Consider the following 103,421-nt stretch of genomic DNA (forward strand, 5'->3'; position numbering starts at 1 on the left):
GCTGTGGCGAGGTTGTTGCAAAGAAACTTGAGGCCACGTGGACACACAGAAGTCGCCCATTAGCAGCCAGTGCAGCCTGGCCAACCTGGGACATACATCCGGCCCGTCAGAGAACCAGAGAAGAGCTCAGCATTGCCCAGACCACAGGCTGCTGTTCACCGAGCTGCCTTTTCTCTGTTCACCTCCCCTCTGGGGGACATCTGGCTTGATCTGCCACCGCTGTGTTTAAGAATGCTGGAGTCTGGGCAGAGTGCACCTGAGGTCTTCACCCACGGGCCTCCGCAGAGGTGTCAGGCCTTCACGTGCCCAGCCCACACATGGCTGCTTTCCCTACACAGGCCCCACTCCATTACCTGTGTCAGGAAAAGCACAGTCTGTTTTCACTAACAAAACCCACTGCAGTGAGATAGCAGCCTCAGGAAGGAACCTGTTGGGGCCACCTTCCTTGAGAGGAATAGGAGGCAGGCTTGTCTGCCCAGACGGTACAGTGAGAGAGGGCGGCCAGAGGGAAAGCCACCCTGGAATGGATTCCGGGGACACTGTAGTGTCTTAGCCTCTGGGAACAGCTTCTGGCAACTAATCTGACCTTAAAATGTATTATCGTGTTAACGACACGTATCAAGAGACAGAAATCACAATTGAAACATTTTTCACCATTCTAGCATAGAACAAGCTTTGAAAGTTTTAGATCCAATAGGTCCAGACTCTGATAATAAAAAAGAAAAAAATTGGCTGCAATAGGAGAGCTCTTCTAAATCTAATTAATACTTGTTCTTGATTTTCTTGGAAATGGAGGGGAGAAGAACGAAATGCATTCGTAATTTGAAATTGAAACGCCCTCTCGTTGGAACCTATTCTTTTTTTTCTGAGACTGTACCTACTGTACCTAATACTTTCAGATGCTGAGCGATTGATTTTACTCTATTTCCTAAACAGTCAAAGGTTTTTCTAGTCTAACATCACGAAGAATGTTTCCATTGTGCTTTTCTGTCTCCTAATACATGTAATCTGTAAGTAATACTATGTCGTGATTTTCTTGGGGACAGGGCGAAGGAGAATGAAATGTTTGTTTTCTTCCTTCTTTGTCTTGCTGAGACTGTCTTCGAATGCGTACCGTGTGCCGCCTCCTAGTCACTCACTGTTTTTGTATCTCAGGTCAGCTGCTTGTTAGCCAGAACCTTTCCTCAAGTATTCTGTGCTAAGTATAGTCACTGAATTTAGAATGCAGGTGTGAACAAAGGAATGTGGGCTATAGAAAAGATGAAACGGAGGAGGAAGTGGAAGCACGATGATTGATAAGAACTTTTCAGTTTACATATCTGTCTGAATCATCTTTATTTAAAACTCTCTCCCATAACAAGTAGCACAGTGTCTTCTATGCTGTAGGCCTTTTCGTCACATCTGGTGAGTGCTACTGCATGAATATTCTATAAGCAAACCATCAGCACTGTGCCAGACCTAAATGTTTAACCCTGCAGAGTGGTTGTAAACTTGTTCTCTGAGACCATTAAGATGAAAGTCAGATGAGTGGTTCTTGTCTGTTAGGTGGTGAACCCAGAAAGAATATTTCAAATATGAAGATCCTGGAATATTTTTAACTCACAAGAAATCAACGTCAATTAGTAGTATTGCAACTTTCATTTTTTAAATGCAAAACAAGTATATTGAGATGCTGAATTTTTTTCTTGCATGAAAATACATACCAGTACTTTGTGTTCACTCCCTTTCCTTATAAGTTTATAGAATCTTAAATTAAGAATCTTCTAAAGTTTTATGAAACTGGTAGTGTAACACTATAAATTAGAGGAAAGTTTCCATCCATATATGTTTATAATAATAATAGGTAGAAATGGCCTTGCTCTAATAAGTTGCTGTTTCTCAAGGCTTCATAGGGTAGGGGTGCTTTTTTTTAATCTCTCCATTCATTCATTCAACAAATATTTATAAGTGCCTGTCATCACAGATGAGGGTTTAGAGCTTTGGGTTCTTGGAATTAACAACAGTAATAATAATAGCTAACATTTATATAGTAGTGAGTGAAAGTGTTAGTCACTCAGTCATGTCTGACTCTTGCAACCCCATGGCGCCTCTGTCCATGCAATTCTCCAGGCAAGAATGCCAGAGTAGTTTGCCATTCCCTTCTCCAGGGGATCTTCCCAACCCAGGGATTGAACCCGGGTCTCCTGCATTGCAAGCAGACCCTTTACCATCTGAGCGACCAGGGAACCCTATCCATATATGTTGTAATGCTAATAGGTAGAAATGGTCTTGCTCTAATAAGTTGCTATTTCTCAAGGCTTCACAAGCAAGGGGTGTTTTTTAATCTATTCATTCATTCAACAAATATTTATAAGTGCCTGTCATCATAGACCTCTCAGCTAGTCAGGGAGGCAGATGAGTAAACCAATGTTCATAGCCCATTAAGGACCAGTGGTGATAGAGGAGCGTACAGGATGTTATGGGAACACAAAGAAGGAACAGGCTCATTCTGGAAGATTAGGATAATGATTGCCAGAGCAGGTCCCCTTGAGTTGAGTCTTGAGGGACTCACGCAAGGAGATTGGAAAGGCTGGACTTGCCAGAAGGAGGAAAGCTATTTGAAAGTACAATTACAGAAGAAATGATACATTCTGGACACTGCAAATCATTTGGAATGGACACAGGCCTGGAGAGGGGTTAGATTACAATGGATCTTACAACGACTCTAAGATATTTGAACTCTACCTTGAAGGCAATGGAATCGCTGAAGCTTATTAAGCAGGGTCCCGGGGGATGAACAGAATGAGGTTTGTGTTTAGGACATGGGAAGGAAGTGTTTAAATTGTTTTACAAAAACCTTTTTTTTTTTTTTCCAGTCAGAGCATAGCCTGATTATTGGAGGCCTACTTATGAATGAAGGAATGGAAATTCGTGCATGAGGGAATGCACATTCTTTCCCCTGTCCTCAGCCGGTTTGCTGGGGTGAAGGCAGGGAGAGGGGGACAGACACGCTCGCTTTTTTTTTTTTTTTTAATTTTTGGTAAAAAGTTGGCTTTACTCATTTCTTACTTACCTTTTCTCAGTTACGGTGTTTCGGCATCCACGGCGACAGTGCCCTGGAAGCTGGGGCTGGGCCCGCCCCTCCATGAATCATTACCCTCAGAGCAGGAGCCTGTGCCTTGCAGGGCCTGGCTGAATGGTTACAAGCCGCAGGCAGGGTTGCAGGGCTCACCTCACAAGGCTCACAGGCTCTGAGCCTGGGGACTGCTGCCTGCCTGCCAAGGGCCACAGCGTTCCCATGGGTGGGACTGAGCAGACGGTGTGTTGGGGGTGATGCCAGGTCTCTGCTCAGGACAGGATCTGACAGGGCCATCTGTGACAGTGATATGTCCTGGACTGCAGGTGGACAGACCTGTTGGACCCATCTGGGACCTGCCACTGACTTGCTGGGTAGCTTTAGACAAGGCCCTTCTTGTCCCTCTGTCAGTGTGTTCCAGGGAGGTCTCCTGGAAGCCCCTCCTGACTCAGAAGGGAGTCAATACCAAGTCTGCGCTTCTACTACACTGTGACCATGGCTTTGTGCTTTGAAGGTCCCTGTGTGTCTGCGGCTGGTGGGGGGCATCTCTTCCCATAGGGCTGCCCTTGCCATTGCTTTTCCCACCTTCGAACAGGGCTGCCCTCCAGTGAGAAACCCTCAGACTGTCAGCACCTGACTCTATTGTCTCTGCTGCCCAGCACTGCCAGACCCCTGTCCCAAGAGGGGTGTGCTTGAAGGACAGTTCTTATGTGAATGCTCTGAAGACGAAAAGGAGTGACCTGACCAGTGGGCTTGGAATGACCTTTCCTCCATTAAGAGAGTTCCACCTAAAGAAGGAGCTCTCACACTGTGTCAGTCCTCAAAGTCCTGGGATTGGATTGGGACTATGCCAGAGCCCTCTGACCAGCGGTTGTGCCTGGAACAAGCCTGATGCCTCTCATGTAAAAGACACAAAAATGACTCTACCATGTGGAGAAAGAAAAAGAACCAGGAGAGAAGGAAACTAGACAGATTGCCTATAAATTTATACCTGCCCTTTGGAGATGAAAGTTTGTTCCTGGAAGAATGGAAACCATAGGAAAGCAATTGAACAAATGAATGGAGTTACAAGTGCTGTTCATATTTTCCATAATAATTTCATTTTTATTTTCCTCTAGAATTTGGTCTTTAAAAGTTCATTTTGAAAATTCTAGATTGGCTTGGCTGTGGTAAAGAAAGCAAAGGGAACTTATTATTTGTTTTGGTGTTTGCATCAGGCTCAGTTGGTAAAGAATCTGCCTGCAATGCAGGAGACCCCAGTTTGATTTCTGGGTTGGGAAGATCTGCTGAAAAAGGGATAAGCTACCCACTCCAATATTCTTGGGCTTCCCTCATGGCTCAGCTGGTAAAGAATCCACCCACAATACGAGAGACCTGGGCTTGATCCCTGGGTTGGGAAGATCCCTAGAGAAGGGAAAGGCTACCCACTCCAGTCTTCTGGCCTGGAGAATTCCATGGACTGTGTAGTCCATGGGGTCACAAAGAGTCAGACAAGACTGAGAGACTTTCACTTTTTTTTTGCATCAAGTTAAAAGGGGGAGTGAATTGCCCTGGGGAACCAAGAGAAACCAGAATGAGAATCTGAGGTACATTTCAAGGGAACATACTTTGGGTTGGATTTACTTGGCCACATGTTTCTCCCACCCTGGAAAGGTACCTTCCAGGGGTATGATCTGCTCAGACCTCTTAAAGCTGTTTATTTTCATAGGAGGAAATATGTCTCCTGCATTGGCAGGCAGATTCTTTACCACTAGCACCACCTGGGTACTCTTGCCTGGAAAATACCATGGATGGAGGAGCCTGGTAGGCTGCAGTCCATGGGGTTGCAAAGAGTCGGACACGACTGAGCAACTTTACTTTCATGCATTGGAGAAATGGCAACCACTCCAGTGTTCTTGCCTGGAGAATCCCAGGGACGGCGGAGCCTGGTGGGCTGCCGTCTATGGGGTCGCACAGAGTCGGACATGACTGAAGCGACTTAGCAGCAGCACCACCACCACTACCTGGGAAGCCCCACATAGTAGATACTAAGCAACTATTTTTTGAAGGAATGAATAACTTCAGATAGGAAAGATAGGTTGTATTCCTTTTCATAATGGCCAAAGGGCTTTCATGAAATTTATAACTGGAAAGATCCCCTGGAGGAGGGTATGGTAACCCACTCCAATATTCTTGCCTGGAAAATCCACATGGACAGAGGAGCCTGGCTGGCTACAGGCCATAGGGTTGCACAGAGTTGGACACAACTGTGTATTTTCATGAAACAGGACGCTGTTTCATGTCAAAACATGGAGAACAACAATACTGTTAAAAGTAATCCTAAAGCCTCTAAAAGCAATCCCATTTGTGAGATCCAGATTTTGAATATAGATACTACATAAAATGATATTTAAGCTTTTAATCCTCCCCACCCACAAAACTGATAATCAGAGCAGAAAATGAAAAGTAAAACCATTTCTTTACTAAGTGCATCCATACACTAGGATTAAGTTCTGTTTGCTATCAGAACTACACCTTAACTAAATTCAAACATTAATTGTCACCTTCCCTATCATGATTATTCTCAACTAAAATCATTTGAGCATTCAAAGGACATTGTATTGGTACCATTTATCAAGTTATCGGTAAACACATTTTAGGTTCAATTATTCCACTTCTGATTGCTGCTATATCATATCAGGGAAAAAATACTTTGACAGCATTTATTGATCTATTATTATTCTCTGATTCTATGGATCCATTTATAGGCCAAGTTGTAAGATCTTACCATAAATTCTTAGCTGTGAATGCTTCTTCAATTCCTGTTTCTTAGTATATTGCCAGAATAAGAGGTTAAAAACTACCATTTTCTAATTCTAAATACAGTAAAACCAGGCTTCATTTGAGACCTCATTAATATGTCTAAGTCAGATGACCCCAGTTACAAGATAAATTTCATGAAAGCCCTTTGGCCATTACAAAAAGAATACAACCTATCTTTCCTATCTGAAGCCATTCATTCCTTCAAAAAACAGCTGCTGAGTTATCTACTATGTGGAGAAGGAAATGGCGACCCACTGTAGTATACTTGCCTGGGAAATCCCATGGGCAGAGAAGCCTAGCAAGCTCACACGTATATGGGGTCACAAGAGTCAGACATGACTTAGTGACTAAACCACCACCACCACCATCTACTATGTGGAGATTCCCAGGTGGTACTAGTGGTAAAGAACCTGCCAATGCAGAAGACATAAGATCCCTGGGTGGGGAAGATCCTCTGGAGGAGGGCATGGCAACCTGCTCCAATATTCATCCCTGGAGAATCCCATGGACAGAGGAGCCTGGCTGGCTATAGTCGATAGGGTTGCATAGCGTTTGACACAACTGAAGTGACTTAGCATGCACACACACATCTACTTTGTGACAGACAACACTGGAAATGTAACAGTAAACTACAAAGACAAGGTTCTGCTGTCCTAAAGTTTATATTCTAGTGGGAGCAGAGAAACAGATAAATGTCAGGTAGTGCTAAGTGGTGAGAAATAAGGAGATGAGGTGGGGGTTATGGTTTGCAAGTTTACATAGCACAGTCAGGAAAGGTGATATGAAGGAAAAGGGAGACAGTCGTGTGTATGGCTAAGAGTGTTCCAAACAGAGACATGCAAAGACTTCACTGGCAAATACTTGGTGTGATGGCAGAAAAGAAATCCACTGTGGGGAACAGCCTGAGAGTAAGCATGCTGTCAGCTGAGGCCGACAGCAGGATGTCAGGTCATCAGGGATGTATATTTGATTTGCTTTCATTGGGGTGGTGGAACAAATAACCTGAAAACAAAATTAGTAAATCAAAGAGAATAGATTTCAGTTCAGCTGAGTCACTCAGTTGTGTCTGACTCCTGGAGACCCCATGGACTGCAACCTGCCAGGCCTCCCTGTCCATCACCAACTCCCAGAGCTTGCTCAAATTCATGTCCATCTAGTTGGTGATGCCATCCAACCATCTCATCCTCTGTCATCCCCTTCTCCTCCTGCCTTCAATCATTCCCAGCATCAGGATCTTTTCCAATGAGTCAACTCTTCGCATGAGGTGGCCAAAGTACTGGAGTTTCAGCTTTAGCATCATTCCTTACAAAGAACAGCCAGGGATGATCTCCTTTAGAATGGACTGGTTGGATCTCCTTGCAGTCCAAGGGACTCTCAAGAGTCTTCTCCAGCACCACAGTTCAAAAGCATCAATTCCGTGGTGCTCAGCTTTCACTATGGTCCAACTCTCACATCCATACATGACTACCAGAAAAACCATAGCTTTGACCTTTGTTGGTAAACTTGTCTCTGCTTTTAAATATGCAGTCTAGGTTTGTCATAGCTTTTCTTCCAAGGAGCAAGCGTCTTTTAACTTCATGGCTGCAGTCACCATCTGCAGTGATTTTTGGAGCCCTAGGAAATAAAGTCTCTCACTGATTCCTTTTTTTCCTCATCCATTTGCCATGAAGTGATGGGACTGGATGCCATGATCTTCGTTTTTTGAGTGCTGAGTTTTAAGCCAGCTTTTTCACTCTCCTCTTTCACTTTCATCAAGAGGCTCTTTAGTTCTTCGCTTTCTTCCATAAGGGTGGTGTCACTTGCATATCTGAGGTTATTGATATTTCTCCCAGCAATCTTCATTCCAGCTGTGCTTCATCCAGCCTGGCAATTCGCATGATGTACTCTGCATATAAGGTAAATAAGCAGGGTGATAATACAGAGACAATATAGACGTACTCCTCTCTCAATTTTGATAGACTTCAAACAATATATTTAGTATAAAATAAAGGAGCGCCGAAGAATTGATGCTTTTGAACTGTGGTGTTGGAGAAGACTCTTGAGAGTCCCTTGGACTTCAAGGAGATCCAACCAGTCCATTCTAAAGGAGATCAGCCCTGGCTGTTCTTTGTAAGGAATGATGCTAAAGTTGAAACTCCTGTACTTTGGCCACCTCATGCGAAGAGTTGACTCATTGGAAAAGACTGATGCTGGGAGGGATTGGGGGCAGGAGGAGAAGGGGATGACAGAGGATGAGATGGCTGCATGGCATCACTGACTCAATGGACGTGAGTTTGAGTGAACTCCGGGAGATGGTGATGCACAGGGAGGCCTGGCGTGCTGAGATTCATGGGGTCACAAAGAGTCGGACACCACTGAGCAACTGAACTGAACTGAAAGGAGAAGGAATTCCTATTTCTTAAATTAGGATTCATTTTCTTTTTACAACTACAATTGTAATCTGATTTGATTGTAATGCTTTTCTAGACTTTCTCACTATAAACCCAAAAGACTGAATTAAATTTCCAAAACTGAACAACAAATAATAATGAGAGGAAACAAAACAAAACTATGAGAGCAATGTCATTTGCTGTGAATGTGCACAAATGGTAACACAGAGAAATCAAATGAAGGCTGAAAAATAGCATTCAACTCCAAAAATTCAGACTGTGGGTTTCACAGCTGTCTTTTATAATTAAAGACAATGCTATTCAAATAAGTTTTATCCATGCATGTAGGTGTGATTGCAAAGAGGGAGTGGGGAGTCTCTTCCAGGTGGCTCTGATTAAAAACAAAAAAAAAAGCATCCTGTGCTTTGTGGTTGGAGCTCTCACTGGGATTTTGTAAAGTATCTCTTCCTGATTGTAACAGTTTAAAATCAGCCCATCCACTTCCTTTTGAACTAGCAGTCCATATCAATGCCTCAGTGTTTTACATTCTGTTGGTTTTTCTAACCACGTCCCCAAGTGGGAGTGTACAAAAATAGATCCCTAAATCTCCCAGCCACCCCAGGCTGTTGCCAGGAACGCGATTTGGCCAAGTTGTTCTGCTGTTGACTTGACCCATCAGTCTTCTGGACCATTTGCTTGCACTGGGTTTTCATTATGGACACATACTAAAGATCTCCAGTGCAAATTTCATTTTGGGAGGACTGACCAAATGCAACCTCACGGACAGGATGACAATGTATCACAGGAGCACTAAATCTGCAAATAATGAACAGACGCATTACTTTGAGAACAGAAACCAAGTGGACATTTCCTTTACACAGCACTTAGAGACAAACTAAGGAGGCCTCTTCCTTCCCTTATCCACCATGAGCTCCGTGGGTGCAGGGACCTTAGCTACTTTGCTTAAGACTGATTGAGTTAAGCTATATGAAGCGCTTTCGATTGGTGTTGGGATACAGGCGCTGAATAAACTGAATTCTCAGCACCTGGCATATATACATATATGCACTCACTATATATATATATAAATACATGCATTAATATATATAGGCTACAGGAATGAAGCAACCAACTTCAGCGGAATTCCTATTATCCCACCATTAGAAAACAATGATTATGACCCCAAAGTTGAGGATCGTAATTATCATGACACGTATCCACAAACCCACTATGGAGCGCAATAATTACCAGCGTGTTGCATGGGGGAAGGGGTAAAGAGTCTGGAGAAAAGAGGCAACTCTTGGTGAGTTCCCCCAAAGCTTTAGAACAATACAGTCCTGTCCTCCAACGAATCAAAAAACAAAACAAAACAAAAAAACAGGCCGGCTCTCTGATCGCCTTCCAGCCCTGCAGAGGGACCTCTTCCTAAACTTCCACCCCCAGGAATTTTCCCTTATCCCAGTTTCAAGGGCAGGGAACAACCGGAATCTTTGTCAGGTCCTCCGCGCCCCGCCCCCTCCCCCAGAGCCCCACCCAGCCTGCCGTCCCCCTCCCCCACAAGCGCCCCCTGCTGCACCCCGCCGCTCCTCTTCGTTCTGCCCCGACTGCCCACGCCGTCGGCGCGCACCAGGCCGGGGGGAAGGGAAACCAGAAGGGAAACCACCAACCCCGCGGCAGCGGCGGTCTCCCGGGGCAAGCGGGCCGGCGAGGGGGGGCGGAGCCTGGCGGAAGGGGGCGGGGCGGGCAGCTGCTCGCGCCGCGCGGGGACTGACTGGCTAGCGGGTCCCCGACCCCCAGCCGCCAGCTCGGCCCCCTCCAGCGCTGCCTGACGAGTTTCTCGCCCCCTGGCCTCGCACCGCCTGACGGAGGAGGAGTGGCCCGCCCCGGGCCGGCCGGCGGCGGGCGTGAGGCCACTGGGAAGGGGTTGGGGGCGCCCGAGGGGCCGAGCATCCTCCTCCTCGGCCCGCCGGCCCCCGCCTCTTGCCTTCCCCCCGCCCGCCTGGCCGCCCCGCCCCGCCGTGCCCCCCGGCCGCCTCCGCAGCCCGACGCGGTAAGTGCGACTTCCTCCTCGGCGCCGGGGAGGGGGCCGCAGCGGGTCGGCCGCGCACCGAGGCCCGCTCCCCGCCCCCACGCGACCCTCCTGCCGGGCCCTCGGAGAGGCGGCCCCGGGCGTTTCACTCCGCAGGGTGGGCCAGGCGGGCACCTCCCGGGGCTCGAACCGCGGTCGGGCCTCCCGCTGCTCAGTCGCCAGCCCGGAGTGGCGTTTGGGCCGCTCTCGAGTTATGCAAAGTTCTAAACGCGGCGTTTGTGGCCGGCGGGCTGCGGCGTGGGCTGCTGTCCAGAATCAGTGCGTCCTCCCCGGACTCTTCTACCAATAAAACTTAACTGGAAACCATTCTGGATTTTTTTTTCCCCTCGTTACCCTCAGGGTACCATAAGCTAAGTTTCTGAGTAATTGCCTCACCCTGGGAGTATGGAAAATAAGAAAGAGACTTTATTTCAAGAAAAACCAGCGTGTCTGGTTGAAACTTTCTCAGAGATTTAGGCATTTCAGTTCTGGTTGAAACTTTCATTTAGGCATTTCACAGTCGTACCCAGAATAAAAACATGACGAAGAAAGTTTGCTGTATTAAAGAGTAAAGCATTTCTGCCGTCTTTATTATCGATTCATAAAAAAAAATTTTTAATGATACATTTACAAAATTCACAGTACAGAAGAGATATGCTTCTCGCCTCACCCAGCAGTATTATCAGTTTCTTGCGCATTTTTCCAGAGATAATGTATATGCCAATTATACATTTAAAAAAAAAATACGCTTCTTAAAAAAAAAAATACGGAAGTGATGTGTATTAAGTGCCTAGCAGTTACTGGCACCCAATAAATGGCAATTGTCCTTCCGTTTAAAAAACAGTTTAATACGTCTTTTTGGTTATTCGACCGCTGAAAAACCAATAATGACCTCTTTCGATTTTAAGCGTAGTGAATATGACTATATTGTAAATGTGTATGTTCTGTTGGCTTCTCAAAGCTATATGAATACTTTTACACAAGGGTGTCACGGATATTTCGGGGTTCTGGGAGACAGGTAGGGAGAAATCAGTATGAAATTGTAAGAAAATAGAACTTGATATATATAATAGTTCCAAAAATGATTTAAAGCAACTTAATGTCCATATGGTACTGTGGGGTAAAACAAAACTAAATGAAAAGTTGAAGCAGAGCAGGGAAAAAAGTCAAGGGTAAGATAATACCAAATGCATAAGATCCTGTACTAGAGGCAAGTCACAGTTTTGGCTCTGAACATCGCTAGCTAGCAGCCAGGGCGAAGAGAGAGAGGAATAAAGTTAAGTTTCAGTGTATTTCGAATTCTGAGATAAAAACAGACCAGTTTTTCTGCCTAAGCCCAGCATTTTCCAATAATTAGGCCCGAGAGGAATGGTTTCTCATGGGGCCTAATTAAAAGAGATTGTTGTGATGCAGTTGACAACATTTTTAAGGTATTTCTACAGAAACTGATGAATTTTGGATAACAATGTACTTCAGTATAGAGCAATAGTTAGACTCTAAAGGTAAGTTCTGTAAAGGCGTTAAGCCTTTCATAATGATCCATTCATAATGTGTAGAGTTACCTAGAATAGTATTTCCCAAACTGTGTTCTGGGGCATGAGAAATCAGTAGTTTATTTCTTGAAATAAGATTTTAGCTTAAATAAGTTTGAGATAACTGGCTTAAACAGATTTCAGGGTTTTTTTTTTTTCCCCTCAATTTCTTGGCTAATGTTACAGTTTACTTTCATAAAGGGGGATGTATTGTGTGACCTTCTCCAAATTTATTTGATATGGACCACAAATTGAAAACCACTGAACCTGTAGAAGTGGGTGGATTGCTTATCCTTCAAGCAGTCTTTGTGAATATTTCTTATAGCTGAGATTTGATAAGAATGAGAGAGCAAAGGGCCTGAGTTTTGCCAATTTATTAAGTAAGAGCCAAAGTAAAGATAAAAGTCAGGATTTTAAAATGTGTGTATGAGCTCAGTTGTGTCCGACGCTTTGCGACCCCTTAAACTGTAATTTGCCAGGCTTCTCTGTCCATGGAATTTCCCAGGCAAGAATATTGGAGCAGGTTGCCATATCCTCCTCCAGGGGATCTTCCCGAGCCAGGTATTGAACCAACATCTCTTGCATCTTCTGCATTGGCAGGTGGGTTCTTTACCACTGCACCACCTAGGTAGCCCAGAATTTTAAAATATTTTACATCAAGGAAAAGGCTGCTTTCCCCCAGAGTTCTTTTACAGTTCCTCCTTGTTCTGCAAATTGCCTGTTGGATCAAATGATCCTTGTTCTGTGCTTCAGGGAACTTGGGATCTTGAATTAAACTAGGTTTAGGCAAGTAGAACCCCTTAAAGGATGATTTTAATTATTCTTGGATATAGATTTCATTATTAATATTTGCTTTTTATTCCAAACACTACTGGCACTATTACTGTCAAACCTGGAATTCTGTAGCTATAAAACATCTTGGAAAGCATGGTACATAATGGAAAGATATTTGGAGCCAGAAAATCTGGGATTGTGCCATTAATGCGCAGGGTTGTTTTCCAGTAAGTTTATGAACCTCTCTGAATCTGTTTCCTTATTTGTAAGATTAGAATGATGACAGCATGCAGTTCATTCAGTGAATGTTGAGAGTCTAATAGGTACTGAGTAGTAGAAAAACAGCTTTAAGAGTGCAAATGAAATAATGTATCAAGAATCCTTTACTATAAATTATTTCCATTCCTGAGTATAGATGGCAAGAGTTTGAACAGCAAGAAATATCCTATCCAAATATATTTGGCCTGTGAGTTTCAGATAGCAAGTAGTGAGAGTTGAGAGAATGAGGAATTAGTCCAAAATTTTGACTCTGTTCAGTTCTTGTGTTCGGATTTGGAGACTTAGGATAATAACTTAGGAGACTTAGATAATACTTTCTATAAGAAAGTATTCTATAAGTCGGTTGTCCCCATCCTTTTGGGCACAGGGATGGATTTCATGAAAGACAGGTTTTCCACAGATGGGGCGGGGTGGGGGGGCCGCTGTTTCTCAGGATGAGTCAAGCACACTACATTTATTGTGCACTTTATTTCTATTATTACTATATCAACCCTACCTCAGATCATCAGGCATTAGATCCTGGAGGTTGGGGATACTCTGCTGTAAATGATTCAATACTATATAAAATGTTACCATCCTGAAGATAAATTGAGGGCCAAAGGTATTCATTGTCTTCATTTATTTGGTTGAAAAAAAGACCCTCATATCTTAGTGGTTTAAAACAACAAAAGATTGTTTCTCAGTCATGCTAAGTGTCCAGTTAGGGTCAGCAGGAGAGCTCTGTTCCAGTAGTCATTTAGCGCCCCAGGTCGTCAGAGGCTCATCTTAACACCTGCTTCCACATTTATTAGACAGGGAGAAGGATGTGATAAATTGCACATTGGCTTTTAAAGACTTTTAATGACACATATAACTTCCACTGCCATTTCATTGGCCAACAAGTCACATGACTGCAACCCAACTTCAAGGAGGAGGGGAAATGTAATTCTGTCTTGCACCCAAAAAGAGGAGGATGGGAATAATCTTGGGATGGTCTTTTGGACTACAGCTAAGCAGAGTTTATAGTTCCCTGAGTTAACACAGTCTGAATAAATCAAATCCAAACCATGTTTTTCAATATTCTATTTAAGGAATAGAAAACAGCATTTCTTTGTGTTTATGTAATCATAGAATTATGCTAATGAGAATTATAAAGAACATCTTTTATTAATTGGAACTGAAGTGCTTTTGAAAACTAATTAGACAAAGTGTTTGGCCAAGTGAATTTCATTATTTTTTAATTATATGTCCATTCAGTAAACATTTGTTAAATGTGGTATTGTATGAGGCCCTGTGTTAGATCCCATGAGGGTAAAAAGCTGAATAGGAAGTTTACACCAACAGAAAACAGCTATAATTGAATTCTCTCTCTCCTTTTTTTCTCTTTAAAATAACATAAACAATCTTTTAATATGATAAAACTTGGTTATATATATCTGCATCATTACACTTTGCTTCTAATCATCTTTTTTGGTCTTAGGGATTATTTGGTGACGTTGTAGAAGATTACTTAAACTAATTTAAGCAGAAAGAGTGTTTTGTTAGAGAAGTGATATAGCTGTCGGTCAGAGAATCCAAGGGCAGGACGTGCAGTTGCTCAGAGGCAGCTGGCATCTATAGCAGAAAGTTAGGAGCTGGAGCTGCTTTTCCTCTCCATATCTATAATTTCCTGCCAGTGTCTTTTTCCACACATATACTTCATTCCTCTTTTTTCTGTTGGCTGGCTTTCTCTGTTCTGTTCTTAAATGGGTGCATTTAACCTAAGAGTTCACATACAAATTAGAGCCTTTGGCCATTTCAGAAGAACTACTTTTTTTCTAAGTGCCACATCTTGGTTAGTTCTTAAGGTAATTTACTATCAGAGTCTGGAAATGATAGAGTTGGCCCTGAAGTATAACAAGTTAGGGTAATTGACAACTTTGTAATAGAGAGAGAGGCAGTTCTAATAGCTTAGGATGAAAGAAACCTGTGATGTCCATGAAAGTGCTACTACATAATTAACATCAGCCGGCAAGTCTAGTGAGACAGGCTGATTAGAATAATCAGGATAAGAAGGTAGAACTGGAGCTGACTTGTAGCAACAATATCCCCTCCCAGAACACTGGCAGATGCCGTCTCCATTGTAGTACTGCCAGCCATCTCTCTTCCCTCTCCCAAGGTACAGATTACTGAATTGTCTAATGCTTATAAATCACCTACTTCTGATGCTAATACAGGGCTCCCTTGTTTCTTCCCATGACTAATAATGCAGGAAGACTGCTTTTCTATTCTTTTCTATCCTTCAAATTGGTCTAGACAGTCTCCTTGGACATTTTACCCTTTAACATGCTATTGCTGTATTTCTCCACCAACTTAACCTATTTTTATTGTCAATAAATTTCCATTCTTTTTCTTTAAACTGTGTACTTAGGTTTTCTAGCAGTTTCCTTGCCATTCTTTACCTATGCAATGTCTCTGTTCATTTGAGTTGAAAAACATCCATAGCATCACCTCAGCAGATGGCTGAAGGGATGGACTGTGGAGAGGTATATGTTACCTGGAAGAGGGCATCCCCAGGAGAAAAGAGTAACAACAGAGGAAGGTGAGTAAAAGCTGTGTATGAGATTAGGTGGGATTTATCAGGGCTATATGTTACACGAAAAAAGGCAAAAAGAGGAATGGGTTTGGGTTCAGATTGTAGAACATCTGCAGCCTCATTTAAGACATTCTTAACAGTCTTGTTGCTGTGGAAATGATTGGGTTTTCTTGGGTTCAGACTTATAAAACTGCTGTAGGCTTGTTTACTCAGAAGATATCAGAGAGGAACCACAGCTGGCTGGCAAGGCAGCATCACATATTCCTCATCAGTGCTTGTGGTCCTCACGGCAGGCCATGTAAGCAGTTTATGGAGCCACCTGGGAGACATCTCTCCACGAGAAAGCTTAGGTGGTAGGAAACAAAGCTCACATCAGGTAGGTCCCAGAGCTGGCTTGGCTTAAAACACCTTATGTCCCACAGGAGACGTTGTCTCTTACATGACTCCATAGATTTAACTTCAGGGTCCCCTCAAGGGATGTGCCTATTTCAAGAGTTATCACACCTAGGAAAGTCAAAGCCATGGCTTCTTATGAGATATTTCTAGTTCATTATAATTCCTCTGAGTCCAGATGCAAATTTACTAATCAGGGGGCTCATTTTTACTTGAGGAATGTTGCCAGGTAACATAGTTAACATACCTACTTCATTAGATTGCCAAGGAAGTAGAACCAAGAGAATTAACTGAAGGTTGGTAGTAGAAGAGAAAAAGATTTTACCCACACTTGTCACTATCCACAATGTCTTCCATAGCCCTTTTCATTTGGGAAGTATTCAGTAATATTCATTTTCTTAACTTTAATGCTGTGTGTTTTAACTTTTCATGACAGGAAGTATGAGATAGAGGGAAATAGAGAAGAGAAAGGTAAGGCTGGAAGGTAGGCCGGGACCATTAGATTGTCAAAAAACACTGAATTCCATACTAAAGAGCTCGGCTTTTATTTTTTGGGGGGTGGAGGGTGCGGGAAGTTTTAACTAAGAGTGATGGGATCAAGAATTACACTTTGAAAGGTTAACTTTGGCTGTAGTATGGAGAGCAAATTAGAAATTTAGATTTGAGGACAGCTGGCTCATTTCTACTAAATCTGCCCTTCTTTGGGCAGAGAGTTCTCTGATAAGCAGAAAGAAGGGATACTCAGTTCCGTGCTCTGCAGAGTTTAGAATTACTGAGCAGATTCTGCATGGTACATTGGATGGAGGGGCCAAACCACTCGTTTTTCTAAGTTTATTTGCCATCCCCTCTCCCAACTTGGAGACTGGGAATTTGAGAGAATGGCTCTGAACTGTCTGAGAACATTGGATTAACACTAAAATAACCCTTGCCTCCACTGGTCTCCACTGATCACCATGTGACTCACTTAAATTGCCGTATTTTGCTTTTTACCGGAATTAAATTATAAAACAGTCATTTGTTGGCTTTTTCTCTTCTTTTTGTTTTGTTTTTTAGTTCTTGCTTAGAGGTCAAGCCAGGGAGTTTCTTTAATGGCTAACTGGTTTGACATTTGTAGTGATTAACCATTTCTAATTGTAAGCTATTGAGAAACATAGTGCTTTACATTTTTCTCCTATTGCTTACATTGAACTTTTTACCCTTTCCTTACATAGCTTAACACTGTTCTATCTAATGTAAAAATGCAGTTTGTAAAATCTGATTGGGCCTACAACAGAGTCAAGTTAATCTGTGATTGACACATTGTGTTCCAAGAACCCAGGCAGTTTTGCTTGATTATATTAGTGTCTCAAGAGTACTGATTGCTCACTTTTTTCCATCACTGTAAAGCTACAAACAAGACAGAAACCCTTACTGGATTTTGTTCAAGTTGGGAAAAAGCAAAATTATAGCTATCCAGATTATTACTTTTTATGGTGCATAAGACAGCTATGTGCATGCCAAAAATAAGGTATCTGGCATGAAGTTAGCAGTGGTTTGCCATCATGTTTATGGTATTAAGATGTTCATGCTTGTGTCATAACAAACATATATTCACAAAATCAGGAGTGGGCAGCAAGGAAATCTTTTTTACCTGTCACAAGTCAGAGGGCTATTTAAAAGTACATATTTTGTTATAATTGAGCTTCTCTTGTAGCTTAGTTGGTAAAGAATCTGCCTGCAATGCAGGAGACCCGGGTTCAATTCCTGGGTCGGGAAGATCCCCTGGAGAAGGAAATGGCAACACACTCCAGTATTCTTGCCTGGAGAATCCCATGGACAGAGGAGCCTGGCAAGCCGCAGTCCCTGGGGTTGCAAGAGTCGGACACTACTTAGTGACTAAACCACCACCACCATTTTGTTATAATTATGCCATAGTCTTCAGAATATCAGTTGTGATAACATGTGTAGATAAGTTGGGGATACAAAGTCCATAAAATATTAATTTAGCTGATTTTTTAAAATGTTACTTGCTCTTCTGCTGTCTGTAAGTACTGAAACAGTTGAGAGATGAAAAGGTACTTTTCATATTAATGTGGGTCAGCACTTCATCCTCTGAGAATTAGTGACAAAGGTTGGCAGGGAGCTTAAGTGGGGCAGACTCTGTGAGGCATTTGTACTTGGTGAATAAATGCCACATTGGCACTTAATTGTAATAAAGTTGAACTTAATAGTATATTGTTACATTAGGAGTGATATGTTAAGTCTGTTCTATGGCTGTCTTCTAAATAGCTAACCTTGATAACCTAGATATCAAATCAGCTATACTCTGAATCTGCTTCCCAGTTTGGACAATGGTGGTAATTACCTACTCTACTTCTCACAAGGTAGTCATGAGCTGCAAATGAGAATACCTTAAAAACAAGAAGCAGTGGGGTATCCTTGAGAGTGTATGGTCTTTACAATCAGTCCCAGATTCAAATTGAACCCTGCTATTCACCATTTATTAATATATGTAATCTCACTTTATTTCAGTGGCCTCATCAGTTCCATTGCTCAGTTGTGTCCGACTCTGCAACCCCATGGACTGTAGCACACCAGGCTTCCCTGTCCATCACCAGTTCCCAGAGCTTACTCAAATTCATGTTCATCGAGTCAGTGTGCCATCCAGCCATCTCATCCTCTGTTGTCCCCTTCTCCTCCTGTCTTCAATCTTTCCCAGCATCAGGGTCTTTTCCAGTGAGTCAGTTCTTCACATGAGATGGCCAAAGTGTTGGAGTTTCAGCTTCAGCATCAGTCTTTCCAATGAATATTCAGGACTGATTTCCTTTAGGATGGACTAGTTGGATCTCCTTGCAGTCCAAGGGACTCACAAGAGTCTTCTCCAACACCGCAGTTCAAAAGCATCAATTCTTCGGAGCTCAGCTTTCTTCACAGTCCAACTCTCACATCCATACATGACCACTGGAAAAACCATACCTTTGACTAGACGGACCTTTGTTGGCAAAGTAATATCTCTGCTTTTTAATATGCTTTCTAGATTGGTCATTGCTTTTCTTCCAAGGAGCAAGCAGATACGCAGATGACAGTACCCTTATGGCAGAAAGCAAGGAACTAAGGAGCCTCTTGATGAAAGTGAAAGAGGAGAATAAAAAAGTTGGCTTAAAGCTCAACATTCAGAAAACTAAGATCATGGCATCCGGTCCCATCACTTCATGGCAAATATATGGGGAAACAGTGACAGACTTTATTTTTGAGGGCTCCAAAATGACTGCAGTGTCCTCGTATATAGGGGTAAAACGGATGAACCCTGTTTCCTAAGTGACTGTAACAACCAAATGCCACATTCATTTGCCAAACATTCATGCCACACATAAAGTGTTACACGTTACCTTGCGTATTTACATATTGACAAAATGGAAGCTGCTGTTACAAATTCACATTCTTTCTCGATACTTGTACACGCTACTTCCTGAATCCCATTTAACTGAAGAGAAAACCAAAGATGGAGGAGGTGAAGTGATTTGTCCAAAGTATGCGCTAGCTGGTGAGAGGCTTGGTTATTGCCTCAAGTTTTTTCTACTGTGTCACTTAGGGTACCATTAATAAGTGATTATGTGGGGCAGTGAGAGCAGAAACACCCCCACCAGCTACCTCTGCACTGGCTCATGGGTTTAACCTAATGCACATTCTTGCCTCTGTGAAATGTATCTACTGATCCTGAAGACCGAGAGATCACTCATGGCTGAGTAGGCTGCTCCAGGGCAGACCTGCACGACTTTGTGCCTACCCACTGAGTTGGGTACTTACCAAAAGTTGGTTGTGTTTATTCACAAACTTGTTTTTAACTGTTATGCTTGTTACAGTAACTATAAAACATTAATAAACATGTAAATTAATGGGAGTGTAAGGAAAAGACTTTTTATTCTTGAAAATTAAGTTGACTGCTTTCGTATATCATCTCAATATAAAGGAAACAATAAATTTGCTATCAAATTTGATGAAGCCTGGAAAACTGTAAAAGACTAGGGAGAAAATCCTCAAAGTTGAAAGCAAAGCCTGTCAAAGTGTTCAAATCCATGGTCCACCTAACTGATTCTTTATTAGTGATTCTCAAGGAATCTCCAAGCCAGACTTCAACAGCATGTGAACCGTGAACTTCCAGATGTTCAGGCTGGTTTTAGAAAAGGCAGAGGAACCAGAGATCAAATTGCCAACATCTGTTGGATCGTAGAAAAAGCAAGAGAATTCCAGAAAAATATATATTTTATTGATTATGCCAAAGCATTTGTCTGTGTAGATCACAACAAACTAGAAAATAAAGAGATGGGAATACCAGACCATCTGACCTGCCTCCTGAGAAATCTGTATGCAGGTCAGGAAGCAACAGTTAGAACCGAACATGGAACAACAGACTGGTTCCAAATTAGGCAAGGAGAACATCAAGGCTGTATATTGTCATCCTGCTTATTTAACTTACTGCAGAGTACATCATGTAAAATGCCAGGCTGGATGAAGCACAAGCTGGAATGAAGATTGCCAGGAGAAATATCAATAACCTCAGATATGCAGATGACACCACCTTATGGCAGAAGGTGAAGAAGAACTAAAGAGCCTCTTGATGAAGTGAAAGAGGTGAAAATGCTGGCTTAAAACAACGTTCAGAAAACTAAGATCATGCCATCCAGTCCCATCTCTCCATGGCATCTAGATGGAGAAACAATGGAAACAGTGGCCGACTTTATTTTCTGGGCTCCAAGATCACTGCAGATGGTGACTGCAGCCATGAACTTAAAAGATGCTTGCTTTTTGGGAGAAAAGCTATGGCTAACAGCATATTAAAAAGCAGAGACATTACTTTGCCACAAAGGTCCATCTGGTCAAGGCTATGGTTTTTCCAGTAGTCATGTATGGATGTGAGAATTGGACTAGAAAGAAAGCTGAGCGCCCAAGAGTTGATGCTTTTGAACTGTGGTGTTGGGGAAGACTCTTGAGAGTCCCCTGGACTGCAAGGAGATCCAACCAGTCCATCCTAAAGGAGATCAGTCCTGAATATTCCTTGGAATGACTGATGCTGAAGCTGAAACTCCAATACTTTGGCCACCAGATGTGAAGAACTGACTCATTGGAAAAAACCCTGATGCTGGAAAAGATTGAAGGCAGGAGGAGAAGAGGACGACAGGATGAGATGGCTGGACGGCATCACCGACTCAATGAACATGAGTTTGAGTAAGCCCCGGGAGTTGGTGATGGACAGGGAGGCCTGGCACGCTGCAGTCCATTGGGTCACCGAGAGTTGGACGTGACTGAGCGACCGAAGGAAGTAAGGAGCCCACACTGGAATGTAGGTTAACTGTATCACTGAGCACAGTGTTTGGATCCACTGACACTTTTTTCATGGTAAGACTTTCTCCTTGAAGGAAGCAGTGCATTAATTTATGTCTGGCACATATCTTCTGGTGTATCTTCTTGTGTATCTTGTGGTGGATACACCACTGGTCTAATGGATTTGGTATTCATACTCTTTCAGAAGTGCTTTTAAGTTCTCTCTCTGTTTTTGGAAGCCCTAAGTGGAAATCACAGATGCTGGGTCATGGTGGGCATGGCTTATGCAAGAAAGAGGACACAAATTCAGTAGGAGACCCATAGCAAATATGTGGCACTAAACCTATATGAAAAGATTTGTGAATGAATGTGCGTTTGTGTGTTTAACTTGAAATAAAATCTTTAAGAATATGCAAATACAGTTTTTATCCTTACTATTACATTTAATGAAGCAGCTATGGATTTCATCCAACAAGGGGGCTTTTATTATACTCAGAGTTCCAGCCAGCTAGAAATGTATCTTTGACCGTGGCAGCTGTCAGGATCCTATGCTTGCCCTTGTATATTTTTACCATGCTGTATTGCAACTTTAAAATTGAAGGTGAATTCCTGTGTTGTAATTCGTTCCCAAACTGTACTCCTTTCTGTAGCCTTCATAGAGTTTCCAGTCCAGGGAAGAAAGCAACATTAAGTAAATAATTTCAATGAGATTATTAAGTTATCTGAGCAAGTAGTTGGGATGCTATGTCACCATATAGCAAGAAGGCATAATTTAGTTTAAAGGATAAAATTTACCCCACTTAATCTTTTTTACCTTTTTTACCTCTTAAGTAAGTATATATCACAATGCTTTTAGGGTACAGCAGGAAGTAAAATCCTTGTGTTAAATGGCTATAACTATGAAACTAGTCTTCATTTTCTGTGTATATGAGAGTTTCCAACTTTTGAGTTTTCAATCTACCATGTAACTTAAAAAGTTAAACTAAATCTTTTAGTTTGTTATAGCTGAATTTAAGTTAAATACTTATTTTTAATTTTACTGATTAATCAGAAATATTTCCCAAATATTTTTAACAGAGTGAAAGACTTAACATTGGGCTAGGAATTTAATTTTGTATTTCAGACTGTATTTCTAAGCTTATTTTTGTTACAAGAGAAATTCTGATGTCATGTGTTTTTGGTAACTATTGGAAAGAAAGCAAAGATAGTCAGTATTAACAGCCCAGGATATATCTATCCAGCTTTTAAATTTCTCGTTTCTTAAATAGATTGCAGATTAATTTTAAACTACAAGCTAAACATGAGCTTACCAGCTCAGTGATTAAGAATACACCTGCTGATGGAGGAGATGTGGATTCAAACCCTGGGTTCAGAAGATCCCCTGAAGTAGAAAATGACAACCTGCTCCAGTATTCTTGCCTAGAAAATTCCATGGACAGAGGAGGCTGGCAGGCTACAGTCCATGGGGTCACAAAAAGTCTGACATGACTGAGAGACTGACCATACATGCAGGAAAATAGGGCTCTATACTCCATATTCCTAGCTATTGGGTTGCTAAATACACAATTAAAGCCAAATTTGTCTAAAGTTACTCAGTCTAACTGAAACTGTATCCTTCTTGTATATATCAGTTCAGTATAGTTCAGTTGCTCAGTCGTGTCCAGCTCTTTGCGACCCCATGGACTTGCAGCATGCCAGGCCTCTCTGTCCATCACCAACTCCTGGAGACCACCCAAACTCAGGTCCATTGCTCCAGTACTCTTGCCTGTAAAATCCCATGGACCGAGGAGCCTGGTAGGCTGCAGTCCATGGGGTCACTAAGGGTCGGACAACACTGAGCGACTTCACTTTCACTTTTCATGCATTGGAGAAGGAAATGGCAACCCACTCCAGTGTTCTTGCCTGGAGAATCCCAGGGACGGAGGAGCCAGGTAGGCTGCCATCTATGGGGTCACAGAGTCGGACACAACTGAAGCGACTTAGCAGCAGCAGCAGCATCTCCATTGAGTCGGTGATGCCATCCAACCATCTCATCCTCTGTTGTCCCCTTTTCCTCCTGCCCTCAATCTTTCCCAGCGTCAGAGTTTTTTCAAATAAGTCAGCTCTTGGTATCAGGTGGCCAAAGTATTGGAATTTCAGCTTCAACAACAGTCCTTCCAATGAACAACCAGGACTGATTTCCTTAAAGATGGACTGGTTGGATCTCCTTGCCATCCGAGGGACTCTCAAGAGTCTTCTCCAACACCACAGTTGAAAAGCATCAATTCTTCGGGGCTCAGCTTTCTTTATAGTCCAACTCTCACATCTATACATGACTACTGGAAAAATCATACCCTTGACTAGACGGACCTTTATTGGCAAAGTAATGTCTCTGCTTTTTAATATGCTATCCAGATTGGTCATAACTTTTCTTCCAAGGAGTAAGCGTCTTTTAACTTCATGGCTGCAGTCACCATTTGCAATGATTTTGGAACCCAAAAAAATAAAGTCAGCCGCTGTTTCCACTGTTTCTCCATCTATTTGCCATGAGGTGATGGGACTGGATGCCATGATCTTAGTTTTCTAAATGTTGAGGTTTAAGCCAACTTTTTCACTCTCCTCTTTTGCTTCCATCAAGAGGCTCTTTAGTTCTTCTTCACTTTCTGCCATAAGGGTGGTGTCATCTGCCCTTATATCTGAGGTTATTGATATTTTTCCCGGCAATCTTGATTCTAGCTTGTGCCTCATCCAGCCCAGCATTTCTCATGATGTACTCTGCATATAAGTTAAATAAGCAGGGTGACAATATATAGCCTTGACGTACTCCTTTTCCTATTTGAAACCAGTCTGTTGTTCCATGTCCAGTTCGAACTGTTGCTTCCTGACCTGCATACAGATTTCTCAGGAGGCAGGTGAGATGGTCTGGTATTCCTAATTCTTTCAGAATTTTCCACAGTTTGTTGTGATCACACATTCAAAGGCTTTGGCCTAGTCAATAAAGCAGAAATAGATGTTTTTCTGGAACTCTCTTGCTTTTTCGATGATCCAGTGGATGTTGGCAATTTGATCTCTGGTTCCTCTGCCTTTTCTAAAACCAGCCTGAACATCTGGAAGTTCATGGTTCACATACTGTTGAAGCCTGGCTTGGATAATTTTGAGCATTGCTTTGCTAGCGTGTGAGAAAAGTGCAATTGTGTGGTAGTTTGAGCATTCTTTGGCATTGCCTTTCTTTGGGATTGGGATGAAAACTGACCTCTTCCAGTCCTGTGGCTCCTGCTGAGTTTTCCAAATTTGCAGGCATATTGAGTGCAGCACTTTCATGGCATCATCTTTTAGGATTTGAAATAGCTCAACTGGAATTCCATCACCTCCATTAGCTTTGTTTGTAGTGATGCTTCCTAAGGGCCACTAGACTTTACATTCCAGGATGTCTGGCTCTAGGTGAGTGATCACACCATTGTAATTATCTGGGTCATGAAGATCTTTTTTTGTTCAATTCTTCTGTGTATTCTTGCCACCTCTTCTTAATATCTTCTGCATCTGTTAGGTCCATACCATTTCTGTCTTTTATCGAGCCCATCCTTGCATGAAATATTCCCTCGGTATCTCTAATTTTCTTGAAGAAATCTCTAATCTTTCTCATTCTATTGTTTTCCTCTATTTCTTTGCACTGATCATTGAGGAATACTTATCTCTCCTTGCTATTCTTTGGAACTCTGCATTCAAATGGGTATATCTTTCCTTCCTCCTTTGCTTTTTGGTTCTCTTCTTTTCACAGCTGTTTATAAGACCTCCTCAGACAGCTCTTTTGCTTTTTTGCATTTCTTTCTCTTGAGGATGGTCTTGATCCCTATCTCCTGTACAGTGTCATGAACCTCCGTCCATAGTTCTTCAGGCACTCTGTCTATCAGATCTAATCCCTTAAATCTATTTCTCATTTCCACTGTGTAGTTATAAGGGATTTGATTTAGGTCATACCTGAATGGCCTAGTGGTTTTTCCTGCTTTCTTCAATTTAAGTCTGAATTTGGCAATAAGGAGTTCATGATCTGAGCCACAGTCAGGTCCTAGTCTTGTTTTTGCTGACTGTACTTCTGCATCTTTGGCTGCAAAAAAAGTAATCAGTCTGATTTTGGTGTTGACCATCTGGTGATGTCCATGTTTAGAGTCTTGCCTTGTGTTGTTGGAAGAGGGTGTTTGCTATGACCAGTGCATTGTCTTGGCAAAACTCTATTAGCCTTTGCCCTGTTTCATTCTGTACTCCAAGGCCAAATTTGCCTGTTACTCCAGGTGTTTCTTGACTTCCTACTTTTGCATTCCAGTCCCCTATAATAAAAAGGACATCTTTTTTGGTTGTTAATTCTAGAAGGTCTTGTAAGTCTTCATAGAACCAACTTGAGCTTCTTCAGCATTACTGGTTGGGGCATAGACGTGGATTACCGTGATATTGAATGGTTTGCCTTGGAAATGAACAGAGATCATTCTGTCGTTTTTGAGACTGCATCCAAGTACTGCATTTTTGACTCTTGTTGACTATGATGGCTACTCCGTTTCTTCTAAGGGATTCTTGCCTACAGTAGTAGATATAATGGTCATCTGAGTTAAGTTCACCCATTCCAGTCCATTTTAGTTCGCTGATTCCTAGAATGTCGACGCTCACTCTTGCCATCTCCTGTTTGACCACTTCCAATATGCCTTGATTCATGGACCTATCATTCCAGGTTCCTCTGCAATATTGCTCTTTACAGCATCGGACCTTGCTTCTATCACCAGTCACATCCACAACTGGGTGTTGTTTTTGCTTCGTCTCCATCCCTTCATCTTTCTGGAGTTATTTCTCCACTGATATCCAGTAGCATATTGGCCACCTACCGACCTGGGGAGTTCATCTTTCAGTGTCCTATCATTTTGCCTTTTCATACTGTTCATGGGGTTCTCAAGGCAAGAATACTGAAGTGGTTTGCCATTCCCTTCTCCAGTGGACCACATTTTGTATATATATGTTACATATATATATGTATATATATGTAACATATATATGTGTATATATATATATATGTTAGTTGCTCAGTCATGTCCAACTCTTTGCAACTAACATACATATATAAGGATACAGTATCCTTCTTACTTAACCTATTTATGTTAATATTAGCGTTTGTATAGTCACCTAGGCTTCCCTCATAGCTCAGTCAGTAAAGAATCTGCCTGCATTGCAGGAGACTAGGGTTCGTTTCCTTGGTCGGGAAGATTCGCTGGAGAAGGAAATGGCAGCCTACTCTAGTATTCTTGGATGAAGAATCCCGTGGACAGAGAAGCCTGGCAGGCTACAGTCCATGGAGATGCAAGAGTTGGACACAACTTAGCGACTCAACCCCCATAGCCATCCATGTTTGAAAATGCTGTCATCTTTGACCTCTTCCTATCTGTTTGACATGGGCATTTTATAAGCCCTGACCCTGTGGTAGGTTTTAACAGCCACTCCCCTTTCAGATCTCATTGCTTCTAGCCAGGGTTAATATCCTCTCACCTCAAAGAGTTTTCTAACTGATTTTCCCACCAATGACATCTTCCCTTACAAATCCATTCTTCACTTGCCAAATTAATTTTTTTTGAGGCATACTTCAAAATTCTCAACTCAAGAACCTCATCTTTTCCCAAATAAAAGACATATTTATTCCTTGATAATTAGTAAAGGTTTCATTCAAAACCCTCTTCTGCTGTATTTTAAGACCTTTCAGATGAAGGTCTGTGCCATTAATTTAGTCATTTATTCTTTGGTCTAAATTCAGGAAATGTTTGAATGTTGTGCACTATACAAGTTGTTAGGAGTGTGGTAACCCCTGCCCTGATAGATTTTACTGTCTGTTTTCTCATCTTTGAGTTCTTTCTACATACAGCACAATTTATTGAGTTTATATAATTACAGGATTCTTTTTTACCTTTATAATGTTTGCTTTTGTGAGTTTGGAAAAGAGGTACAGAGTATCTGATATATTTCTGGAATTATTAAATCTCATGTCTTTCCTGATCTAGGTACTTAATGAACATTTTCTGCTATCATCATTTTAAAATTTTAGTGGAATTAAATGTCTTCAAATTGTTAAAATAAGCCAAATTCTGATAAAAGACTTAATTCAACAGTTTTAAAAGGATCCTAGAATTACCACACTTTAAAAGTTTCTTTGAAATCATATGTTGTAACTTATTTTAGTTGAGAGGAAAACTGGGGAGGTGAAGTGCTGCTGAGTTAGTACAGTAAATTAGTTCTTGATGTGTTTTATGCCATATATATTACTGGTGTGTAAACCATATATCATATATATGTTTTATGACATGTATATTTAGTATATATTAAAACTATAGGAATAGACTCATTAAAATTGATTACTCATAAAACAAACACTGTTGTTTGTGAACACTCCATGTGCAGAGAGATTTGTGTAATAGTGATTACCCATATAAACCAGTTACTGGATGACTGTAATTTGAATTGCTGAGTGAAGCCATAGCTTTGAAAGCCACACTGTTGAAGTGAGCTCATCAGCAGTCTATCTTAATGACATCTCAGTGTTGCTATTGTCATACTGAATAACTGCATCTTTTAAATTCACAAACTAACATTTGAGCAGTTTTGAAGCAGAAGTTGCATGTGGATTCCTTAATTACATTTTGAAAAATGTGTTCATAATTGACACATCTATTTTAAACAATGTGTGACCCTTTGTATCTCAAGTTTAAGTAAAGCAAAGTTATTAAGAAAGAGTTACAGAATATAATTTGATAATCAATTTGAAAAAAATGTTATGTCGATCTGAAAAGACATTTGTTGTTTAGCCAATACATGTCAAAGTGATAAAAATTTTTATACCCAAAGAACAAAATAGAAAAAAAGAAATTCTTAGAGTAGTATGTTGTAAATTTTCCTAAGTTGAAAAAATACTAAAGAGGTTTTCTCACCAGCAGTAAATGTTTTCTAATGTTCTTTTTAACATTCAATTCTTAAGTTTATAATTCCAGAAGTGTACATTTCAAGTATATGTCTTTTATTATTGCTCTTACAGTTACTGGATTCATTCATTCATTAGAGAAATATATATTCAGCACCTGTCTTTCAGATACTATTCTAAGTGCTAGGTACAGCTGTGAGCCAAAGCTCTGCCACAGCTAATTTGTGGTGGGCATAAATATAACAAATAAGGGAATAAACATCTAATATGCCTGATGGTGACAAGTGCTATTAAAAAAAGGAAAGAGGGTCAAGGAGATAGAGAGTGATGATGGATCTAATTTTTATGTGTAACCCTTGCAAACCATTTTAATAATTTAACAGTGTAATGACTTTTAATATATATTGATCTTTCATCAGTAATTACTCTAAGAAGTACTTCTCATCAGAATTGCATAAATTTTTGAGTGAAACAATATGATATTGTATAGTAAAATTTACTGGGACAGAAGAAAAGGTGTTATTTAAATAAACTCTGAATTCTATGCCATGAAAACATTAATGCCTAAGTTTACTACATATTTTTCATAAGGAAAATATTTGGCCCAAGAATTCAGTGTTAACACTGGGGAGTAGTTCTATAGACCCTTTTCTATCATGGTAACTATAGCAAGCTACTTTATCAATAAATCATCTTTAATAGATGTTGTTAAAGTGAAGATTCTTTTCCCAAAATACATACCCAGGCTTAAGATTAGGCAGAAATTGTTAGAGAACTAGCTGTGAAGGATTTTTTGGCAAATTCTGTCTTTGGGGAGGATTTTCAAACTTTGCTTACCTAAATTCTCTACATTTGTCATCATTCACTTAGGTTCAGTTCAGTCGCTCAGTCGTGTCTGACACTTTGCAACCCCATGAATTGCAGCATGCCAGGCCTCCCTGTCCATCACCAGCTCCCAGAGTTTACTCAAACTCATGTCCATTGAGTTGGTTATGCCATCCAGCCATCTCATCCTCTGTTGTCCCCTGCTCCTCCTGCCCCCTACCCCTCCCAGCATCAGGGTCTTTTCAAATGAGTCAGCTCTTCGCATGAGGTGGCCACAGTATTGGAGTTTCAGCTTTATCATCAGTCCTTCCAATGAACACCCAGCACTGATCTCCTTTAGAATGGATTGGTTGGATCTCCTTGCAGTCCAAGGGACTCTAAAGAGTCTTCTCCAACACCACGGCTCAAAAGCATCAGTTCTTCGGTGCTCAGCTTTCTTCACAGTCCAACTCTCACATCCATACATGACCACTGGAAAAACCGTGGCCTTGACTAGACGGACCTTTGTCGGCAAAGTAATGTCTCTGCTTTTGAATATGCTATCTAGGTTGGTCATAACTTTCCTTCTAAAAAGTAAGCGTCTTTTAATTTCATGGCTGCAGTCACCATCTGCAGTGATTTTGGAGCCCCAAAAAATAAAATCTGACACTGTTTCCACTGTTTCCTCATCTATTTGCCATGAAGTGATGGGACCAGATGCCATGATTTTAGTTTTCTGAATGTTGAGCTTTAAGCCAACTTTTTCACTCTCCTCTTTCACTTTCATTACCCTTATTCAATTTGACATTTAAAAATTTTCTTGTATCTATTATTAGAGAAGAAACTAAAGAATTGAGAAATAAAATAACAATTAGGTCTTTTATTTTAAATATCTTAATGGTCATGTCGTCTTTCTAGGTTCTGATTTTTCTTTGATTAAACTTGCTAGAAGGGAAGAGATTTTTAGAGGTAGGTCTCTAATTCTTTTATTTCTTAATTGTTTAGTTTCATCTCTGCTGCTGCTGTTGCTGCTAAGTTGCTTCAGTTGTGTCCGACTCTGTGCCACCCTATAGACAGCAGCCCACCAAGGTTCCCCCGTCCCTGGGATTCTCCAGGCAAGAACACTGGAGTGGGTTGCCATTTCCTTCTCCAATGCATGAAAGTGAAAAGTGAAAGTGAAGTCGCTCAGTCATATCCGACTCTTAGCAACCCCATGGACTACAGCCTACCAGGCTCCTCTGTCCATAGGATTTTCCAGGCAGGAGTACTGGAGTGGGGTGCCATTGTCTTCTCCGAGTTTCATCTCTAATCTTTATTATTTCATGGCTCCTTTTAGAGGAGTTTTCAACTTGAATAGATGACTTAGTGCAGGTCTTTTCTTTCCTTTTAAAATAATCGATGCATTTAGAAAATCACAGTCTTACAGCAGAGGAATTATCCCACCTACAGTGACTATCCAAACCGTCCACTGTGCTTAGGTACCATCCGTTTTTCTTTTATTAAAGTCTTACTTTTTTTGCTCTGGTGCTCCCACCTATAATCACAGTCTCACTTTCCTGTTGGATCATTCTCATCATTCTAATATGTTCTGTATATTTTAAAAACAAATACGTAGACAAAATAGATCCATTACCTTGATTCCTCTCAATTCTTCCAGCCATTATCTCACTCCATAGCCTCACTGTGGAGCAGAATTTTCCGAAGGTGTCTGTACATGCTGTCTCTTATTTCTCATCGGCCATTAACTCTTCAACCCATCATAGTCTGGCTTTTGTCCCCAACCCTTTAATGAAACTGTTCCTGTCTGATTTGGCAAAATTTTTATGTTGCCAATTCTATGGACATTTTTCTTTGCACATGGTACCTGACCTCTTATTTGACATAGTGACCATGCCTTTTGCCTTGAAACACCTGTGTTCCTTGACTTGCCTAACACCAGACCCTGCTGAGTTTCCTCTGCTTCATTGGTTATTCCTTCTTGGTGTTCTCTGGTGCCTTTATCTGGTAGAGTTCTTTGGAGCTTGGAACCGAGTTCCAGGAACATTTTTCCAGCTATCTAACATCTCCATCTAGATGTCCCAAAGTTACCTCTAACTTGAAATGAAGACTAATTTTTAAAGTATCATAGCTAATGAGGAAGTATGAAAATGACTGGATATAAGATAAATGTACTCAATATTTTTATTATAATGGCAACAACCATGTGAAAATGCTAGAAAAAAGCGCATTTACAACAGTGAGAAAATGAGAACATAATAAAAATTTTAATAAGTCACAGGGCCTATAGACAAAAGATTTTAAAACCTTATTGTTGAGCATAAGATCTGAGTAAACTAAAAAAAACATTTATGCTTTGATGTGAAACCTTGATATGATAAAATGCCAGTCATCTTAAAGTTAATACACAAATGTAATACAATCTCAATTAGAATCTTAATAGGGTTGAAGTTTTTTTGAGAGGATTGGGTAATATTGAAGTATATATGGAAGAGTACATACTCAAAATTAGTTTAAAAATTACTGTACAAGAATATATGTGGAGATAGGATCCTTAACAGGTATTTAACATTTTATAAATGTACTGGGATTAAAGCACTGCAATATTGGCATAAAAATAGACAAAGAGTGGAACAGAATTATCATCCTGAATTGCTAAAATTCATAACAAAAATAGTACCTCAATTCAGTGGGAAGAGGGTGGTTTATATCAAAATGATGTTGGTAATAGAGAGCTCATATTGGAAATACCACACAATTGCCCTCATCTTACACGCTAGCAAAGTAATGCTCAAAATTCTCCAAGCCAGGCTTCAACAATATGTGAACTTCCAGATGTTCAAGCTGGTTTTAGAAAAGGCAGAGGAACCAGAGATCAAATTGCCAGCATCTGCTGGATCATCAAAAAAGCAAGAGAGTTCCATAAAAACATCTATTTCTGCTTTATTGACTATGCCAAAGCCTTTGACTGTGTGGATCACAACAAACTGGGAAATTCTTCAAGAGATGGGAATACCAGACCACCTGACCTGCCTCCTGAGAAATCTGTATGCAGGTCAGGAAGCAACAGTTAGAACTGGACATGGAACAACAGACTGGTTCCAAATAGGAAAAGGAGTACATCAAGGCTGTATATTGTCACCCTGCTTATTTAACTTATATGTAGAGTATATCTATCATGAGAGATGCTGGGCTGGATGAAGCACAAGCTGGAACCAGGATTGCCAGGCGATATGCAGATGATACCATCCTTATGGCAGAAAGTGAAGAAGAACTAAAGAGCCTCTTGATCAAAGTGAAAGAGGAGAGGGAAAAAGTTGGCTTAAACCTCAACATTTAGAAAACTAAGATCATGGCACCCAGTCCCATCACTTCATGGCAAATAGATGGGGAAACAGTGTCAGACTTTATTTTGGGGGGCTCCAAAATCACTGCAGATGGTGACTGCAGCCATGAAGTCTTGCTCCTTGGAAGAAAAGCTATGACCAACCTAGGCAGCATATTACAAAGCAGAGACATTACTTTGCCAACAAAGGCCCGTCTAGTCAAGGCGATGGTTTTTCCAGTAGTCATGTAAGGGTGTGAGAGCTGGTCTATAAAGAAAGCGAGCGCCCAAGAATTGATGCTTTTGAACTGTGGTGTTGGAGAAGATTTGAGAGTCCCTTGGACTGCAAGGAGATCCAATTAGTCCATCCTAAATGAGATCAGTCCTGAATGTTCTTTGGAAGGACTGATGTTGAAGCTGAAACTCCAATATTTTGGCCACCTAACGCAAAGACCTGACTCATTGGAAAAGACCCTGATGCTGGGAAAGATTGGAGGTGGGAGGAGAAGGGGACGACAGAGGATGAGATGGCTGGATGGCATCACCAACTCAATGGACATGAGTTTGGGTAAACACCGGGAGTTGGTGATGGACAGGGAGGCCTGGCGTTCTGCAGTCCATGGAGTTGCAAAGAGTCAGACACGACTGAGCAACTGAACTGAACTGACTGATAATACTTATTGTTGACTAGTGGGCCTGTGAAAATAAGGATACACTCACTTTAGTTTTGAAAATATGAATTTTATGAAAGTTAACTATCTTTTCAAATTTAAAATAGACATACTTTGAACCCAGGAATTCCACTTCTGTGCATAAATCCCATAGATAACAAAAGCCTCACAAGGATTTTTATTTCAAAATTATTTTAATAGCATAAAACAAGCATAAAATCAATCTGCATGCCCACTAACAAGGAAATAGTTTAATTAATTGCATTTTACAGTTATGAAATACTATGCAACTCTTAAAAAGATCATTATTAATTTATATTTCCATGTATATAATTTTAGTGAGAAAAGCAAAATGCCAAAAATATGTATAATATCTCTTTTATAAAACAAAATAATAAAAACTATATATGTGTATGTAAGTTTGGATATGAATTTTATAAACATGGAGAAAGATGTGAAAGGCTATACACCAAGCTGTCAACATTGATTACCAGGAAGAATGAGTGGTGAAGATGGACAAAGTAAGTGTCTCCGTGAAGAAAAGCATGTATTGTGAGCCTGCTGATGTAGAAGGATGGGGCAGGGTGTTGTATATACATGCATAGGTACGTATGTATGCAGCTAAACCCATGATTATCACAGCAGTGGTTAGAAACTGCTGCTTCGCCTTTGCCAACCGAAGATCCTGCTGTTGCTGGTGCTGCTGCTAAGTCACTTCAGTCGTGTCCGACTCTGTGCGACCCCATAGACAGCAGCCCACCAGGCTTCCCCGTCCCTGGGATTCTCCAGGCAAGAACACTGGAGTGGGTTGCCATTTCCCTCTCCAATGCATGAAAGTGAAAAGTGAAAGTGAAGTTGCTCAGTCGTGTCCGACTCTTCGCGACCCCATGGACTGCAGCCCACCAGACTCCTCCATCCATGGGAGTTTCCAGGCAAGAGTACTGGAGTGGGGTGCCATTGCCTTCTCCAACCGAAGATTCTAGTTTCCCTTTAATCAGAAAGCCTGTTTCAGGAGCTAATCTCGCACCTGCATCTCTAGCCTACTCAGAAGAGCTTCTCTACTTAAGAGGTATTTATTTAATGCATTTCTCAATTCCTCTGTGAAAAGGGTCTTTGGCCCCTCTTGGGACTAGAGGCATGGTTCAGCATTTTAACATTCACGTCTTTGGATTTCTTCTCTATCACATACTGAGGAATGTCTGGCACCTCAGTGGCCTTTAAAGTCCATTCTTGTGTTCAGGCTTCAACCAGTCAACCAAACAGCAAAACAATTAAAATTAGTTATTGGAGCTGGCACATTGTAAATGGACTCTCTGGTAAGTGTTCTCATATTGACAGATTGAATCCAATTTAAAATTTTATTTACATGTTATATTTATTAAGATAAATTCCCTATTTGTAATGTTCATTTAATTATTTTCTCTGCCACAATAAATAGCCCTCTTAAAGATCTTTGTTATTTATCTTTCCACAACTTGTGGTGCCTTAAACATATAAATGCTTGGTAAATATTATACTTATTTGCGTGAAGACAGTGATGGTAAGATCATCATGAACTGCTGCAGTGGCCTTTCTTCATTGTGGGTCTGTGCCAGTGGCGTTTCTTCATTGTGTGGGTCTGTACTTGCAGATATTTACCATCTCTGGCCTCTGCCCATTCAGTGCCCTCTTTTGTCATTCCAGCAACTAAAAATCCATGCCCCCTACTTTCAGGGTGTGAGAGCAGAGGGGTTGGTGCTACTCTTGTTGAGAACCATAAGGCTAGAGTAATTTCTAAGGGGCAGCAGTGCTAGTGATAAACCTTGAAGGATGAGTGAATTTCCAAAACCAGAGAAATTGGGAGAACGGCATGTGGAAGAGGAAGCACCATAATGTAGCCTCTGAAGTGGTGTGTCCATGTTGGAAAACAGAAACAAAGTTGGATATGTAGAGTGGAGTTAGAAGGTTGTGGATAGGAAGAGTCTGGCAGAGGTGAAGAAGAGGGAAAAGTATCATTTCATACTGTAATGCATGCTGCGTACTACTGCCAAATTAACTTTCTAAAAGCATTGCCCTATTCAGCAGTCCACTTAAGATTGCCTGCTAGCCTTTACACTTTGGCTCTGTGCTCAGGACATTTTATGTCATCTTATGCATGCAACTTTGTCTCTTACTACTCCTTAAAATTAATTAGGAATGTCTGGTTGGCTGATCAGACTGATAGCTCCCCCTCTTTCTTTGTCAGTATGCTCACTTAATGCTTTTATTGATACATTTCTTCCTTGATAAAACCTTTCATCATTCTGCCTACGCATCTTCTTCCCATTCTTAGAAGGCTTCTCCCTAATCGAACTGACCCATAGCGCTCCACACCATGCTGGTATCTCCTTTCTCTTTCTCACAGTATTTATGGTTTGTTGTACAGTGTTTGGCACAGAATTGTATATGGCTTTTCATGCCTCTCATTCTTATGTCTCTGAATAATTTTTATTCTCCTAAAGAGCTGTGTAAAGTTAAGGTATATGCCTCAATAAGCCTTCAAAGCACCTTTTCTTTTTTTTTGGTCATTCGAAAGATATTGGGCACCCTGAACGCTCAAATTCTGTATTTGTACATTTGTAGGTAACAAAATGTTAATACTGCAGCATTATAGTGTTTCTTATATTTAAGTTGTCATTTTTTGTTTCAGTAACTCAGTTTAATTATTTTTGAGCGTAAGAACAAAGATGTGTATCGGTGTCCCCCACAATGCTTGGTAGAGTGTCTTGCTCACAGTTACCATTCAGTATTTTAAAATTTGATTGTATTTGATAGATTTTTATTTGCTTTATCAATGTGCCTTAGCTATAACCATGTTCAGACCATTTGTTTTGTCAACAACAGAGGGTACCGTTAGAGTATTTGTACACCCAAGAAAGAATCCTATCCCAGTCCTAGGTATCTTTCTTGAGCCACATTTTCCTTTTGCCAAGTAGTGTCATAGAAATTTGTCAACTGTACTAAATCAGAATGGCTCAGTCATAATTATAAAGCCATACTGACTTCAGGTTATTTATTTTAAAAAGAGTAAGTACTGTCGTATTTTGATCCTTTGTAGTTTCCAAACTTTTTCTCTCTCTTTAGTCTTCTCAATATTCTTTGCTCAAATGAGGTCCTACCGAGTATCATACTATATTAATGAAACACCCTCCTTTCCTTAAGGGAGAAAACAGAAGAGGAGAGCAGTAAACGGGAGCCCCACCTTTGTATTTCTCCTCCTTTCTCACCCCCATCCAGAGTACAGCTTCAACATCACTATAACTCATCTGATTTAAAAATGCTTTCTAAAACAGTGATTGTGAAATTCATTTAGGAACTTAGTATAAAGATAGAAATATTTAGTTTTACAGTGATTTTTAAGTACAAAGGAAAATGCTGTGGAATACATTTCTTGTTTCAGCAATAAAAGAGTTAATGTACTAAGCAGCAGAGACAGACACTGCAACTGGGATAGTGCTTTCTGTCTCTGTCATTTGTGGTTTAAGAAAAGGGGGTGGTGTTCTGCATTTAAAAGGACTTTAATGAATGCTGTCAGTGTTTGTGAGAGCTAATGGTCAGTAAGGGAAAGGAGAGCAGGGGAAAGTCTAGCTGCTTCAGGATAGGTGGATGAGAGTTTGCTCTGATTGAACGGAATGTTCCACCGTGGTTCCTCTTTTTTTCATTGTCCTTTGTTCTTTATAATCTGATATATTTGTATAAAAGTAAATGTAGATATATATGTGAATGTGATTTATTTTCCTTTCAATTTGTTTATTGTGTACAGCAGGGCTTATACTTCTCTTGTCTTGGTTGGATGCACAAATCTGTGTGCAGTGCTTTTTGCCCGTTGCCTAGACGATCACTTGGTTTCTCTGAGGATGTCTGGTTCTCGTAAAGAGTTTGATGTGAAGCAGATTTTGAAAATCAGATGGAGGTGGTTTAGCCATCAAGCATCATCTCCTAATTCTACAGTTGACAGCCAGCAGGGAGAATTTTGGAATCGAGGACAGACTGGAGCGAACGGTGGGAGAAAGTTTTTAGATCCATGTAGCCTGCAATTGCCTTTGGCTTCAATTGGTTACCGAAGGTCCAGCCAACTGGATTTTCAGAATTCACCTTCTTGGCCAATGGCATCCACCTCTGAAGTCCCTGCATTTGAGTTTACAGCAGAAGATTGTGGCGGTGCACAGTGGCTGGATGGACCAGAAGTGGGTGATGGCACTAGCGAAGAAGAAAATGAATCTGATTCCAGTTCGTGCAGGTCGATTATTTTTTTTACTGTTAGAAATGGGGTGTGGGGGGATATTCTCTAGACTGTTTAAAATAATTTAGTATTATTGTTTAAAATCTATGATTATACATATATATGCCTCTACATAAATGCACATATATATTGATATGTATATGTGGTACTTTTACTGGGTTTTTTAAAATGTTCTAATACTGATTTTAATTCTGGAAAATTATAAAGACAACAAATAGCTTTCATTTTGAAATATCTTGTGTTCCATATATAGATCTGGCTCTGCCTTGAAAATAATATATGGTAGCAGTTTAATGCATCATGCCTTGTAGTTTGCTTCATTCATGTACCTTCTATAGTCTTATAGCAAAACTATAGGAGACATTTCTGTAGTACAGAAAATTTTATGACATTCAGTTTGCAATGGATTATAGTCATTTTTTAATTTTAGTGAAAGTGAAAGGTTTTACCAGGAGATGCACATGGTAGTTGCCAGTAATTCTTACTTGCACCGTTGTGGTTGTCAGTAATATTTTTCTTATGGTTATTTCTCTTTGTCCTATGTTGCAGCCCTCTTGACTAATACAGAGAATACAGTAGCACATCTCTTTCTAAGATGACAGCTACTAATTCCTGTTAGCTTCACTTCACTGGAAATTGTGCTATTTAGGGAAATGAAGGACATTCCTTCAGGAAAGTATAAGGGAACATAGAGGAGCTAGATGTGGTCAGCTCGTAAAAAGGGGGCAAAAAGAAGGGGAAATGAGTTTGAAAATTAAAAATTGGTTAAATTCATATGACTTTATCCATTTTCACCCATGGAGCCAGGCTTTACTTTTGAAATGAATTTTCTTCTTACTCAGTTTAAACTACTATCACATCGTAAGAAATAAGTTAGAGCCTGAAAGTCACCCTTCTGATTCATCTTCACTCAAAAATATTTAAAGGCTTATTTTTCTAGATTAATTACTGGATCCTTTTTCTTTTAAAATTTCTCTGCAGGTTTTGATAACACTTGTAATTTGTATGTTGGTTATTATTAATATAGGCATCATAAGAGATGGAGACAAAATGAGTTCATATATTCAAGTATCTCTTACTTGGGAATATTTACCACCTTCTCTTCTAATCTTCAGAATGTGGAATTCTGAACTGTGGTGTTGGAATAGTAACAAATATAGACCAGTCATCTATGCTCATTTGTGTAATGGAGAGAGGGGAATATCTTTACATAGGTAACTAGTATATTTAATTTTTAAAAAATTAATTAGTTCATGATTTAGCATTATATTAAGAGAATAGAAGCCACTGATGATTTTCATATGGAGGTCATGTGAATTAATATGGTTTCATTGTTTTGTGTTGTCTTTGGATACTTGTTGCCATAAAAGGAGTGATTTATTTAGTAAAAGGTTCAGGGTTTACCATTTTTGTGAGAAACCAAAGAATAATCAATCATCTTTGCATTTGAAAGTCAATATAATGTATCAAAAATATTTTAACAAAATTAGAGGAAAAAAAGAGTTCATTCATTTACCAGCATAAGTTATAAAAATCTTAACATGTGTCTGCTACTTGGAGAGATTATACATATGTGAGGGAGTATAAAATTTATATACATGTATATAATCTTACATTACACACACCTGGGTCACTGTAATTTACTTCCTTACAGGAAAGGTAGTTTGCAAAGCTAATGATTACCGAAATTAAGTTACTCTGTTCTTTAGTATCCACATTAAAATGTCATCTTGATGGGATAGTCATTATGACAGAAAAAGATTGCTTTTATTTTTGGACTGAGATTGCTGTGTGCATAGTTCAAGAATATATAATTGATGTTTTTATTTGTAGGAGTTATAAAAATCAGAAAATTATATTTTCTAAAATTTAAAATGAATGTAGCTGTTTTTTTAAAAAAATGCTAATAGAGAAGATTGAGAAAATAAATAGTAAGGGAATAAACAGTTCACATCTGCAGCGACCAAACTCTTTCTAAAATACTATTTCAAAAATAAAATGTACTTAAAGAAAATGTCTTCGATTTTTAGATTTGAGAGGAAATGTGTCAAAGAAATTTAATATTCTTGGTGGCTTAAAGTTTCTATCCCAACATCTTACTGCAAAAAAAGTGAAAATCATTTTAGACTTTAGAAATGTCATTTGTGTGTGTACTTTTACTTTTCCATTTTTTTTTCCAGATTAAATGTATCAGTTTTCATACCCTTCTTCAATCCTCCAGCTCTAAGTCTTTGATCTTCATCATGAGGATACATTTATTTGCCTCCAGCTTTTTGATTAAGTGAGCAATCTCTCTAGGTGGTTGCCCTTCTACTGTAAATAAATCAAAAACTATCACTGTTAATGTCAAAGAAAGCTACACTGACATTCATCAAATTTTGTATATAACTTGAATATAGTTCTTTTCCTTATATACTATCTGCAATAAAATATATAGCAAACATTTTATTTCAGTATACCATAGACTGACATGACATGATGGGGGAATTCATATGATATATGTTTCATCAGTTGTATTCAAACCTGCCTGACTCTTCAATTTATGGTAATTTCTGCTGTCTCACATCTAAGTGATTTAAAAGTTTCTTATCTTTTAACTTTGACTTGTGTCTGTAGCTTAGCCACTTTTTTTCCAATGTCGTTACTTTGTTATTAAAATACAAACTTTGACTTTTACACCTTGAGGAATTTTAGGCCCTGAGTAACAGATTTGTGACCTTTCGTGTGAGCAGTAGGTTTCTATGACTGTAACTTAAGATGAATTTTCACCAGGGCCAGTCAGGTTTACATGATTAACTCATCTTGGGACCATAACATAAACACAGTTTACACTGTTGATTGGCCAACTTTGAAATTATGGTATTTTTACATAGTGAAGAAATTTTCATTATTTCAACCTTGTTTATAAAGTTAAACATTTTTTATTTCAGATTTTTTTTAATTTATTTAAAATAGTAGTATTTAAAATACTACTGTATTTTATAAATATCCCAATAAAGTAATAGCTAATACTGGCTGGGTATTTAATGTCTGTGAGACACTGTTCTAAGCATTTTAGTACTGTATTACATCATTTAGTCTTCACAGATTTCTGAGTTTGATTGTCACTATTGTCATTCTAACTGTAGAGATGAGGCCAAGTGAGGCACGGAAAGGTTAAGTAACTTGCTCAAAAATAGTAAGTAAAATGAAGCTGCATTTTTAAAAAACCAAAGTTTATATTTTTATAATACTTTCAGATTTACAGGAAAATTACAGAAATAATGTGAGTTCCTATATATCCCACACCCAGTTTTCCCTATTATTTCCCTAACAGTTATTAACATGTTAGAACATGGTGTATCCATTACTGTGAACCAATATGATACATTGTTATTAACTAAAGACCATACTTGATTCAGATTCCCTTAATGTCTAAATACCTAAAGTTCTTTTTCTGTTACAGGATCCCACCTAGGATACTGATTACATTTAATCATCATATATCCTTAGGCTCCTCTAGGCTGTGACAGTTTCTCAGACTTCCCTTGTTTTTGATGACCATGGCAGTTTGGGGAGTAGTGGTTAGGTATTTTGCAGAATGTCTTACTCAGTTGGGATTTGTCTGATACTTTTCTCATGGTTAAACTGGGGTTATAAGTTTTAGGGAGGAAGACCACAAAGGTAAAGTGCTATTTTCATCACACCCAAATCAATGATAGATATCAGTCTGACTTACCATTGTTAATATTGACCTTGGTCTCTTGGAAATAGCTGCATTTTGAACCCAAACCATTAACGTGTAAATTTCATGGACAAATACCAGTAGACAGTTCTCTGTGACTTTTCATTTAATCACTGAGTTCGCTTTGGATTAACATAATAGTTACTGATTCATTCTAACCAGTTTTACCTTCTCTCCTCAACTAATTTTCTCAGCGTGGTTCTTGAAACAAGCCACCTCTGACTGACTTACAGGTATAATCTCTTGACAGCCATTTACCCACAGTCATCCGATCCACTGTATTCATTGCTTGCTATTCTGTTTCAGCAGATATCCTTGAACTCTTCTGTTCCTGGTCTGTTGATTTGCCTTTCTTTGATTCATCCTGAAGACATTTAGGCCCTTCTCTCCCAGCAAGGGGTTATCTTCATAATATAGCATTTCTCAAGTGCTGTCCCTTTTTTCTTGACCCTTTTTTTTCTCATTAGATGAAGCATTCTTTATTTAATAGAAGTCTAGATTAGGACAGATCTTAATAGGAGCATAAATTTTAAACCCAAGAATTTATGTAGAATTAATTGAAAGTAATTAGCAGTGTCTCTTTCTGTTGTTGACCCTTTTTAATATTATGTTTTTATGTCAAACATCTTCTTTGAACCAGTCTATTAATTCTGATTCATTTTAAAATTAAAATCTTATACATCTCCACATGAAAAAAACCTTTACTTCTAGAGATGGCAAAGAAGTTCTACTATATTGTACCTATATCAAGAAAGGATGTATTGTAATGTCCTCCTCACACATAAGCCCAAGTCATATCATGGATACCCTTGACATAAGCTATAGAACCTTTCCCCAGAAAACCCTCTGTATGTGTGTGTCTATATGTGCATGTATGTACACACACATACGTTAAATATTTCATACAGGGTTCAGTTCAGTCACTCAGTCGTGTCCAACTCTTCGCGACCCCATGAAGTGCAGCATGCCAGGCCTCCCTGGACATCACGAACTCCCAGAGTTTACCCAAACTCATCTCCATTGAGTTGGTGATGCCATCCAACCATCTCATTCTCTGTCGTCCCCTTCTCCTCCTGCCCTCAATCTTTTCCAGCATCAGGGTCTTTTCAAATGAGTCAGGTCTTCGCATGAGGTGGCCAAAGTATTGGAGTTTCAGCTTCAACATCAGTCCTTCCAATGAACACCCAGGACTGATTTCCTTTAGAATGGAGAGGTTAGATCTCCTTGCAGTCCAAGGGACTCTCAAGAGTCTTCTCCAACACCACAGTTCAAAAGCATCAATTCTTTGGTGCTCAGCTTTGTTTATAGTCCAACTCACATCCATACATGACCACTGGAAAAACCATAGCCTTGACTAAAGAGACCTTTGTTGGCAAAGTAATGTCTCTGCTTCATAAATCCCCTAAAGTCTGTCTTTACATTGTATCAATCAGTGTTCTTAGTTTTAAGCAAGTGAAACTGACTGGCTGGTTTAAACAGAATAGAAATTTATTGGAATCATTAGTTCCCAAAAAGAATTAGCTTAGCAAAACGGCTGATGGGTTCTAGAGTTGCACAACTGACCTTTGTAAGTCCAAATTTTTAAGGCAGAGGAAACTTTTATGACACTTAACTGCTTCTGTGTTCATCCATTTGTAACTAGACAATGAAGTTTTACATTTTTAGGATTAGATAAATTAGGCATGAAAAACAGTGATACAGACATACACACAATCACTCAATATGCACAAAGCCATATAATTTGTCCATTTAACTTTAGGGAGTATGTTAGTAGAGAATAGGCCAAGATGATAAGAGATTCAGAAATATAGTGTCTCAAATAAAATAGAAGTTTATTTCTCTGTCATCTCACAAATGGACAAATGGCTCAGGGCAGACAGGTAGCTCTGCTACCCAAGTTCCCTCAGAGACCTAGGTTCCTTCCATACTCTTTCTCCATCCCATAGGGCATTATTCTTTCTTTATGGTCAAAGCTTCCTAAGCTCCCCCTCCGCATTCTTGCCTGTGGGATAGAGCAAGGAAAGAGCAAGGAGGACATTAAGCTATTAACACAAATTACAGATATCAGTTCTGCGCATGTGCCATTGTTGAAAACCTAATCACATGGCCACAGTGAGTAGCAAAGGAAGTTCAGATGTGGTATCTGCCTGGGTAGCCATGTGTCCAGGTAAAACTCACTACTGTGGTGGATGTGAAGAATGATTTGGGGGTTATGATCAACAGGGTGCAAGAGGTGAAGACAGCTGGATAGCTGTCTCTTCAGAATCCTTTTGATCTAGTTTTTGATGAGTTTTTTTCAATATTGTGTACTATTTTTTTTTTACCATTAGACATTAGCAAATAGAGATAAGCAGAAATAAAAAAATAAAAATCACTAATTACCCTACCACCTTGAAATAATAACTATTAACAATTTGAGGAAGTGTTCGTCCAGTATATTTTATACTAGTATAGAATAAAAATATGTTTTTAGAATAAAAACTGAATTTCATTGTGCATACTGTTTTGCAACATTTTTGCCTTGACGTATTCCTTTCCCTATTTGGAACCAGTCTGCTGTTCCATGTCCAGGTCTAACTGTTGCTTCCTGACCTGCACACAGATTTCTCAGGAGGCAGGTCAGGTGGTCTGGTATTCCCATCTCTTGAAGAATTTTCCACAGCTTGTTGTGATCCACACAGTCAAAGGCTTTGAAATAGTCAATAAAGCAGAAGTAACATGTTTTTCTGGAACTCTTTTGCTTTTTCAATGATCCAACAGATGTTGGCAATTTGATCTCTGGTTCCTCTGCCTTTTCTAAAACCAGCTTGAACATCTGGAAGTTTACGGTTCACATACTGTTGAACCCTGGCTTGGATAATTTTGAGCATTACTTTGCTAGTGTGTGAGAAAAGTGCAATTGTGTGGTAGTTTGAGCATTCTTTGGCATTGCCTTTCTTTGGGATTGGAATGAAAACTGACCTTTTCCAGTCCTGTGGCTCCTGCTGAGTTTTCCAAATTTGCTGGCATATTGAGTGCAGCACTTTCACAGCATCATCTTTTAGGATTTGAAATAGCTCAACTGGAATTCCATCACCTCCATTAGCTTTGTTTGTAGTGATGCTTCCTAAGGCCCGCTTGACTTCACATTCCAGGATGTCTGGCTCTAGGTGAGTGATCACACCATTGTGATTATCTGGGTCATGAACATCTTTTTTGTACAGTTCTTCTGTGTATTCTTGACATCTCTTCTTAGTATCTTCTGCTTCTGTTAGGTTCATACCATTTCTGTCCTTTATTGTGCTCATCTTTGCATGAAATATTCCCTTGATATCTCCAGTTTTCTTGAAGAGATCTCTAGTCTTTCCCATTCTATTGTTTTCCTCTATTTCTTTGCACTGATCATTAATGGGTATATCTTTCCTTTTCTCTTTTGCTTTTTGGTTCTCTTCTTTTCACAGCTATTTGTAAGACCTCCTCAGAGAACCATTTTGCTTTTTTGCATTTCTTTGTCTTGGGGATGGTCTTGATCCCTGTGTCCTGTACAATGTCACGAAACTGAAACTCCGTCCATAGTTCTTCAGGCACTCTGTCTTATCAGATCTAATCCCTTGAATCTATTTCTCACTTCCACTGTATAATCATAAGGGATTAGATTAAGACCATACCTAATGGACTAGTGGTTTTCCCTACTTTCTTCTATTTAAGTCTGAATTTGGCAATAAGGAGTTCATGATCCAAGCCATGTCAGCTCCCGGTCTTGTTTTTGCTGACTATATCGAGCTTCTCCATGTTTGTCTGCAAAGAATGTAATCAGTCTGATTTCAGTATTGACCATCTGGTGATGTCCATGTGTAGAGTCTTCTCGTGTTGTTAGAAGAGGGTGTTTGCTATGACCAGTGCGTTCTCTTGGCAAAACTCTATTAGCCTTTGCCCTGCTTCATTCTGTACTCCAAGGCCAAATTTGCCTGTCACTCCAGGTGTTTCTTGACTTCCTACTTTTGCATTCCAGTCCCCTATAATGAAAAAGACATCTTTTTTGAGTGTTAGTTCTAGAAGGTCTCGTAGGTCTTCATAGAACTGTTCAACTTCAGCTTCTTCAGCATTACTGGTTGGGACATAGACTTGGATTACTGTGATATTGAATGGTTTGCCTTGGAAATGAACAGAGATCATTCTGTTGTTTTTGAGATGGCATCCAAGTATGCATTTTGGACTCTCTTATTGACTATGATGGCTACTCCATTTCTTCTAAGATCATGGCATCTGGTCCCATCACTTCATGGCAAATAGACGGGGAAACAGTAACAGATTTTATTCTTGGGGCTCCCAAATCACTGCAGATGGTGACTGCAGCCATGAAATTTAAAAAACACTTTCCCTTTGGAAGAAAAGTTATGACCAACCTAGACAGCATATTAAAAAGCAGAGATATTATTTTGCCAACAAAGGTCTGTCTAGACAAAGCTATGGTTTTTTTCAGTAGTCATGTATGGATGTGAGAGTTGGACTAGAAAGAGAGCTGAGTGCCAAAGAACTGATGCTTTTGAACTGTGGTGTTGAAAAAGATTCTTGAGAGTCCCTTGGACTTCAAGGAGATCCAGCCAGTCTATCCTAAAGGAGATCAGTCCTGGGTGTTTGGAAGGATTGATGTTGAAGCTGAAACTCCAATCCTTTGACCACCTGATGTGAAGAACTGACTCATTGGAAAAGACCCTGATGCTAGGAAAGATTGAAAGCAGGAGGAGAAGGGGACGATAGAGAATGAGTTGGTTGGATGGCATCACCGACTCAATGATCATGAGTTTGAGTAGGCTCTGGGAGTTGGTGATGGACAGGGAGGCCTGGTGTGCTGCACTTCATGGGGTCGCGAAGAGTCAGACATGACTGAGCTACTGAACTGAGCTGAAACATAAAATTAGGGGCTTTCCAGATGGCTCAGTGGTAAAGAATCCGCCTGCCAAGCTGGAGATGTGGGTTTGATCCATGGCTTGGAAAAATCCCTTGGAGAAGGAAATGGCAACGAACTCCAGTATTCTTGCCTGGGAAATCCCATGGGGTCACAAAGAGTCAAACACAACTTACCAACTAAACAACAACAAACATAAAAAGTAGGTCACAAAAGGCAGAAACCCAACTCAAACTGACAAGCAAAAACTAAAGTTTTTGATTCACAGAAGTAAATAAAAGCTCAACTTTAGATGTCATGAATTCAAATACTCAAATAATGCCAGAAATCCTTTTTTTCCTCCCTTTCTAGATTCTCTTTTCCTCTGTGATGGCATTTCCTTATGCAGGTTATCTGTGTGGTAGCAAAAATCCGCTAGCAGCTCCAAGCTTAAGTTTTATCAGCTTAGCCTCCTCCGTGGAAAGAGAGTGACTCTTTTCCAAGAGCATCAACAAACATCTTGAAACTGACTCTCTCTGGCCTTGTTTGGCTCTCATATCCACCCAACTGATGGTGATTGCCAGAAGATATGACACTCCTATTGGCCAGGCCTTGGTCCCTTGCTCACCTCTGCTCAGTGGGAGGAGTCACCTCTGCCCAATCCCTGAGAGCTGAGGTAGGGAATGTGTGGTTTCCCAAAAGGAAGAAATGGGATCTGTCACCATAAGAAAGAATCCTGGATAGGCAAAGGCAATGTCCAATAAAACAACCTGCTATGGCATTAAATGTTCTTCTGTATCTTTTTAAATGGCTGAATCATTCTATGCACAGACAAAACTTGTGGTTATTTAACCAATATTTTCTTATCGGAAACAACCTGTGATAATCCTCTCTCCCCTACACCCCCTAGCTAGATCCCTGCATACAGATGACTATTTCCTCTAGATAAAGCCCCAAGAGTGTGCACATTTTTGGGGATTTTTGATCTGTATTCTGAAAGTCATTTCAGGAACATCAAGTGTGTCCATACTCAGTCGCTTCAGTCACGTCCGACTCTTTGTGACTCCATGAACTGTAGCCCCACCAGGCTTCTCCATTCATGGGATTTTCAAGGCAAGAACACTGGAGTGGGTTGCCATGGTCTCATCCAGGGAATCTTCCCAACCCAAGGATCGAACCTGTGTCTTCTATGGCTCCTGAATTGCAGGTGGATTCTTTACCCACTGAAACACCTGGCAAGCCCTTCAGGGGTGTTAACTATTTTAATTCTCAGCAGCCTTGCATGAGGGTGCCCGCTGGCTCTTCTCCTTCACACTGATTATTGTTTTAGAAATTTTGATTCTTATGTAAACAACATTTAACTCTTCCCTACAGATATTCTGGCCACAGGACCAGCAGCGAACGCCTTAAATTCAAAAATATTTCTCTTGAGAAGGGAAGAGGTGAAGGTCTTTTTCTTTGCCTCTTGTCATTTCTCTGTATGCACCTTGCCTTGTCCTCACCTTAAAAGAGATGACTCCAATTCCTCTTCCTCGTTACTCATCTAAACTCCAGGTTACTCATCTAAACTCTTAAGAGTTTCAGTAATCAGATCTCACCTGTTACTTGTTGCCTTTCCAGACACTAGCCCATGCTGATCTTTCCTTTCTTTGTATTCTGATACTAGTTACATTCCAATTGGGAATGTATGAGATGATTTGTTGGAGAAATGCTACAATGTGGATAACTGGAATGTATTTATTTACATTTTATCTTTTAAATCTCTTTTGTTTTATAATATAAATAATTGTATGATATATGTATATCTTTTATAAAGTCAAATGTCTATATATTGGGGCACATGCTTAAAAGTATACTGTAAAGGATATGCATAAAATTCTTTTAGAGACTGCTAGCCTATACTAAGCAATTTACATTCTTATTTTACATTTGTGACTTTGAATATGTGCAAAAGATGCCAAAAGATTCATTATACAGTCATTTGCACGTTGGCAAAGGCATGAATTCTGAATGCCAAAAGCTGAGGCAGGTGGCTAGGAATAAATCACTTACCTAGGGAGTGAGCCAGACAGACCATGAATAGAGTTTCAATGCAGCTTTGTTTTCTACTCAAAATCATATAGTGTATAATCCTTGGGAAGTGATTCTTAAAACTTCTTTTGAAAAAATTACTCCATTAAGAAAGCCTAATGCAAGTACTTCCCCCGTGGTCCACTGACAAAGACTCAGAGCTCTCAGTGCAGGGGGCCCGGGTTCCATCCCTGGTCAGGGAACTAGATCCCACATGCCATAACTAAAATTCCTGCATGCTACAGCTAAGACCCAGCATAGCAAATAAATAAATACAAAAAAAAGAAAGCCCAATGCAAGTTCTGGTGATGAAAGTGAAGAAATCTAAATAATTTGTAATAAAGAGGTAGTTTTTGGCTGTAGTGCATACTGTGTGTGTGCACACATGTGAAATCTGAAGAATTGCAAGTGATTATTCTTGCTATTTACTTTTTTTCTACTTCATAAAACTCAGCTCCTCAAATTCCAAGTCCCTTCACTGAAAAAAAAAATCATATCTTCTTTGCATCCCCACAGTTTTAACAACTGGTGCAGTGCTTCATCTTACATAGTTGGTGACTTGATTTGTTTGATACTTGCCTCTTTTCTATGTTTAGGCATTTTTCTGACTTATAAATTGATTGCCTACTGCAGAGGAACAGTAAACTAGAAATTAAATATTTCCCTGTGACCTGGAAATATCCAGCAATATAGAGTTCATTATTCTATATTGAATGTCTGTTATAAAAGATTTGAATGATCTCATGATGCAGTTCTTTGAAATAAGACTTACCATCTTAGTAACATCAAAGAAATAAAACTAAGCAGAAATGTTAGATATTTTCCTCTGTTACCATGCAGAGATAAAGTAGAACTCACAGACAGATGTGTTTTAAATGCTCCATAAATAGCCTATTCCCAGATGTTTATATTATGGGTTAGGATGTCTACTGGGCGTGTTAAGTCAGTTCAGTCACTCAACCGTGTTTGACTGCGACCCCATGTTCTGCAGCACGCCAGGCTTCCCTGTTCATCACCAACTCCCGGAGCCTACTCAAACTCCTGTCCATGGCATCAGTGATGCCATCCAATCATCTCATCCTCTGTCCTCCCTTTTTCCTCCCACGTTCAATTTTTCCCAGCATTAGGGTCTTTTCCAGTGAGTCGGTTCTTCACATCAGGTGGCCAAAGTATTGGAGTATCAGCTTCAGCATCAGCTTCAGCATTCCTTCCAATGAATATTCAGGACTGATTTCCTTTAGGATTGACTGGTTGGATCTCCTTGGAGTCCAAGGGACTCTCAAGAGTCTTCTCCAACATCACAGTTCAAAAGCATCAATTCTTCAGCACTCAGCTTTCTTTAAAGGTCATTTTAATCAGGAATTAGGAAATTTAGTTATAAAAATTAATAATGCTAGGGATCATTTTTTAGGAAGACAGCCAAAGGAACAACAATGTGTAAGACAAAAGACTGAGATTACAGGTCTTTCCATTGGTCTTTGAAAAGCGAGGCTCTACTATAGGAGTTGATTTACCTTGAGTGTATATTTATTCTATGCTAGGGCTATGCATTCAATTTAATAGTCTTCCCATGAAAGATCCTCTAAAATAAAGTATTATGTATTACTTATCTGTATTGCTGTTGGAAGTAAAACTTAGAGAGGTTAAATACTTGTCCAGATACATGGTGACAGAATCAAATCAGCACTATGCAATAGAAAGCAATTTCTGCAATGACAGAAACATTCTATATCTGCACTGTCCAATCTGGCAGCCACTGGCCCCATGAGGCTATTTGAGCATTTGAAATATGATTGGTTCAACTAAATAAGTGAATTTTTATTTTAATTAAAATAGCCACATGGGGCTAGTAGCTACTGTATTGGATAGCACAGCTCTAGAACCTTCCTAAAATACTCTTAATCATACACCATACCTCTCCAGTTCACACCTTGAAACCAAAGCACATGATAGGAAAAAAATGGTAATAGTAACAATACTGACACTATATAAACTACACAGACCCACAGTATTAAAAACATTTGATTAGCCAGAGATAGAGATGTTATCTCTACACGTAGAAACTTGAGACTCCTTTTCTCTTATACCTAGCTAAGGGGCAGTAACACAGTAGTAGACTTTTGTCTAAGATCTTTAATTCTAGTGTCGTCTTCTTGTTAAATTATCCTCATTCATTTTGTTCTATCATTCTCCCTTCAAACCTTTAGTCTTTGCACTCACTGATGCTTCGGGCAGAGGTTAGCAAAAATTTCCATTCCTTTGTGAGTGGTTTGACCAACATTCTGAATGCCTTCAGGTCCTGGCTTTGTATCCAGCTGCCTATATGTCCTTTGTTGATCTCTTTGTGCTGTTCTGGGCCTCAAAATGTTCTCATCTGCAGAGTAAAGGGGTTGAATTAAATGACCACATAGGTTCTTTCTGGATACAAAGATTCTGTATATAATGGTTCTAATGGCTAGGGTTCTATAGTTGTATGGATATGCAGTAAATTCTTTTTTAAGTAAATTCTTAGATTATTAACATTGTATGTACAAGACCCCAAATTTCCTCGAACAAGAAATGTTGGAAAGCTGTGCAGCTTTTCACGTGTGATTAGCTCTGTTCCTACCTCTTTCTTGTTCCTTTTGTGAATGGATGACTTCAGTCTTCCACAGACACAAATCAGAAGCCTGTACTTCTTTTGATCCTTCATCTGAAGCTGTGGGAATGATTGCTATACCCAGAAATCTCTGAATTAATTGTCGCATTGAAATAACATGTTCAACACATCATTGAAATGGCATGTTTAACACATGATAGCAAATGAAGCCTTGAAAGCAAATTAAGTTAAAAATGTTTAGAAGCACAAATAGTTTTTTGTCAATGTGTATGTATTTAAACAATTTTAATGTTTTACCATTATGTTCATTTTGAAAATAACAAGTATTCTATTAAGTTCTACTAGTTCATTTAAAATATTCAAAGAAATTCAGTTTACATGTTTGAAGTATCTATTACATATATCAGTGTTTTTGAATCTGTACATTCATCACATGCTGACTTGTATAATGTATGCATCCCTTCTCTGAAGTCTATTGGTGGCCTTTAATCCACGATGTGTTAGGATCACCTGTAAGGCTTTGAAAAATACAATGTTCAGGTCTCACTTCAGACCTGCTGAATCAATCGTAAGGAATGAGACCTTGAGCACAGAAACTGAAATGCTTTCCAGGTTATCCTGATTCATGTCTCAGACTGAAGAACTAAACACCTTGGAAGTTCTTGACAAGAAAAGAGATGGTCCCTTTATTAATTGGACTAATACCAACATCAAAGCTAGCCTGTAATAACTTAGTGATGTTAGTATTATAATGGAGAAGGCAATGGCACCCCACTCCAGTACTCTTGCCTGGAAAATCCCATGGACAGAGGAGCCTGGTGAGCTGCAGTCCATGGGGTTGCTAAGAGTCGGACACGACTGAGCAACTTCACTTTCACTTTTTACTTTCATGCATTGGAGAAGGAAATGGCAACCCACTCCAGTGTTCTTGCCTGGAGAATCCCAGGGACGGGGGAGCCTGGTGGGCTGCCGTCTAGGGGGTCACACAGAGTCGGACACAACTGAAGCGACTTAGCAGCAGCAGTATTATAAAGTTTTGTTGTTTTTTCAGAATTAAACATTAATGTGTTTTGATGATGGCAATTCATCACTCAAAAAACACCCAGCTAATTCATTGTCCAGTCATTACTGAGAATTTATTATAAAGTATGAGAAATGTGATGCAAAATATAGGAGCACCCCCCCAACTTTACTTCATGTGTTCTTATTCTTGAAAGAATTTGGGCTTATAAAATCAGATGTTCAGAGACTTCCCTGGCAGTCCAGTGGTTAAGATTCCACACTTCCACTGCAGGGGATCAGAACTAAGACCCCGCATGCCATGCTGTGCTGTCACACATACACACACACAATTAGGTATTCTAATCTTCCCTCATCCTTAGATCACTAGTCCTCATAATCATTTGTCAGTATTTTGACAATAGAAAACTACATTTTATTGAGAAATGCTTTAAATCTTCAAGTTGGTATTCATCAAAGTCAACTATTTGTTTTTGCTTATATTACATTTTACCCTAGATTTTAAAATAGTTTCTAATTCTCATTTATTTATATAGGCAACATACAGTTATACAATACTCCATATGTTTTTATTCTAATAAGCTTAAATGTAAAGTAGAGTATTGTATACTAGGTTTCCCAAGTCATTACACCAATAATATTCACAATGTGCAATAAATACTTTCTAGATAATCTATATTTTGCTTCTATTATCATTATTCACAGCTACCGTCTAAGAACATTCTTTAGGACCCATATTTGTATGGCATTGAAACTGCAGTGAGCTGGGAGGCTTTAGGTAGAGAGACTTATTACTCATGGCCCTGCTAACTTTCAAAACTGATACATCTGAATCAACTTGAGAATTCTTATGAGTAGAATCTGTATATATAATCCTTGTTATAAACACTTGTGTGTATTTTGCCTCTTCCTCCATTTAAGTCCTCGGTCCTCATGGTTAGAGAAAGAAAGAATGGGAGATACACACCTGCTCTTGGCCACTTTAGCTGGGAGGTGACACAGTTCATTTCCACTATAAGACCACACCCATCTGCAAGAAAGGCTGGGAAATGCAGTCTAGCTATATTCTCAGGAGAAAAAGGATTTTGGTGAACACACAGATTTCTCTGCAACGGCCCTATTTCTGCCATGATCAAACTCTCTGACTTTTGGCAAAGCAGTTAATCTCCTTGGCTTCAATTCCCTTTATTATAAAAGAGTCAAAGACTTTGATAAGGTTATTAGATATTTATATTAAGAAAGTTCTCAAGATATAGCGAGGCTTGATTCAACAACGCATTTATCAGAATCATAATATCCTTAAAAGTAGATCTTATGAGAAATGAGAACTAAGTTATGGCCCCGTTGGTGGTTTTGTGGTTAGTTGCATAACCATGGGATGTTGATTACTTGATTCAGATAATCTTGGGGAAGGGATCTTAGGGGGAAGGAGGAAAGGGGTGGATTTAGGATTTCATTCTTAGTCTCAACCTTTTCACTTTTTCCATCAAGAAACCATGAAAATATTGAACTCATCATACTCTTCACATAATTTGGAAATTTCAAGTAATTTTTAGATACTATCTAAAATCAAATGAATTATTTACAATACTGTGTTTATGATCATATATTTTGTATTATAAACAGTTGTCTTAAAATGAACTGTGAAACATAACCCATTTTTAAATAAAGGATACCTTGGATTTATATCTGCAAAATAGTTTAATTGTTTTCCTGCCTTCAAAAAGTGATCTCCTCTACCCTTAAATATAATGTTGGAACTGTGGCTGTCAGTATGAATATAGTTTGGCGCTTCTTCAGCAGAGATGTCATACTGACCAGAGAAGAGACCTCAAGGACAGTCAAAGAATATGTGTTATATAGCTGTTAGCTAGAAGGTACCACATTTACTCACAATGTTTGTAAGAAACACAGATGATTTGATCTATCATTGATTTTAAAAGGCAAAAATGATAGATGATTGCACATTAATATTGACTGGTATTATTACTTCTGTTACATTTGAAGGCTTTAAAAGGACTTAATAGGAAAGATATTTTTAATGTGTTCATAATGTTTCAAAACATGTGTTCTCTTTCTTTTCAGGACTTCCAATAGTAGTCAGACATTATCATCCTCCCATACTATGGAGCCATGTTCATCCGATGAATTCTTCCAAGCCCTTAATCATGCTGAACAAACATTCAAAAAGATGGAAAACTATTTGAGACACAAACAGTTATGTGATGTAATTTTAGTTGCTGGTGATCGCAGAATTCCAGCTCACAGGTAATTGTTTTCTAAATTGCTATATGTGTGAAATACTTCCTTGATCATTTAGTAATGTATGTTGAGGTAACTTGTTCTAATTAATTATTCAGTGGAGTGTTTTGGTAAAGGAGTATATTTCATGGACTTTCTGCAAAGAAAACTGCATATGAAATTATTCCACACTGCGTGCTCAGTTGCTTTAGTTGTGTCTGACTCTTTGTGAGCACGCAGTGTGTAATAATTTGGCATAGTTTTCAGCTACTATTTAAGTCACACCCCACCTAATTTTATCTGTTGTGTAACTTTCGGTAAACTCAATGGAAATTAAAGTGGTGATTATTTAGAAACAAATTGGTAGAATGAAGTGGCAAAACTGTCAAGTTTTAAAATAGCCAACTCTATCCCGCCTTCTTGGAGTAGGAAATGGCAACCCACTCCAGTATTGCCTGGAAATTCCATAGACAGAGGGTCCTGTCAGGCTACAGTCTTTGGGGCTGCAAATTGTTGAACATGACTGAGCGACTGAGCACATCCCAACTTCTGTTTGCTGACCTCCAGAAAATATGAAAGGCAGTAGTGCTAGGGAATAAAAGCATTTAACAGTAATGAGGTGTTACTTTTTGTTGTAAGAAAAGGAAATGGAAACTGTTTAATAAAGAAAAATTTTTCTCCTAATAATTCCATATTTAATTGTTCAGTGTTAATCACCATTATGATCCCAGAGGCTTTATTTTTTTAATACCTTTCAAAACTAATTAACACTGTGTCCCAAAAGTTTTGTTAAACCTTCTAAAGTGAAAGTAAAATTAGGAAACATGGGCTTGGTCTTACAGTCTTTAATGCCTGAATCAGCATTCATTTATTGAGATGCCACTATATGTTGTGACCAAAAGTCCATGTTGTGAGTGTGGGTTTATTAGAGATATTTCAACCAGAATTTCTAGAGGCATTTCAAATTTCCTGTTTCCAAAACAGAACTCAGTACCTTACCTGCAACACCTGTGTAAGACACCATCATCTCACTTAGATTACTCGTGCAAGAAACTCCTAACCCATCTCCCTGTTTTCACTCTTTTCCCTACATTCTGTTTTCTACACAGCTGCCTGAGTGACCCAGTAAAGTGGTACTCAGATGTGGTCGCTCCTCTGATCAAACTTTCTAACGCTTCCTCACGTTGCAGCGTGAAACCCCATGTCTTCCCCGTGGCTTCTGTGACCTAGCTTGCCGTTACTTCTTTATCATGCTGCCCACCATCTTACTCACTCTGCTTCAGCCGCTCTGACCCCCTCGTTGTTCCCTGCATGTGGTAGGGATGCCGCTTCTGCCTTTTGATGTTTGCCCTGGCTACTCTTCTGCCTGAATGCTGTTCCCAAACACCTGTATAACTAATTCCTGCACCTCCTTCAAATTTTATCTCAAGTGTCACCTTCCAGTGAGACCACCTATTTAAACCAACTCCCCATTTGCTCTTACCCTACATTCTTCCCCGTGGCACTTATCACTTCTTGCCATAATTTAGAATTTACTTCTGCTGTGTATTGTTGTCTTCTTGTAGACTGTGACTCCATAAAAGAAGGGATCTTTTGTCTAGTTTTCACACCACTACATCTCAAAGTATCTAGATCTCTTTGCAACCGCATGGACTATATCCCACCAGGTTCCTCTGTTCATGGATTCTCCTAACAAGAATACTGGAGTGGGTAGCCATTCCTCCTCCGAGAGATCTTTCCAACCCAGAGATCAAACCTGAATCTCCAGCATCTCCAGCATTGGCAGGCGGGTTCTTTACCACTAGTGCCACCACTTAAAATCTATTTTTGCATATATGTGACTATCAATAATTTGGACAGAGACATACCTATTATATAATAATGTATTATTATGAAAAGATACAAAATATACTTTTGTGGTAACAAAGATACTATAATTCTATAACAAAATATAAACATTATAGTATACTCTAATAATTTAAAAATCATAAAAGTTAAAGATAACCTGCTAAAACCAGTGTCAGATATCTCCCATGTATTTACTACTTTTATAATCAAAAAAAAAAAAAACCTTAGGTTGTTTTAAAAAACGATAAGCCGAAGAACCTTTACATTTTTTCCTGCATTTTATGTATCATTAGTTGAAATAATATTACAGCTTTTTTTCAGGATGTTAAAAAGGGATATTTGAGTAGTGAATGAGTAAATCATTTACATCGGCAGAAAACTTTCAGTAATAGAAATTTATTATTCAAGGAAGAGACTAGAAGGTAGGGAGCTTGAGCTCACCATGTACACACTGCTGTATTTAAAATGGATAACCAACAAGGGCCTTCTGTATAGCACATGGAGCTCTGCTAGAGGTTATGTGGCAACCTGGATGGGAGGGGAGTTTAGGGGAGAATGGATACATGTATATGTATGGCTGAGTCCCTTTGCTATCTACCTGAAAACTCTCACAGTGTTGTTAATCAGCTATACTCCGATACAAAATTAAAAGTTAAAAAAGACACAAAAGGAAAAAACAAAGGAAGAGACTAGAGCATAAAGCAATTTATCAAACTTAAAATGCATTTCTTAGTACCAGACACTTTCTATGGGTAACAAAGTTTTTTAAACAATAGAAGAAAGAGAAGGAAAGAAAGCCAAGTGTTTACTACTGAACATCAGCTTTGATGTCGTCACTGATTTTTTTTCTTCTGATGTGCTCTTAGATTGGTGCTCTCCTCTGTCTCAGATTATTTTGCTGCCATGTTTACTAGTGATGTCAGGGAAGCAAGACAAGAAGAAATAAAAATGGAAGGTGTAGAACCGAATTCCCTATGGTCCTTGATTCAGTATGCATATACAGGTAATAAATCTGAAAATACAATGAATTTAAAACCTCTTAGATGTAAGTTGTGTTATTAGATTTCAGATTTCTGCCTTTATTAAGCCTACCACAGTTAATAGTTCTGCTGTTATAATCACCACCCTTGGTGGTACCTCTGTAGATAAAATCTCTATATTAGAACCTTTAAAGTGGTTATTATAATTAAGCTTTTGAATGATATTTTTACATGTTAATGTAATAATTTGATGAATTATACAATGTTTTTCACTTTTTGCATTATTACTAATCATTCTTTGAAAATTCTGGAAACAAGCTATTCATTTTTTCTTTTAGTAGATGTCACAAAGCACTGGTAGCTTATTTTTCACATTTAGTCCTTTTATTCTTTTTGGAATGTCTTAAATCATCTATATCTGGAATGCATGTCATGAGCTCTTAGAATTATTATTGTTTGCATCAATTACCTTATAAACCAAAGTTAATATAGTTCCATAGTTAATGGAATTTCTTTTTATCATTAAGGCCGCCTGGAATTAAAAGAAGATAATATTGAGTGCCTGTTATCTACAGCTTGCCTTCTTCAGCTTTCACAGGTTGTAGAAGCATGCTGTAAGTTTTTAATGAAACAGCTTCACCCATCCAACTGTCTTGGAATCCGTTCTTTTGCTGATGCTCAAGGTTGTACAGATTTGCATAAAGTGGCTCACAATTATACCATGGTATGTATTTTTTAAAAAGCAGGAAGGCATATGCGCTTGCCTTATTCTTTATTGTTGCAGGCTCGTCTGCATGTTGCTGTTTTCCCATGGCTCTGCTATATGTCTTGAGGTTCAGGTTCGCTGTCTAGTGTGTCATATTTTCATTGATGTCTGAGGGAAAAACCCCAAGTAATATTTCTCCTGGATTTATAAGGCGGGCCTTAAATTATCACAGCCACTAAGAAGCAGAGCAGTATTTTAAAACTGTTTCATTCAAGATTTTCAGTCTGCTACTTTAAAAAGCAGATTTCCCTTAGACAGTTTACCTTGTAGCATATGGATGAATTTCAGAAATTATCCCCTTACTCACTGATGGAAGTTGGTGATAGTGTATTGGTGCAGTGCTAGTACAGAAGATACGAGGATGGAAGAGGGAGGCTATTTATTAAGGATAAATCTGACTATATGTAAGAAGTATGTTTAGCTACCTAGAAAGATGTTCCTATTGATTATAGCAAATTCTGTGCTGAAAATAAATCCCAGGGAGTTCTGATTCAGAAGGCTAGAGGATAATGGATACAAGTTGATCTAGGACAGCAAGAAAATCAGGGCATGTTGAGAGCATGCTGTTAGGACCAGCCTCCACCATCAAATAGTAGAAGGATTTGGGCAGCAGAGGTGTGTGGATTTTTAAGGAGTGACCATTTTGCCGTGTAGGGGTTTTCATACCTGGGTAGTGATGGAAGATTTTTGCTTTAAATGCTTCATTTAGGGCAGTACATCTTCTGAGAGAGGAAAGAACATGAATATTCACATACACGTATGTTATTATCCATGTTACTGATTTTGTCAACATTTAAGAGAGATATTTTTGTCTACCCTGTCTTCCATTCCCCATCCTTCCATTGAGTTGGTTCATATGTGAAGGGATTGACCAGTACTTTAGGAATCTTGCACTACAGAAATAGAAATTGGGGGAAAAATTACAAGAACAGATCTTGATAACTATTGGGAAGATTAATTCTACCTATTTCATAAGCTTAAGCAAGGATTAAGTGAGTTAATAGAAGTTCAGCACTTAAAATGGTGATTGGTACATAGTACCAATAAAACAGTGATTGATACACAGTATAAACCTGGACATTAAATGACACCATCATCATCATTATTTAGATTTATTCTGTTCCACACAGTAGCTACCTATGTGAGTGAGCAAAAGCCCTCAGGCAAAAGCACAACTTTTATGAATATTATTCTCCCTGTGGTATACCTGTTCCTGGGAAATGTTTCTAGTTTATGATGTCAAATTTCTTCAAGTGAAAAAGATTGTGTGACAGGGCAGTACTATACAGACCTAGGATGGTATTAGGTTAATGTCTTTTAAATTAAGTCCTTTGAAATATTCCTTCCCTCCCACTCTAGTCTTTATCCTTCCTTGTAGATTTCTCATTTTAACTTTTACACCTCAAGTTCGAATGCTTTTTGGAATAAGATGCACATAAGTGAAATAAAGCTGGATTTTTTCTTTGTAATCAGTTCATAATTTAAGTAATATCTCTTACCTACAAAGGAGTTTTATTCACATGCAAACATTTGTATGCATTTAGCTCATTCTTATTGTTTACAGTAGAGGCATAGTTGCTGCTTTAAGGCTTAGATATAAGTTAAATCTAAATTAGCTTGTGTTTATAAAGCTATATTTATAGCCAGTTAGTTGTGGTAGTTTTTTTCCTCAAGGCCATTATTTGACTTTATTCAGTTTCAACAGATACATAAAATTGAATTCTAATAAAAAGTAATTTAGAGACAGATTGTGTGATTTGAATTGTTGCTATGGGAACTGAATGAAAATGTATAGCAAAACTCAATCTTCAGTTTAAATAAATCCCTCAGTAACTTCGTTTGCTTAAAAACTATTCCAAAGGGGGAAAGAGCATAATGCTAGCAAGTGTTTGGTAGCTTGATAGCTGTTTATATCATAAAATGGATTTAAAATATGAAGTAAGCACAGTGCCACAGAATGAAATCAATTGTCACAATTAGCAAATAGTGCATATACTTGGGATGTTCATTCATCCTGCATGAATACAAGTAGGAAGGGATGAGAAGTTCCTTCTTGAAATCCTGAAATATGGAAACTTTTGTTCTTGTTCTGACTGCCGCTGAACATGACCTGAAACACATCATTTAACCTCTGTGAAAAAGTTCGAGACTGGTTATATCATTACAGATATTTAATGTCATTATGGAATAAATACAAACATTTGATTTTTGTAGTTTTAAATTTGGTTTCTTGACCTAGAAAAGCTATTTGAAACATTGAATTTTGCTAAAATACCTGCTTCAAAACCAAATTAATAATTTTGAAAAGCACTTTGTGTTTAACCTTGAGTTCCATAGTATTTCCATAAGGTGTTGAAAAACTCCATTTTCACTTAATACAGATTATACCAGAATGGAATGGGCATTGTTCTGAAATAGATATATCAACAAATAAACTATTAAATGAATATTTGTATAATCTTTTTCTTACTGATGAAATGCAGTTAATACCATTTGAAAGTATGGCAATAGTTACTTCAGTGTTATATAACTGTTGACTGTACTATACACTATACTTGTGAACAATTAGTAATGTATATTATTTTGATTTCTTCAGAATCTCATCTAAAATTAAATAATAAATATCTTTCTATTTATCTGTGTGATCTTTGTCCCTAAAGTTTTTGATGCCTGCATAATAGCCAGTTGAGTTACATCTCCCTAGAGCTGGAGATTTAGGCTGTTTCTCATTTTTTTTTAATATAATAGATAACAGTACAGAGAAGCATCAGCTTTTTTCCCCCCTCTTGTGAATTATTTACCAAGGATTAAGCTTCTCATGGGATAGCTAGGAGTTGAGAGCTTCAACATTTTTATAGCCCTTGCTATGTGTTATGAAATCATTTTATAATGTCAGTATGCAATTGAGTAGAACAATTTGCTTGAAGCCATTTCAGCCCTGAGGTTTTATTAAAACATATTTCTGAAAAATGATAATCAGTCATTTTAAAATAGATTCATTTGGGCATCTTTAACAAATCATGATGAATTGAAGCTATTGAATATCGTTAATTATTCATGTATGGTTTTCCTCTTAAGAATTTCAACGAAAGGAATGAAATGTCAACCCAAGATATATCTTTGATCAGTACCTAACTTAGGTTACTAGAGGCTATATGGAAAATATAATTCTCATCTTAATATAGAAGATAATTTTTGATAGTCCTTATCTCTAGCTCTAATTTAAATAGCTTAAGCTATTTTTAAACAGCTCTAATTTAAACAGCCTTAGCTTTTTTACTAAAACTCTGTGCTGAGACAGCCATAGTGCATTAAGAAGCATAAGAAACACATTAAGGGACAATACTTACAGAATTTGCATTTATATTATAACTATATAAACAGCCCGTGCATTAAGACTTGTACACCAGAAGACTATTTTCCTTCTCTTTAGATTGTTTAGCATAGTAGTTTAGTAAAAATTATTATTACTATTTCACACCTAAGGACATTTTTATCTTCCATTTCAAATTACAAAGAGCATGATTCAAGAATGTGGCCAGAACTGAGTCATCTTCAGCCTAAGATCATGGAGTCCCAGTACATTCTAGGTCAACATTTTTGTTTTGGTTCTGAAATCTCTAGGGGGCTCCAGGGAGCTCCAGTTCTTTATGTCTCAGCACAGAAAGAATTCAGTGAGAGGCCAATTCTGGAGTAGATATCACACTTCCATCATAATTCCTCCTCAGTATTGAGGAGGAGAGTTTTCTTGTCCCTACATGGATGAGGTGGGACTGTTGTGGCACTATGGAAATATTATTTTGGGTCCCAGTACAATGAGGGTCTTTCACTTTGAAATGTCACCTTTCCATAAAATACTGTTGTTGTTGTTGTTGTTGATGTGTGCAGAGAGCATGTCCTAGGGGTTCATTAACTTACTGAGCTCACTGGGCAGGATGTGGGTCTCATGCCACCATTCTTTTATTGTTTGGGGGCATGTCTCATGCTTCTGTTTTACTGTTTTGTTGCTAAGCAAGGCTGCTTGCTAGAAAACCTGCTTTCTTGAGTGATCATTAACTTCCAGGAGTTTCCCATACTTTTTTTTTCTACTTGCAGTCTGCTACGGCAATTAACTATTTAATCGCCTGTGTTATCCCTTTGTTCAGTCGCTCAGTCGTGTCTGACTCTTTGCGACCCCATGAATCGCAGCACTTCAGGCCTCCCTGTCCATCACCAACTCCCGGAGTTTACTCAAACTCATGTCCGTCGAGTCGGTGATGCCATCCAGCCATCTCATCCTCTGTCGTCCCCTTCTCCTCCTGCCCCTAATCCCTCCCAGCATCAGAGTCTTTTCCAATGAGTCAACTCTTCACATGAGGTGGCCAAAGTATTGGAGTTTCAGCTTTAGCATCATTCCTTCCAGTGAACACCCAGGACTGATCTCCTTTAGAATGGACTGGTTGTATCTCCTTGCAGTCCAAGGGACTCTCAAGAGTCTTCTCCAACACCACAGTTCAAAAGCAGCAATTCTTCGGTGCTCAGCTTTCTTCACAGTCCAACTCTCACATCCATATATGACCACTGGAAAAACCATAGCCTTGACTAGACGGACCTTTGTTGGCAAAGTAATGTCTCTGCTTTTGAATATGCTATCTAGGTTGGTCATAACTTTCCTTGCAAGGAGTAAGTGTCTTTTAATTTCATGGCTGCAATCACCATCTGCAGTGATTTTGGAGCCCCCCAAAATAAAGTCTGACACTGTTTCCACTGTTTCCCCATCTATTTCCCATGAAGTGATGGGGCCAGATGCCATGATCTTCATTTTCTGAATGTTGAGCTTTAAGCCAACTTTTTCACTCTCCACTTTCACTTTCATCAAGAGGCCTTTTAGTTCCTCTTCACTTTCTGCCATAAGGTGGTGTCATCTGCATATCTGAGGTTATTGAAATTTCTCCCAGCAATCTTGATGCCAGCTTGTGCTTCTTCCAGCCCAGCGTTATTCACGAGGTACTCTGCATAGAAGTTAAATAAGCAGGGTGACAATATACAGCCTTGACGTACTCCTTTTCCTATTTGGAACCAGTCTGTTGTTCCATGTCCAGTTCTAACTGTTGCTTCCTGACCTGCATATAGGTTTCTCAAGAGGCAGGTAAGGTGCTCTGGTATGCCCATCTCTTTCAGAATTTTCCTTTACTCTACCCCTATCAGCTCTTTTTCCTATGAGAGCAAAAGAATTTTGTACATAGATCAGGTTAGGTGAGATTAAAGTTTTCACATCAGACCTAAAATCCTTTGTGGCCTTATAAATAATATTAAAACACTTTAAAGGCCAGTTTGGGTTTAGGATAGCTCTAAGGACACAGGCTCTTGCCAGGCAGAGTCTGAGAAGACTTCCGTGAATGGTCTAGGGAAATGTAGCCACCCTAGAAGCCATTTCTGGGTAAGAGAAATACTTCACTCTTACCCAGGTATTTGGCTCCCCTGTTGGCCAAATTCTTCAGCAACCACAAATCTGAACTAACTTTTGATGTTGGAGTATCATATAAAGTGTCTTCTTTCATTTTTTCTATCTTCCTTTGAAAGACTTGCCAAAACTATTCCCTAACTTGAGCAAAGCAATACCTAAAAGTCCTAAATTAATTTTTTAAATTGTAATACTTGATATATCACTTTAATCCTGTGTATACAGAGAAATGAGAATTTTAATAGCAATTAACAGTTTAAATGTTGTTTTTTACAGGTTTTTTCCCCCTTTCAAGCAATAATACATTGTTAGAAAGGGCTAAAGTATAAACTGTGTTTTGGCATCTAATTAAGAAATGTTTAGTTTCTCTTAAACTGTGATGGAAAGAAGAAACAGTATTGTTTATATGCTCTTTTTTTCCTCCAGGAAAATTTCATGGAAGTAATTCGAAACCAGGAATTTGTATTATTACCAGCCAGTGAAATTGCAAAGCTCTTAGCCAGTGATGACATGAACATTCCTAATGAGGAGACAATATTGAACGCACTTCTTACTTGGGTTCGTCATGATTTGGAACAGAGACGGAAAGATCTCAGTAAACTTTTGGCTTATATTAGGCTACCTCTTCTTGCACCACAGGTAAACTATTTTTAATTATTTAAAATCAATGCCATAATTTCAACAACTTTGAGTAGACACCATTCCACACATCCTGAGTTCAACAAAACATGGATTGAAAGATTTTTTTAATTCCAGAAAATTTCTAAATGCAAAACTTGAATTTGTTCTGTGCCAGCAACTATTACATAATATTTACATTGCATTTACAACTTTTTATGTAGGAATTGCATTGTATTAGCTAGGTATTATAGGTAATCCAGAGATGATTTAAAGTATATAGGAAGCTGTGCAGAGGTTAACTGCAAATACTATATATTTAAATTGAGACACTGGTATCTACATAGGTCCTGGTACCAACCCCGTGTCCCCAGAATACTGAGGGACTACTAATTACATTAATGTGAGCTAATTACAGTATGCTAATTGCATTAATTAATGCACCTTAATGGTAATTGTGTTAGTCTCTCAGTCATATCCAACTCTTTGCAACCCCATAGACTGTAGCCCATCAGGCTCTTCTGTCTGTAGGATTCTCCAGCCAAGAATACTGGAGTGGTTACCATTCCCTTTTGCAGTGGATCTTCCTGACCCAGGATTGAACCTGGGTCTCCTGCATTATAGGCAGATTCTTTACTATCTGAGCCACAAGAGAAGCCCATTAATATTAGCTTGTCTATAGGCTTTTTCCTTAATCTGTTCAACGTGGTTGTTTTATGTATGTTCCTATGAAATGTTAAGGTGAAAAGATAGTGAGCTAAAAAAATTTGTTTTTTGTCAACCCAGAAAGTCTTGACTACCTAAATTGCATTCATTAAGTAACATCATTGCTTTGGGGTTAGTAATTTTATTTGACTCAGGTACAAACCTATCCTAGCAATTGAAGAATTAATAAAGCTGCTAATGAAAGGAACACTGAACTCTAGGAACCAGAAAATTTATATTAATTCATGTGCCACACATTTATTAAGTATCCACTAAATGCTGGACTCTGATGATAAACAAATTAATAGTTCTAGCTCTGACATTCTAACTCTGTTCTAACATAGTTCTAACTCTGACATTTTAAAACTCTGTGACTTGGCGTGTTCACATACCTTGGTTTCTTCATCTGTCAAGTGGATATCACATCCTTTCTATCTCACAGGATTTTTATGAGGATCAGAAAGGTGCTCTGAAATAAAATGTGCTATAAATAAGGATAGTGTATTATCACTATTTTAAAATTGAGAGATACCTAGTTGGTATAGTCAAGGCAATTAGTCATAACATATATACATGCATAGTTTCCCTTTTTTACAATTTCAGTTGGAATATACAAAAATTTCCTCTGCCTGCTTGGCTGCTTTGGAGAAGGGAATGGCAACCCACTCCAGTATTGCCTGGAATATCCCATGGACAGAGGAGCCTGGTGGGCTGCAGTCCATGGACTCATAAAGAGTCGGACACGACTGAGCGATTAACACACACTTGGCTCCTTATTTTGAGGCCTCAAGTAGAGTCCTTGTAAGAAAAGGAAAAAATGAGCTATTAACTGCTCAAGATCAGATTTTGCTGTTGTTTCAAGTGCTGTGTGTTTTGTTTGGTTTGTATTTATCTTGAGCATTATGTATTTCCAGCTGTCGTGAACAAAAGTTACTGTGCTCTCTACCTTACAGAAACAAAAATCAGTGTGATACTTTTCAAGAATCACTTCCCTCTTCAGAGGTAGAATATTGTATGAATTCATAGGAGTGAAACTGCATGACTTGACAATTCAGGAAAAATAACATCATAAAACATTTCTTAAAATCAGATTTAAAGAGAACTTTTTTTTACTGCTATCCAGCCTAATTTTTTTCCTTATCCTTCTCTGCTGCTGCTGCTGCTGCTAAGTCGCTTCAGTCGTGTCTGACTCTGTGTGACCCCATAGACGGCAGCCCACCAGGCTCCCCCGTCCCTGGGATTCTCCAGGCAAGAACACTGGAGTGGGTTGCCATTTCCCTCTCCAATGCATGAAAGTGAAAAGAGAAAGTGAAGTAGCTCAGTCGTATCTGACTCTTCGCGACCCCATGGACTGCAGCCCACCAGCTCCTCCGCCCATGGGATTTTCCAGGCAAGAGTACTGGAGTCGGGTGCCATTGCCTTATCCGATCCTTCTCTAGAGGAAAGAAAATGAAGTCTGAAAAATCCTAGTATACTTTGAAAAGAACCTGTGCAATTACGTAACCTGACAATTTACTTCAGCCTTGTAGTTTCAAATATTTATGATACTGTATTTGCATGACTCTCAGAGACCTTTAGAATTTCTTTTATCGAGGATACTGCTGATAATCATAGTCATAAGATCTTATGAGTTGAAAGGCATGTTGGAGATCATTTAGTCTAACACCTGTTGTACAAATGAAGTAACAGATTAAAAAAGTAAAGCCATACGTTCAAAATCACAAAGTGATTGCATAAATCATGTTCTTCGGCACTGTGGTTTTGTTTGACTTTAGAGCTAATAAGAGACAGGCTTCCCTCGTGGCTCAGTGATAAAGAATCCGCCTGCTAATGCAGGAGACACAAAGAGACTCTAGTTTGATCCTCGGATTGGGAAGATCCCCTGGAGAAGGAAATGGCAACCCACTCCAATATTCTTGCCTGGGAAATTCCATAGACAGAGGAGCCTGGTGAGCTACAGTCCATGCGGTTGCATGAAAGTTGGACATGACTTAGCGACTGAACAAGAGATAGAGGTAGACCTTGAACTCAAATAAAGTTACATGCCTTTTCTACTGAACTGTTCTGCCTCTTGAATGTACTCCGTGTAAAATTGCTGGGTAGGGAGGATATCAGGTGGAGGAAGAAAACGATTAAAAAGGAAATCAGTAATTACAATATAATGAGATAAAGTCTGTGATAGACATGGCATTATGAAAGCAGTTGGAGTGGTCCACTAGACTGATAGTAGAGAAGCTAGGAAAATCTCTGATGTGTCACTCAATTTGCAAGCCAAGTTAGTCACCCAAAAGAATGGGCATGATAGCCCAGAAAAGATAGGAGTCCTGGTTATAGAGCCGTGAGCAAATATATCATGTTCTGAAATCTGAAGATAGCATGCATGGCTAAAGTTACAGAAACCAAAAGGACGATATTGAGAGATGAGACTGGAGAGGGAAACAGACCAGATTGTGGAGGAATTCTAGTCATGCCAAAGAACTGGGATTTTTTTATCTAAAAGCAATGAGGAAGCACTAAAGGATTTTAAGTAGGGAATGGCATAATTATCCTTTTATTTTAGAAAGATCCTGTGATTGCATTGCAGAAAATAGATTGGAGGGATCAAAGTAGAAACCTGCTAAGGAAGACTGTTGGATTCTGACCAGTGAATTAAGCACTTTTAAAAAAAAGTGGATTAAAAAAAAAAGTGGAGGTAGAGAAATTAATTACGACAGTCAAGAGCTATTTAGGAGGTAGGACTGATACACTGGAATGATTGAATGTACAAGGTGAAAAAAAGAAAGAGTCCAGAATAATTCAGATTTGTGCAATGAGATTGCTGAAGGTGCTGTCAGTTAATACAGAATACAGGATGAAACATTAGTTTTGAAGGTGGGGAAGGAAGTAGAAGTACATTCCCAGAGCTTATTGACACCTTTAATCCTTTTAGAGTCTAAGAAGAAGTTTTAGAAACTACTTATTTAGGTTGTTGAAGCCAAGGGGAAGAGAGTGACACCAATCAAAGAGAACATTAAAGCACTAGAGGTGGAACCCTAGGAGATACTAATATTTAGTGGTAGTCCCAAATCTGCCTAAATAACTGTAGTACTATTAAAAAGAGATTGCAAGTTCAAGAAAGGGAATTTTAACATCATTAGATGCTGCAGAGAAGACAGATAAGGACAGCAAATCCATTGGATCAGCCCAGTGTTTCTCGAAGTGTGTTCCCCAACTGTAAGATCAGTACCACGTGGGTAATTGTTTAAAATGAAAATGATTAGGCTTCCACCTACTAAATCTGAATCTCCGGTTGTGTTTTAATAAGCCCTCAGTGCATCTGATGCGCACTCAAATTTGAGAACCACTGTCTTAGCAACGATGGAAGCCGCATTGCTCTGTATAATTTAAACAAGTTAATAACACCTCTTTGGGCAATTTTTTTTCCTACAGTGATAATACTGTATGGCACTATTATGGCATTCAGAGATACTAGCTAGATTCTTTTTTTTCCTTACTAAAAGTAAAGGGCAGATTTGGAGAATTAGAGTTGTCAAGTGATAAAGTATTGAAGTAGACTCTAAAATCATCAAGAAAATCTTGGATTATATTCTGAATGTTTTATTTTAAAAGATAGGAAAAGGGTGAAATTCCTGAGAGTAGATCTGAAAAGTTCTCATCACAGACACGAAAGAAGATAACTATGTGGGGATGGATGTTAACTAGACTTACGATGGTAGTCATTTTCCAGTATATAGATATGTCAAATCATTATGTTGTACATCTAGAGCTAATGTTATATGTCATTTATATCTTAATAAACAATAAAAGTGACAAATGAAAGCAAAAAATGTCTAGTGCCTATCAAATGAATGACTGATTTTTAAAAAATTACCATTACATCTAGTTACCTAAAGAATTTATTTTCACAAAATAATTCATTTCTCATAGAGTTTTAACCCTACTCTGTTGGTAAGAAATATTCTCTTTTAGCCTAACTATAATGAGTTCAATCTATATATAGTCATTTTATTGTAGTGTCTCCTTAAAATAACATAGGAAATAGTACATATTATTATAATCCTCAACCAAATAATCATTTTAGTGTGGCTCTATTTTTAAACTCTGGATAATCCAGAAGATAGGTGTGTGTGGTTTTATTTTACCTTTGAAAGCATTCCAGACTTTTCTATTCGATCCTATTTTAAACAATGTGGATGACAATGCAGTTGGCCCTCAAACAGCATGGGGATTATTCTGCGTATAACATATCACCTGCCCTCCATCCGAGATTCCTCCATATCTATGCATTCAACTAACCATGGATTGTGTCATAGTGTAGTATTTATTGTTGAAAAATACCTATGTATAGTGGACCTTCATGGTTCATATCCGTGTTGTTCTAGGGTCAACTGCATTAGGGCATTATTTTAAATACTTTGATACCTAAATTCTTAATGTTCCCCAATGATTAGTCTGCATTACAAGTATCGTGGTCTCCACTCTTCTGTTCTCAATTCTCATTATTGTTTTTTACTAAAATTCAGAAATATAAAACAAATCAGTGTTTATCTTTAGCATTCTTTTAATTTACAAGTTTGGGGTACCAAAACACTTTTTAAAGTCTATGGAGTTCATAAATAATTCACATTATGTTTTTCACTCTAAGTAGTATTTGGGGGAAATATTAGTATTGGGGGGAGATAGTTTTAGTACAGATCATATCAGTTTAGTTCAGTCGCTCAGTTGTGTCCTACTCTTTGTGACCCCATGGACTACAGCACACCAGGTCTCCCTGTCCATCACCAATTCCCAGAGCCTACTCAAACTCAGGTCCATTGTGTTTGATGCCATCCAACCTTCTCATCCTCGGTCGTCACCTTCTCCTCCCACCTTCAATTTTTCCCAGCATCAGGATCTTTTCCAGTGAGTCAGTTCTTCGCATCAGGTGGCCAAAGTATTGAAGTTCAACTTCAGCATCAGTCCTTCCAATGAATATTCAGGGCTGATTTCTTTAGAATTGACTGGTTGGATCTCGTTGCAGTCCAAGGGACTCTCAAGAGTCTTCTCCAACACCACAGTTCAACAGCATCAATTCTTCGGCGCTCAGCTTTCTTTATAGTCCAACTCTCACATCCATACATGACTACTGGAAAAACCATAGCTTCGACTAGATGGACCTTTGTTGACAAAGTAATGTCTCTGCTTTTGAATATGCTATCTTAAGTTGGTCATAACTTTTATTCCAGGGAGCAAGCATCTTTTAATTTTATGGCGTCATGGCTGCAGTCACCATCTGCAATGATTTCGGAGCCCCCGAAAATAAAGTCTGTCACTGTTTCCATTGTTTCCCCATCTATTTTCCATGAAGTGATAGGACCAGATGCCATGAACTTAGTTTTCTGAATGTTGAGTTTTAAGCTAACTTTTTCACTCTCCTCTTTTACTTTCATCAAGAGACTCTTTAGTTCTTTGCTTTCTGCCAGGAGGGTCATGTCATCTGCATATCTGAGGTTATTGATATTTCTCCTGGCAATCTTGATTCCAGCTTGTACTTCATCCAGCCCGGCATTTCACATGATGTACTCTGCATATAAGTTAAATAAGCAGGGTGACAATATACAGCCTTGACATACTCCTTTCCCGATTTGGAACCAGTGTGTTGTTCCGTGTCTCATTCTAACTGCTGCTTCTTGACCTGCATACAGATTTCTCAAGAGGCAGGTCGAGTGGTCTGATATTCCTGTCTCTTTTAAGAATTTTCCACAGTTTTTTGTGATCCGCACAGTCAAAGGGTTTGGTGTAATCAATAAAGCAAAAGTAGAAGTTTTTCTGAAACTCTGTTGTTGCTTCTGTGATCCAGCGGATGTTGGCAATTTGATCTCTGGTTCCTCTGCCTTTTCTAAATCCATCTGGAAGTTCGTGGTTCACGTACTGTTGAAGCCTGGCTTGGAGAATTTTGAGCATTACTTTACTAGTGTGTGAGATGAGTGCAATTGTGTGGTAGTTTGGACATTCTTTGGCATTGTCTTTCTTTGGGATTGGAATGAAAACTGACCTTTTCCAGTCCTGTGGCCACTGCTGTGTTTTACAAATTTGCTGACATTTTGAGTGCAGCACTTTCACAGCATCATCTTTTAGGATTTGAAATAGCTCAGCTGGAATTCCATCACCTCCACTGGCTTTGTAGTGATGCTTCCTAAGGCCCACTTGACTTTGCATTCCAGGATGTCTGGCTCTAGGTGAGTGTTCACACCATCATGGTTATATGGGTCATGAAGATCTTTTTTGAATAGTTCTTCTGTGTATTTTTGCCACCTCTTAATATCTTCTGCTTCTGTTAGGTCCATACCATTTCTGTCCTTTATTGTGCTCATCTTTGCATGAAACGTTTCCTTGATATCTCTGATTTTCTTGAAGAGATCTCTAGTCTTTCCCAGTCTATTGTTTTCCTCTATTTCTTTGCACTGATAGCTGAGGAAGGCCTGCTATTCTTTGGAATTCTGCATTCAATTGGTTATATCTTTCCTTTTCTCCTTTGCCCTTAGCTTCTCTTTTCTCAGCTATTTGCAAGGCCTTGTCAAGTATGTGAGTGAAGATAAAAATTTACAAATTGAACATGTTTCTCATCTTTTCCAAATGTTTCCACTTTAATAATTTGCCATTCTTTTTTGGCAGAGAAAGTACATGGTATTACCCTAAAATGCAGAGTATATGAGAGTCTGTATTTTGTAGTCCTTTCTCGGTGCCTTCTGAATCGTTTTCCAAGTGATACCTGGTCTTCCATTCATCTGATGCTTATATTACTGGATTCATATTTTCTTCCATTACTGTCATCTCTCTACTTAAATATAATTAATCCCATTTACTCATAAATTATAGATACTGTCAGCATGCTAAGAAATATATTTTACTGTAGTAGCAGTTGAGTCTTCTAAGACTTTACTTTCTACAGTTTTTTCACATTTATTTTTATTTAGAAAGAACTGAAGCATTTATGTATAACAAGTAATAGAAATACTGAGATTAATCCAAATGAGCCATATGATGCATATTCATTAGTGACTTGTAACAAGTATATTTTGTGTGCATAGGATAACATGGAATGATTAATATCAGAATTTACACTCTGCCTTAGATAGATCCTGAGACTTACATCTTTTTTTCAGTTTTAATATTTGTTTTTATTAAAGTATAGTTGATTTACAATATTGTTAATTTCTGTTGTGCATCAAAATGATTCATTTATACACATGTATAAATTCTTTTTAATATTCCTTTCCATTATGGTTTATCATAAGATACTGAATGTAGTTTCATGTGCTATCAGTTATATATAATAATTTATATCTGCTATCCCTAACCTCCCACTCCATTTTTGCCTCAACCCCCTCCACCTTAAAGATCACCAATCTGTTCTCTATGTTGAGACTTCTGTCTCAATTTGGCTTTTTTTGCCTTTCGCATGCTGTTCTCAGTTGCCAGATGCCACAAACTATTTTAGAGTTACTTTTGTTGGAGACTTCCTTCTCTTCCATTATCAAAATATGAACATATTCTCAACATTATTAGCCATTGAGTAAATACAAAGTAAACTCAGATTTTTCACCCACTCAAGTGGCTGAAAAGAGAAGACAGTAATAATTGTTGGTGAGAATGTAGAGAAACAGGAACCCTAGTAGATAGCTGGTGGGAATATAAATTGTGCAGACACCTTCTAAAACAGTATGGCAGTTTCTTAAGCAGTTAACATAAATGTACCATATGACCTAACAATTCTACTCCTGAAAACATATCTACATAAAGACTTGCACACAAATGTTCTTAGCAGCCTTATTCATAATAGCCAAAAACTTGATTGTAAGTGCCTATCAGTTGGTGAATGGTTAGATAAAATATGATGCATCCATACAATGAAGTAGTATTCAACAGTAAAAAGAAATGGATACTGATAGATGTTACATATTGATGAACCTCAAAAACATGATAAGTAAAAAAAGCAAGATGCAGGAGACCATGCATTATATGATCCAGTTTATACAAAGCATCTAAAGGCAAATCTGTCGAGACAGATTAGAGCTTGGGACAGTAGATAGGAACCGAGATTAACAGTGAGCAGACATTCAGGATCTAGTCGGCGTGATGAGAATGCTCCAAACCTGTTTTTATAGTGATGGTTGCACAACTTGGTAAATTTACTAAAAATCACTGAACTGTATACTTGAAATGGTGAATTATACAGTATATAAAATATACCTTACATTGTCAAATACAATCCTGCAGTATATCAAAAGGGTAGTACAGTATGACCAGGAAGATCTTTTTCCAAGAATTTAAGAATGGTTGAGTGTTAGGAAATCTGTCAAGGTAATTATATCAATAATTTAAAGGAGAAAAAGCCATATAATCATATCACTAGCTGTATAAAAGATATTTGGAAAGAATTAACCATTCTTAATTTTAAAACTCTAAAATAGGGAGAGAAGAAAACAACATATCTATAATAAAGATAAATTATTTAAACATAGTAAAAAATTAAATGCTATAGTAACTATTATCCTAAATAGTGAAACACTGAAACCATATCAATTTAAACTATAGGATGGATACTCTTTATCACTCTAATTATTTAACATTGCTTGGAAGGTTTTAGCAATTGCATCAATGAAATGAAAATGATATAATTGGTGTATACATTACAAAAAGGTGTAACTGTCCCTATTTGGCAGTTATTATGACTGTATGCCTAACAGGTAGAATTTGATAAGGGAATGTGGTGAAGTAGTAGGTTAAAATACAAATATGCAGTAATCAATAGAATTTTTGTCCTCCAGCAAAAATGCAAAGTGTAAATTCAACAATTTATTTCTAGTAGCAATGAAAATAATAAAACTTGTAGGAATATATTTAATAAAAGGTATGTTACCTACGTGAAGAAAACTAAACAATGGGATGGCTTCTTGAGCTGAAAGATGTATTATAAAGATATGAATTCTCCCCAAATTGTTAAATTTAATGCAGTTCCTATTAGAATTCAAACAGGATCAAGATGGTGAAGGGGAATTAGACAAATCTGTCTTAAGTTTATATGGAAAGTAAAGACTCAAAAATAGCCCAGAAATTATTAAAATGAATAGTGAAGGTGGATTTATGTCAGATAAGCAAAAAACGTCGTAAGACACTGTAATAGGGGTTTCCTTGACAGTCCAGTGGTTAAGACTTTGCCTTCCAATGCAGGGGGTGCTGTTTCCATCCTTGGTCTGGGAAGTAAGATCCTACATGCCCCATGGCCAAAAAAACCAAATCATAAAACAAGCAATATTGTAATAAATTCAATAAAGACTTTTTTTAAAAGATACTGTAGTATTAGGAAAGGAATAGACAAATATATCAGTGGAACAGAATAGAGAATCAAAAAACAGATCTCATATATCTTGAGACTACTGTGACCAAGGGTCAATTCAGTTGGGAAATGGGGGGAATTATTTTGGTCTAGAACTAGCTATTCATTTGGAAGAAAAAGTATTTCTCAACTCATACTCTGTTTAAAAATTAACTTCATATGAATTAGTATCCTAAGTGAAACAAATAAGGCAATAAAGAGGTAAGTAGGGGGATGGAGAACCAAGCACAAAAGAAGAGAAAGTCATCCTTTTTTTTTAATTGATCCTCTAAAGGTAGGGTGTAACCATACTTATGCATTTATGTAAAATTACATAGGTAAAAAACGTAGAATTCAATGAAGTACAAGGAGTTTTAGTTCTTTTAAAATAATCACCATTCGGAATTCTTTGCCCCTTGGAAAAATTGGAAAGTTTGTTTTTGCTGTTGTTGCTGGTTGAACATTCTTTAGAGAGGTCAGATAAATGCAGTCTAATTAGTCAACTCCCACTTATAACTATTCTTCAGTTAAAACTATTTCTAACTTAGTAAAATGATTTAGAAAATCTTGAAAACATAGAAACATACCAGAAAAGTTATTTTAAAAAGCACCAGTTTCCCCACTACCCAGAGATAAGCAATATTAAGATTTTAAAGCATACCACTTTTCCTTAGTTCTGTTTTTCAGTAAAATGTAAATTTTGTAACTGTTGAATATTTTAGTTAAAAATAGATGTCCAGACTTGGATTTTTTTTAATGAGAAAATTTCCATTTGTGAACATTTGTGTTTATTCTTTTAGCCTCATTATTTTCTTGATCAGTCAGTATACATACTCATTATTTTTTTCTAGTTCCTAGCAGACATGGAAAATAATGCACTTTTTCGAGATGATATAGAATGTCAGAAACTAATTATGGAAGCAATGAAGTATCACTTACTACCAGAGAGACGGCCCATGTTACAGAGTCCTCGGACAAAACCTAGGAAGTCAACTGTTGGTACATTATTTGCAGTTGGAGGAATGGATTCAACAAAAGGTATTAAATAATCTTTTATTTGAAGAAACACACAAAATGAATTTTTGTTTTTCTTTGAAGTATAGTTGATTCACAGTGTTGTTAGTGTGAGGTGTACAGCAAAGTGATTCAGCTGTACATAGCCATATATCCACTCTTTTTAAGATTCTTTTCCCATATGGGTCATTGCAGAATATTGAATGCCCTTTGCTATACAGTAGGTCCTTATTAGTTATCTGTTTTATATATAGTAATATGTATATGCCAATCCCAGTTTCCCAATTTATCCCTCCCCTCTTTTCCTTGTTAACCATAAGATTGTTTTCTACATCTATAATTCTTATCTCTCTTGTAAAGAAGTTCACTTGTACCTTTTTTTAAGATTCCAGATATAAGCTATATCAGATGATATTTGTCCCTCTCTGACTTACTTCACTCAGTGTGACATTCTCTAGGTCCATCCATGTTGGTGCAAATGGCATTATTTTGTTCTTTTTAATGGCTGAGTAGTATTCCATTATATATGTGTATCATATATATATATATACCACGTCTTTTTTATCCATTCATCTGTCAGTGGACATTTAGGTTGCTTTCTTGCCTTGGCTATTGTAAACAGTGCTGCAGTGAACATTGGGGTACATGTATCTTTTTGAAAGAAACATAAAAAATGAATTAGTAATAACTAAGGCTTACGAGCTCCTTGGAGAAATAGCTGATTCTAGCACTGAGGTAGGAAAAGGACAAGATAAGCCTAGAACAACTTGTAGTGCCAGAGGAAGTGCCCAATGATGGAAACAGGTCAAGAGATACAGCAGACAGTTTGTAAGGGCTACTACTGTCCAAACCTGGGATAATTTCAACATCAAAATAAATAATGGTAGCAAAAGATTATAAATAACTATTCATGAATTCATACTGATACAAACAGAAGGAGAAGGGAATGTTCTTCCTTACAGTAGAATACCAACTAATTAAAATATAGAAGCAAAGATGGGATTAGAAAAATCACCATTTGGCAGTCATCATATTAATAAGTAGTTCAGTCAATCATCAGTTCTCTAAGACTCATAGGTGAAAGTGTTTGAGAGCAGGATCTTTTGTCTCAAAGTATCTCCCAGTCACCTGCTTATTAGTCAAGCATAAGTTAGGTCTTACAGTAGAGAAACTTGACACACAACACCTAAACCAAATAATCAAAGGTCATATTGCTAGTAAAGAGACTAACCAGCAGCCTGTGTTTATGTGATGTACTGAGAACTCACCTGGACATCTGTGGTATTCTTGCCAAAAGTATATAATCTGGACTTAATCATAAGAAAAAGACAAACAAATTCAAATTGAGAGACATGCTCCAAAATAACTTACCTGAAGTATTCCAAAATGTCAACATCATGAAATTTAAAAAAAAATATTTAGGAATTTGTCTCTGTCATATGTCTTACAGAGATATGACAGCTTTTACAATACATCTTCTTGGATTTTCTTTTACTATGAAGGACATTAAAATGAAAGTTGCTCAATCATGTCTGACTCTTTGCAACCCCATGGATAGTCCATGGAATTCTCCAAACCAGAATACTGGAGTGGGTAGCTGTTCCCTTTAGGGGATCTTCCCAACCCACAGATCGAACTCAGGTCTCCCACATTGCAGGCGGATTCTTTACCAGCTGAGCCACAAGGGAAGCCCAAGAATACTGGATGGGTAGCCTATCCCTTCGCTAGTGAATCTTCCCAACCCAGGGGTCAAACCGGAGTCTCCTGCATTGCAGCCAGATTCTTTACCAGCTGAGCTGCCAGGGAAGCCATAATTGGAACAAATGATGAAATCCAAATAAGATCTGTAGATTAGATAGCAGCATTGTATATATGTTAATTTCCGGATTTTGATGATTATATTGTGGTTTTGTAAGAGGATTTCTGGTTTAGAAGAAGCAACACTGAAATATTTAGGGATACAGGGGCATCATGTTTCCCAGTGGCTCAGTGGTAAAGAACCCACTTGCAATACAGGAGATGTGGGTTCAGTCGCTGGATCAGGAAGATTTCCTGGAGGAGGATATGACAACCCACTCCAGTATTCTTGTTTAGGAAATGCCATGGACAGAGAGGCCTGGCAGGCCACAGTCTGGGGTCACAAAGAGTCGGACACGACTGAACGACTAAGCATGCATGGTCATCAGTTTTGCAACTTACTCTGATGAAACAGTTCAGAAAAACATTCATGCCTACACATGTACATGCGTAGAAAACAAATGTAAAATATAAATATGCAGGAAATCTAGGTCAGGAGTATCTGGAAATCTTTGTACCCTTCTTGTAGCATTTGTTATTCATAGTAACATTAATAACAACAAACACCATGCCCAGTGCCTACTCAATGCCAGGTATTGTGCTAGAAGCTTTCTGTTTATGTGTATTTTTTCTCACCATACATTGATCTCCTCTTCCTCTGAATTCCTAGTACTAATAATTTGCAGGCTCCTGACAATACCTCTGACTTCTGGCTACCGCTGTGGTCTCAGTTCTCTTGTATTACTTGTATGACTAAAACACTTGATACAGTGATCATATCTAAAGGTTTCTCCTCTATGTGATATTTCTAAGAAATATCAAAATGTGAGCTCTAATTGAAAATCTTGCATTGTTATTTAACTTTCAAGTTATAAAATATAAATAAATATAAATATAGCTATTATTGCACATAGCATATAGTGCTATGTATATATAGATGCTTAAGTTTTAAATATAGACTTGATGACTCAGTGTTATAGAAATACATAAAGATAACTGATTAGAGTTATAATGTAAGTATTTGAGCATTTTTGGAGATGTCCACTGTCCAGATAACTGATCTGCAGATACTTATTAAATAACCTGCTATATGTCTGGAACTGGTGCTTAGCTTTGTAGTCATTACCAACACTTACTCTTCTCCTCAGTCTTTCCTTCTCTTTTTCAAGGCTTTAAGTGTTATCTCTGTATTAATTATACTCTCACATTTTGATTTTTTTATAATTTATTTTATTGAAGTTTAGTTGATTGACAGTATTGTGTTAATTTCTGCTCTATAGCAAAGTGATTCAGTTCTGTATCATCCTTTTATTTTCTTTTCTATGATGGTTTATCATAGGATATTGAATATATAGTTCCCTGTGCTATACAGTAGGACCTTGTTTAACATTTTCTATAAAATGTTCATCCCTCCCCCACCTCCACTCCTCCTTGGCAACCACATCTATTCTCTATGCCTGTGAGTCTGTTTCTGTTTGGTAGATAAGTTCATTTGTATCATATTTCAGATTCCACAAAATAAGTCTTGCACTTTGATTTTATTCTCATATTTCCAACTTGTATAAAATACCTATTGTTTGGTTTTCATCTTAAACGTCATGTATTCAAATCTTCTCTGACCATGTCTCTCAGACTTGAGAACTTGTGATCATAGTTCAGTGCTCTTCAGAGGACATCAACTCTGGCTCATGTAAGCAAATAAGGAATTTATTGGAAGGCTATTGAGAAATGGATAGGACTACATCCACTGTCCCTGCGTCTTTATAAATCCTGCTTTAGGTTTTAAATTCCAAGTTCAGACATCCATTTGACTAGCTTTAGGTCAGTCATAGGCCCTAAAATTCCAAAGACAATGACTGTCTTAAGTCCAAAAAAGAGGGGTTGTATGTATACATATGACTGCTTCACTTTGCTGTACAGTAGAAACTAACACAACATTGTAAAGTAACTATACTCCAATAAAAATTTTTTTAAAAAAGAAAGATCTGCCTTTTCAGTTTTCTGAGAGATGGGTTCCTGGCACCCATCAAGGCTCATACATACATAGGAAGAGTCTCCAAACTTGGGAAAGGAACTTGAATTCTAAGTAGCCAAGTAAACAATACTTATCTCCTCTCTCCTTCTCTCTCTCAAACTTACATTCTGATAGTCACCAAGTGACTTCTTTCAAATGACTCCTGATTCTTTCAAATCTCCACTGCTGTCTTGATAATTCCAGTTAGCCTTCTCTCAACTCACAAATTTTGATTATGTTAATTTTGTGGGACTAGCATTCATTATATTGTTAATAAACGTCAGGCATTATGCTAAGGGCTTGACCTACATTGTTTCATTTCATCTTCCTAGCAATTTTCAGAGCTGTATATTATTACTGCCCTCTTTTACAGAAGAGGATACTGAGACAGAGAAGTTAAATAACTTTCCTAGGCTCACACAGCTAATTAGCGATGGAATCAAGATGCAGATAGGCATTTTGACTTTGGACACTGTACTCTGCTTAATTCCCATGTTAACTCTTCTGTTAACATGCCACTGCTCTGCTCAAAAGCTTCAGCAATCTTTATTTCTTTACTGCATAAAGTATAAATTTCTCTCTCTAGGTTTCAAGACTTTCTGTAATCTGGCCTTTGCAGTTTGACCAAATTTACTTCTAAGTCTCTCTTAATAATCAAATACTCTGAGGTTCTGTCCTACTTAAGCTATCTTCCAAGGCCTTATCTTATTCCCAATGTCTTCATAATGAAGAGCAATTTGCATTAGTTAGACAGGAGTGTTGATTATTGAGTTCTTGGTCCCTTCATATATCCGTTTAGTATAGACCCCCCAAATGAGCTAGTAATGGTTTTCTGAATAGCCACTAAAATGATATCAGGATATATTTGTACTTACTTTTTTTTTAAAGGTCAATCCTTCAGTATAAATTAGGGAAATTCCAAGCTTTTACATAGGATTTTTACAGTTACTAAGATTTTGTTATTTGGAGATAGCATTTTTTAAGATACATGTTTCAGATTTTATAATCTTACATCTTTAAGAATTACATTTGATGTTAACAAAAGAATTTTTAGTTACTAGTTCGTATGACTCTGATACTGCTTAGTGAACTGGATCTAAAAGGAATAACTTAAAATACAAATTAGGAGAGATAATTAGCAGGGCCTTTTTATTTGAGGAAGAAAGAAGTTTTTAAGGTCAAGTTTAGAGTGATAATTCAAGTATACTATTACATAAAATATCTGTATCAGTAAAGTCTCATTTTGGCTAAAAATCACAAAGATTATTCAAATTCAAAAATATTTTTCAATAGCTGCTATACGCAACAGAGTCTATTAGATGACATTTGAGAATGCTGCGATGGAGAAAGACTCAGCGTTTATCACAAATAGCTTAAAGCTTTTATAAGGTAGATAAAAACAGTAAAACTAATTTAGGGAAAATGTATGCATACACACAGCCCTGGTGTCTCAGCAGTAAAGAGTCTGCCTGCCTGCAAAGAGACTCAGTAGGAGCTATGGGTTCAGTTCCTGGGTCTGGAAGATCCCCTGGAGAAGGAAATGACAACCCACTGCAGTATTCTGGAAAATCCCATGAACAGAGCAGCTTGGCAGGCTGCAGTCCATGGGGTTGCAAAAGAACCAGACACAACTTATCAACTAAACAACAACAGAAGTATGCATACACACACGTATTAAAGAATTTCAAGGTTTGTTGCCATACGTATAATGGCAAAACTGTTTCTAAATTTTAGGAGACATCAATAGCATTAGTGCTCTGATGACCTAGTTGTGACAAATATTTCAGAATAAATGGTTGTCTTGATTGTAGTGCTATAAGAATAGCACTGATTGCATGTTGTATTAGTGGCTTAGAAGAGAGAAGTAAAGTAGATACTAACTGAACTGTTTATAACTGAGGGTTTTCCTCTATTTCTTTGCATTGATCACTGAAGGCTTACTTATCTCTCCTTGTTAGTCTTTGGAACTCTGCCTCAAATGGGTATATCTTTCCTTTTCTCTGCTTTTTGCTTCACTTCTTTCCACAGCTATTTGTAAGGCCTCCTCAGACACCCATTTTACTTTTTTGCATTTCTTTTTCTTGGTGATGGTCTTGATTCCTGTCTCCTGTACAGTGTCACGAACCTCTGTCCATAGCTCATCAAGCACTCTGTCTATCAGATCTAGTCTCTTAAATCTATTTCTCACTTCCACTGTATAGTCATAAGGGATTTGATTTAGGTCATACCTGAATGATCTAGTGGTTTTCTCCACTTTCTTCAATTTCAGTCTGAATCTGGCAATAAGGAGTTCATGATCGGAGCCACAGTCAGTTCCTGGTCCTGTTTTGCTGACTGTATAGAGCTTCTCCACCTTCGGCTGCAAAGAATATAATCAGTCTCATTTCGGTGTCAACCATCTGGTGATGTCCATGTGTAGAGTCTTCCCTTGTGTTGTTGGAAGAGGGTGTTTCTATGACCAATGTGTTCTCTTGGCAGAAGTCTATTAGCCTTTGCCCTGCTTCATTGTGTACTCCAACGCCAAATTTGCCTGTTATTCCAGGTGTTTCTTGACTTCCTCCCTTTGCATTCCAGTCCCCTGTAATGAAAAGGACACCTTTTTTAGGTGTTAGTTCTAAAAGGTCTTATAGGTCTTCATAGAACTGTTCAACTTCAGCTTTTTCAGTGTTACTGGTCAGGGCATAGACTTGGATTACCAGGATATTGAATGGTTTGCCTTCCCAACGAACAGAGACCATTCTGTCATTTTTGAGATTGCATCCAAGTACTGCATTTTGGACTCTCTTCTTGACCATGATGACTACTCCATTTCTTCTAAGGGATTCCTGCCCACGGTAGTAGATATAGTGGTCAACTGAGTTAAATTCACCCATTCCAGTCCGTCTTAGTTTGCTAATTCCTAGAATGTCGATGTTCACTCTTGTCATCTCCTGTTTGACCACTTCCAGCTTGCCTTGATTCATGGACCTAATAACATTCCAGGTTCCTATGCAATATTGCTCTTTATAACATCAAACCTTGCTTGTATCACCAGTCACATCCACAACAGGGTGTTGTTTTTGCTTTGGCTCCATCCCTTCATTCTTTCTGGAATTATTTCTCCACTGATCTCCAATAGCATACTGGGAACCTACCGACCTGGGGAGTTCATCTTTCAGTGTCCTATCTTTCTGCTTTTCATACTGTTCATGGGGTTCTCAAGGCAAGAATACTAAAGTGGTTTGCCATTACTTCTCCAGTGGACCACATTCTGTCAGACCTCTCCATCGTGACCCGTCAGTCTTATGTGGGCCCCCACACAGCATGGCTTAGTTTCATGAGTTAGACAAGGCTGTGGTCCGTGTGACCAGATTGACCTGTTGTCTGTGATTGTGGTTTCAGTCTGTCTGCCCTCTGATGCCCTCTCTCAGTGCCTACTTGGGTAGGCACTCTCAGTACTTACTTTTTCTTACCTTAGATGTGGGGTCTCTATTCATGGCTGCTCCAGCAAAGCACAGCCACTGCTCCTTACCCTGGACGTAGGGTAGCTCCTCTCGGCTACCACCAAGAATGGGAAAGACTAGAGATCTCTTCAAGAAAATTAGAGATCCAAGGGAACATTTCATGCAAAGATGGGCACAATAAAGGACAGAAATGGTAGGGACCTAACAGAAGCAGAAGATATTAAGAAGAGGTGGCAAGAATACACAAAGGAATTGTACAAAAGGGATCTTGATGACCCAGATGATCACAATGGTGTGATCACTCACCTAGGGCCAGACATCCTGGAATGTGAAGTCAAGTGGGCCTTAGGAAGCGTCACTATGAACAACGCTAGTGGAGATGATGGAATTCCATTTGAGCCATTTCAAATTCTGGAAGATGATGCTGTGAAAGTGCTGCACTCAAAATGCCAGCAAATTTGGAAAACTCAGCAGTGGCCGCAGGACTGGAAAAGGTCAGTTTTGATTCTAATCCCAAAGAAAAGCAATGCCAAAGAATGTTCAAACTACCGCACAATTGCACTCATCTCACACGCTAGTAAAGTGATGCTTAAAATTCTCCAAGCCAGGCTTCAGCAATACGTGAACCGTGAATTTCCAGATGTTCAAACTGGTTTTAGAAAAGGCAGAGGAACCAGAGATCAAATTGCCAGCATCTGCTGGATCATGGAAAAAGCAAGAGAGTTCCAGAAAAACATCTATTTCTGCTTTTTTGACTATGCCAAAGCCTTTGACTGTGTGGATCACAATAAACTGGAAAATTCTTCAAGAGATGGGAATACCAGACCACCTGACCTGCCTCTTGAGAGACCTGTATGCAGATCAGGAAGCAACAGTTAGAACTGGACATGGAACAACAGACTGGTTCCAAATAGGAAAAGGAGTATGTCAAAGCTGTATATTGTCACCCTGCTTATTTAACTTATATGCAGAGTACATAGTGAGAAACGCAGGGCTGGAAGAGCACCAGCTGGAATCCAGATTGCTGGAGAAATATCAGTAACCTCAGATATGCAGATGACACCACCCTTATGGCAGAAAGTGAAGAAGAACTAAAACGCCTCTTGATGAAAGTGAAAGAGGAGAGTGAAAAAGTTGGCTTCAAGCTCAACATTCAGAAAACGAAGATCATGGCATCTGGCCCCATCACTTCATGGGAAATAGATGGGGAAACAGTGGAAACAGTGTCAGACTTTATGTTTTTGGGCTCCAAAATCACTCCAGATGGTGATTGCAGCCATGAAATTAAAAGACGCTTACTCCTTGGAATAAAAGTTATGACCAACCTAGATAGCATATTTAAAAGCAGAGACATTACTTTGCCAACAAAGATCCATCTAGTCAAGGCTATGGTTTTTTCACTGGTCATGTATGGATGTGAGAGTTGGACTATAAAGAAAGCTGAGTGCCGAAAAATTGATGCTTTTGAACTGTGGTGTTGGAGAAGACTCTTTAGAGTCCCTTGGACTGCAAGGAGATCCAACCTGTCCATCCTAAAGGAGATCAGTCCTGGGTGTTCATTGGAAGGACTGATGTTGAAGCTGAAACTCTTAATACTTTGGCCACCTGATGCGAAGAGCTGACTCACTGGAAAAGACCCTGATGCTGAGAAAGATTGAGGGCAGGAGGAGAAGGGAATGACAGAGAATGAGATGGTTGGATGGCATCACTGACTCAATGGACATGGGTTTGGCTGGATTCCAGGAGTTGCTGATGGACAGGGAGGCCTGGCGTGCTGCGATTCATGGGGTCACAAAGAGTCAAACATGACTGAGTGACTGAACTGAACTGAACTGAGGATTGGCTGTTTGTTTAGAGGAGCAGGTCTTTTTTTTCTTTTCCTTAACTCCACTGTTCTTACCTCATAAAGAAAACAGAAAGAGTTCTTTGGATCTTCTAATTCTTGATAACATGTAGATACCATCATTCCCTAAACTTCCCACGCTTAGGATTCTCAAAGCATTGCATCCACTCTTAAGCTCTTGTCCATCCTGGTTTTGGTGAAATGTGTATCCCCTCGTCGTCCTGTGAAAGCCAGCCTCTCACCTGGGCCCTGATGGTGCCCTTTCCTGCCTTCTCAGGACCTCTCACCGTTAAATAGGAGCCCTTCGTCTCCTGTATTTTCAGCTTCCTTCCCCACATCTGGATCCTTCCCATTAACTCAGGCTTATCCACTTTTAAAAACAAAACAAAACTTCCCTCAGCCCACCAAATAATTCTTATCTCTCTCCACCTTTTTGTAGCCAGACTTCTTAGAGGAATGACTGATGCTCATTTTCTCCATTTCCTCACCTCCTAGTCCTGCCTCAACTGCTCAAACAAAGGACTCTCCCGAAAGTCATGAATGACCTCCATGTAGCTAAATTGAGTCATGCTTTTTAGTCTTCATCTTACTTGATCCTCTCAGCAGCTGTGCCCTTTTTTACTTTGGCCTCCATTGTGCTAAACTATCCTGCTTTCTTTTCTTCTGGCTATTGCTTCTCAGCCCTCTTTGACAGACAGTCCTTTCTCACTTGACCTTCTAGTACCAGAGTCTGGTGTATGCACTAGAGAATAGAAGGAGATGAGGGCAGGGATACAAGCAAGGTTGAGATCATGCAGGTGCTTATTGGAACATATTAGAAATATTATTGTCAGTGCTAATCCTATACTTTTATATGTCTAAGTTCGTAAAATACTCAATGATGGTGAGTTTTTTGTGTGCATAACTTCTTTCTGTTACTATTAAGGAGCAACAAGCATCGAAAAGTATGATCTTCGTACAAATATGTGGACTCCTGTAGCAAATATGAATGGGCGGAGGCTGCAGTTCGGCGTTGCAGTGTTAGATGACAAACTGTACGTGGTTGGAGGAAGAGATGGACTGAAGACGTTGAATACTGTAGAATGCTACAACCCTAAAACAAAAACTTGGAGTGTGATGCCTCCTATGTCTACACATAGGCATGGCCTTGGTGAGATAACTGCAGATTTGTTCGTACTTTCATGTATAGGCCTGTGTGGCATTTTCACATTCTTTACCTGGCAGAAGATCAGTGTCGCAGCTGCTGAGCCAACAGCAGTCACCAGCATTCCCTTATGCTCCCTGTTATCTGAGAAGCAGAAGCAGAGAAAACAAGCATGTATATGTGCAGCCAGCACAAGTGAAAACATGAATATTTAAGAATTATGGTGTAGCACGATGGACTGACAAGCCACCATTTGACATGTGTGTTCTATGTTGACATTTAATGTTATCTAATTGAAATGCTTATTTAAAAATCTTTAGCATTTTTTAAAATGTATATTCCTTTGTTTTTAAGCAGAAATGAATAAGATGCAGAAAAATTTTCAGGTAGCACAGAGAATGTCATGATAGAGACTCTTCATTCTTTAATTCAGTAATTCACTGAGCAAATATTGATTAGCATGTGCTGTGTGCCATGCTCTCTGTTCTGTAGGTATATAAAGATGAGGAAGACACTGTCTTTATCTTCAAGAAACTGATGACTCATTCTGAAATGGACAGAAGAGAATTTAGGGATCTTGTATCAGATGACTTCTCTTTTCTCATAGAAAAAAATGGAAAGAACTGTTTGCTGAGAGTGAAGAGGTGGCTATATTATAAAATTAGATGGGGCTTGAAATGTATGTGTATCACCCAGATTTTGCTATATAACAAACCACTCCAAAACTTAGAAGCTTAAACAAGAATCATTTCTTTAGCTCATGAATCTGTGCATCAGTTGGGCAGTTTTTCTGGTTTGGGCTGACTTAGAAGATTTCTGCTGGATTTTCTCATGAATCTGGAGTAGGCAGGCAGGCTGGTTGGTGGTTGATCTAGAATGGCCTCACTCACATGTATAGTGGTACATGTGGTGCAGGCTATCAGCCTAGGCACCAGAGGCAGTTGGGCCACATGCCTCTGTCATTCAGGCTAGCTCAGTATTTTTCTCATGGTGGCAGTCACAGGGTTTCAAAAGCAGCAAGAGAAGGTAAGTCCCAATGCACACACCTTTTTCAAGCTGCTTCTTGCCTCATGTTTGCTGATATCCCATTGGCTAAAATAAGTCACGTGGGCAAGCTCTGATTCAAAAGGTAGAAAAACAGACTCCACTTCTTGATGGGAGGACCTACAGGATCACATTGCAAATAGACATGTCTTCTGGGAGAGGGAGAATTTGTTGCCATATTAGCAATTTATCACAGTTTTGGAAAAGGCTTAAAATCATTTATTTTAAATTAAAAAAAAAAGAATTTGATAGGTTATCATAAAAGATGAATGAGTTACAGTGAAGAGATAGTTGAGTTTAGATAGCATGGCTTTATACTATACCCAGTTTATTAATACTGAGCACCAGAGTAGAGATTGCCCAAAATGCCAATGAAAATTATCTAGGCATGAAGCTTGGTATGGTAATGGGAACAGCAAAAGATCAAAGAGACAAGGGATTCTACTAGTTCCAATTAGCTTTCAATGAAAGATGATCTTAAGTTTCAAGTTAGATAAGGATGTAAAACCAGAGAGTTGGGGCTAAGGTACTGAGAGAGGAGCTTAAAATTAACTACATGAAATTCAGCAACCAAAACTAAAACAGTAATCTTGAATCCATAAAATCAATTATTCAGTTCAGTTAAGTCGCTCAGTCATGTCCGACTCTTTGTGACCCCATGAATTGCAGCATGCCAGGCGTCCCTGTCCATCACCAACTCCTGGAATTTACCTAAACTCATGTCCATCGAGTTGGTGATGCCATCCAGCCATCTCATCCTCTGTCGTCCCCTTCTCCTCCTGCCCCCAATCCCTCCCAGCATCAGAGTCTTTTCCAACGAGTCAACTCTTCGCATGAGGTGGCCAAAGGACTGGAGTTTCGGCTTTAGCATCAGTCCTTCCAAAGAACACCCAGGACTAATCTCCTTTAGAATGGACTGGTTTGATCTCCTTGCAGTCTAAGGGACTCTCAAGAGTCTTCTCCAACACCACAGTTCAAAAGCACCAATTCTTCGGCGCTCAGCTTTCTTCACAGTCCAACTTTCACATCCATACATGACCACAGGAAAAACCATAGCCTTGACTAGACGGACCTTTGTTCGTAACTATTACATAGGCACAAAATTGGAAGATGTATCTTAAAAGCAGCATGAACGAGGCTTTTAAATTTGTGTTGAGGATAAAATCCTGGATCAAAAGTATGATTCAGCTGCAAATGTTCCTCTATTATGGGGAAAAGAAAGTGAATTCTAACTTAATGTAATTTCTTATAGTACATAGAATGAGAATGGCCATTATCTACCTATGTCTTATACAGATGAGGTTGTGCATGGGATACTATCATTAGTTCTAGGTACCATACAAAAGAGTTTATTGAACTGTAGCAAGTTCAAAGGAGAATGACCATATCATTCAAAGTGTCTTCTTTAAGCCTTTATTTCCATTTTGTGTTGTTCAGAACAGCTCTGTTCTTACTAATTTACCTTATAATAAATGTTTTAAACATTATTTAAAATAATGTGTGAACTTACAGAAGAAATCTTTACTTAAGTAAATTTTAAATTACTTAATTACACTTACACACATATGTAAAAATATAAAATTGTCTATGTTTTATGTATATTTGGAGATAGATTGGCAATCTCCTATAGCTAATACTGGTAGGACACAAATGAGTAGAATGGTATGTTGATTTGGTTCTTGCATGGACGGTGACTATGTCATCTGGCTATGATTTCACAAAAATAGATGTCTTTGTATCACAATATTTGTATTTTGGCCTTCAAGTGATATGTATTTATATCTCACCTGACTATGGTCATGTCATGCTGCTGCTGCTGTTGCTAAGTCACTTCCCCAAACCCTCCACTGGCTTTCCATCTCATTTAGAGTAGAATCCAAAGTCCTTACAATTGTCCCGACCGCTACATGATCTGAGTCTACCCTTCCCCTCATCCACTACTCTCTCCCCCTTACTCACCAACTGGCCTCCTAGCTGTATATACCACAGACACACTAAGCATGCCTCAGGGCCTTTGTGTACACTAGTCCTTTTATCTCACCTTCTCTTCCCCTAGATACCTTCAAGCCTGGTTTCCTAACTTCGTTCACATTTCTGTTCGAACATCACTCCATCCGACAGGTCTCCCTGATCCTCTCTACCCTTTTCCTTTATTCCCAAGTTAAATATTAGATCCATCAGGGCAGAGCCCTTATCTATTATGCTCTGTTAAGTACCTGGCACGTGGTAGAAGCTCAGTAGCTGTTTGCTGAATAAATGAACATATGAATCTGACTTGGTTCTCTTGTGATGAATCAGACCAATATATTGTGGTATCAAATCTAACTAGAGCAAAATCTCATAATTTGAATTAAAGGAAGAAAGGAATAAAATTGCTGTTTTCAAATATATTGTAAATCCAAATTGTTGAAAATTGTTCTAAATATGGCAAAATTGCGCATATTGTATGCTTTTTAAATAACTTTCCCCAGTTGGGCCTGAAAATGCTGCCTCTAAAACTTTTAAGACCAGAATTACATTGCTATTTCTCCCTCTTAGCCACCCACCTATCTATCAAGAAGAGCTGTGTTCCTTATAACCAATATTTTTGTCATAAATTTTTATCATAAATTTTTGCTCAGTCAAATTTGCTTCTTAAAGGTTCATTTTACTTATATTTCAGTGAAAGAGTTTTCAGTTTGCTTCTTTCCTGTCTCCTTGTAGGCGTGGCTGTACTGGAAGGTCCCATGTATGCAGTAGGAGGACATGATGGGTGGAGCTATCTGAATACAGTGGAAAGATGGGACCCTCAGGCGCGCCAGTGGAACTTTGTTGCTACTATGTCCACTCCCAGGAGCACAGTTGGTGTGGCTGTACTAAGTGGAAAGTAAGGATATATTTAAAGTTCCACTTAAATGTATCAAGCTATAGCATGTCCAACTTAAAGATACATAGAAATCATGAGAGAAATACTTTGAATGATGTAAACAAACTTTTTCGTGTCTTTTTTATAATAGTTCTAAATATAAATAGCTCAACATTAGTTAGGGTTTTATTTTAATGTACAGATATTATAAATTTCTAGTTAAGTAAATTTTATATAAATATTCAATATAGTCAAAATCTGGTGGTTTATATAACTTGAAAAGTTTTTTTTTAAGTTATATAGGCTCGCTCATATTTCTCTAAATAATTCCTTCCATCTCTTCTACTGATTTTTCCTTACTTAAATTGTGTGTTTTAGTTGTGCAGTTGTGTTTGATTCTTTGCAACCCCATGGACTGTAGACCGCCAGGCTCCTCTGTCCATGGGATTTTCCAGGCAGGAATATTGGAATGGGTTGCCATTTCCTTCTCCGGGGGATCTTCCCGACCCAGGGACTGAACCCAGATCTCCTGCATTGGCAGGTGGAGTCTTTACCAGTGAGCTGTGGGGGAAGCCTTTCCTTACTTAATGCTTCTTTCTTATCTTGGTAAACTGCTGAATACTAGAATGCATTTAGAAATAAGTGTTTCTTTGTTTCTTGTCTGCTCTAAATAAACATATTTGGATAGAGCCACCACTAATAGCTCTTGGTTACTCAAAGACTGAAACATATAGTATCTTTTCCAGGCCTTTCTTCCATAAAATGAAGACCTATATGGTTATTAAATAAAAGTTGTTATATAACTTTACTCATTCAAAATGCTTTATCATCATCTCCAGAAAGAGAAAAGAATAAAGGTTAAAATACAGAAGCTTAAAATTATTTGTAGGATTGTTACTGATTATTAAAAGATTTAGATTTTATAGATGATGAAGTACAGGCAGATAGAGATTAAATAACTTGTCCAAAGTCACAGCTAGTAAGTGATAAGTGGTAGAACCAGGATTCAAGCCCAGAGAGTCTGGCTCAGGGTCCATCCTCTTAATGACTGTACTATATCACTTTTCACAAGGAAGACCCAGGAATTCACTGTGAAGAGCGTACAGTACCTGAAAACCTATTATACTGTGCATGTGTATATGTGTTTTTAGTTATTGACATTTTCTAGCTGTTGATTTCTTCTAATATTCTGTGATCTGTATTTATATAATTACTCTACCAAGTATTAGTTTAAGATGAGGACAGTTTATTGTTAAGGCAGTAACATCAAAAAAAGTTTGTAACAAAATTTTAACAGGTTAAAGTTTCAAATAAATTTCAAATTCCATGCTATTAATATATTTTAAGTTTAAAACAAGATAATGCTGCAACTATATTTTACTGTTTAAGATAGGTTATCTTATTATTTAAGAACCAGTCTGAAACCTGGGTTCGATCCCTGGTCAGAAAGATCCCCTGGAGAAGGGAATGGCTACCCACTCCAGTATTCTTGCCTGGAGAATTCCATGGACAGAGGAGCCTGGCAGGCTACAGTCTGTGGAGTCACAAAGAATCAAACATTACTAAGCAACTAACACTTCACTTCACTTGGGTGGCACAGGTACTACAAATTATGAATTAAAATTATGAAATATGTCTTTTAAATATGTATATCTACCCAAATATAAATACTTAGAGTTTTAATGGGTAGAAATTTGATATAGTTCAAATGCTATTTCTTAAGAATTAAAAGATAGCTGAATATTAACTAAGGCATCCATAAATTCAAAATGTGTAAGCTTTTGTACATCCAGTAAGCTGAATTTATTATTTTACAAAAAACTGATAGAAAAATATCTACAAAGAGTTTCCCAGGTGAATAGTAAGTCTAAGAAGATTTTGTGCTTAATAAAAAATATTCATATGTCCAAATATTTAAAATATTTTACATATTTTAAGATCAGAGTAAACATGTTTTTAATTAGGGTCTCCCTGGTGGCTCAGTGGTAAAGAATTCACCTACCTGCCAATGCTGGAGACTTGAGTTCTATCCCTGGGCTGGGAAAATCCCACATGCCATAAGGCAACTAAGCCTGTGTGCCACAACTACTGAGGCTATGCTCTAGGGCCTGTGAGCCATAACTACTGAGCCCACATGCCACCACTACTGAAGTCTGCACACCCTAAGGCTGTGCTCTGCAACAAGAGGAGCCACCACAATTAGCAGTACTCATACTACAACTAGAGAGTAACCCCCGCTCACTGCAATTAGAAAAAAGCTCACACACCAATGAAGACCTAGCACAACCAAAAATAAATAAATAAAATTATTTTTTAAAATAATATTTTTATTAGTGCAGTAGTAATAATATAATTAATAATAATCTTAGTGCAATGTATTGATTGATAATGAATTTCTATTGGTTTACTAGGCAACATTTAGAACATTAACATACCAATGAATATAGATACGGTATTTTAATGTCCTAAACATTGTCTAGTAGATGAGTATATTTGAATTGATAGTTCCGTTCTCATATTTCACTATTACAAATACATCCCAGATGACTATTGACTGTACAACTGCTCATTAATGTAACTGTTGTCCTGCTTCTGCTTCATACTGGGTGACCACGTGCAAGTTTCTTAATCTCCACGAATCCCAGTTTCTTTACCTGTGAAACAAGGATATAAATAGTTTGTCATAGGATCACTGTAATGATTAAATTAATACATGTAGAGTGCCTCGCCTGTGGTAGTGCTCAGAGACGGTTAGTTTCTTTTATGTATCACCAAGTCCTATCTTAGCTATTTACAAAATGTCATGGTATATTTATATACCATCTATTATCTGTTTTAAGACACACTTTAACATCTCTAAAATTGTGATGTATTCTACAATCAGTGGTAACTTGTCAGTTAGATGGCAGCTATGAAAGGGTTGTCTTTGCTCACATGAGTTTATGTTTTCTTTGCTATGTATGTACAGAATGATATGTAACATATACAAATATATGATATATACATGTGCATATATATACATATAGATTGACAGTATTTCTTATAACTGATGACACCCTGAATTCAATGAAATACCGTAAGAATAACCTCTTTCTTTGTCCTATGCATGATAATAGGACTGTCTCTTATTTACCATTCAGTTTGTTCTTTTTATAGACTTTATGCAGTTGGTGGTCGTGATGGAAGTTCCTGTCTCAAGTCAGTAGAATGTTTTGATCCTCATACTAATAAGTGGACACTGTGCGCACAAATGTCAAAAAGGAGAGGGGGAGTAGGAGTCACTACCTGGAATGGATTGCTGTATGCCATTGGAGGACACGACGCGCCTGCGTCCAACTTGACTTCCAGGCTGTCTGACTGCGTGGAGAGGTATTTCCTGTGAAAGAAAACTAGGAATGAATAAACAAACCTAAGCTCTGACACTTCCACACAAATTAATAACTCTTTTTTTGTTTGTTTTTATTTTTTTAAATTTTAATTGGAGGCTGATTACTTTACAATATTGTGGTGGTTCTCTTGCCTGGAAAATCCCATGGATGGAGGAGCCTGGAAGGCTGCAGTCCATGGGGTCGCTAAGAGTCGGACATGACTGAGCAACTTCATTTTCACTTTTCACTTTCATGCATCGGAGAAGGAAATGGCAACCCACTCCAGTGTTCTTGCCTGGAGAATCCCAGGGACGGGGGAGCCTGGTGGGCTGCCGTCTATGGGGTCGCACAGAGTTGGACACGACTGAAACAACTTAGCAGCAGCAGCAGCAGCATTGTGGTGGTTTTTGCCATACATTCACATGAGTCAGCCATGGGTGTACATGTGTTCCCGATCCTGACCCTCCCTCCCACCTCCCTCCCCATCCTATCCCTCTTGGTCATCCCAGTGCACCCTGAGCACACTGCCTCATGCATCAAACCTGGACTGGCTATCTATTTCACACATGATAACATACATGTTTCCGTGCTATTCTCTCAAATCATCCCACCCTCACCTTCTCCAACTTGAGCACCCACAAACAAGGCAGTTCATTATGAACTGTAAATACTGGGTGGTCTGCTCAGGCAATCTCTTGATCTGTCTCCAGCAGCCCCCTCAGAGTCTTCCCTCAGTGTTACCTTAGAATTGATTATGTAATTCATTAATTGAATCCTAAGACAAACATTTAGTGTATACCTTATTTTGTACTGGATATTGTACCTAATAAGAAAAGGAGTCTGATTAATTTTACAGAGAATGAATTAGGAGCTGGAAGCCAAATAAGTGAAAAGGAGAGGGACATTTCTGACATGTTTTGATATAAAATGAAGTAGTAAAGAAGCTGTATACAGTCAACAAAAACAAGACCAGGAGCTGACTGTGGCTCAGATCATGAACTCCTTATTACCAAATTCAGACTGAAATTGAAGAAAGTAGGGAAAACCGCTAGACCATTCAGGTATGACCTAAATCAAATCCCTTATGATTATACAGTGGAAGTGAAAAATAGATTTAAGGGCCTAGATCTGATAGATATGCCTGATGAACTATGGACAGAGGTTCCTGACATTGTACAGGAGACAGGGATCAAGACCATCCCCATGGAAAAGAAATGCAAAAAAGCAAAATGGCTGTCTGGGGAAGCCTTACAAATAGCTGTGAAAAGGAGAGAGGCAAAAAGCAAAGGAGAAAAGGAAAGATACAAGCTTCTGAATGCAGAGTTCCAAAGAATAGCAAGAAGAGATAAGAAAGCCTTCTTCAGCGATCAATGCAAAGAAATAGAGGAAAAGAACAGAATGGGAAAGACTAGAGATCTCTTCAAGAAAATTAGAGATACCAAGGGAACATTTCATGCAAAGATGGGCTCAATAAAGGACAGAAATGGGGTGGACCTAACAGAAGCAGAAGATATTAAGAGGTGGCAAGAATACACAGAAGAACTGTACAAAAAAGATCTTCACTACCCAGATAATCATGATGATGTGATCACTCATCTAGAGCCAGACATCCTGGAATGTGAAGTCAAGTGGGCCTTAGAAAGCATCACTACGAACAAAGCTAGTGGAGATGATGGAATTCCAGTTGAGCTATTTCAAATCCTGGAAGATGATGCTGTGAAAGTGCTGCACTCAATATGCCAGCAAATTTGGAAAACTCAGCAGTGGCCACAGGACTGGAAAAGGTCAGTTTTCATTCCAGTCCCAAAGAAAGGCAACGCCAAAGAATGCTCAAATTACCGCACAATTGCACTCATCTCACATGCTAGTAAAGTAATGCTCAAAATTCTCCAAGCCAGGCTTCAGCAATATGTGAACCGTGAACTTCCAGATGTTCAAGCTGGTTTTAGAAAAGGCAGAGGAACCAGAGATCAAATTGCCAACATCCGCTGGATCATGGAAAAAGCAAGAGAGTTCCAGAAAAACATCTCTTTCTGCTTTATTGACTATGCCAAAGCCTTTGACTGTGTGGATCACAATCAACTGTGGAAAATTCTGAAAGAGATGGGAATACCAGACCACCTGACCTGCCTCTTGAGAAATCTGTATGCAGGCCAGAAAGCAACAGTTAGAACTGGACATGGAACAACAGACTGGTTCCAAATAGGAAAAGGTGTACGTCAAGGCTGTATATTGTCACCCTGCTTATTTAACTTCTATGCAGAGTACATCATGAGAAACACTGGACTAGAAGAAACACAAGCTGGAATCAAGATTGCCGGGAGAAATGTCAATAACCTCAGATATGCAGATGACACAACCCTTATGGCAGAAAGTGAAGAGGAGCTAAAAAGCCTCTTGATGAAAGTGAAAGTGGAGAGTGAAAAAGTTGGCTTAAAGCTCAACATTCAGAAAACGAAGATCATGGCATCCGGTCCCATCACTTCATGGGAAATAGGTGGGGAAACAGTAGAAACAGGGTCAGACTTTATTTTGGGGGGCTCCAAAATCACTGCAGATGGTGACTGCAGCCATGGAATTAAAAGACGCTTACTCCTTGGAAGAAAAGTTATGACCAACCTAGATAGCATATTCAAAAGCAGGGACATTACTTTGCTGACTAAAGTCTGTCTAGTCAAGGCTATGGTTTTTCCTGTGGTCATGTATGGATGTGAGATTTGGACTGTGCAGAAGGCTGAGCACCGAAGAATTGATGCTTTTGAACTGTGGTGTTGGAGAAGACTCTTGAGAGTTTGCAAGGAGATCCAACCAGTCCATTCTGAAGGAGATCAACCCTGGGATTTCTTTGGAGGGAATGATGCTGAAGCTGAAACTCCAGTCCTTTGGCCACCTCATGCGAAGAGTTGACTCATTGGAAAAGACTCTGATGCTGGGAGGGATTGGGGGCAGTAGGAAAAGGGGATGACCGAGGATGAGATGGCTGGATGGCATCACGGACTCGATGGAAGCGAGTCTGAGTGAACTCCGGGAGATAGTGATGGACAGGGAGGCCTGGCATGCTGCGATTCATGGGGTCGCAAATAGTCGGACACGACTGAGCGACTGAACTGAACTGATGAAATAGTAAAAGAAAACAAAGGGCTAGTAAGACTTAAAACTCGAACAAGTTATCCAAGTTCAAAACTCATATATGGGTATAGGTAAAGAGCCTGATGTCAACAGAAGCTCTGGACAGTGGTTCAGGGCCCCATCTTCTGTGTGATCAGTGGAATGGAGAGAATTGAAGGGATTTAGGAAGTAGATTCAGTAGGAGTGTGTATGAACACACCAGAAAGGTATGTGTTTCATTCAGGAAACTGGAAGGCAGCCACTGTCACTGGAGAACACAGAACGATAAAAAGTGGCAGGACAGTAGTAGGGGGAGGTCGGGGAAGATCCTGTAGAGTCTTGAAGCCCTGTTAAGGATCTTGGATTTTAAAGAGCAATGAAATGTTAACGAATATGTGTAGGTGTGTGAATTATTTAATAAATTATAAATGACTAAAAGAAGGATAAAAAAGGAAGGTTTGTTGATGACAGTGAGTGCTTTCTATGAAATAATAAGCAGAGTTGGTGTTTTTTGAAAAAGCAAGATAGTTAACACCTGTGTTTCACCAGTGTCAGGGAGAAAATAATTCAGACTTTGCCTGCTGCGTGTTAAAATCCAGTAAAGATATATGGAAGTGTTTAAATACTTTGTCCCATAAATTACAGGCCCACTATAGGACCACACCCACTGAAAAGCTGTTCATTAATACAAGAAGCTTATATAAGTCATTTGGAAGCAATATAAGTCATCTTAGCATAGTATATCTGCTCTTAGACAATTTGGGAGCATTTCTAGTTAACATACTTCATGAAAGGGACAAGAAACTCTAAAAATGAACAGTTAACAGCAATTGAGGGGAATTCCCTGGTTGTCCAGTGGTTAGGACTCTGAGCTTCCATTGTGAGGAGTACAGGTTTTGATCTCAGCACCACCACCACCCAAAAAAAAAAAAAAACACAGCAAAAAAGCTGCAATTGAGGCTGTAAGTCATCTTACATAGAGCATCCATCTTATGTAGAGCTTCATGAATTGATTTCTTCAGATTTTCAGTAGGCAATCTAAAACCCTAAAGCAGTTGTAAACATTCACATGAGCCCTTTTGGACTAGTTTAAATGTTACACATCTGTAGAATAATTCTGTTGTAATTTAGAAGTTTTCAGGAAAATACTGATTTTTTTCCTCTAAAATGTGTTTAAATGTACTTTATGTAATAGATAATAAGACATAAAATAGGATTAAAGGACAGAAGGATTTTATGTAAAGTGTTCTGAGAATAATATCAGCTCCATTTCTAAAATTTCCTTTCAGATATGATCCTAAAACAGATATGTGGACTGCAGTGGCTTCTATGAGCATCAGCAGAGATGCTGTGGGGGTCTGTTTACTTGGTGATAAATTATATGCTGTTGGAGGGTATGATGGACAGACTTACCTTAATACAGTGGAGGCTTATGATCCCCAGACAAATGAGTGGACCCAGGTATGGCATTTCATGTTTCATTATTACACTTACTATATTTTTGTTAAGGACAATTCTTTTGGTAAAACAGACCCGAATTATGTCCAGTATCAAAATACATAGCATAAGTAAGATAAAGTCATCTCTTAGTTAAATATAAGAAAACAGAGGGAGTGTTTAATTTTATAGTATAGTTAAAATTCAAAATTACCTTTAAAGTGTGAGTTAATACTCAGAGAAATTATTAATTGGTTATTATTGTTGTTGTTGTTACTATTATTAGCTGCCACCATTTGCTTACTAAGAATTGATGAGATATTCTAGCATCAGTAGAGCAGATAGAACCACAAGAGGCTATAATAAAGGAGAGATTGTGGAAAAGAAAAAATTGAATCACTTTCCCATAGATGAGCAATAATTTTTAAATACTCAAGCAACTGATATTTGGGAACAGAGAAGGACATGGCAGCCCACTCTAATATTCTTGCTTGGAGAATCCCATGGACAGAGGAGCCTGGCAGGCTACAGTCCATGGGGTCGCAAAAGAGTTGGACATGACTTAGCAACTAAACAACAATAATAACAAATGTCTGGTTATAACCTAATAAAGATGGCCATCTTACTTAACATTAACAAGTAAGAAACTTGACTTGGGAAGCTTATTAACAAAAAAAAAATCCATTTTTATCTATTTCTAAAAGAGTCTAGAACTTCTGAGAATGATCATTTGAGATCTTTGTTTCCATCATCACCCAGAACAGAACCATGAATTTTCTGCCTCTGGCACACAATTCAATATCTGGTGCAGAAACGGCACTTAGATCTTTAATTGAGCCAAGGTTTACCTTCCCAGGCAGTAAAGAATCTACCTACAATGCAGGAGGCCTGGGTTCAATCCCTGGGTCAGGAAAATCCCCTAGAGAAGGGAATGGCTACCCACTCCAGTATTCTTGCCTGGAGAATTCCATGGACGGAGGAGCCTGGTGGGCCACAGTCCATGGGGTCACAAAGTGTCAGACATGACTTAGCAACTAACACTTTCACTTTTACCTACATACAAGGAGTAGTGGTAAGTACTGTCACTATAACAGAATTTATGAGAAGCCCTGCTGTCATAGAACTTAATTACTTGGGTCAGTGAGATCTGCACGTGTTAAGAGAGGATCCACTGTGTGGAGCATGAAGTGTTGGTATGAAGTGTCGCATGGTCTAGGCAGTGAGCCGCATGGGAAATCAAGGAGAAGAGAGACCATGGTTGTTGAGAGGGCTTCAGTGAGGAAGAAGTGGGATTTAATGTAAGTCTTAATGAACTGATCTAATTCAAAAAGGAAATCATGTAAGAAAACATGAAATAAATGTCACTAAAGCAGAAATATGCAGGCTATCTTGAGGAAGTGGGGCTGGTTATAAGACTCCGTGCTTGAGAAGAGTAGGAATTCTTGGAGAGGAAGGTTGGAATAGGATGAGGTCTGTAATGGTTAACCTAAAGAGTTTGGTAGTGAGAAGCCAGTGGAGACTTTTAACCAAGAGAGCAATGTAGTAATAGAAAATCCACATGTCAGAGGCTGGAGCCAGGGTAAATTGGGTTGGGGCAGGGTAAGTGAAGGCTGGGTGAAAGGACATTTAGAAGGTTGCTTCATTTATAAGGCTTAAGGTGTTGAATACCTAGGTGGATTCAAGAGATATTACCAAGTCCTGTTAATTTTTTCTTTATACACTTACTAGGTTGTATAGAGAGGTGCAGCTTCTGGAGAAAACAGCAAAAGAATGATCAGAGAGTATCTTAGCAGATAATGAAATAGAGCATTAAAAGAAAGGAGAGAGGATTGTAACAACATAAAAGAATGAAGATTTGTCATTCATGAAGTTGTCAGGACCTTTGAGAATGTGATAGAAGCAGAAGCCACCACACAGTGTAAAACGTAAAGAGAAGATTAAAAGTAAATGTGGAAGCTAGAAGGGCGTACAATTTTAAAGTAATGGTAGTGACAGAAAGTTAGCACTTGATACGTTTTATGTACCTGGCTGTGTTCTAAGCACTTCACCTTAAAGAATCTTCCCAACAACTCTATGAGGTAAGTACTGTTATCTCCTTACTATATTGGATGAGGTGTCTACATAGCTGACTCAGTGTCACACAGCAGGTAAATGGTGGAGTTAAAATTTGAGCCTAGGATCTTTTTCACAATTAAAGATGAAGACAGGAGAGTTGACAGAAAGCAAAGATGAAGGCATTTTTCTGAAAAGAAGGACAGGAAACAGAATCGAGGGCAAAGGCAGGAGGAAAGTTTTTATCCTCCTCAGACTGGCGGAAAGGTTTTATCCTCCGAAACTGGAGGGGAAGATGAGAATATGAGGATTGGAAGATAGAAAGTATTTTCAGGTGAAGAGAATGGTAGGTAAAGAGACTTAGATAGTATGACCTTGATCTTATTTCTTAAATAAGTGAGATCACTTGGTGAAGGGGAGAAGGCCTAATTTGAGGACTTAAGTTAGAGCTACAGGATTTCATTAGAAACTACCATCAGCCTCCTACCATGGCAGAAGAAGTTGTGAATGATAATTGAGGAACCCAAGAAGAGAGAGAAGAGTCTCTTTCCCTGAAATGTATTTCATTTAAGCCCTTGGGCCAGTATTAAGGAAATCTTATTTCAAACTTGTTATTACAGATAATACTTTATGCTGTAATCACTCTGTATCAGAATTCATAATCTGTGACCATGCAGCCCTTTGCTTTACATGCCATCTCCATTACTTTTTAAAAATATTTTATTGAAGTACAATTGATAGACAATATTATATAAGTAAGTTACAAGTGTACAATATAGTGATTTTAAAGATTATACTCCATTTATGCAGACTATAAAATAGTGACTGTATTTCCTGTGTTGCACAGTGTATCTTTGTGGCTTATTTTATACATGTGTGTGCTCAGTCGTGTCTGACTCTGTTATCCCATGGATTGTAGCCCGCCAGATTCCTCTGTCCATGGAATTTTCCAGGCAAAAATACTGGAGTGGGTTGCCATTTCCTCCTCCAGGGGACCCCACTCAGGGATCAATCAAACCCACTTCTATTGGGTTTTCTGCATTGGCAGGCAGAGTCTTTACCACTGTGCCACCTGGGAAGCCCGCTTTCATACGTCGTTGTTTATAGCTCTTAATTCTCTGCCTCTATGTTGCCCCTCCCCTCTCCCCAGTGGTAACGACTAGTTCTCTAGATCCAGAAGTCTGGTTTTTGTTGTTGTTATTATACTCACTAGTTTGTTGCATTATTTAGATTCCACATATAAGTGATGTTAAAGCTCCTAAATGTGAACTTATAACCATAGTATCTGAAAAATAAATGTTTTCCATTCAATGGTCCTACAAATGGACAGGAGGACATTTATTTGTATAGGAAATGAAATATGATTATGAAGTCTTAAGCCACCACTCACCCCACTACCAGCATTGACCCAAAACAGGTGACCACATTGCGTTTAGTAAATTCTCAAAGCTCAACTTTCTAGCTGGTTATCATGACATCAACTATTCACAGAGTAGAGGCAGTGTCTTGAGTGTTTTGAGAAAAACTACTAATTACAGACATTTTTATTTAAATGACTTGTAGGTTACTTCTAGAATATTGTAAGTAAATATGGTTTTAAAATAGGTTATTTGATCAAAAAGCTATAACAGTGATCAAAACAACTGATTCAGGTGGAGAACAACCATGAATTCACTCATGTTGAAGTCAGATGTATTCTTAATTGGTCAGGAGAAGAGAGTCAAAATGACTGGAAGGTCATTTTGAAATTATGTACAGGTGGCACAGTGGTAAAGAGTCTGCCTTCCAAGCAGGAGACCTGGGTTCCATCCCTAGATCGGGAAGATCTCCTGGAGAATGGAATTGCAGCCCACTCAACTGTTCCTCCTGGGATAATCCTAAAGACAGAGGAAACTGGCAGGCTGCAGTCCATGATGTTGCAGAGACACAACTGAGAGACTAACCCCCACCACCATCTGACAAAAACACTTTACGACATATCCGTACATGACTAGGTGCAAAACAAAACCCTTTCCAAGTGCTTAATGTTTTAATTCTCTTAGCTCAAATGCATAGATTCTTACTGGGCTCAAAGTAGTCTTTCTTTTAAAACTATTCTTGTCTACACTTATTTCCACTGTGAATTACCCCAGTGTCTAGAGTACTTAAAAAAAAAGACAATAAGTGAAATATTTAAGAATTGTTCCTTATTCGTAAGATTATATTTTCTCCCAAGTATCTCATATTTTTATCTCACTGTTCTCACGGTTGTAGAGTTTATTCACCAGGTTTGTTTTCACTCCCAAGAAATTGGGTGGGTGATATGTATTATTTACTCACTCTGCTAACAAGTAGTAGAATGAGTTTAGACTTTTCAGCCATGCTGAGAAGGTCATCAATAACTGTGAAGTTAGTGGTTCCTCCAGAGTAAGCAGATCCCAGGCATGCAGTGTATTTTGTGTACTCTCTGAGACAGCAAAGTCACGGCCACTCTGGATAATACTTGGTATTTTCTCCATATTAGTCGCAAAGTTACTTTAAGTGTTCAGCCTTTCTCACATCCATATTGTACATCATTTTGGCCAAAATAGTGTTTCACATAGAACAGTTCCTGATCTATCTTTAAAAGTCATCTTTAAAGAGAAGTGAATGCTACATTATTATGTTACATACCCAAAACGATTTAGTCCTTGAAGCTTTGGCATCAGGAAGGAGAATCTCGTTTAAGAAAAGGGCCAGAAAAGAGCTTGGACAATAGGGTTCGGGCAGCAGCTCTTTGCCAACCACTGTGAGTAAACTGTTTCAGTATTTCATTGACTATTGTGGTATTATCAACATTTTTACCCACAATCCCAACACAAGTCTTTTTGGTTTTTTTTTGTTTGTTTTTTTAGGTTGCTCCACTGTGCCTTGGAAGAGCTGGAGCTTGCGTTGTGACTGTGAAACTATAACTTAGTGCTTGTTTTTCTAAATGAAGATATCGTCTTCCTTTATGAATTTAGTATAATTATTCTACTATCAATGGATATGTTTTTAGTAAATTTGCAATGCCACATTCCTGGGCACAAAGTGCCTGATCTCTAAATGAAGATGTTAAAATACAGGAGGAAAGAGCAGAAGAACCAGGATTACAAACTTTCACTTCTTAGGAAATCAAAACTGCATCTGGTGGACTGTGAATGTATGTTCCTGACGTAAAAAATAGGACGACAAATGCAGTGCTCCTAACACAGCCCAGGGTTAACTGGGAATTTCATTTCTTTTAATAATCAGCTACACTTTACTGATACTGTTATCCGGATTTCTTTTATTATAGTGCAGATACATCTGATAAAACTTCTAATGTATTGCTTTGTAACTTTATCATACATGAGTTGTAGTAATTTTTGTTCATTGGTTTGCTTAACCACAACCACTGTTTTAACGGTATACTAAAGACTATGCACTTAGTTTTTTTCAGGAATAGCTGAATTTTCTGTGCTTTGGTTGTGGAGTTTTATTTCTAAAATTTCTAAGTGAATCAATTTAATGAACATTAAAGAACAATGACCAAATAAAAGTTTGTTTTGATCTTTGGGATCTATTTAAATATTCATTCCATCTAGGTACATCAAGAACTCCATATTATGATCTTCTTCCTTTGGAACTGAAACAAGGTGTTTTACATTAAATTCAAGATATGCAAATTTTGTGGAGAAAATAAATGCTGTATACCCTCCAATGTTCTTTCACCTAAGTAGTATTTAATTATATGGATTTGTTTTCTTTTATATTATTAAAAATGGTTTGATTTTGTCTTTTTATATCAAAGAACTGTTTGGATATTCTTATGTTCTCAAGTCTGTGTTTGCCTCTCCTGCCTTGTTTCTTATCTTTTGCCAGAATTAGTAACCCTTTGTGCATCTTTGTAATCAGTTTGGGGGGGATGGGCTTATTGAATGTTTGGAAAATGAGTTTAAAGTGTTTATTACCCCAAATTTTGTACATTTGTAAACTCTTAATTACATATGTGAATGTTAATACTGTCAGTGAATTATTTATTGTTTGCACAAGTGCACTGGGCAGTATTTTATGATAAATTCTTTAGGGTCTAAGTCATTAACTTATATCTTAATATAAAAAGAGTATAAACTAAATTCTCACCTTTTAAAAGTTCATATGTGGTTAATGTGTTTTTACATTCTGTATCAGTGTAGCCTTTATTTTAGTTGCTTCTTTAAAAATTGAGCTTTTTTTTTTTTTTTTTGAGCTGATTTTGAATACTCATGAAGTTTTTCTACCTTTGAAGTCAACAAACTGAGGACTTCTATTCTCAAAGAAAATTCCATGGGCATTTTACTGGTGTGGGTACTAAGAAAATAGCAGTGATCATGACAAATATATTATTATTTCATATATTCATTGTAATGTGTATATGAATTCAGATATTTTCCTCACAAGGAGGGATCAGCTATAGAGTATATTTATGTATTTAGGGTAAGAGAGAGAAGAGGAAAAATGTATAAGAAACAAAGAAAAAATTTCAAAAGCAGAAATGTGTTAGTGCATCATCCCTTCATGTGGAGGCTTAGGCCTGGATTTGAAAGGAAAGTACTTATCCTTTTGATTACTTCTCATCTCCATTCATCATTCACTCTCTCATTCCCTGTGCCTGCAGTGGAGTCAGACTCACCTTAAAGTGAAGGAACTGATTCTTGTCCCTGAGGATCTTCCTTTCCTTTATGGGATTCATTAGAATGGTTCCTTTGATTTTCTTTCCCACTGGAGAGCCTTTCTAATGGAGTTTTGTAGTCAATAGGACCTGCTCTTCTGGATACAAATGAAGAAAACTAATTTCTTTTCTGGTGACAGAGCATTTGCCAAAACATTTATTCTTCTCTTAGACGGGATCTTGTAAATCTAGAGGAAAATACGGCCCTTCCTTGTGTGCATCATCCAAGACTGCTGTCTTAACTTTTACTATTAGCTTCTTCATTATCCCAAC

General features: G+C 38.6%; 1 protein-coding gene across 2 annotated transcripts; it reads left to right on the forward strand.

Moving 5' to 3' along the window:
• Positions 1-36,709: 36,709 nt before the first annotated feature.
• On the forward strand, positions 36,710-102,395 carry KLHL5 (kelch like family member 5). Of its 2 annotated transcripts, XM_068975180.1 has the most exons (11): positions 36,710-37,107; positions 53,476-53,658; positions 56,346-56,482; positions 56,987-57,183; positions 63,095-63,307; positions 74,201-74,387; positions 84,386-84,610; positions 88,352-88,514; positions 91,650-91,862; positions 96,259-96,430; positions 101,332-102,395. In XM_068975180.1, exons 1-11 carry the CDS (start codon positions 36,725-36,727, stop codon positions 101,386-101,388), a joined length of 2,130 nt encoding a protein of 709 aa, XP_068831281.1. In that variant the 5' UTR covers positions 36,710-36,724; the 3' UTR covers positions 101,389-102,395. The 2 variants fall into 2 exon arrangements, with proteins under 2 accessions (XP_068831281.1, XP_068831282.1); XM_068975181.1 differs by lacking the exon at positions 53,476-53,658.
• Positions 102,396-103,421: the final 1,026 nt, after the last annotated feature.

Source organism: Capricornis sumatraensis, chromosome 7 (genome assembly GCF_032405125.1).
Source record: "Capricornis sumatraensis isolate serow.1 chromosome 7, serow.2, whole genome shotgun sequence".
NCBI classification, from domain to species: Eukaryota; Metazoa; Chordata; class Mammalia; order Artiodactyla; family Bovidae; genus Capricornis; species Capricornis sumatraensis.

What these genes read in the sequence shown, in the direction of transcription:
- KLHL5 (XM_068975180.1), top strand. Translation starts at nt 36,725, where the DNA reads ATGTCTGGTTCTCGTAAAGAGTTTGATGTGAAGCAGATTTTGAAAATC. An exon ending in CGCAGAATTCCAGCTCACAG is followed by an intron (nt 53,659 to 56,345) that starts GTAATTGTTTTC and finishes ATGTGCTCTTAG; the next exon opens with ATTGGTGCTCTCCTCTGTCT. An exon ending in GATTCAGTATGCATATACAG is followed by an intron (nt 56,483 to 56,986) that starts GTAATAAATCTG and finishes TTTATCATTAAG; the next exon opens with GCCGCCTGGAATTAAAAGAA.